The sequence below is a fragment of the Aythya marila genome (genome assembly GCF_965140915.1).
Source record: "Aythya marila genome assembly, chromosome: 1".
Taxonomy (NCBI): Eukaryota; Metazoa; Chordata; class Aves; order Anseriformes; family Anatidae; genus Aythya; species Aythya marila.
Window position 1 is genome coordinate 60,894,945 of NC_139042.1, and position 144,179 is coordinate 61,039,123.

At 42.4% G+C, this 144,179-nt stretch overlaps 1 protein-coding gene across 4 annotated transcripts; it reads right to left on the reverse strand.

The window, feature by feature from the left end:
* Positions 1–8,020: 8,020 nt before the first annotated feature.
* ARHGEF7 (Rho guanine nucleotide exchange factor 7) lies at positions 8,021–116,941 on the reverse strand. Of its 4 annotated transcripts, none has more exons than XM_082774364.1 (22): positions 116,700–116,941; positions 104,774–104,860; positions 78,910–78,994; positions 75,329–75,459; positions 72,628–72,829; positions 67,379–67,467; positions 60,978–61,072; positions 60,582–60,677; positions 52,885–53,007; positions 42,869–43,007; positions 41,914–41,973; positions 40,539–40,685; positions 38,598–38,684; positions 35,139–35,217; positions 33,589–33,728; positions 32,699–32,923; positions 30,401–30,494; positions 26,234–26,323; positions 22,816–22,992; positions 14,443–14,542; positions 13,731–13,785; positions 8,021–11,189 (listed from the first exon to the last, which is right to left on the reverse strand). In XM_082774364.1, the coding sequence occupies exons 1-22, from the start codon at positions 116,862–116,864 to the stop codon at positions 11,067–11,069; spliced, it is 2,589 nt and encodes an 862-aa protein (XP_082630490.1). In that variant the 5' UTR covers positions 116,865–116,941; the 3' UTR covers positions 8,021–11,066. The 4 variants fall into 4 exon arrangements, with proteins under 4 accessions (XP_082630490.1, XP_082630493.1, XP_082630491.1 ...); XM_082774367.1 differs by lacking the exon at positions 116,700–116,941 and adding an exon at positions 104,974–104,996; XM_082774365.1 differs by lacking the exon at positions 22,816–22,992.
* Between the last annotated feature and the right edge of the window lie 27,238 nt (positions 116,942–144,179).

A 144,179-nucleotide genomic window follows, 5' to 3' on the forward strand; every position in this document is an offset into this window, starting at 1 on the left:
AAGGAGAAAAGGGTTGGGAACAGTGACAGACATTGTGCCACGAGCAGGAGAGACAAACACTAAGAGACAAGAGGGTTTGTGTCCATGATAAACTGATGATAAACTGTCCATGTTAAACTGATGGAGCTGGGTTTTGGTGAGCAAGTTCAATTTTGCTCTCATCTGCTTTGCTCAAGGTACAGAGGGCATCTGTAACTCTTTATTTTAGTTTAGTTAGTTTAAACTCTTTATTTTAGTTTCTCTTTATTCACATTTCTCAGCTTATATATATATATATAATTTTCAAATATCCATACTTCACCAGCTAGCTGAACCTAACTAGGTTCAGTTATTGTGGAGAGGGGCAGTGACACAAAAAGGGGACAAACAGAGGAACAAACACCCAGCAGTACAATTCCAAAATTGATGAGCAGCTGTTTTTAAAGTAGAATTTGGCAATTAAACAAGCAAAGCGTTATCAGCTTTACAAAGGGATTTTTAGCTGAACTGCAAACATCCACATGACCTTACAGCTGCTCACAGCCTCCAGCAGGTTTCATCCATGGCAGACAGCAGACGTGGACACGCAGGCACCACATCCTAAGTAGCGTCTGCTGTTAGGAGTCATTTCTGCTTGCTGATATCCCAGATCAGCAGTACCCTGCTCATCACTGCTGTGGTAAGCACTGCACAAATCCTGTATCAGCACTCCTGGGGGAAAAGCCATGCTTCAGAATGAAATGCCAATGAAAATGGCATTTTCAATAACGTATGACATGGCAATAAAAATGGCATCTCTTACGCACATACAGTTGCCTTCTGCCCCATAAAACAACTGTGTCTGATGCAGCCCAGATCTGTCATATTACTTGCAGTTGTTTCAAGAGTGATGAGCAATTATCTGTTTCATTCCCAGTCTGCATACGCTGTTCCTACTTCACTTTCCTGAGGTACCAGGAACCACCAAATCACTTGGCCAGCTCATCTGCTTTCCATACTCCCTCCCAACCTGAACAGCTTTTGAACCTCCTGCAAATTTCCACCACGTTTGACAAAGGTTCTTGAATTCCAGTTAAGCCAATGCTATTCAGGTCTGAAGAGCTCCTTGACTAAGGATCCTCCTTAAGTCAAGCCAAATACAAATGCCGCCTCACTATGACCAACCATGGACCTCTTCTGAATACTTCAGCAGTTGAGGCAACAGGCAGGACAGCCTCACACCAGCATGTTTTTGCCCAGAAAGCCAGTAAATAGCTCACAGAATAGTTTAATATATCAGGATGTGCACAGTCACCACCTGTAAAATGGGTGTATGTGCAGGGTAAACTTCTTCACTGCTTTCTAACCCTACCTGGAAAGCTTCCCCGTGGACAGCTTGAAGATGTCCTCATTTGAATGCTAAAAGAGTGTGTAGCCTCCGTGTCATTGCCTGATTTAGAAGACTACCCCACATACCTGACTGTGAGAAAGCAAGCTGTAAGGAAACGCACTAAAATTAAATGCTTCTTCATGGTGGGCACCCTGCTGGCTTTCTGTCAGCAAAACTGAGAACACAAGTTTCTGGAAAGCCACCTGGAATCAACAGGGAAAAAGCAGAGGAGGGACCTAAGGCACACATGCAAGAGAGAAAACCAAAGCGTTCAGCAGAGGCTTTTCCAGCTGCCCAGGACCTGCTTCCCCACCATTTTGCCTCAGTGCTGGGTCAGGTCACATAGTGTTTTGGATGGAGTTGTAGTCTCTGCCAGACATGGGAGGCATAACTCAGAGGAGAAACAGCGGAGAACAGCAGAACGAGGAGCTCAGTGCTCCATGGACAAAACCCCACTACAAAATGTCCAGGCTCAGTAGGGACTGTGCCAATGTGTTGTGCAGTATCTTCAGCCCTGTTTGCCCCTTTGCCTCAAACCTCTTCCAGTAGCCCAGGCTTTGAGCATCCCCAAGCTCCTCCTCGTCTGCCACTCCCCAGGCAAGTTTTCACACTCATGCTCTTCACAGCAAACACGGCACACAGGACGTGCTGCTGTGCCGAAGGATCATGCCAGTACTTTGCCTGTCAGGATAAAGAGGAAAGTGCATTATTACTGTATTTGTCTCACCACAGAGCTCAGTCCTGTGTCATAGCTCCCAGTTTCCTTCCCCCTATCTCCCCACAGTGCGCTTATGTTACACAGATGTTTCTGAGCATCCTCAGCCTTGCAGAAGGCTTAACTGTTCACCGTACGTATCCCATGGTGGATGCTGATAAAATGTGACACTCTTAATGAGCAGGAAGCCGTTTGGGATAGCTGGAGAACGGCGTGCTTTTCCTTTCGATCGAACGCTTCCCCAGCAGTCACTTCTTGCATTGAAGTGTTATTTCAATTTGCTTCCTAATAAAAGCCAGTTAATCTGAATTGCTTTAAAGGTGCTTCTGAAAGAATTCCAATAGACCACAAACTGACAGAAGCGAAAATAACCGGAATACAAATTTTTGTGCTGAGGCTCTCTGTTGTGTTCAGAATAACAGGCAGACAGCAAGAAGATAAACCATTTCAGGGGACCATTGCAGACTGAATTTCCACTATATTTTCTACAACAATATTGTATGCTTCTGACGTCCTTACAGGACAGCTTTCCTGTTTCACAACCTGCAGCAAGCAAATTATGCAGTCTTGATTTGTGAGGCTATCCACAGCAGATACTCGAGTATGCTGTACTCATAAAATTGATCATTATAAATGTGTTTTACAGCCCCAAAACAAGGCCTGGCAATATTTCTATATAAAAATCGAAGTTCTCCATTCAACCAGAAATCAAATCTGTTAAATGAGAACAAGCTGAGATTCTTGCATCCATTTCTTTGTTGCTCTCCCCAAGTAACAACACGTATATCTGCTTCTTGTATAGTCGGCTGTCTTTTTCTTCTTTTCCACAAGCAGGAAAAATTGCTTTCAGTACCTAGATGCGCTGTCTGCGCACACACAGCCAGCTACTTAAAACTGAAGAGTGTTCATCACTTGCAACATCTGTGGGCAAAGCTCACCTCCAACCCTCCCTACTGTTCAGCAGGCAAGGTGAGAGGTGTCCCAGCTGCCTCTGTGCAGCAGTGTCTCAGAAGCAAGACTTGCACAAAGTTTGACAGAGTAAAGGAGAGTAAGATGCAATGGCCCATGCCAGAGAACTCTGGTGCAGCTGGAAGCTCTGCTGTCAGCCTCCAGCTGCAAGGGGTGGTTGCACCACCGCTGTTTCATAACACACTGGGATACAATCCCTCACCCTGCTGGACAGTTCCAGTGCAGAAGCTGCCAAGGCTTTTAATCTTCTGGCCTTACAGACAAGTCAGATAAACCGAGGGGATCGGACCTCAAAGAGTAAGAAAAACAAAACAAAACAAAACAAGTTCCCTGGCTATTGCAAGCACACAAAGATATTTCAGCCGTAGAATAGGGGTTCCTGAATAAATTACCAAATTGCCTAGTTCAAACAAACCCAAGAAAACAGCACCAGAAGAAAGGATCAGAAAAAAAAAAAAAAAAAAAAAAAAAAAGGCTAAATAGTGAGGATTAACAACAAATACTCAAACCTCACTTGCTTTCTGTAACCAGGAAAAATATGTTCAAGGGGTCACTTTTGGCACATCCATGCCCAGCAAAGGGACAGGGCTCTTTACAACTAGGAAACATAAAATGAATCCTTTAAGGAGCTTGATCTATCAGTAATGGCAGTAAATACCTGGTTTTACTTCCAGCAAATAGTTTAAGATCACCGAGGCTAAGGGCTGTACCAAAGGGATAGAGGTAACAGACCACCAGGCCGACCAACTGGTCCATTTAGGAGGGAAGTGCCTGGCTCAGAATCAGTTCTGCTGTCAGTAACGTAATAGACAAGAAGCACACGTACGCTAACAACAAAATCCAGCCATCGTTGAAGTCAAGAAACTGCATGCAGCAGGACTGAGATAGCACAGGGCCCTGGAAATCTTTATTCATAGCTCATAAAAGAGGGTGACATCTCTCCATTGATAGACAGGAGATCAGCACCATGACTACACTGGCCACACAGCCAGCAGGACCCCTGGAAAGAAACGGGGCAGAGAAGGCACTGGGCAGGACCTGAAAACCCTCGGCAGCAAGCCCAGCAGATCCCATCTCACTGGGGTCTGCAGCAGAGGGGTCACAGCACTCAGCGTGTGAATCTGGAGAGGAAGCACAGGAGCACGTCCTACCACGCATCCCAGGCGTCAGGATGCCTTCAGCAGTTGGAGATACCCTGACTGCACGGGCAGGCTTCTTATAAGCAACAACTGATCGTGCAGGAGAAAGGTTTTGTTTTGTCAGACAACAAACCTAGAGCCATCTCAGTGAGCTCTGGGGACCGCATTGGACTAAAGCAATGTAATTCCCAATTAGTTAAAGGGATATGAAGTTTCAGTTCCCTCTTTCAGTTTAAAGCCATTACTCCTCATCCCACTGCACTCCCTGACAAGGAGTCCCTCCCTCCCCAGCTTTCCTGTAGCTCCCTTTAGGCACTGGAAGGCTGCTGTAAGGTCTCCCCAGAGCCTTCTCTTCTCCAGGCTGAACAACCCCAACTCCTTCAGCTTGTCGTCACAGGAGAGGTGCTTCCTAGCACAGGCAATATAGTTCAGTGTCTTCAAGTCCCAGCAGAAATACCACTTGACAAAGTAGGTGGCAGTAGCAGACACAGTGGATGGAGCAGGCATTGCAACAGAGTTCTGTGGGAAGGGATGAGACCCGTGCTAGACCCGTGCTGTAGCAATGGATGTTTCTCAGTTCCTCTGCCTGCCTTAGAATAAGGGCTGAGATTAAACGAGCCAGTGGTTGCAGCCAAATCCCTTGCTTAGTTTTTCCACGCAGTGAAACCTTATCTCATGTCAATTCCACGCTGCATTGTGTTGAGAGGACCCTTGTGATACTGAATGTACAGATGCTGATAAATCACGTGTGCCACAGAGAAGTGATCAAAAAAAACATACAATCCCATAGTCACGGCCAGGCCAAATGCTACACCTTCAGGCCCTGTGACTGATTATTTTCATCCAACAGGATAAAACATTAATAGACTATATTTCCTGGGGCTTGGAAACAGCTCCAAAATATTAAAAGAGCTAACTCCTGACAGCTCCAAAAGCATACAGAAGGACGGTATTAACAAATTCAGAGAAACTGTGAGTAGATTCTGACAAAGCAAAAGCTAACACAGTCCCCTGCTGGGAAAACACTGCTAAAACATGCTATTTCTCTATTGCTCATCTCCTGTCTATAATGAAAACAGAGCTGTCATGGTCTGTTTGACAGGCAAGGGGTATATAACAAAAACTAAGCAATATATAGGCTTAAAAAAAAAAAAAAAAAAATTAGGGAATCTCTGCAGGCCTATGTATAACATCATAACCTGGGTGCCACGGATGGCACATCCAGTTCCTGGGATTGAAGAGTAGCCAGTAGGTGAAGGATTTCTCACTGCACCGCTTTTAAAATGTCAGCCTAAATCCATCCTTGTGGTCGGACTCATTCCTTACACACATAGGGATGTGTACAGGGATGAACTGGAAAGCCAGCAGATCCACCCACCTGTGTACATGGCCAGGCAGATGGGGGACACGTCCAATTCACAGCCACACGGGGCTGTTACCGGGGTAAAACACCCCTGTAAGCTCTGCCATGCATGGAGACAGCCCATGGGTGTTCAGGAGAGAAAGGGGAAGAAACCAGAACAAACATCAAGGAACTAATGTGACCATCTGGGCCATCTTTGGGCTGCCAAGATTTTCACTGTTTGAATAGGAACAAAATTTTAATTGTTCACAGTAACTCATGCAATGGCAGCTCTCTTTTTCTTCTAACACAGTGATTAGATTTGGGCTCGGGGGCAGGCACTTGAATTAATGAAAAGCTCAGAAGGCTGACTTGGTTCCAATGCACAGCTCCCCTTCCAAGATGATACTTGGTTCGTGCCAAGCAAAGAGAAAGCTTAAGCAGAGAGCACACGAGGTGAAACACAGCAAGCCTGCATCCCTTCTCCAGACTGTGAAGCACACTTTACAGAGCGAATTCATCTCAAACTTCATCTCAGCACTTCTCCAAAGTGCAGACTCTGCAATCCTCTGATCCCTCAGCATCAGCAGCCTGTACTTCCAGATACACACACATTTCACCCACATCTCTCCTGATGATTTTAGCCTGCTTTCTCCCATAATTAACAGTGGTGTCATGATTCCTCCTTTCCCATCCCTTGCCCTGTCAGAGCAAGCAGAGAAGTCCAAAGCAAACAGGTAACACCAGGCTTTGCATCTAAATTTCTAAGCCTAGTAGGTGTAGCAGATCTGACAGAATATAAATTAAAGACTCCTTGGACAAGCAGCAGCAGCTCAGGGATGCCTAACCTTAAGTGGTGACTGCAGTCATTTGTGGTGAAAAGCATCTCAAGATCTTCTTACTTTCCTCAAAAATCCATCAGTGTATGAGCAGAAACAGCTCTTCGTGCTGTGCTGGCAGCAGGGTACCTTTAATCTGCCGCATCTTTAATCTGCTGCTTCTACTAGCACAGCCTGCAATGCTGCAGTCTTTAGGTCCATGTTCAGTGCTGCCTGAAGGAAGAACAGCCAGCACGGCCAATGCATTTCCTATGAAATACACGAATCTCACCTGTCAGAACACAACTTATGTTGTGATTTTGAGGGCAATCCTGTAGGTGATTGAAAAAAACAACGGGCAGGTAAAGGGGTGAGCAAGGAACTGGAGGCCAATACACTGACAGGAGAAGCCTCCTGAAGGAGGCTGCGGCCCATGGGGGGCCTGGGCAGCAGCAGGCCCCTGACAGGCCCTGCAGCCCCTGGGAGGACCCCCACTGGAGCAGGGAAAGCACGAGGAGGGAGGAGGGAGAGGAACTGCTAGGGGCTGACCACAAGCCCCACTCCCCACCCACCCTGTGCCTCTTGGAGAGGGGAGGGGTAAGGCAAAGGAGTCAGGCACGGAGTGAAGTTGACCCTGGGAAGAAGGGTCAGGTTGGGGAAAGGTGTTTAGTTTTTGTCTTTGCTCCCTCACCACACACCTCTAGTTTCAGTGGGCAATAAATTGTTTTGCCCACAATGGTAACTGTGGGTGACATTCTCGTCTTTATCTCAATCCACAAGCTTTTCCATCTTACTCTTTCCCACTCCTTCTATTAACGAAGAGTGGATGGGTGGAGGTCTGACAACCAACCAAGGTCAACCCACCACAGTAAGACATCCAAGAAGAAAAAACACAATATAAAAAATAAAGGGAGGTTTCAAATTGATGTGGTAAAAAGTCTTAACAATGAAGGACATAGAGAAGAGTTGAAAAGTACGAATTTCTTCTGACTAAAGCTATACAGTGCTACACGTCAAGTCCTCTGTTCTTTAATTATACCTACTTGATAAACTGAGCTGGAATAGAGGTTTCATTTCAATCTAAGCTCAGTTATCAACCCCCTCAAATGTCTTGTCAAAAGACTGATACCATCTTTTCAAGCAAACGGCTCCCTACACCTTCCACTACCCATCCCATCATCCTGCATAAAGCATTGAAGGCGATGCTCCTGCCATCACACCAGCCCCACCTATTTCACATGGCACCAACCCAATAGTGTCCCTGTGATGTACACTTACCAGCAATTTCTCATCCATTCTGATCAATCATACACCTAGACAAGTATTTTATTTATGCAGTAATTTGATTTTCTACCATTTCTTATTTCTCTCCCTTTCACTAGCTGCTGTCTTTATCTCCCGTGTCTTACATTGCCCTAGGTCAGGTTGCCAAAGAAAGTGAAAATTCCTAAGTGCAAGAAAGTTAAAATCCTATTTTGCACCCCTTTAAAAAAACCCTCGGTTTGTTTCATAGGCATCGATTTGTTATTACAAAAGACCACAAAAAAGGCCCTGTCAAGATACTATTTACTATTCCAGCTATTAAAAAGCAGAGGTTATTTATATGAAAAGAAAACAAAAAGAAATCAACAAGTATTCCTTCTTCATCTCATAACCCACATATTAGATGAAAGGTAACACTTCATTAGGTAGGGGAAAAAATCATGGTTTAATTACAATAATGTAGCATAAACACTTTAGTAGTCGATATCAGGATATTGTGATGTCTAAGCTAAACTTGACTTCTCCACAGATACTGTAAACAGACACCCTAAATTCCCTAAATGATCAGCATTAAGAAAAATTTATACAAAGGCAGTCAGTTGTTTAATATTTAAGATGACATGACATGGTGAGACAAACACGCACACATCAATAAGTACAGAGAAATGTTATGCTACATTTTGAACAGTTCAGAACTGAAAGTGCTTCACATCTACAGGATAAGAAATGGCTTCATCTCCTCATCCCTAAATGATGAGAGCAAAGAAATAACCCTTTAATAGGTTAAATAAACAGTGCCCCATTTATCCATGCTTATATAAAGTTTCCAACAATTCAGAAGGTCCATGGTGAAATTTACACTCTATGTACAGTATAACAAATTGTAAAAGAAAAAAGTTCAGATATTCCTTGGTTCCCAAAGGCCTGAATCTTGCTCTCTGCACTAGAGCTAAGGACATGAGCTACATATGTTTGATTTTTTTTCCTTTTTTTTTTTTTTTTGTAAAAAAAATCATCCAAATCCACCTCAAGTAAAATCAGTCCCTAAGTCCCGGTCATATTTAACAACTGCTTGATCCCAGTGTTTAAGGCATGTTCATCAGATGTTGGTATAGGGGTACTGTCAGAAATTATTATAATCACAGGTGCTAAGTGTCAGCAGATTTACACAGCAATGCTACTCTTTACAATATAATGTAAAACAAAGCCATGTTATGATGGAAGTTGTTCCTGAGTTAAATTTTGCTAAATACTGCTAAGATTCATGTTTTTCTTTTATACTTCTTCCTCTGGAATGTCCTTTTATGTATGCTCAATTGACAGTTAAAATGCACTCTAAGAATAGCCTTAGTGTCAGGTGAAGTAGAAATGTTAGAGAAACTTTCATTATATTGGCATTCTCAATTCTAAATTTAGCCAATGTGCCATGAACTTGCACGGCTTAGTGTCACTTAGCTTTTAGCAAGAGCATTTTTCAAATATGAAGATTTCCAGATGTCAGTCAACATTTTTGTGCAACCGCAAACAAAAGGAAAAGATGTTGGTATCAAGAATTGTCATAAACTTAAAAGTTCTGTGAGTGCATGTAGCTGGATACTGTAGACTTTCTTAAGTTTTCTTACCCAGTCTGCTCCTTTAGAATTAAGGGAAGACATTTTTAAATCGTAAGAATACAAATTAAAACACCTACAAATACATTCAGCTTGTAAAAATCAGACAATTCATTGTCTATTCAGATTAAGTACCTATTCTCACAGAATTGCTTCTCAAGTCTGTAATGTAATCATTTATGTTCTTTCCTATTAAAAAAGCTATCCACATTTCTCAGCAAAGAACAGCTTTAAAAATATTCTTCATTAGATTCAAATGTGCACAACAATTCTTACCACCCTAATCATTCTTGCACCAACTAAAAGTGTATAGAAACATTTGCTTAGTTCCAAACATTATATTTAAAAAGAGTCAAAGGACACTAGAAAACCAAGAAGGGCAAAAGGCGTGACCTGGGTCTGTTGCTATACCTACACTTCTGACTGTCAAGTGAAGAAAAACCCCTCAGAAAATTGCACCACCTATAGCTTGATCCAAAGTTTGATGAAATCAAGGGACTCTTATAAATGAGCTTGAATGGGCTTAGTGTTTTAAGTGCTCCAACCGAAGCTCAGCATTTGCAGTAACATCGCATCTCCTATTTTAAATACAGGAAAGGATTGCAGCAATTGAACCTTTCAGACTAGGGAATAAAAGTTTTCATTCACGTTCATGATAACGTGCTTTCCAAATTTGCCAGCGATGCAAATTATGAATTACAGCATGACGAAAAAATTCCTATTTCCAGATTTGTTTCCATTTAAATCCTAGTAGTACAGAAACCAGCAGTATGCTGAGAAGACAGGATGGGAAAGGAATGACTCTGCTTCCACAGTCTGGGAATTCCAAACAAAGTCTTACATAGTGGTATAAAAACAAAGCTCTGAATGAATTTGGCCTAGCCCATGCATCTTATGCAAAAAAAAAAAAAAGAAGTTAGCTAGAATTTAATTGTTGTGACCATAAAAAATAAATAGCAACAATTTATTCACAAAATTCTGGATTAGATTGATTTTTTTTTTTTGTTTTAACAAACTGCATGATCCATTAAATTATCAGCCAGCTGTATGTTTAAGCACAACAATAGAAAATGTAGTACATAAACACCTAAAAATCACAGTCATAAAAAGCAGGCAAGTACATCAGTCTTCTTGTGGCCAAAGCACAACAGATTAGTCTGCCAAATAAGTGTACATGAATGTAAGTCGTGGGCATTAGTACTGTTAAAAATTGTTTCTACTGTCCAACAATTTTCTGTAGTTTAATACTGTTTTTAAACAATTGTAAACTGTTTTAAGATGTATGTGCAGACATAAATAACAGTAAAGGATTTAAATACACTGGTCAAGAGGAAAAACAACTTTCAAAATTTGCATGTGTGATGAGCGGGTAATTTGGAGCAAATCCGTAATTATCCACAAAGAACTCTGACCCTTCCTAGGTAAGACAGTACTGCCATCATTACTAACACTTGTGAGCATTGTAAGAACAAGAGAAAAAAATAACGTATCAGCCCTGATATACCAACCACATATGCATCCAAAATTACAGATATTTACAAGAAAAATATATATTTAATTAAAAAGCCACTGAAAAACATGGACTTTTAGTCAGGTGCTGCACCTTCTGCAAAATGAGGTAATTTAGATGCAAACAAATTAAGTTTAGTAGAGTTCAGGATCCAGAGTCTCCACACTTAAAGTACAGATTGCTTCAGTAAATGGCTTGGCTGTTTCTATATGTTCAGAGCAAGAAATCACTAGATCCAGTTAAATCCTGTTTTGTAGTGCTCTTGATGCAACACTGACTAATGTCAGAAGGCTTCCCAGCTCAGTTTTACAACTGGTCTTTCAATAGAAAGAAAAAAAAAAGAAAAAAATGGTTATAAATTGGTTTCATCCCAAGACGGATCGTTCATGTTCTTTAGTACTTTTCTAACAAGCTTCTCCAAGTCCTTGCGAGCTCTTTGTTCTTCTTCTAATGACTTCTTCATCTTTTTGTTATCCTGTTTAACAGAGACAAAACTATTAGTTTGGGTTTTTGATCATTTTGTTTTAAAAAGAGATCTTTTCTGACCAGGCAAATACTTTCAATTACAAATTCTGAAGGCTCTTCTCAGTATGCTGGTTATTAGCAGCTCAAAACGATAGCCTTCTATTAAAATTTTACAAGTTACACAGTTAATTCACACAATAAAACAAACAAAAAAAAACACCAAATGGAGACTGAGCTATTTTGTATTTATACTTAGGGGTCCTTCTGAATGCTACTGCTAGTAACAGATGGCCAATAATATTGAATTCTTCTGCTCAAAGCTGCTCAATGAACAGTAGAGTATCTGTTGTTAATGGAGAAGGGAAACGGAGCAGAAAGAGTAGAGGAAGTATCCCTTTAAGAGCCTCCTGGGATTATAACTCCTTTCACAATCTTAGAAAAGCATCTGAAAACTTCATGCAAATTAACTTGCTTCGTCAGGAAAGCAAACAGTTTGAAAGGAGCATCCCGAAAACCATTGTGAAGTGTTTTGTAACTAAGCTTTACGCCAGACAACCTAAGAGGAGTCTGAATTGCAAGAAGCACCAGCGCTGTGTACTGAGTCAGATCTCAGTGTTTGACACCATCAAATAATATTGAAATACCACAAACAACAGGACTGTAAGGATGCCACTGACCAAACCACAGAAATGCTTATATTCCTTAATCCAGTAGAGGCCAAGGTGATGCTGGCAACAGTGGAGAAGCAACCAGCAGATGAGACCAGGCTCCCAAGACAAAGAGTCTAGGGGTGTTTAACTCAAAACAGGTCTGCAATCAGGTCCCACTGGACTCCTGTCAGCTGCCAACTTACCGAAATGTCTAGAAACAGAATGGGACTCCTCAACTCCATTCTCTCCTCAAGAGAAACTCAGAAATTTCCATCTTTTCTTGTAGGTACAGACAATTTCCTTTTCACTTATTTATTGCCAATTCAGGACTGTACTGTTAAAGTGCTGAACAACAGTGATGAATAACTGGTCATAGCTGCTACAGGACTTTGTGGCCAACTCTTACCAAAAGCCAGTCTGGGATTTACACCAGCTAGTGCCCCATGTGCTCCCAGACAGCTTTCATACATGTTTATGGTTATCTAGGACCCTGCCAGCTCAGAGACTATTTTTGCCACTTCTCCAGTCTGAAACAAAAAAGCAGCAGGCCAATAAATGCTTCTGAGATTCCTGATATACAAGAAAATGAAGTCAGGCTGTAAAAGGTCTTGGCTTTGGAAGATGCCAGATTATGAAGAGTGTATTTGGAGAGGCTCAAGGAAAGTGGGCTGTTGTCTGAACTTCACGAGAATGTGACATTTTGTTTAGAGACACAAAGAGATCTGCAGGGCCTCAGTGAGGCAGCACTTCTACCCTTTGTACAGAAGCAGCCATGCCACAGAAGAATTAGTGGGTTATTTCTGCCTGTATTAAGTGAATTGTGTTTCTAAAAAGACTGCCAAAATCACATCAAACCTAGGATATATACGTTTCAACATATGCTGAAAACAGCAAAAAAAAATAACTATTTAATACATCAACTGTCCTATTTCAAGGGACAGGCATGACATCCTCAAAAATACTGCGCACAGTTATAGATGGGCAAAGAATTCAGATTCATGTTTACAGCCCCAAAACCGAAGTAATTTGAATACTAATGCATTTATTTTAACACAGGTGATTTTATGAGTCAGGTGACTTTGAGCAATAGGTCCGTTACGATTAGTTGGCAAATTCTCACACTGGACAATGAGGATAATACAACTATTTCACCTACACATCAAACAGTGAGTAGGTACTGCAGCACAAATATGGTTTAAATAGGCTCTGTCCTGTTAAGAAATGAAATTAAAACAACTCATTTGGATATTTAAAACACGCTTAAAACATCAGCTGGAACTACTATACCAGCAAGTCAGCGTGACTTACTCCAATTTCCAATGAGAAAAACAAGCACCCTAAGTTAGAGTTATCCTTCATTAAAAAGAACACACAGTAGGCAGTGAAAAGAACTCCATCTCCAGAAAGGAGACGCTTTATGAACTGGTTTGCAGGAGGCGTTCAGGTTACTGGAAGACTGTAAATAAAGGCCTAAGTAAATCCAGACATTTATACTACTACAATCATCCAATCCAAGAATGCTATTTCAGAGTCTCCATACACTTACTTTGCTGGTGATGCACCAGAATTGAATTTAATTAATACTTTAAGTGTTTCACAACTTGTAACATCCCAAACCAAAACAGAGCTTAGTAAGTCCCCTCAGAGACAGGACTCTTCATACTCCTCTCACAGGTTGATGCTCCAACCTTTTGATAACAACCACAAAAGAAGGCATTTTTGTCAAACTGCCACGTTTTACTTTTAAAAGTGAATCTCAGACTTTCTAATCTAGTCCAAAATGCAAGTTAACTCCTGTCAAACTCAATCAGTTTACAAGCTGTATTTGGTTTTGGTTTTGTTTTTTTATAACATGTCACCTTTCCATTTTCCATGTTGCTCTAAAGTAGCAAATTACCAACCTGTCTTAGCTCCTGAACTTCATCCTTTAATGCATATACTGTGTCAACAAGGCTTCTAAAATGAAAAAAAAGATGATCTGTTACAACAGTTTTCAGGAAAACATCTAAATCTACTATTAAACAACTGTTCAATGAAAAGCATTAAAAAACAGTTAAGAGGTAATTTCAAATTTGCATTACAAATTATCTCTTATCTTGATTTACATTCATTAATCCTTCCTGGCAGCATGGAAGCAGCAAGGACGTGCTACCAGTTTCTGTGACAGGATACAGCTCTCAAACACGTAAGGACCTAAACTGGTTCCTATATCATGATTCTGTTACAGCAAGCAATTTTTCATTTCTGACATACATCTTAACAAAAGAAAATAGAATTACACTACACACAAACTAAAAAGACAACACCAATTTAATAGCGAAACCCTACAACAATTTAGTGCTATAGGGCTACTTCCAAGTGAAAACTATTTGCAGGTGAAGCATACCACTTCTTGGCACAGAAGAAAGAAACTGAGTACCATACACAGAAGCCAGGCAACAAGCATTTAAATGAAGGCCAACTGCACTTAAAAAGGACTGGCAGCACACTCCAGACAACTCCATCCCTTACTACTAATGTACCATACACACACTATTGCAAAAAGAGATGGAAGGAGGAATAAAAGTGCAAAGTTTACTGTCTTAATCCATCATTCATTAAATGTTCTCTTACTTCTCTTCTATAACAGTCTGACCATTACTTTTAGTTTCTTCTACAATAATTTTTTCTTCTTCTGGAAGCAGGACTTGAGGAGCTGATTCTTTGCGGGAACCTGTTGTAAAAATAAATTACAAAATAAGAAACTTGCGGACAGAGTCAGGGATATTTTAAAGGTTATTTCATTCATTGCATGATACACCTGCATGACCAAGGTACATCTCTTTCAATTTCTCCCCTTCCCTCTATATACACAGATTACTGACTTGTTTTTTTTTTTTTTGTTTGTTTGGTTTTTTTTGTTTTTTTTTTTTTACATTTGAATCCACAGCCTTATAACAAAAATAAGTATTGTCTGAGACTTCTATCCTGGTGACGATAACTTCTGTGTTATTGACGAAGACGCTACACAGTTCAATGAACAGTGCACAGGTGAACTATCAGTAAAATCTATACAAATCTACCGTAGCTGAGTCAGAGAAAGATAGATGCATTCAAGTAGTAGCAATTTAAGCCTCAAGGACAGATTCTGATCTCACACAATACAAATCCAAGACGTAATGCCACCCTAAACCAATTATTCTATCAGTAAGGAGCAGAATAGCGATATAAAACAATACAGCAATGGAAGAAAACAGTTAACAACCCTTTCCCCAGAACACCATGAACAACACAACTGTGTTGTGCACACTTTAAGGTAGTCTTCTAGTCCTATAACGAAATACATAGGTCATGTTTAAAATGTTAATAAAGCACTTAATGGTTTAACAACAAAGACTCAAAACATTCTAACATCTTCAGAACATTTTCTACAATTACAATCTTTAACATCAAGATAATTCACACAAATTCTAGTAGTGTAGCTCTAAAGAGAAAATCTGCTGTTCAGAGGTGTGCGTCCATTCATACATACGTAAAGCATGCATTCTAGAAATATTACTCAGGCTAAAACAAATTACAAGCATTTTTAAGAGGGCTGTAAATTGCTACCCAAGCATTTGTTCAGAATTCAAACAGCAGATAAGGCATTAAAATTCCTGTATATTTTAACCAAGATATGAGTATTAACAACCAAGGCATGTCTGCCTATTAATATGTTATAATGAGTTTTCACTAGCAAGGAATGCCTTTATTCTAGCACAGTTTGAACAAGTTGATAGGTACTACAGGATTACATGTGTCAGGAGATAGCCCCTGCCGAACAGTTATTTGTGATAATAGTACTTCTCTTTTACTATTCATAACAAATATATAAGACATTTTTTATATATACATTATATATATAAATCTAAACACATAGAAAGTTAAGGAAATTGAGTTCATTGAAAAATCCTAACTTCCTTAACAGCTGCAGTCTTGAGTTCTGAACAACAAGCTTGTAGGGAACACAGTTTTGCAGTACTTGTTAAGCTCATTTAATTGGTTTTAGCAATGGCAAACATCCTTTAACAGATAAGTTTCCTTTAGGTAACAACAGCAAGGATCAAACATATCAGTACATGACAGTCACATTTTGTGGAATAGAGGTAACTGCGTATTTGAGAACAGAATCTCGTCCTTGAAAGCCTTGAGTTCTTCATCTTGCCAAGTGAAAAAATCCTTCCCAAAAAAAACCCCACACACCGTTTTGCTGGGAAGAAGCAACCTACAAAGCAAGCTCAGCAAATAGGGCTCATGGACGTTTCCTTGTTTGCACTATCAATCTTTAGTTGTAAAAAAAATGTTACCTTCTGTTTATTTCAATTAGTTGGTGACTGGTTTTATTTGCCCGAGATGTAACACAACATTGAGCTACATGGTATTTTAGGAAGTTAGTTGGTACCAGCTGCTACTATATCACTAAATTTCAGGTCTCTGTACCAATTTTGACCACTTTAGCCTAGTGTGTGCTGAGGGAGACAGCAGTGCCACGTGTTTCTCACCCATGACGCCCTTCAACCAAAGCAATCAGAGCAACGTGTTACATTTATCTCTTTAGAGATGCATCCAACTGTCTGCCTGGTCAGAGTAACATGGGTCCTTGCCAAATGCAGAAATAGCATGGAGAAGACAGCTTTAAAAAAAAGTCTGTCCTAACTGTACAGTTATATACACACACCCATGTGAAACAGATGTCTCCACTAGCATATCCTGATGCGTGTGCAGCGTAGCACAGTAAACACTTAATACTACCGAGACACAGCATATACAGCTTCATAAAAACAACACGTTCACCAACATTATACACACAAGGAGACCACCACAGAGTACACATACACACTTACATGGTGTAAACTGAAGCGAACATCGACCTTTCTGTGCCACAGCTATCAACCACTGTGGAATTCAGGACATCGCAGGTCCTACCCTCACCTTCACTGCTCTGGCACAAATGGGAAGTCTCTTTTTTAAACCTCACAAGCAGTTGCTAACTATTAAAGATTTACATATCCTGCAACAAAGGAGGGTCCTGACATCAAATGAGTACACGCACAGTAATTTGATTACCTCTTTCTGTTTGTTTTGTTTAAAGATGCATTTTCTGGTAGATACACATCTAGAACTAACTTCAAGCAGTGTCACCTCATGACCAGCATTCAGCAATATTGCCTAAACTACACCCTTCGCCTCCCCCAGTTTCTCTGTGACTATACTCCGTGTGATCATCTCTGAGGTTTACAAGCTACAGCTTTAGGACGTGAAGAGGGGGCTGCATCACAGCGCTGTGGAGCCTGTGCGAAGAGCTAAACTAAACTGACAGTTCAAGAAGTTGTTGCAAGTCACTTAGTCAAAGGCCCCTCCTCAAGACGTATTCCACATTTTCACAAAAATAATGCAGAAGACTCGAGAGTTGCTTCAGGTTGCCGTACCTGCCCTTTGTCAATCTCAAATTTGCAACTTCTGTGCTGAATGGTATTAACTGTTTGACTTATAGTGAAACTGGGCAGTATCACTTCAAGTCAAAGAGGCAAAAAGAGAACGTTCAAGCTGACCTCCAAGAACTCTGCCCCTGAAACACCTCAAGACAAAACAACCAAAAAGTACTAGTTTAAAAATAATGAGGAAGGGGAAAGAATTTTTTTTTAAAAAAAAAAAAAAAAAAAAAAAAAAAAGAACAACCATCCCAAGCATTACAGCACAGGCTTGGTTTGGTTTTATTTCTTGAGGGAAGCTGTTGGGGGAGGGAAATAAGAAAGGATGTGGAACATAAAAATTGAGGAAGTTGCTGTAACTTTCCAAGGGGGAAATTCATAAATCCGGTGTCCTAGAAGACTTACATGCCCCCATTAGGAGTCTGTTGCATAGCAAAGACAAAGCCAAAACTCGAAACCACCATGGACATGGTTCAAAGTTTCTGTCAATTAGATACCATCAAATCAAGCAAAGGTATCTATTCCGTATTAACATCACAGACCTAGAGTGGAGAACAAAGAGCCTCAATGCTTTTTACAAATCCTAAACTGGAGGCTAAGTTTGTTGAACCTATACAAAAAAGCAAGTAACAGTAGAGCCCACCTGGGCTAGAGACCTGAGCAACACCCACTGGGTAACGTGGTACAAGGGGCCTACAGAGCAGGCCTGTCAGGAGCAGGCTGCTGCTTTTAGTTTTCAGTGTCTGATCCCCTTCTGTCCAGGAACCAATTAAGCCAACAATAAAATGGAGGTGGGCATCCACTTCACCTACTGCAAGCTGCTAACTTCAGGGCCTCATTTCAAACCTTGCTGTCCTCACAGTCAGACAAGAAATGGGCTCCTTCCTCCAGGTGGCCATTTTGAGGAAAAGGCTCAACCGAGGTACTTTCCATGACATTCTCTGAAAGTCTAACTTCTTCCTGCAACCATGAGGTTCCTAATTTAAGCTACTGAAATTAGACCCATAGTGATCTTTACTTAACTCAAGTAAAGTTAAACTTAACTTAACTTACTTAAGTTAAGTTAAACTTAACAAAAAAGTGTATGGCATAAATTCAGGCCATCAGCAATGTTTCTTCTGCACAAGAAGTAAGAACTAGAGTTTTCTTCACTATAAAGGCACAATAAACATAAAAAAGGAGAAAGAGTATTTGTAACTATGCAGCCCCTTTTCTACCAACTTTAATAGCTTCTTCACAAGCTAGGAAACTCTTCCAAATTACTTCCTGGAGTTTCAAAGGCAGAAGTCTGACTTGCCTCTTGAAGACAAGTATGTGCAACACAAATTGTTTTGTTTTGTTTTCTTTTAGATAACTTAGCCACTGTTGTACACAAAAGACACGTCATTTTCCTGTGGAAGCAAGTGATGAAAAAAAACAAACATTACTTGTTATTTAAAACACTCAGTTCTTCATTGTATTAGTTAGATTCAAGATGCTAAAGTGGATGAGCAGACCTTCCAAGTTAACCTTCTCTTTCTCAGTGACTCTTTGATGAAGTCCTAGTGTGAAGAATTGTAAACATGGTGCTCCCAAACTCTGGGTATGTTGAGATTGAAGTATTGAGGAAAAAAAAAAAAAAAAAAAAAAAAAAGAAATCCTTCATGCTATAGATCTGTCAAAGTCAAAAGGGAGCCCTTTAATAACTTGTGAAGATAACAAGAAAATAGAAACCAAACATCAGGCCAAACTTAAGCACACTGTATAAAATATACTTTTTTTTTTTTTTTTTTTTGCAAACTCTTAGGAGTAGCAAAAAAAAAAAAAAAGGTTTGGCACGAAGCTTATTTATTTCTTTTTCACTAGTAGCAGTACACAAATAGGGAAGAACCCCACACGACTCAGATGACAGATCTAGGCAGTTTACAGCAAAACATTTTGATGATTAAAATGAAAATAGACTGAAACAAACATACAATTCTATGTGCAAACCTGAGTCACTTAATAACGGGATGAAGAGTTTGAAAGACAGATACATCATCTGAAGTGGCAGATCATCCCTCAAGATTTACTACATTTCACTAAGCAATAAAAAAAAGAAACCAGAGGGCTATAGGACAAAAATTAGAGTTGCTGAAGTCATAGCAAAAAGATATTATATTTAACAGAACTAGATTGTATTTTTGTTCCATTACAGATATCTTAGTATGTGCATTAGGTTATTATTTTAAATCACTCAAATATAAATATCTTAAGAAGGAACACAAGAAGACTTGCTTTAAAGAGAAAAATGTTGCAATATTAAATCATGAAAGTGTGTAAAGGTTTTAGAAATAAATATCAAATTTATAAACTCTGTGGTAACAGGACCTGCAGTAGTATGTTCTAAATTGTTCAAAAAATTCAAATTTTACTGAAAATACACCAATTCCAAAAAAAAAGTCAATTGGGGGGAGGAGGGGAGGAGGCAACAAAAACAAACATTTTAACTCTTCAGAAATTTTGCCACTTCACTCGTTTTTGCCATTTCTTTTAAAGATAAAGAGGATACATTATTTTAAAAATAAAGAGGATACTTTACAAGGAATTTCCTGCAGTTGTCAATTACATTAAAATAAAGATTATACACTTATGTCAAAAAAAAGCTTTTTCACTTCAGCATTTGATTCCTTTAAGGAGAGGGGAGGGAGAGAAAGGAGGCATGGGGAGAAATAGGGAGCAATATGTTAAGTTACAAGTTATGCTGTCCTTTCCCCCTGTGTAATAATTAAATATTAAAGTCACAGTCTAGCAAATGCAAAATTTATTTCAACTGTACATAACAGATGTCCTTTTTTATATAAAACAAAACACTTGATATATGCAACCACAAACAATATGCATACTGTACAGTACAATGCAACATTCAGATATACATCCATTTTGTATTTCCAAAAGGCAGTCACCTACTGAAGATGGCTTCTCCCATTCACAAATGAAGTGCACCATATATCATGTTTTCCTATGTTGTACGTCACTATATACACATTACTGTGTTTTGGCAGGATTATGCAAAACACCCAATTCATGTTGGTTGGCTTCAATTTATGGCAAATACTAATTTATGGGAACACTGTGTAAGCTGTGTGAGGAGGGGCTGACAATGGCTTGAACCTACCTTCTAACTCAGATTCTCCATCCTTCCAGTATATCAGTAACTGTACACATATATTTTACAGAATTGCATAAACAGAAGGTACTATTATTACCAGGACTCAAGTTCCACAAAAATAGAAACACTGAACCTTTGGACTGAATACCACCATTTCCACATTGCATTTTTTTAAGCATGGCATAGTAACACGCCTGATCGGTTCACTATAGCGAGTGGCCTGTAACACTGAGGACACTGAATGGTTTAAATGCGTAATAATGTTAATATGAAAGAGCATAATTATGATCCAAGTTAATGACTCAAATGCTACAATAATTAATGGTGGTAAACTGTCAAAGCTTTGGTGCATAGAAAGTCAATAAAATCTTCAGATCTTGACAACAAAACATTCTGTGTGATAAGGAAATTCAAGTGCAGCAACTGTATTTCAAACTCATATTTACACTGTAACATGAAACAGACATAAAAGAATTATCATTTATCCAATGCAGAAAACATTATTTAACTAGAACACCACAGCTCAACAGGAAAAAAAAAAAAATCCATACTTTCCATTTATGTAAAACAAAAACTCAAAGGAAAAGGGGAAGTGAAGTGGCTTACAGATGCACTGTGGAATGGTATGGAGCACACATACATTTCTCTAAGCAATATTCCTCCACTTCGGAAAAAGTTTGAAATATATACTAACTTAATGACCGGGAACTTGTATGATTTCCAGTAAGATATACCCCTGAAAATTCTCTTCAGTAAGCGTTGCTGCTTTTGTTAGTCAATTTTTTTTAATACAAACAACAACAATAAAGGATAAAGCAAGTGACCAAACAATGCAAGATGAAATGCAAATCAAGCTGTTTTGAAATAGCTTCTCCATGCTGATCACCTTCTGGACTCATTCATATCTAACAATTACTAACTTTCTGATCACGTAACCCGCAGGAAGATATTAATTACCTGGAAACTTTCAAACAGGGTGATCAAGTTCCCAGGCAGCAGTTAATTGCATTATGATTACTCTGAATTTATTCCTAGGCTAATACCTGAACACTGGATAACACTTGGAAAAGGATAAAAGAATTGTATCCAGGGATCCTGGTGAAAATGAGATTTCTGTCCTTTGATCATATGCCTTTCCCTAATGCTAGTGAAGGTTTGGAAAACATTTTGTTTCAATCCCAACTGCATTATCCACAAGACAGAACACACACTTCACCCCAGTCATGCCCCAGATGCAGGTTCAAGACCACCAGCTGTGTATAAGGTGCCACAGTTCTCTGAAATGCCAACACAATTGTAAGTGAAGAGCTGTTGCTGAAAACAAACCTGCTCGTGAGAGAAGTTACAAGACGATAAAATCTGTAACAGACATGCTCCAAACAGTAAAAAAAAAAAAAAAAAAAAAAAAAAAGCAAGCATTCTATTTTTAAGAACTTCATACAAGCCAATTTGATTGCAGTTGTACCTAGAGTTTCAGATGTTGAACACTTGAGCTTTCATCTGGGGAACCATTTTCACCTCGTCTTTTCAAGAAGAATGGTCACTTGACAGCTGTGCATTTTAACAGGCAAGTAAACATCTAAACCCTGTTTGCTGCCACACTACTGCATACAGTAAAGTGACAATATGACCATAGGTAATATGACATTATCAAAACACTGCATGTAATGAGTATGGACTGCCGGGCTTTCATGGGAAGTGCCAGACTGGGGGCGAGGGAGAGCAGTGCGATCCTTTGTATAGACGTCTAAGCAATGAGGAAAAGACAGCAGTATAAAAACAGAAAAAAATATGGATTAGCAAACGCTTCTCCAAACAAACGGGCCAGATATGTGAATATCTGAATGATTTTTTTTACAGCTCTTGTACTGTTTATTTTTAAACCGTATTTTTCTTCCTCTACCAGCTTTGTGTTTTGTTAATACGTAGAAAATTCAACAACTAGCACTGAAGTATTTCCATATTGCTGGCACTCAGCTCACAAACCAGTATGGTTTCAGTACAAAATACAAAAACGTGCTGTATCCAAAAGGGAAAAAAAAAAAAAAAAAGAAAAAGAAGAAAGGATCTGTTGCTACACTGACCAAGTCAAAAGAAAAGACCATTCAGAGCTACAAATTAGTATCTGTCACTTAAAAAACCCTCAAGAAATATCATCCTTGATAGGACATACACTTTTTAGAATGACTTATTCGTTTGTGCATTGAATTGGCAATAGAGCCTTCCACCAGGTATAACTGAAGTTTCAGAAGCTCCCTCAGAAGTTGTTAAAATATCACATTAAAGAGACAAGGAACAGCAAGAAAACATCTAAGAAAAGCAGGCTGTGATACAACAAGCATTTGTTAAGAAAAAGCTCAGAAGTGCATTAGTTCTGGTGAGAGATATATGAGCAACAGCTCTTACGAGATGTAGACCCCATTCTGTAACTATGGGCTGTCCATATACTGTCATAGTCAGAGTCTTCTGAGAGGTCTGAAGGCTCCAAACGAGAAAGACTACTGCGACGACCCAAGGAGTCTAGACTTGATTGGTCATCATCAGCCAAGACGTGATTATGCATCAGGTCAGTGCCTTGCCATGCTAAGGATGTATAGGTGAAATGAAATGGTGGATGTGGATAGGCAGAGGTGGGATGAGGAGGAGAACGTAAGGAATAGCCACAACCAAACACATGAAATAAAAGCAAAAGGTGATGGGAAGAGAAGGAAAAGAGAAAATATTGTTAAAAAGGCACCAAAGCTTTTTTCTTTTTCTTTTTTTTTTAATTTGTTTGGGGTTTAGGTATAAATTAAGCTCATCGTAATAGTTTTTGAACTGTTACAATACAATTTTTGGCAAGTCTTTTTTTTAAGCTTCTAAGCAGCCTCAGTTGAAAATTTTGAGAAACCAAGATCTCATTTAAGGGTAGATTTTTTGGAAGGTGGAGTTTGCCTCCAGACCACGACTGTCCCCATACTTGAAAAGAACCAATCTGATTCGGAACAGAGCAACAAACCCAGTAAACCAGCAGGGTCCAGTGCTGACTAGCAAAACAATAGCCGCTTCCCCATTACAAATACATACCTCCGTCCTTTCCCTCCCTTGCAATGACACAGCCATTTGTACAGCTGCTTGGTGAACCAGGTCAGGGAACAGATTCAGATGAAAACTAACCCTGCAAGTTTGTTTTTCAAGCAGTTAACTGATTTCCCCACCAGCTCACAGTACAGCCACAGAAGTGCTTGTGTCAACACTACAAAGAGGAAAATGCAGGGGAAAAAGCGAAGGTTCTCATGCAAAGCAGGGCTGCTGACTTTCTAAATCAGCAGCACCATCCTGTACCCACTCAAAGGGGCTGACAAACTAAAGCCTTTCTGTGCCTGTAACCATGATACTTGTTTAACCACGTGGAAGCTGGACTGATAGAAAATCAGGGCCAAGAGGCTAACAGCAACATAGACTGATCCATCCTGTCCCCTCACATACCTCTTCTTACAGATCTATCTCAAATGGTCTTCCCAGTTAAATACTTTAAGATGTCTATGGTAGCAGACAAAGGTAATTAACAACACTTTGTCCCCTGCCTTTGCTTTTTTTGTGTGTTGTGTGTTTTTTTTAAGCCTGGCAATGTCTAAGGACTAAAAGCCATGCAAGTGGCCACATTATGAGCCACAAGCTGCATGACACTGCAAAATATTTAAGCCCATATTTAGAGCAGAAATGCAAAGTAAGCAGCAGAATATAGCAAAATTGTTCTTTTATTTCCATGTCTGACCAAATTAATTCCTACATCTTCCCCACCCCAGCAACTGAAAAAAGTTGCCCTGCTACCTCTCATGCCATTGCCTTCCAGTTTGCAGTGGTGCCATAGCTACGCTGAACAGACATTGCCAAAAGTAGCACCCCAGGGGCTTTGGATTAAGGTGCAGCTAGAAGAAATGCCACATCAGTGCTGTGAGGGCTGGGCAGAATGTTAACAGAGAAGTAAAAGTGAAGTAAAAGTAAAGAAGTGGCATATTTCATTGACAACAGGCAATTCTTTCTTTCTGTTCTCCTACACTGACTGCTGCTTCCACAGAAGCAATGCAGCATCATTTTTCCCCTCTTTACCAATTCTAATCTACAAAGGGATCTTCTGAAATCTGTTGTCCTAGATGACAGCACTTTTCTTTTTAAACAAAAGAGCCATGTGCTTAATCAAAAAATCATTGTTCTTGCTGCAATTAGGAGCAAATAAAAGCTGCTGACTACTGATGTATGCAATGATACCTACTGCACTATGTATATTTCTTAAATATACATAGAAAAGAAAAAAATAGGCAAAAAAGCAAAAAAAATCATATCCATTATGTGTCTGCACACACACAATACTGTGCAGGTGCAAATGTTTCCTCAACCATTTCTTGTCACATTATCCTTGGATATAACCAACAGATCACAGTCAATACATTTAACAGCAATCATCTCATTTAGTTTTGTTTGGAACAGCAGTATAGCTTCAGAATTTTGAACACATTCGTTTTCTTTTATCCAATTAAGCACACTACTGTAATGACTGTAGCACTAGAAAATAGGTCAATATTAATCAAAAATGATGTAATAGCAGCTAATTTACAAAACTGGCAGTTATCACCTTGGAGACCTACAGTTTGTCAAGAACAAGAAGTTGAAATTGAGGTTGTTGCTGTTACTTAAAAATTTTAAAAGTCTAACACGAGGTCGTATTCCAATTTTAAAGTACAGATGAATACACAATAGCTGTAATTTTTCAAGGTGATAACAGTAAGTGAATGTTATTAGGAAAATCCATAAACTATGTTTGCAAGTATATTTTGAGACTTCTCAATTTTCAGTATAAAGTGCTTTTGCTTGGAAGCAAAACAGGCACAGAGATATGGTAGCAGTACCAGCGTTTACTACTGCAAATTTAATCAATTTAGTGGACAAGGAGTCTATGATGCCCACTCTTCTAATTCCTGACAACAGCAAAACTGGCCAAGTTTTCCATTAAAGCCATGTTCCATTATACTGTGTTCCAAGGATGTCTGAATTAAATCCTTAATCAACAGTGCAAAAACTGTGCAATTTGGAACAAACCCAACAGTATTTCCTCCTTCCTTGTATAAGTGGGACACATGCTGGTGGACTCCCCTGCTTTGTGCAATGTTTTACTTACAACACAGAGGAACTCCACATGGCAACCTTGATTGGGATTAAATGAAGTAGAACCCCAGAGGCACGTTACAGATTTTCAGTAAGCTAGGTATTGATCTGAGAAACTGCAAATGGCTTTAAGCAACACACAGATCTGAGAACAGTTTCTCCTGAAATTATGAGATGGGATTAAAATTTGCAATTAATACTAAAAATAACTGGTGGCAATAAAATCTTCACAGGTCTATGTTACTTTTTTGTACCATATGTCTTTGTTGAACAGAACAAGAGAAAACTATATTCCTCTAAAAATTATCACTTATTCTCCATTCCTCCTACTTACCAGCTTCCTGAAATTTATCAAAAAACATACTGAGCAACTGTCGACAGATGCCTCAAAACCTCTCATTTATTGATGAAGGTTTTATGCAATTTTAAACCACGACAACTAGCCAATTTTTCTTTGTTTTAAATAAACACTTTTCAGAACTATGATCTCTAACCATGGACCTTGGCTCCCAATACTTAAACACACTCAGCACTGATATTAAGCCATAACCAGATTATTACTTCTTCCAGGTCCAGCTTGTAATTTGCGAAGTTCTGAGACCATTGACACTACACTTCTCTTCTTTGCAAACTATCTGATTTGTGGCTTAATTAGTCATTTCAGTATTTTCTAACTTACTTGAATTTAGTGTTTGACGTGTTTTGGCACTTGTGCAATATGCTTCAATGACTTTAAGAATTTGAGCATCTTCTTCTAAAGCAGCTGTACCTAGAATCAATGGGAAAAATAAAATTTTAAACATGGATATATGTTTGTTAATACAAACAGGCCTTTGTAAATCATGTTTGTTTAAAGCTAAATACTATATATTCCAGTTGGGACCAAAGTTTGGCCTAATTAACCTCCCAAATTTCTCTTAATCATTTCAAAAATCAAGCTTCAATGACCAAAACTAACAAGAACTTTAAAAAATGAAAATACTATTACAATATATTTAAAACAACAAAAGACAAAATACAAGTCAGAGAAATTACTCATACATTGAAGACATTTTCTGAGTATGTGAATTTGCACAGGACATCTCAAGGATTACAAACAAAACAGATGTTAAACTGAAAAATAGCGTACTGCAGTTATTCTTTCATAATATTATCAAAGAAATGAAGGAACCAAATATAATTCAAAGAAGAGAAATCTTGACAGCTTTTGCAAATGAATCAGATTTACCCTGAAAGGTAAACAGCATTCTACTGAGAATTAAACAAAAAAACACATTGGCACAATTTCAGCCCAGTGTGCAGTAACGTGTCACCACCATTCAACCGTACCTAAGAAAAGTGGAGTACATTCAACTTCCCAGACAGTAAGAAGTTAAGAGCATTATAAAAGAAAAATAAATCTAGCCAAACTTAACATTGCAAAATATATATATTTTTTTTCAATATACAGCAAACACACTTCTGAACAAATGTCAAAGAAGCACCATTAGTTTAGATAGAACCAGGATTTTTATGGGCAAGTCAAGATGAATTTTTGTTTTAAAACCACTTTTCCCGTCCTCCTCCTTCCCCCCAAAAAAACCTCCTAGTCTTGCAAGTTCTCTGCTGCATGAATCTGAACTGCCTTCAACATCAAGATAAAGCACTGTGAGCCAGTGCATCCAGATTTATTTTTTGTGATTTATTACCACCACCACAAAGCTAACTGTCAAAAGATTTGGCAGGATTGACTGACAAGCTAACTGTTGAAGAAATCATCTTGACTAGGCATAGCTACCCCGCAATTTAAGAGACGCAGATATTCCCAAGTGCAGGTTATTTCTCTTTCAAGGCAGGAAAAATAATTTAATTTTGTTGTGGTTAGAATGCAGCCCTATATTATTACCATAGCAAAACGAGCATTTTCACTTCTGTAATCAGCACTGTAAGGGCACTCAGCTGAAACACCTTTATTTAGTTTCATTTGCCTGTTATAAAGCTAATTTCACATAGCAGTTTTCAACACAGCCCACAAATCCTTGGGAATCTGGAGAAGCTCAAGCTTCTCCAAGCCCAAGAAGCCCAGCAGGCCAACTGCATCCTGGGCAGCAGGTGGAGGGAGGGGATTGTGCCCCTCTGCTCTGCCCTTGTGAGGCCCCACCTGGAGTGCTGCGTCCAGCTCTGGGGCCCCCAGCACAAGGATGTGGGGCTGTTGGAGCAAGTCCAGAGGAGGGCCACAAAGATGAACAGAGGCTGGAGCACCTCTGCTATGGAGAAAGGCTGAGAGAGCTGGGACTGTTCAGCCTGGAGAAGAGAAGGCTCTGGGGAGACCTCATTTCAAATACTTAAAAGATTTATTAAAAAAAACAAACAAACAAACAAAAAGGATGGATAAGGACACTTTACTCGTAACGACAGGACAAGGGAGAATGGCCTTAAACTAAAAGAGAGTAGATTTAGACTAGACATTAGGAAGAAATTCTTCACTCTAAGGGCAGCGAGGCCCTGGCACAGTTTGCTCAGAGAAGCTGTGGATGCCCCATCCTTGGAGGTGTTCAAGGCCAGGCTGGAGGTGACCCTGGGCAGCTTGGTCTGGTGGGTGGCATCCCTGCCCATGGCAGGTGGTTGGAGTTAGATGATCTTTGAGGTCCCTCCCAACCCAAGCCATTCTATGATTCAATATTGTCTTCCAAGAGTACAGCTGGTAGTATTAGCAAAGTGAAATGAACTCCTAGGGCTACATCATAAGGGTTTCTAGCGAGGTAAAACTAAACTGGAAAATTAAGACTATTACTTTCAAAGTTGAGACTTTTTTTTGTCCTGTTTCTCACATTCAAATAATGAAACATAATTTACAATCTAATTTCTAATACTGGGGTGTTTATTAACGCCCTAGTGGTATTTCAGTTCTCTGCTCCTTAAAAATTGCACCACCACAGAAGTATAAACTGCATATTTAGAAGAGTCAAGGAAGTCAAAAACAATTTTGTTAGGTAAAAAGAGTCACTACCGTTTTTTCCCCAAAGTGAAAAAAGTGTCATCTTAAAGATAAAACTTCTATTGTGCAAGCAACTGATGGAAACAGTCTTCTCCAAATGTTAACTTGAATGGACTAGAAAAAGATGTCTTCTTTCATATTATAGAGAACCATAACTGCACTTCGCTACAACAGTTCATAAGAGACTGCTTAAATTTAAATGAGGATGCTTCTTATGTGGTCAGTTCACAATAAATCTTTTGAAGACATGATAGAGAATCAAGTTTTTAAATCATGTCAGCCAGATGACAGTCACAAGTATTTAAGAAGCCTCTTGTAGACCATAAAACTTTATCACCAAGAGAAACAAGATGCCCTGAAACTCATCATGTAAATAAGGGCCACGACTCCTTTATAAATACACCACCCAAAACAGTGTCCATGTCATGCTTGTTACTATTTCAGCTCTCACTGGTGTTTTTAAGTCTCAGTAACTTTTGTTTCTATATTCCAGATATCCTTCTAAACTATTCTGAATAGAAGCTACTACACATACTTGCTACTTAATGACCACACACGATGCACACAGAATACAATGAGATATACCTAAGAATACCATGCAGTGTGTATTAAGGACGTGGCTAGAATGGAATCAATAGAACACAGGACAACCTATTTTCTATCATTTTCAAGTTAAGTCTGACTGTCTTCCTCATGCCAGTAACAGGAGGAACAAGAAGTAAGGAAATCCTGAAAAGCCATCTCTATAGAAGGTTCTCTGCTACTATGCAGGTACTGGTCTTTCATCCTTTGTCATGAGAGAACCCTGTTCAGGCATCATAAAAAATAAAGCTTATCCTGAATTAAAGCCTCCACCTGTACATCCACAAAGAAAGATCATTCTGTCCACTGCCTTAACTCTTGGCTGTTGGAAAGTCACAGTACACTCAGAAGCACTTCTACCTTAAGAGAACCAGCCCTGAGGACAAGCTTTTTCTTTCAAACCCTGCGGATGTTGGTGAGAGACAATGCTTATAGTAACATATTTCATGTATTTATCACTCAGGGCACACAGCCTCTAACTGAAGAAGCTTATGAGCAAAAGACAGACAGAAGCAGAAGTTGCAGTAAAGGAATCTGGTCTTCAAATGTGAACACAGAAAACAATCTATTTTAAGCACCTTATCTTTTACTGGCACAACTAATTGAATCGTTCATTCACACAAATCTACAAGGCACTTCAACAGCCCACCTCACCTGACCTAGTTTGGTTGTTCACTTCAGGATATGAATTACATTGGAAAGGCAGCTCTCCGCCAACTACAAAGGAGCCTGAAATGACTAGCTCAAGTAGCAACATATCTGAACAGAGGATATGAGTGCCACCAGAAGCGAAGGTACCAAAAATAGTTACCTGTTCGCAGAAGGAATAATATTATCGAAGCATCAGAAGTTAAACAAGTTTCTAAACATACCGACATCAAAGTTGCAGGCTACAATTGCTAATTAGAAAAAGGAAGGTAGTACAAGTGCTGCTGACAGACCAGAGACTGGAAATTTTGATCAGAATAAATCTCTATGCATCATCCTGCAACTTCCACCTTCCCCTCACACACACTTTTTAAATCTATAGACACACATGGGAAAGCAGGATGTCTCTCACTTAGCCTTGGACAATTTTCTTCATTCTGTAGTCAATACTAAGTAAGCAATTAATCCCGTTGTGATATAAATACTGAAAATGAGTAAAATAAACAATCCTCTTTCCTTTCCCCTGACAGGAGAGAGGAAACTAGATGACTTGCTTAGACTGAACATTTAATTTCCACAAAATTTAAATGGATGTTAATTTCAGCCTTTGTAGTATGCAGACATTTGTTCAAGTCTTACTTTTTCTCAGTGCAAACTCTTCATCTGATGGCTTCCGTTCTGGCTTGCGTTTGGGAAGCAGCTTTTTCATGGTTTTAGGGCTTTTACTGAGATCCTGTGAGGGGAGAGCAAAAATACAGAAAAAAAGTAGAGCTTCTCTACAGTATTTCAAATCTTAGCTTTTAAGATGCATACAGGAGTTCATAACTAAAAATCTGCTAACAGCACCAACATGTAGTTTACTAATCTTTTTTGGCACTTCAGATTTGCCTGAACTGGCTGATTTCTTCTCTACCCATCCTCCAACTATACACAAAGTCGGATATTTTTAATCTATTCTGTCAACAGAAATACAGAGAAGCTGCTGCAAAACCATGCAGGCTGTTTGGGAGCTAGAGCAAAGGAAACAGGCAGGCATGTACCAATACTTTTTTCTCCCCCTTAACGTTTGAAGAGGCAACCCATTCGACTTCTCTACTTAAAAGCAGGTTTAAAAAAAAGGACCTAAAAAGGAAGCTTGGAAGGTAGTATACCTATACTCTTTAAAGCCAGAATTTTTAAATGTTTAGAGCTTTCTCAGAACGGACCTACAGCAAAAAAATACAGCAACAAATACAGCATTTCTGCTCATAATGCAGTCATGCTAATTTACAGGAGCAATGCTATTTTTACAGGAACAAAAGGAATATACTGGTCTACCCCTTACCTTAAGGGTACAAGACATCCTCTATAAAAGTACAGAACAAGAAAGTAAAAAAGTGAATGAGCAGGACAGACCAGAGATGATGAAGATAGACTGAATACTATCAATATCCTAAACACTGTAAAGGTGAAACTTTACCATGTCTGAGAATTTAGTGCCACACACAAAAGGCATGAAAGGAATTTAACTTACAAAGAGATGAGCATGTAGTACAGCTACACAAGAGAACACCTTATAATAATTAAGCCTAAATATTAACCTTCCAACTGAAGGCTACCTATCATTTCTTCCCCCATTGCTTATGGGATTTAGAAAGAAAAAGCAAGTTACATGCCCACCACAATCAAAACCAACCAGACCACACTGAGGCACAGCGTTTAGACTACAGTTTCTAAAACTGCAATTCACATGCTCACCAAATAACATTACTCTGTTAACATCACATGCTTACATGAGAATTCGTAGGCATAACTTCAGGCAAACAGATCTAGAGGGTGTCCTTGTTCATGGCAGGGGGGTTAGAACTAGATGATCTTTAAGGTCCCTTCCAACCCAAGCCATTCCGTGATTCTCTGTTACCCTTTTTGGGTCCTGTTGCTTTTCATTAAATTAGTGCAATGAGAATCCATGACAAAAAGATGCCAAAACAGAAGATATTACCGTGCCACACAGCATCCTCCTTATACAAACATGGACTTTAAATATCAATCTACTATTTTCTTAGTATTTATAAAGCCATGCAGAATGTAGTGCCAAGACCAAATCGACCTACCACCACCACTGTACTTCTCTCACAACAGATTTCTGTTTCATACCACATGTTAATTAAACATTACAACAGCATCTCAAAATCTAAATTTCTTTTGTTTGGTGGTAGGTTTGTTATTTGGAGTGTGTTTGTTGTTGCTTGGTTGTCTTTTTTTGCTAAACGGTGACATTAACTGTAAGATTCATTTAAGTAGAAAAAGATTATGTATATTTTGACAGTTTCTTTTTAATGTTTTCTTTTTAATATGTATTTTGACTACTTTTCTAAACACATTAGTTACCTAGTACCGGTGGTAAATACTGCAGAATCAAGAGTCAATTACACCACCAGAGCTGTTTAAAGTGATTTGATACAGCATTTTGAAGCACCACAGAATCCCTTATCCTAGATGCTTCTCAGCATGCTTAGTAAACAACTTACTTTGCAGTAAGCCTGGATGATCAATATAACAAAAGTGCCCTTTTTAAATTTTATTTATTTTATTTTATTTTATTTTTTTAAGAATTTCTAATTGTGGGGGGGTTATGGTTGTGGGTTTTTTTTGTTTGTTTGTTTTTAAATCTTGTTTAGTAACTAGACAGAGGATGAAAGTAAGTGAAAACACAGCAGGGGGGAAAGACATCATCTCCTAACACGCCTTTGTATTTTCTGAGCTGCAAGACTAAAAGCCTGTTTGAAACAAATAGCTTTCACTAGTCCATTACCATTCAGCACTAGCTGTTACCTACATCTTCATATTAAAATACGCACAAAATTTTAAAGTACTGGTGTATAAAAAAAAAAAAAAGTTAAGCTTCTCATCACAGGCCTTTTACAGAGTTAATACTTCTTGGCTGCTGCATCTCACCTCTTTATAGCAAAGTGCTGCTGAAGGCCTTAATGGAGGTGCAGGCCGTAAGCAGCTCAGGCTCCAAGGCTTGGGAGTTTTCGGAGGTTCCAGAGGTCCCCAGTTTATCGTGGTATGTGGAGTCCCATGATGCGACGGATGAGGGAGAGTGTGGTATGCAGGAGTCAGTGGTATCTGCTTGCTATCTGAATGCTTGCTGGAAGGCGTTACAGGATGGGAAGGAAGCTGTCAAAGACAGTAACAGGTATGGGAAGGGAGAGGAAGAATATTAACATCATAAAGGCAAAGTACCATGAAGGACCAGTGAAATAATCTCACCTTTCTAGTGCTTCTGTTTATTACAGCTGTGCTTTCAAAATTTTAGCACTGAATTATTGCTTAGAAAAGCAGTGCTTAAAGAAGTTTTTATTGTCTACTGTAGATAGAGCATGCACTAAAGAAAGAACAGCTACAAGCAGCTCTGCTCCCACTTCTTTCACCACTAAGATAAATTTAGATCCATTCATATAAGACAACTCAAATTCAGAATCTGAAAAAAACTACTTCAGGAAATTATTTTTCCACAGACCCACGCACATTGCCAGTTAAAACCTACCGTCCTAAGGACACTTAAAAGATGACGTGATTACTTGGTCATTATAAAAAGTAACTATAACAGATATTCTTTTATCCTATTAAACTATTACACCAAGAGCTAAGCATTTATTCTGTTCATGCAATTAAAAACATAAGACTTTGACCCCTTAAACTACAGTTATAACCCTTATGACTAGAACCAACCATTAGTAACGAGAACCAAATGTTAAAGAAAACACTTTACAAGGTCGTATATTTGCCAGATATCCTAATTTTATCTACACTGCTTATTCATTTCACAAGTCATTTCTTACTGTGTGAGATGGCACAGAATGAGGTTTAATGGTGGGATTCCCAACAGTTGTGACTTTGGTTTGCTTCTGCAGATGATCCACCCACTCGTGCAAGTCTTGTTGGTTGTTACATGACACTAGTATCCTTTCAATCATATTTCCTAGGTGACAGAAAAAGAAAAAAAAAAAAAAAAAGACATGGGAAACAAAAGAAGAATACTTAGTCCATCTGACCTGATAATAAATATACACATTTCTTAAAACATTATAACCCCAAAGTACCAAGAAAAAAATTACCCAAGGTTTTCAGAACCACAGCATCTTACTTTTCCATGTCATAGTATTTCCTCTGTGCATTTGTTCCTCCACAAAGCAAAGGAATTCTACCTTTCTTCCCCACTTAGGATAACACAAACACAACGTTTATGATAAGAAATAGAGGTAGGTGACAGGTTCACCCTGAGATCCAGAGGTACAATCTAGTAGCCTTATGCTTCTCCGTATTCCCAAGGAAAGCCAACATAGAACCTACAATGTCATTCTTTAGTCTGCAAGCTATAGTATTGGACAAGTGGTAAAATACCGTTCAGAAAAGGTAGAAAGTCAGTCTGAATCTAGTATTAAAACTGAGGTAAGTCACTTGGGAAAGCAGCAGGGTGATTAACCCAGGATTACTTTAATTTCTACAGTTAGCTCCATTTTAACCCACCAAATTCCTTATCTGAGGATCAGCTTTGGAGCTATTATCTCAGAAGAACAAGCAACATCAACAGCTTTTTCCCCTTTACCTGCCACCTGAGAGCCTCAAAATTACTTTATTGAAATGCAACCTGCTTGGGGGCAGAATGGATCCAAGAAAAAAATGAAGGTATAAACCTCCATCGTGTAGATCCTTCTCCCAGTGTGTCTTCCTAGGATTCTGACATCAGGAACTGTTCTTCAAAATTAAGTTACATGCTGAAACAAACTACTTTCCAGAGAGAAAATACCCAAAGAAAGCAGAGCTGCAAGCACGATTAGCAGAGCTACTACCAGTCTCTCAGTAAAGAGACTGATTGTTTACTTCTAAAGGAAAGCTCTTGATTAAAGCTCTTCTGGACTGTCTGAAATTTCCTTTCTTCCAGAAAGTAGCACAGTCTGAATTGCTTCACCAATAAAGGACCTTTTCCAAGGCTAGTGCCTTAATTAAAAGGCAGAAATCTAGAGGTGAACCCCATACAAAGGCAGTTTGTTAACTGCTTAACGCTAGCAGTAAAAAGCAATTTTCACGTGAGGCTCTGTGTAGATGCCTTACCAAATCTGTAAAATCACAAGATGGCTGAGGAGACGGGAAGGGACCTCTAGAGGTCACCTTGTCCAACATCCCTACTCAAGCAGGCTACCCACAGCTGGTTGCCCAAGACCACATCAAGACAGCTCTTAAGTCTCTTAAGTATCTCCAAGTATAGAAGCTCCACAACCTCTGGGAAACCTGTGATAAATGCTCAGTCACCCTCAGAATGAAAAACATTTAGACAAAACATCTGATATTGAAACATTAAATAGCAAATAGAAGTATTTCCAGACAATACCTGATATTTCAAATGCATTTTTATGGTTTTCACTGTCTTCTAGCTTTGTGATAGTCATTCCGGTCATTGGCAGTTTTCCCTGAGAAAAAAAAAAAAACACACAAATTAAATTCAAAACACACAAAACCATTACCAAGTAAAGAATATGTAATTTCGAACTCTGAATGAACTCGTGCACATAAAATATATTGCTAAACACGCATACACAACACACTGATGGGTTTAAAATATTTTAAAATCCAAGCAGACACCTTGCAATGCAAGTTTTAATGCCCAACTTCTACAAACAAGATCTGTGATTTTAATGAGACTATTTGATATCTGGGCAGCCTACAAATCCATATGAACATAAGAGTGGTTACTCATCATAGCCTCAAGTTCTGGGAACTGAGATGTTCAGGGTCATCCATGTTACATGACTGGAGGCAATGATGACTGATCTTAAATCACATTTGTTTGCAAACTGATTGATTAGCTCTCAAAACAAGGTTTGTGGTATGTTTAGAAAGGAAGATTTCATTAAGCAAATCCTTCAATTATACTGAAGACTTATATCTGACATCCCTGCCACTACTAAATTTACTCTCAAATATTTGGGGAAAAAGAACAAAAGCAGTAAAAACACCTTCAAAGTTTCTGAGGTTTCAGAAAAACATTAGTTTTGCAGAAGAAAACCTAATCTCATTTTAAGCCCAAGCAGTCTGGAAAAAAAAAGTCAGTTTAGGATAACTTTTTGTCCATTTCGAACCACAGAAGAACAGATAAGATGTAATATTGCCAGGATGAAAGGCTTTACCAAAAATGCAACTTTAATAAAAGTTCTTTTAAGACAGATCCTGTATTCTTCTGCACAGAAACACTATTCAGCACATGCTGGCAGAAGTGCAAATCCTATGTACTCAGGAATTTTGGCTCCAATGGAGGGGATTTTATTTTATTTTATTTAAATGACTACCGGATGGACAAAGGCGTCTTGTAAGCTGAACTGAAACTACTTAGTATTCTGTATGCACAGAGTATGCTGAAGCCCAAGATGCCAAAAATAAAGTTTCCTTGCAACAGTTTCTCTGATGAAGGGAACATGGTAGCATTGTGTCTTACAATGCAGCCTAAAATTCTGTTTTTCTGATTCGTAAATAACAGAGCATACAGCCACGCTGTATGTGAGGTGCAGGAAATGTTGACATAGGTGCAAAGGGAACACAGGGACACACCAGGCAAAAGATTGGTGATGGAGAACAAAGATCACCTGAGCCACATGGAGACAAAAAGTACAAAGTCAGCAAAACACAGAAAATTGCAACAAACTCAGGAACCACTCACATTCCCCTTCTTTCAAGAAACAATTGTGAAAATTGTGAAGTTCCCATGTAAAATATAGTTTGTACCCTTCACAACTACAAATCTGGCTAAATGTACTCCCCACTAGTCCATTACAGTATGTGGTAAATAGCAGCACTATGAACTAGAATGCCTGAAGCCTGCTGATAACTTGAATATTCAGACATACATGAGGATGTACTGCAACATGAAGCAGCTGCAGCTTATACCTAAACAGCAAGGATCAGGAAATGCTCCTTTCTCCCTGTTTGTAGACATGCACCAGTCAGGAAAAGAGACATGTAAAGATGCTGCTTTCAAGGACATCTTTTCTCTTGGAATGACCGAGGGAGCTGCATCACCATCTGCCCACATCCCACTTCAGAGGCAAGAACCTCAAAACAAAGATCCAGACAGCACGTGCTATGTATTCCCAACACAGCTCGAAGCCACAGTCTCAGACATAAAAAGTAATGAAATAATTCTGCCTTGCTGTGAAAACGTAGACATTAGGATTTGAGAAGTTCATAGCGTCAGGAAAATCACATTAGAACTTACAAAGAAATCAATAATTTTGTATTGAACAGGGGGTTGGGCAGTAAACACTAAGAAAGCGCTGTGAACATGCTGAACAGAACCTGAAGACAAGTGCACAGAAAACTGCTTATTTATTGAACAGTGACATCCACCTGAGGGACAAGATGGGTGAGAGAAGGAAGAAAGTATATGCAGTTTAAAAGCAGGAGAGCAGAATTAAGCCTGACAGATTCATTGCTTAATTTTGTGCTGTTTGTTAACGCACTAAACTTCCACTCAGTTGCCTTTGTACTAGAAGCACCTTCCGTCATCAGGAATTATGGCTGTGACACTTGGGATCTGGCACTCACCTGCCTTTCCTAGTATCTTTTTCCATCCACATCAGGATAAAGTACCAGCTAAAAGTTATTAAGAGCAGCACAAAGATAACAGAAGCTTGATTATGTATTTGACCTACACGTCTTAGATAAATCCAGCTACTATCATGAATCCGAACATGAATTTGAGTCACACTGTTTGTGACTGGATGTAGCCAACTGTGTAAGAACCCTGAATTATAAACCTTTAGCATTCCTTTGTGGCAGATGAATCACTACTTGAGAGAAAGGAACAGAATGCTTGAATGATTTACAAAAGTACTTAAAGCAGGTGGGATCTTGGGCCCCTTTCAGAATTTTTGTTTCATTTTCCCTTGCTTTTGGTTGTTTTGCTGTGATGTCGGAATCACCCAGCCAGACTTGAACATTTACAAAAGTTTCAAAAACTCGTGGAGTAAGCACTGGCTCTAACTTCACCTTCTAGGAGGTCTTTGGAGCTACAGTCAGATTGCAAGAGCAAGTACTCAGCTAGAAAACACACTACAGTGCTTAAAGGCCATCTACCAGGAACAAGTAGTGGATTTGTGAAGTGAAATATCTGGTGGTGCTGAAGGCCCGAAGGTCACAGCATATGTGTTTCAGGTGTACATTGTTAGTACACTGGGCTAGCTCTAGGTTGGTGCCATGGACTAAGTGGCAATGAGTACTTGAAGCAGATCAAGTGTACTTTTGGAGCATGCCTTCCAGTTCAGCTCCATCCAGAGGAAATCCAGTTGGTAGGCCCTGAGATCACTCCAACACTGTGACTCAAGAGTCAGTAAAGAGGAAAAACTAGAAGACTCATGTCAGAAGTGCTCTGCTGATTCACAGACGCACCTAAAGAACTAGATGGTAACTCAGCCTAACTTGCACCACTGAGAGCCTAAAGAGTCCTGTGTAATTTTGGTAATATTGAAGCAGCAGTCAGAAGATCGCTAATGAGCCTGCACAACAGAATCCTTTTCATATGTAGCTCTAAAAAGCTATTAATTTTTCCTCTCAGTAGCTAATACCGAGAAGGACAGAGGTGAAAAAATGTCTTGCTGACGGTCACAGAAGTCGCCAGCTGCAAAAAAGTCAAATCCAAGCTTCTAGGCTTCATAAAACAGAAAACCAGTTCTTACTGCAGAAATTACCTTTTCCCTTTGTAAACACAGAATTTTAATAATCCTTCCACGTTTTCTATGAAACATTTGGGAAAACACACTCCCAGCATTTATACACATATGTACATATATTACTTTACCTGATAGATAAACCCACTCATTCTTGGGCTGGCAGACAACATAAGCAAGATGTTAGGGAAGAGAAGAAGATACCTTTCATTCTTTTCCTTTAAAAAAAAAAAAAAGAAAATGAAAAAGTAAATACAACATCACAAGCTCCCTCCCCACTTTTTATATTAGATATTATTAAAAACTATCAACAATGTTACAACTCTATAGTTATTCCATAAGCATTCATCTCTAGCAAAATTAAGCCTTCATAAATGTAAAAGGAGTTTGGATTATTGAGTTTTCTATTTCAAAATTTCCAGTAATACATGCCTATAACTCCTTTCTGGAGAGTAGAGCCTTATTTTTTAAAAAGAAATTTTAAGGCCAGTATTTCACCCAGACGGTGTTTCGGTGACTTTAGCAAAGCCAAAATCACATACTGGATATATTTGTTAATATAGCATGGATGGATGCTGTTACTGTAATGTCAAGACTTAGTGTCTCTTAAATTGGAGACATCACATTTTTCTGTAATGTCAGATTATGTTCCAAATTAGCAAAAGATTATGAAAGAAAAGTAATAATGCTCATATTCAATAAAAATATTGTTTTGTTCTGTTTTTAGTATTCTGGTTTCACTTATGAGGTTGACTTTATTTTTTTGTTTTGAGAAGTACTTCTGTGGTAAGAGGAGAAAATTTACTCAATCAGCTGGTATAGATGAACACGTAAAGAAAGGAGCATTTACATATTAAGCTTTTATTTTAATGACAAAACAAATATATCCATTCTCAAAGTCACTATCTCAATTCCGAACATCTTTGCAATACAATACAGGTCCTTATCAAGTTTGAATGTTTCTATTAGTTTTTCAGGAGGTCTTTACAAATGTCTACATCATTTAGAAAAGACACTAAAATGACTGTTTTAGCAAAATTAAACTGTTAGATACCTAGTCAAAAAGTAATCTCATAATATATGTGGAAGCTACTAGAAGTCTATTATATTTGACTTTTTAATCAGAATGAAAGATCGTGGTGGCTTTTAATTTATTTTTAAGACAAGAGGCAACTGCAGAAGATGCACTATGAATTCTACTAAATCTTCCTTGAAGTTTAAATAAACACCTAACAATTAAAAAAAATTAACAGGTGATGAATTTTAAAGTACTCAGTTGCAAAAACATTTTTCTCTTTCCTCATATGCATTGAAATCTTTGTTCTACAGAAGGAAATCGAATGAGGTTGCAATTCAAAAACCCCCAACAACTTCAAAGTTGATTATACAGGAGAACAGCCTACAGTAAAAACACACCAGTAATCTGTATACATTTCTCTTTTGTTAACACTTGCTTTAAAAATCTTTTAGAATGTTATCTCTAGTAGGATTTTTTTTCTTTAAAAATCACCCATACTTTGCAACGTCACCTTTGTCTTTTTTCACGTCTCCTCTTAGTCCATTTCTCCAAAACCATTGATTTTTCAAACCTGTATTTCAAAAATGTACTGCCTCTGCAAAGTTCCCAAAACACTAAGGGCAAAATTGACCTCAAGGCACCTTATAGTATGACTCTTATTTAAATGTTATAATCGTTTGTGAAATGATCCTGTAATATAACTACATATGGAAAAACTTGTTTAATTATGCACTTCAAAAACAGACCTAAAAACATGGTAAGATCATTTTTCAAGTGTTATATTAGCCACGTTTCAGTAAGTTTTACAGATGAGACCATCCATCTTCAAGTGTTTTTTTTTTTCCCTATTTTATAATAAAAGCCTTAAAGAAGTGGGAAGAGATTCTATTCTAGATTAGTATCTCAAAACATTATTTCTGCTACAAAATTTATATTATGTTGTGCTACATGATTTTGTGTGTGTGTGTATATATACATATATATATATGTATATGTATAATTATGATTACAATAGGGAAAGACAGACTGACAGTAAAGATGAGAACTGCCTTACCTCACTTCCAGCACACTGAATCATGACCTGGGACATGTAAATTACATTGCCAAGTGTTTTAATATCTTCTCCCTCCCAACAGCGGATTGCTTCTGTTAATATTTGTAGTTCAAGTTCTTTCCGTTTCCGTACTTCTTGACATTGTGCCTAGCAAACATAGGCAAAAATATCATCTCTATCAACTCCATCAATATGGTTAAGGGTAGAAATAGCACTACAGTTGTATTTACTGTTTTCAGTGTAGTAAACAGAAGACAATAGCCAATTTGAAGCATTTTCATTTAGATGACCATTACCAGTATTTCTTAAAAAACTAGTTTTGCTATCTTCCCTATTACTTTTCTTTTCAATACACTGACTTCAATTACAAATTTATAGTTTGAGAAAACTATAGTTGAGAAATCCCATTCCTCAAATTTCCCTTTTCTTTACATTTCATGTTTTTGTTCTTTTAAGACAAACAGCTTGGCTAGAGCAGAAAACAGTAACACAGCCATCCTAAGTACAAATTACTACATGGAAAGCATATTCTTATTCAGTAAAAGCTGCCATGACATTTGTGCAAACACTGTCTAACCACGTGCTCCTATTTTTATTACATTTCTTGCCAACCTGCCCTACTAGCTGTAATCATCTCACTTCAGTTTTTCAGGATTATTGTCTCTCATTTGTGAAGTACTCAACTGAACGGGGAAACCCCAAACCTCGTCTGAACACAGGTAACAATAAATTCCTGCTTTAAAATGTAAAAAACACCAGGTTACCAGCAGCATGCACTTCCAGCAGGAAACACAAAATGTTAAGTTTATTGTCACTTTGAATACATTAAACACATGCCCGCTGCAGTTGCACTTTTTTTTTTTTAAGTTAAGAAAAAAAGACAGCCCATTTGTTCAAATCAGGCTTATCCCCTTGATTATTACTGAAAGTTCCTATCTTTAGGAGTTTATCTTGTGCTTCCCTTTTCATCCTTCCTCCCTCAACTCTACCACTATTCCACTAAAACAAATGCACTTCAGAATTTATTTATTTTTTTTTAAATATAGTCAAGCATTGTGGCCCTTCTTTAGGTCACTAGTCATGTGTGTGCTCACAGAAAGGAAAATAAAGCACAAGTGAGAGGGCAGACTGAGAATTGCAGAATGCTTGCAAGGCTCTTCTGTCAATAGTCTATTTGCTGTAACTCCCCCACAGCTTGCAATCCTCAGCTCTGCCCGTTAACTGCATTGATTTCCAGGGCTCAAAAGAAGTTTCACAAAAATTTCTTATACCAAAGTATACAAAAAAGTTTCACATTTTAAAAGCAATGGATAGAGATGAAATTAGAGAAGACTATACTGTAAAATACACATTATCTATTTTTCATCACTCTTACAGAAAGATTTTTGAAGGCAGTCATGGATTTTTGAATATCTGGACGATCCGGATGATAATCCTAAAAGCAAGGGAAAAAGAACAGAATAAAAGATTTAGTTCTAGTAAAAATAATAACAAAGTATTTAGAGGCTTAACTAAATACAAATAATCCTATAAAATAAAAGCTTTTAGATCTCTCTTTTCACAGCCGTCTTACTCTTATATCAAAAACTGGTTGTCTGTCTTGTAAAAAAGAAAAAGTAAAATGCCATTTACAACTTTGCTATTTATGCCTAAAATAGAGACAAGAAAATTTTACAGGAACTATTGGTCAAAAAATTGCTTTCCAACTTGAAATCCTAATAGGAAAGCATTCATTTTAGAGGGTTTTATTTGGCATGTTACCTTTCTTTGTCACAAAAAACACATTCCTTCCATATTAGTATGTCTCGTCACTGACTGACAAACCATGTGACACAACGAAGACCCATATGCCTTCTATTTCTCTCCCTCCTTCACACCCCACAAATGTAACCTATAAAATGCAAATGCAGAAACAGTAACTCCTCAAACACCTTCCCCCATGGGAAAGATCATTTTGGGACAGTGTGCAGTAGAAGTCAAGGTGAAGTGTCCAACAGGTTGAGGTCCTAAGATGGGAAGCAGCACTCCTACAAGATAAAGTAGCCTCAAGTTGTGTGCAGGAGATGAACTCAACTTCGAGTCAACCAAAGTCCGTGCAAGACTATTCTAGGAGTGAAGGTTAGCTTCTCTGGCTAGCTTTACCGTAAACATTTAGCTTTTGCAGGAAGTTTTTTACTGCACCGTCTTAAACTATTGCAGCCTGTATTTCAGGAGGCTGCAGGAAGAGGAAACAAAGGTAATTTTGGGTCCCGTCATGTTTGACATGTACCTTTAAAATAATTGTTGTCAAATCATCATTAAGCTGGAACATAAATGCTGATAAGATATACCTCCATGTGCCTTTCAAGTTCTTTGAGTAACGTGGGGTATTTATCCAGACGCATAAAAGGTTTGCTGAGGCCTGTGGTCAGTACAAGGATCCCAGGGCTGTTGGCACCTTTCATCTCCATGAATTCTCCTAGCTCCTCACTGTGCACACAAGATATTTAAGCAAATTAACATCAAATTATCGAGACAATTAGAATTGTGTTAGATTCTTCACTTCAGGCTTCCACCTGCAATGAATTCTGCCAGTAAAACAAAAAGGCCAAATAAATTTATCAAATAAATCAAAATTAAGCACAACATAAGTGCTGACCTCAGTTTGCTCCAGTATTTTGTTTAATCTAGAAAGACATTTGTTGGGATTTGCTGGGATAATGGGTCCACCATTAATCCAGGGAACAGAAATGGAATTGCATCCACACTCTAGGCAACTGATGATCAGAGACAGCTCCTAAATGCTACCCCATTCAAGCAAAAGTTACAGAATCAAGCCTTTGCACAATGTTTTATTACTTACCTCTTTATTCTAGTAAAAAGACATCTGACCTTAGAGGTGGCTTAAAAAGGTAATTCCCAGGAGTAAACTAGAGAACAGCTCTGCATTCAGTCAGGTGGGCACTGCTGTTTTTAAGGTGGCAAGCACTAATGCGAAGGCACAGAGTGTTTCAAAACCTTCTTCCTCCCACACTTAGGCACTTAACAACCTCGTATCACGCATCCCAGGCGTTACTGACTGACTAACCAGCAGCCACACAAATGGCAGACCACAGCAGAAGTAACTGGTGTGCAGTTCATCCTCACAAGAGCCAGGGTTTCACGGAAGGTATAATTATACAACACGCTTGTTTTGACAACAAAGTTGGTTTAAGAAACCCACACGCTCCAAGTATCATGAACTGCTACATCCCTTACCCACAGCTTCTCATACTTGGATCATGTCCAGGAACTCATTTGCAGCACAGCCCTTCAGCTTGTCCCATGAACTCCATTAAAAGGCAGCAGAACACCATAGGAATTTGTGCTGACTTTGCTATCAAGGAAACTTACAATATCTACATTCTCAGTTTTCTGAAATCTTTGGTTTTTAAGGGAGCTAAGGTCTAGGATGAGATTTAAGAGTTTAAATGGCCAGGAATAAAGTCAGCCTCCTCTTTAGGGAAAGGAAGCCCAGCAGCACCTGGGCTTATTTCCAGGCTTTAAAACACACATGTTGCAGACATGATCCTGAAGACAAAGTCTAAATAAAGAAAATTCAGAAAGCCACTTAGTAAAATCTTTTTTGCATTCAACCTATGCCATCCTAGACATCTGCAGATGAGGTTATTCATGGTTTGAGCAATTGTTATTTTCTCATGCAACACACAAATTCCATGTTAAGTTACGCCAAAAATCTTTACTTTCAGCTGATTAACAGCAGTATGTCCCCAAAAGCCACGACTTACAATATTTTTCATTTCCCTGGTTGTTGACACAGTCTCATTTTTCAAAGGCAGCTTCTGCCAGACACTAGATTTGGTATTTTCAGAAACAGTAAAACATCAAAAACCAAGAAAGGAGGAATATTTACTTGTATATTATGGCCCCATTAACAAAAATCTAAACCTAGGTAACATTTTGGAAAGAGTAAGTACCTCCCAACTTTGGAAATAGTGTCATATTTTACATGCAGAAGTGAAAGCAAATTTGATCTGTAAAAAGAACAATGCTATTAACTTCAACAAATGTGTTCTGGTGTGTATCAGTGAGGTGTGCTACATAAAATCACAAATTAAGGCAAAAGAGACCCTGCCTGTCCACCCACTCTATCCCTTCTGATTTCAGGGTAACTTACACTTTATTACTGCCATTTGCCCAGACAGATGAAGAAAGCAAGCCAAGGACACGAATTGAGTCTTTCCCACCTCATGCAAGCACTTCACCCATCGGCCCACCCAGACGTTTCTCCTCCTGGTTTCCCCAGGCTCACAGAACAGAAGACACTTCTCCATGCAGGTAACTCCAATTTTTTACTTATCTTCACATTAGCTAGGTAGTTTAATTAGATCCAATACTGCTTCTGTACTGCCAGGGAGGGCATAACCTTAACACCACCTCTTCCAGAGCATTTCACACTAGGCCCAGGCCCTTCTCAGAGCACATGCGTGCTTCTGCTGTTCTGGACCAGCAGTGTGAAGGAAGCAGATAGGAAGGAGTTTCCCCAACACCTGCTTTGCATCATGAAGACGCAGAGGGAAGGGTTTGACACACTGGTGAACATCACAGCTCCAGGAGGCAGACCTCCCTTCCCCACCCCTTTCAGGCAGCCTCTATCAGCAGCTCCAGGCCTCCCAAAACCAGCCCGTGACACGGTCAGCTTTTAGCCAGAATTGAAACTCATTGAAAAACCTCCTACAGTAAATTGTGTGGAAAATCATTATAAAGCAACACAGATAAGCCTGAGTACTTTCCTGGCTTTGGGTTTGATTTAAGAAGAAGAGCTGCCCACTGAATATCTAGAACCACAAGACTTATTTGCCTTAAGCTTTCTTATGAACAGTCTGCATAAAAATCGCATCAATTTCACAAAATGATGACTGATTCTGGTGGCACCTTCATGAACTAAGGCTTTCTGCTCACACTTAGGTTGGTTTACAGTGTTACCAGCTAGTTGTTCATCCAGGATTTTGACTAATTTGGGCCTCTCACTACAAGAAGGGCATCGAGGCCCTGGAGCATGTCCAGAGAGGGGCTATGAAGCTGGTGAGGGGCCTGGAGCACAAGGCCTGTGAGGGGCGGCTGAGGGAACTGGGGGTGTTTGGTCTGGAGAAGAGGAGACTGAGGGAAGACCTTATTGCTCTCTGCAGCTACCTGAAAGGAAAATGTAGGGAGCTGGGGTTGGCCTCTTCTCACAGGAAACTAGTGACAGGACCGGAGGGAATGGCCTCAGGTTGTGCCAGGGGAGGGGTGCAGCTCAGGGGATCTGCTCAGGGGATGTGGCTGTTTCCAGCAGGGTTTAGCAAAGCTCAGATGTGAAGGCCCTTTTTTCAGTGCCAGACACTAAAGGTAGTGCTACAAGAACTAACAGGAAGGAAACATTCCTTCTTTGCATTGTTTACTTCAGCCAGACACGCAGCCCCTACAGCCAAACTGTAGGAACTATTTCCTTCCTCGTTATCTCTCACCCTTTCCCATTTCAGGCAGCACAACCCATGCACGTCCACACAACTTTTCTTCTCCGAAATGCCAGCCATGAATACCGCAGGCCGTTTCAATTCAACATTGTTCTCAGCAATGCTGATTTTCAGCTTTCGGTTGCAAAGACACAAAAACCCCCGTCCCTAACTACTTTGGCCATCCCCATGCTGCTGTGTGCACACAACTGCATTACAGAAGTGGCATTTGCTGAGCTATCCCCTAACACAATGCATTTGTCTTCTCCTTTTAATTATTTTATTATTTAATGCCTCCACAACAGGAGGAACACTGTGGTTACCAAATCCACTTCACCCACATTCAACGCTGCTGATTTTTCATCACCTCTGTTCCTTTTCTTCCCAAGCCCGGCATTGTGAAACAGATGCGTCAGAAAACAGGGGAGAGCTTGCTGCAGAGAATCCACTACTTTGCAACCTGACAAAATAAAGAAACTTTTTTTTTTTTTTTTTTTAAAACTGAAAACGCTCCATCCTTACGCAAGGTCACAGCAGTTGCCAGCCAGGGCTGCTCTCCACCATAGGACACTTTGTTGATTATCTCCTGGGTTTCACTTAATCACAGTGTGAGAACCCACAGAGCAAGTTTAAACCACGGCTCTCTTGAAGTGTACACAACGTCCTGAGAAACACGCTTAACAATGGCATCATCAGGAAGCCCTTTACACAGCGCGGTGTTAATCGGTGCAATTAAAACTGAATTACGTAGTTTTCCTCCCAACGTTCCCAGGAGGACAATGTTTTCTTTCATACGCTCCTATACGTCGCCCTGACAAGTTTCGACACGCTGGCTTGTTCAAACTCCAGGACGAACACAGGCACACACACTCTGAACACAATAGGAGCAAAAATATTGTTCAAGCAGCGTCGTGGTGCGGCCCCTGCTACCAGACTGCCCAAGCTAAACCAACCTGCCAACTCCACAGCCTTGAAAACAGAAGTATTTGGCAAAAAGGACATTACTTTGAGCTAAAGTAAATGTCCTTCATTTATTCATGAAGGACAAATACAAACGTAATGGAAAGGTTTAATTCAATACAACACGGGTGGGTTAGAACACTGTTTGAATATGACAACAGTTCACAACTGTTTCTTAATTAATAGCAGCTTAAAAAAAATCCCTGTTGTTAGCTTAAGAGCACAGCTGCTTTGACAAAGACAATGGCTCTTTCATGTCACAATTTCAACCAGTGCTTACACGTCAGAATGTATGCTAAAATAAAAGCTCTGACCCAAAGCTAAACTGTATGTTGTTTTTATTTTAAAATAGAAAAATATATATTGATTTGCTTAAACAGAAAAAAATTTTGAACAGTTAAAACCAACTCAGTCACAACTGGCTATGTAAATACCTTTTTAAAAAGAAGCAGACGAGATTTCAATTCACTACTTGTGTCATTTTACAGACTAAAAAGCAGAGAAGCATACGAAAGCACTGTGCTTCATTTACCCACAAAATCCCTAGCTGAAGAGTTCTCCCTCTTCTTCAAACTAACGTTAGTTCACAGCAAAAGTTATTTTAGAAGTCACTACAAAAAATGTCTTTAAGCCATATTAACATATTCAAATCTTTCTTAGAGCAGCTGTCTCTAAAAGCTGCAAGTCAGGCTGGGGAGAGGGAAGAAAACAAGTTCAGATGTGCCTACAGTAACAGAAAGCAAAAAAAAAAAAGTCATTTAAACTCGAGGAAAACATTTTCAGGAACTAAAATGTATATTTGAAAGCACAACTTACACTTCTGAAGTAGGTCTCTGTTTGTAATAGATGGAGCAGGAGCTATCACTGCTGAGGGGTCTGAGGACTGCACACAGGCACCGCATTTTGAGAGCGTTGTGGCACAGCTTGGCTCAGCAACCCCTCGACTGCAGCTTTGAGTTTCCTAGTGCTAACCTTCCCAGGCGAGCTGCTCACTCGGGGACTGCTGCTCCGCGTATGACATCAGCCTGCACACTTGCAGGCTCAGGGATGCACAGAAGTGGGGGAGGCACAAAGGGTTTTCTGACTCAAGCTGATCTGTATTCCACGCTCCAGTTACTCAGAGTAATTGTAATGTTTCAGCTCCAGAAACTTTATCCAGACTGCTAGGTCAGTGATGCAAATGCAGAACATGCTGAGGATATGTTATCTAAGAAAGCTGAAGGATCTAGCAAAAGTAATATTTGAACAATTGAAGTTTTGCAAATAGCTTCCAGCTATTCTTCCAGCTGAAAACTGGCTCAACACTTGTTTTGCAACACAAAAGCAACCAACATTACTGATTTTTGGCTTCTTTTGGAATAAATTAGTTTCTTCTTTTAGAAACATTTTTCTTACATTTTGTTTAAACAATGCCATGTTTATCTTAAACAAAAGTCAAAAAGCTTAAAGGTCTCTCTCCCCCCAATAATTACATATTTAATACTGATTACAATTGGGTCTATATTCTGTATTTTTTTAAAGCTCAACATCCCACTGACTTTTAGACCACCTCCCCCTCATTGGTATCCACCTGTCAGGTAGTTCTATACTTAAATTATCTTTTCCCTTGTCATTTTGGATATAGTCTACATACATTCTCAGTCCTAGCTGCTGCCTCTTCTTTTTCTTTGCTGGACTTTACTCTTGCACTGAACTTTACAACTTCTGATGTCTGTTCTGATGCCAGGAGTAATACCATCTCAAGTTCCTGAGACTCCTTACTCCTCTGCAATTATCCGTTTCTGTCCTTTGTATCCAACTGTTTGGTTTTTGTTTCTTAAATTGGTTTGAGGAAAATTCCTTCTTTCATGCCTGAGGTTGTTCATCCTGTTTCTTCTCTTACTGGAAGGCAAGTATACTTCTATGATCAGAATCTCAAATGGCAAACAATGCTGCTTCAACTAAATGCTATGCCCTTGAGACAGTACTGCACAATTCTCTCCAAAAATAATACAGGATTATTGCATTCGATCATCTACCCTTGGACTTGAACTGGGATCTTCAAGCAGAACTATGGGACTGAAAGCTCATACAACACTGCCAAAGAGGTGTGACTGTTAGAGAATGAAGTAAAGAAAATAGGGATCACATACAGTGGCACTACAGCCACAACTGGAGAAGGGACTGTGGAGAATGAGCCAGGAGACAGTGATGGAAACAAACAAAACACTGATCTCTGCAAGAGTCACCACCCAGCTGCACCTGGTGAGCTCCATCTCTTAAGCTCTAGCAAGTGGCTTAAGACGATTATAAGACAAGGTGACAGACCTAAGTATGTTAAATAGTCGTCATTTTTCCTTGAGTGTCTCTCAAACTGGAAGAATTTTAGGTCTGGAAAAAATAAAAATAAAAAACATGCAACAGCTCTGACCCAATTCCTCAAACAAAAAGAGCCTACAAAATTTCAAACTGTACAAAACTGGAGAAATGATGCTGATTAGCAGCTCTAGAGTGACATGACTGGAATCAGGTAAGACCACCTGCTCACAATGCTCCAAACTTAAAAGAAGTAAGACAGCAGAAGATTTTTGCTGTTGTTCTTATTGTCAGACCCAAATACAACCTCAAAAAACATTTAGCTCTGGAACCTGAACTCCTGTACGGGCTGTACAAGCTTTTATTCCCATTTCTGCACACTCATGGAAGTCTCTTAAAAGTTGAACTACTAAAGTGAATATCTATGAACAGTTAAGGAAATTAAAGATGTTTGTGACTTTGAACATTTGAAAATGAAAAAGCTCATTCATGCAGTAATACTAAGATCAACACCTTTCACCCTGTGTATTTTTATTTATGCACACATGAATATATACGTACACGCCATACATGTATACATATGCACATGCTGTATTTTGTAGCAACTGAGTAAAACTACCCATGTTGCTTTTACACATGACAGAACAAACAGGAAACATCAGGCTGGCATTCACACTGAGTGAGTGGCATGGGGGAAAAGTCACATTCCCACTGAATGCCCCTCCTAAATCTCCAGCCAATCTCAAGTACCACTACTGAAAAAATTGATTTTACAAAACTCCTATTCAAAAAAGGCTTTTCAATACAAGTTCAAAATAATTCTGAATAGTTTAGGATCATCAGTTTTTAAGTATATGTACAGACTCTTTACCGGGTAGCAAGGACCTCTTAACAGGTACTCAAAGAGCATGCCTGATTTTTCAGAAAATGACATAAAACCTTTATGTCTGAAATATTCCATCAAGCCAGATGATGGCTTACAGTAATTTTGATGTTACAGTGATCCAACTGGCTAAAGTAATAGCACGGTTAATGCTTCAAAACAATAGCCAATTCCCTTTGAAAAGCAAGCAAACTTAATAAACTGCAGAGATTACTAATTTTATGATATAAGAACCTGACTTAAAAATTACCTGCTAGTTCTTTTTAAAGAACACATTTCAAAAGCACAGCTAAGGCACGTTGTCAGTTTACAAAGTGCACAGAATTCATGGCAAGAAATAATCTGATGTAGACAGTAAGAATTTATGCTCTAATCCAAACCACTCGAGACTGTTCCATTTTCCTCACTCTAAGAGGCTACTGAGAAGTGCAGCTGTTAGAAACTCGATGCTCAAATCTATACCCGTTGGTATTAAAGCACATAACTATATCACAAACAGCCAACACATCACCACAATTTCTTGGGAGTCTAAACCAATCTTTGAGAACTCCGAAGAAATCTCATTTCAAGACTGATCTAGTGTTAACTGCAACGTGGTCGTTTTGTTACTACTGCAGTCATGACAATCCTCAAAGCTCACAGTAATTTTCACATTAAAGTTTATGAGAGATGCTTTTACATAATAAAACCATTTCAACTAATGAAACAAGGAGACTGTTCTGAGTGTTTTCCTTTTCCCCATGTCCTTAATCAGTGTATACAAGCAAAAGTGACTTTTTCTCTACATTTAAAATACCGTAATTAAAAGGTTTCTTGTATTATGAGACGAAAAGGCTTAGCATTGCTCAAAGCCACTTTCCCATTTCTTCAAGGCAGCTGCCTGAAGCAGAATTCTCAGTTGAGCCACTTGCTACCTACAGCAACGGCATTCAGCAAAACTGAAGGGCTTAGAATAATAAAATAGGGGTAATTTAAAAAAAAAAAAAAAACAGGATTCACTTCTGTTGACTCATGCCTTACAAGACAATAGCATTAAACAGAAAGCTGTTTATCAGAACTTATCTCCCCTTGAGCTATCTCTTATGAACAATGCAATTGCTTTGAACCTACTCCTACATCTGAATTACTTAATTGCTCTATGATGCTTATATTGACTCCAGCAGGGCTTGACAGCAGGCTGGCTTTACAGACCAGAAGCTGATTTTTGCTAAGGACAAACAATGCCCAAAGCAACACAGAAGAGATGAAATACTTCTCTTCCCTATTTGCAAAACAATTCACTTTCCTCTCTCATACTCTTAATCGCCATTTCCCAGACATACCTGTTCCCTCTGCTTTCCAAGAGTTCTGAAAATCCACATAATTCTTTACAAATATCTCAAAATCTTAAACGTAGGTGTTTACTTTGCTATCATTTACCATCTCCCATCTACAAATTAAATCCCAGACCTCTGTACAGAAAGACTACAAAGGCACAAACAACAACTAAATCTAAACCCAAGAGCATTACAAACACGTAGGCTTAAATCACCTAAGTATTTTAGCATTTACAGATAATGTTACTGAAGGCAGGCAATTTGAAAGAAAACACAGAGGAATTTGATTTTATTTTTTTTCTGCTCTTGTTTAACTTTGTTATTGTGTCTGACTAAAAATACCTTCTTCCAGCCTAAATTGCAATGTGAATTTGTGGCTCTATTTTCCAAAGGGAACAAGAGATTTACTAACATAAGCAATAGTTCATAGAATGACTCGGGTTGGAAGGGACCTTAAACACCATCTAGTTCCAATCCCTGAACTGTAGTTCATAGTCTTTAGTAGCTGGAAGCTTTTTGATTTATCCCATTATGAGTAAGAGTCCTAAATACACCACAACCTGTTGCTGTTAAAATAAAATGCAAGTTGGAAGAACTTAACATTACAGAAAACAAGTCAATTATGCTTAACTCTCCCAAAACGAAAAGGAGCGTATTCAAAGAACCTTGTCTTTGGTCCATAACATCAAGAACATCAAGAAAAAGTCTGGAAAAAGCAAAAAAAACAGATATCCTGCTAGAATTTGTCCTGTGTCTAACCTTAAAGAGAAGATCGTGGTTCCACCCTGCACCATAGGCAGACAAACAGCACCAAGGTAACAGCTGCTGCAGCATGTGCTCATCAGGAGAATTTATAGGCATATTTTATGCTAGCAGACTTCAAAATCAAATTCTGGCCTTGACGCTCTTTCCTCAGTGTGAGCTTCTATGTAAATTTGAGCTCAGTCCCAAAGCTGTGCAACCCCTGCAAGGTTAACTCAGAATCCTACATCTTATATGCAGGAAATAGCAATTTGTGAACTTGAAAAGCTCACACTCCTCTCTATCACTCAAAATTGACCTAGGGGTATGCCATTACAAAATGCAGTACATACTAACAAATGCACAGGCTTTTACAGGGCTAAGTTATAATCAGCCAACTGTATAAAAAGCTTTCTAGTAATCACGTCTATTATCACATACTTTAGTAGACTTTTTTATCCTGACATTCTTAAAATGAAGATGACAATAACTACAGTTTGTTTCGCATATCCAAAGTCCAGCATGTGCTCCATAAATGATAAAATTATCTCAGTTGATAAGAAGCTGTCAAAAGTGACAGGCTGGTCATGACTGCATCAAACAGCTTCGTGCTATGGTTTTTGTTTCAAATAAATAAAAATGAAGAAAAAAATCTACAGACTACAAGGTAAACATACCTGTGTTCTGTGAGAACATTTACTGCTGATGGATGATTGGCACAGTATGCAAGGTATAAGCTTTTCATTTGTGGCATCAGATTTAGAAAACATCCTCCAACCCTCTGCTGAGCTTCAGGCAACCTAAGAATAGATGAAGAATAGATAAAGATGAAGTTACAGCAATACAAACCAAAGAAATAAATTAGAGCCTGGCAAGGCAGTGGATGTTCTTAATGAGTATCTTTTTTAAAAAATATGAACATGTAATATAAAAATAATATACATAACATTAATTATATAAACAAACAGCTGGATTCCTATGGTCACTGACCAGCAAACAGCATTCTCTTCCTTTACAGCTTCAGCCCTATATCTGTCAGGCCTGCTTATATGATCACAGCGTAGGAATATATACAATGTCATGCCTAAGACGTTCATTTGGTCAGTCTTTTTCAAGAACTAACACAATTCAGGAGCTTGATTTTTAGTGAATGTACCTATTGGTTCCTACCCACGTACTTACCCTATGCCAAGTCTCAAAATCAGCATTCAACACTTTGGCAAAACAGGATAGAGTAAGCAATAGGATTCTCTCCCTCTTTCCTCCACCAATACAGACAACATGCTTAAAATTTTAATGGAAGTACCATATTAAGTTCTGATAGCACAGCCAGTTATAGTGCAGTTACAGGTAGCTTTTACACAATCATTCATCTTGCCTTTCAAGGACCATAAAGCACATTTATATTCATTTGCAACCAGGGTAAAAATGCTGCTTCACTACCACTGATACAGAAATATTCTCTATAACTTGCATTTTATCATCTTCCATGCCAGAATGAACCACATCTGCTAAACAGCGAAGGAAATTTTCACTTTAGCCCTATCAAAAACAATTCTGTGCATAAGAGGTGTTTGGTTTTTTTTTTTTTGGTCAAGTAAGTAATAGTGGCATCAGTTACTATGTCCAAAAACAAAAAGATGGCTCAGCAAGTGAAGCAGTATTTAGAAGAAAAGGTTACTTTTACACAGTCTCGGGAACACAATCAGTTTTGACCAGGTTTATCCAAAGGCTAAATATGCATTTTATCCACATTAAGTGATGGAAGCAGAAAGAAAAATAATGAGTACACAGCATGATTTTGAAAAGATTTTAGTAGAATTGTGTAGTTGCAGTAAGAAAATTTCAGGATTATAAATATCTGACAATGGCTGTGTGACACCAGCTGAGAATCTGTACAAGCAGCAGAAAGCCTGAACTTTGATTTTGCATCTGTATAAACAGCAAAAATAAGAATAAGATTGTGAGAGTTGCTTGTAATGTGTTTAGTATCTCCTTCAGGTGCATACTTTGTATGTAGAAGAAAGCCTCTCAAATACTTTTTAGAAATCTGAAGTGTTCTTCAAGTTGAACACAAACCGATGGGAAGAAGTAGCCGTGCTTCCTTACTACTACCATGTCATTTTTAGAGCTACTCATAGAAAATTATCTAATATGGGTATTTTTTACATGTGAAAGAATAAATTGGATTAACAAGATCACCTAAGGGTGCTGGAACAGGTGAAACCCTATTTTCCATAAAGCAACCCTCACTTTAAACACTAAGCCCCTTCAAGAGCAGCTTATACAGCCAATGGCTGATCACATAACCCACACTGAACTTACCCAGAAGACAGGGCAAAGTTTTTAGCAGTCCTAGACCGTGTTTGTCCATGATACCTCACCTAAAGCCCGTGTACAACATATGCAAGGAGGAAAAATGTTTTACTTCCTTCAGATATTTCCGTTTCTTGTACAAATATTGTGTTTCCTTACATAAATATGGCAAGTCTTTGTCTCATCTTGCAAACAGGCTAAAGCAAACAGCAGTTTTTGCTGCTGTTACGTGTTTAACTGCTCTTGACTCCAGTATTTCACGCTGCTCTGAAGCTACATGTAGGTACATACCCAAGAGACACCCTGCTGGCACAGGCAGGTGCTTTCATACTGACATTGGTTCCAACGATTCTCTCAGATAAAATATTGGTTTTATGTTAAGAAAAAGAATTTCTCATCATCCTGAACACGTTCATAACATTTCTAAGTATCAGGGTGCAGTACATTCCCTTTTAAGAAGTGAGGGATGCTCCTGTGAACTCTAGCACAAAAGAACTGCTCAGGCTCTCAGGACAGCTGCTCCTCTGCTGATCCTGCTGAAATACATTTGTTTCGTCCCACTCCTCCACTTCATTCAGAGTAGTTAAAATTCACAAGTTCACCCCCGCGAAACAGGCCCCAAACTGCAAACCATTAAGTCCTACTAGGCTGTTCACTCCCTCTGCATGGTGTGGGGAGAAGACCTAACCTCTGGGAAATTGAAACTGACTGCAGAGATGTTCAAGCTGAGAGGCAAGGGAAACATGTTTCCTTATCTGAGAACACTATCACTGCAGGTATCCCAAAACCAACAGCCCAGCTGGCATGCCATGCCCCATGCACTGACCATGCTGTCAGGGCTCCTTACGTTAAGAGCTAGGGCCTGTACTTTATCCTCTGTAATTATATCCCTTGAAAAAAAGATTCAATTCTGACACAATGCCACTTCTGGAGGCATTTCAGGAGCAACGGGGCATTCCCCAGCACAGAGGGAAGGCCATTCGTAGGGCCACCCTAGCAGGATTCCCCATCTAGCAGCTAGCCTCCTTTAAGAAATGTCAGCATGAGCTAACACCACATTTTTCAAGCAACAGAGACAGCACAAGCCTCAGACTGAAGACATACCGGGGGCATCCAGCTCAGTACTAAATAGTCAGAGGCCCCAAGAAACAATCGCTGCAAACGCTTAAGTTGTCTCTTCATAGCAGGGCGCCTGGGGAAAAGGAGTGAGTTATGGCTGCTCGCATCAAGGAGACATCTGTCTCCCCTCAGCCTGCCCTTCTTTCAGGAGAATGAAAGATGGACATTATGCTCTCTCAGATGTTACGCACGCATTGTAACTTTATGCCCCAGATTCTTTGCTGAATTAAGATAATTAACAGACTTTATGAAGGGGGGGCGACTCATCCCCTTTGACTTTTAACTACGCGCATTAGTTGAGAGTATTCTACTAATTTCACAGGGGTAATTAATAACTCATGTGCATCTCCTTTGACTGCCTGAAAAACAACTTAATGCCTGTCACCACATCATATAAACCTTCTGGTAATTAATGCCTTCAAATTCCATGAAGAGCACAGTTTGATGATGGATTCTGAAGTCGGCATCCCAGTAATATCCTCATATTTGATACCTTAATTAAAAAGGAATCACAAGTAATATATACAGACACGTATTATGTATATTTTTATAGAGATATTATAGAGATATATGTAAAGAGTGGTGATAACTTCAGCTGTAAGAAGGCCGAAGACATGTTTTAATTTCATTTACAGAACTACAGAATGGTAACAAAGTCTCTGCTGTTGTACACACAGTACAGGCACCATCAACATACAATGGCACCTACGTTCTCAAACAAATCCGCAGTTTGGTGGACTTGTATCTGATAGCTACCAGCTTTGTTTCCTCAGACTTAGAGTGGGTTCCCATCACAAAATCATCTGAGAACAGTGAGGGAAAAATGACCTAGTGGCTCAGTCACGTTTACTTTAAGAACCTGCTCGACGCCAGTGAGCATAACGGGACTAAAAGCTACAGCAGCAGCCAGCAAAGCAATAGTGACGTTACAGAATAACTAATTACATCCTGTGCACTCTGAAGAAGTTTACCTGAGTCTTCATGTTACTGACCTTTACGACGTTCTGGTAAAGGGTGTGGAAACTCTGATGAAGCTGGCAAGTTCTGACACAGGCTAACAAAGTCAGCAAACGTAGATAATGGTGTAATCAGTACTGCATGCTGTACGTGTGCTTCCTTTTTGCCAGGTTGAATTCAGCTCTGTCTAAATCTCACTTGGCTGCAGTTACCAGAAAACCATTGTACAATGACATCTACGTCCCTAGTCCCTATACGTTCACCTACAGAGCCGACCAAAAACTGGAAAAACTTTTAATTATCTGGGCAGCATTTTCTGTTCTCCATTTCCACAAAAACAAAACAGAAAAAAAAGTACAGAATTATACAGGGAATGTTTTGAACTTAAAGCTGGTAGCTGAGAACTTCAAGAACAACTGAAGGTCTGCAAAAATGGTTACAGGACCTCTGTGGCTGATGACTTTGAAGGATGCAGTTTGCGAAAGCAACACTAGGTTATATCATCTCCCAAGGCTTCACAGTTAACAGAGCTGCTGAAATAAGGAAGAAGCTTCACAGCTTTCTGAGCTATTATTTTCACAAGCTGGGGCACTATTCAATTTATTCGCAGTCCACCAGACAGCCTGTCTTCCCTTGTTGAGAATTACAGCCACAGACTGACAGCTTCTACTCCCAGGTGAACAGAATAATTTTTTTTTTTTTAGAGCGGAAGACATCTGTTCAATCTCCTGCTACAAAGATATCCATAGAGGAATACTTCAGAACTAAAGATCACTTAGATAAACAGAGAGAGATGGCTGAGCTTGTCTGTTCAGACCCTCCTGTGCTGTGTGAGCCACAGCAGAACTGGGAGCTGGCACTGGATCACAGATCTGGAAGGAGCTCTAGAGCACCAGACCACTTCGTCTTCAAGAGACTGGAGTGCTCTTGCTCTGTTTTATGATCAGAAACCCTCCTTTTTGTAACTGAAGACTCCAGCAGCATCTCTCTGCCTTGCCTCTTACTGCTCTTTTCCATCCACCAACACTAAGTGCACTCGAAGCTGATCAGTGAAGAAATGCTCTTTTGAAGCAGATTGAGAAGATTGTTACTCAGTGCTACTTAGACTTGTTTCACCTTTTTTGTTTGCTGAATGACAAAAAGAAATGACGAAGGCAGATGTAACCCCAAAGCATCTGTCTGGCAGTCCCCAGCATGCAGACAAGAAACGTTCCCAGGACTATGACAGATGGAGCAGTCAGCAGGAGCACCGTGGTTGTACTGCAGTGGAGGCCAACCTGGACGAGCTCAAAGAGGACAAACCTGCAGCAGGGCACCAGAGGAGCTCTCGGGTTTGGGAAAGCAGCCAGGGCAGGAGGAGGGGAGTATGGCACACAAAAACCAAACAGCATCCTAACAACTCCCTCCCTCAGAAAAAAAATCACTACAGCATTCTGTGCTTTGAAAGCAACCAGTGTTTAACAAAACGAGGGTTAAATAAGGCAACACAGTGCAGATGAGAAGAGAAAAACCATCAGAAAGCTTCACTTTCAAGGATTAAGAGGTAACTGAAATGACAAACTGACTCGAGTGGGGGGTGGAACTGAACCACTATTCAACTCCCAGGCACAGGAGCAGGAGTTTGTCAAGCCGTGGAGGCTGGCAGCACTACAGCTGGCAGGACATCTGCGCCTGGTCATCGTGACATGCCACCTTAAAAAAAACACATCACACCGGATGCTGCAACTTGAAGTGCCTGAACAATGGGATGGCAAGCTCTCTGCCAAAAATAAAATAAAATGATAAATCTATTCTCAGCCTGGGAGCTGCTCTGAGTTTATAGAGCAGGCTCACCAGCCAAAAAAACATGGCAAAATGACAAAACAACAAGAGAGCAGGGCAGGCGTTCTTCCGCATGATGGGAATTGTCGTGGATTAGATTCAAAACAGGAGGAAGCTGGATGCTCAAGTCGATATGCTACAATGAAAATTAAACTGCAAACATAACTTGGCACGGCCAGCACATTCACAGAAAGGAAATAACACAAAACATTTGTAGTAACCCTTCAGTGGTCCTGAGGTGTCACTTCCTTTGCCCACCTACTATGAGCCATTATGTTTCCTAATTTGTTAGGCAGTAATATCTCACTTCCCACCAAGAAAAAACAAAGGCCATTAGGAAAGGTGTTGTGCAAACGTAGTTTAAATCACAGAAAGAAACAGATAAAAGAATGCAACAATAGAAAGTGAAGTGACAAGAGGAAAGATGACAACGTTTAGGTACAAGGACACGCTGTCACTCTTGGGGATTCAGACACCGCTTAGCTAGCCAAGTCTTAAGTTTAAGAAAGGAAGAAAGGCCAATTCAAGATTGTCTCTATTCCACTGATAAAAGAAAGTTATCAATGCTACACCATCCTTTCCATCCTCTCTAGTCTATGCTGTCTGGAGACTGAAGAGAGGGAGAGAAGCCAGATGGCAGGGGGACATGAGATCCAAAGTCAGCAACAAGCCCAGACATAAATCAGTGTCTGGAGGAGACACGGCTTACACTTTGTCATCACAAAAGCTTCCTCTTAACATGGAGCAGCTCAGAGGAACAGAGGAGGGAGAAGTCAAAACAAAACACACAGAGCTCATCTCGAAGATCACTGCTGCCAAAATAGGTGTTTTCTCCTCCATCCAACACATCCTCTCCTGCTCACAGCCAAGTACTCCCAGTAGTTAGTTCCCCTGCACAGGCTGAAGCTCGCCTCAGCCCTCAGTAGCAATTCAAATGATTAATTTGGCAGTAAACAAGCAAATTTGGATTAGCAGCCACATTAGGTCACCACATGGTCAGCACATGGCCCTGTATTCAGCTCTGGGGCCCTCAGCACAAGAAGGACATGGGTGTATTAGAGCGACTCCAGAGGAGGGCCATGAGGATGATCAGAGGGCTGGAGCACCTCTCCTATGAAGAGAGGCTGAGGGAGTTGGGGTTGTTCAGCCTGGAGAAAAGAAGGCTTTAGGGAGACCTTACAGCGGCCTTCCAGTGCCTAAGGGGGGCTACAGGAAGCTGGGGAGGGACTCCTTGTCAGGGAGTGGAGTGACAGGACAAGGGGGAATGGCTTTAAACTGAAAGAGGATAGGTTTAGATTAGATCTCTGGAAGACATTCTTTTACTAGGAGGGTGGTGAGGCACAGGCACAGGCTGCCCAGAGAAGCTGTGGCTGCCCCATCCCTGGAGGTGTTCAAGGCCAGGCTGGATGGGGCTTTGGGCAACCTGATCTATGGGAGGTGTCCCTGCCCATGGCAGCAGGAGTGGAACAGGATGATTCTTAAGGTCCGTTCTAACCCAAATCATTCTGTGTTTCTATGTGAAGGATACAACCAAGGTTAAGAATGGGAACTAAACTTTCAGTGGAGTTTCAACAATAGAAAACTGTTAGAACAATCAAATGTGATGCTGACCTTCTTTCTTGCACCCCCAGAGTGCAGAGGAACAAGCTAAAAAAAAATATCCAACTACCACTCACCTAACCTATAGAAAGAAAACAGGTTCTCTCAATCTTCTTTCCCTTCTTGCTCTCTCTCTGCTTCATGCTTCTTATATGGTCACTTCCCCCAGCCTCCACTGCTCCATCACAGTGTAAGTTCCCTTCCTTCTCTTAATCTCTTATTCATCTAGAAATTCCAGCCTCCAAAGTAAAAACCACTGCTTTTTTTTTTTTTTTTTTTTTTTTTTAAAGCACCTTCCCACTGGTAAGCAACTCATGGCTATTTATAAATTGTTTCCAAGCTATTCCAAAAACTGCTACCTCTGCAATTGCATCCTAGGGCCAATAGCTATCTGTGCGAGCAAGCAGTGATTACCCAAACACCTATCCATCTTTTGCTGTAGCAGCTATAGTTACAATTAGAGCAACAAAGTTTCATCTCAAACATTAACATACACAACAGGAGAGGTAATATAATATTTGCTTGTTAGGATTTTTCAGCATCTGGTACGCGTTGTACTTACTTGGTGCATTCTTCTAAGGACTGTACAAGCATTTGTTGGAAAGAACTTATTTCTTCCAGGTTTCCCATTAAGTATGAAGTGTTTGCTGAGTTTAACCTGGAGCCAAGGTAAATAAAAGGTGTTTAGCTTTGCAGTTATTGACTAATTGTGCTTTAATAAAACCTACAACTTAAAAAAAAAAAAAAAAACACTTCTTTGATCAAGATCAGCCTGTCCTGATCAGCAATCAAGCAGAGTAAAAGAAACTTGAAGCAGCAATCCCTGCCTCAAGGATCTCAGGGTCCACACAAGAAAACATGCATTATTCACTAAAACTGAAGCTTCAACCACATAAACCCTCCCCAGTCCCCACGTGATCTCCAGCTTTACTTTAGAAGCCAAAACAAACTCACATACTTTTCACTAGCTTGCAGTGGTCGCAGGTAGTTTGAAAGCATTGTCTGTAGCTCCTTAGCGTATTCGTTTTCTGTTTCTAATATATTTTGTAGCACCTGCAATAAATGACAATTGCTAATCGTTTTTTTTTTTTTTTTTTTAAGAAATCCTTTAAAAGGCTCAACCTGTTAACAGTTTTAAAATGTACTAGAAATTACTTAGTAATTTTAAAATTTCAGAATTTAAAAGAAGGGTCCTGTATTAAAAATGTTGATATCAAGAGAAAAGCATTAAAGACTCTGTATTTATGAAACTCTCGGGAAAAATTACACACACACAAGCCATCCTTCAGTCGCATAACAAAAAAATGGTAACAGAAATACATTATGCTAAAGTAAATTTTAATCATAAAAGTAGAGAGCTATACAGAGTGTTCTTCCAGAGCAAGGAGTAGTTATTCCTGCCGTGTACTGCAAAACACTCAAAGAGCAGAGAATGGTAAAACACATTAGAAGTTATAAAAGAAACAATGAGCGTTGTTTTCTCAGTCTCAGTTACAACTCAGAACAACTTATCTTGCTTGCTAAGTGTTCACTGACTCAGATAGTGGAAAGGTCAGCTTATAAACACCAAATAACCATCACCTTCACTTAGCAAAATCCTTAGCCTCGTTGCATTCCTTTTAAACAGGGATGCCTAAGCTTCAGCTCTGAGTGCAGTAGCGTACACTACCACGAGGAAATTACAAGTGTATAAGACACAGCACACACTTGCTTTTGGGCTGAATATAAATCCAACAACTGGAATACTCCCAACTACATACAAGGAAGCATTTTACTGGGCCATCTCCAAGCAGTCTGCTTTAAGATATCCTCCGATGTATTCGCATCAAATTCTACCATGCTTCTAGCAATAGATTAGTTTTTGTCTTCAAGAAGATAACGATCTAGCAGGGGAATCGTCAGAATTAAATGCAGCTCACAGGACAGAGTAAGCTTCGAAAACTTTCTGTAATTTATTGCTCATAAGCCACACCAGAAACCTTTTCATTTTGGTGCATGCCGTATTTGTCAAGCCTACAGTAATATCTCATTTCAGCATTTATAGTAACGACTGTAATTGAGTGCATTATTCACTGTTCTAGTCAATACTCTTTCTTAGGAAATAAAAAAAAGCCATTCATTCCTAAATGCAAACCTGATGAAATAACTTTAAATAGTTCAGTATGTCAATTAAGAATTCACTGTTCCTTTCATTGGTGTCATTGATTCTGCTTATTCCTTCAATGCTTCTATTCATTTGGAGAAAGAGAGATACCACTTTTGAGTTCATTCTTTTGTTGGAAATCTGAACCGAAGATTAAAATGTCTCCATTCTCTGCTAAACACGATGGCAGAAGAATGTCACAGAGAAAGCTATAGCTGTTAAATAGAAAACTGCAGCATGAAGTACAATATGGGTGCACAATTTATTAAAAAAAGCTAAAAACCTTTACCATTTAGACCAGAGGGAACCAAAAAAACTAAATCCATATTTGCACTGATCATAAAACAAACTAAAATCCCACTTTCTAACACAAATATAATACAAAAAAGTTGGTTGTTAAAATGGAAACCTGTAAGTACTTAGGATCCATACAATTCAAAACTAAATGCAAGATGAATCTTTTCCAGCATTGCTTTTCCTACAAAAATCTGCCAGCCAGAAGTCATTATATAGCCATTGGTTAGGAAAAGGAGACAAAACCAAGGATGAAAGTGAAATATATTGACAAAGCACTGAACACTATCAGAAAACATCCAAAGACGGGGGAGAAAAAAATTGCTAGCAATCTTGAAGGGCAGATCCATTTTTGCAGAGAGTATTTTCCACCCTTTGCTATAAACAGCTGTCTGAGGAGGCTGAAATGAAAGTTGTTTCATGTTTTAAAACTCAATTATTTTCTCATCTTATTTGGATTTTTATTTGAAGGCTTTATTTGGAATACGTAAAAGGTAGGAGGAAAAAGACTTAAAGGATGGGGAAAAAAGAACAAGAAAGCTTCAAAAGCAAGAGCAGCAACCTGGTAAGTTACTGGAATAAAGAAAATAAATGTAACTAAATAAAACTATGCTACAAAGCCTATGCAAAGCACTAGATACTGCTTTACATTATTCTAGGAGTTCACAGCACTGCACAATACTTTAGACATGCACATAGCTTTAAATGCCTCTTAAAAGAAGTTAAACCTATTTCCCTTTTTCACAAGCACAGTTTCCACTCCTTACGACATTCTTTGAAAATTGTTTTTAAGAATAATCTTGCTTACACAGTTCTAAAACAAGAGTTTGTGACCTCTCGCATCCTTCCAGCTTGACTTACCTACCTCAGGACGAAGCTATGAGGATAAAACGCCTGGGCTACGCTTTGAAGCGATAAGTGCTCAGTGTTGCAAGTCAGTATTTTGGCACCAGAGCACCCTGACATTCCTCATATCCACATCTCGCCCGCGAGCTCTGATAATCACCTTTCTTCCCTTTCCTGCCTTCTGCGTGTTCTGGCTGCTGCAGGACCCCATGAGACCTCCAAGACCTTGTTTCCACAACTCCACCACAACATTTGCCCAGACAAGGCTGGGTACCAAAAGAGCAGCATTGAAGCGGCAGCTTTTACAATCCCTAACACTGATGAATGGCAGGCACAGAAAACTGAGCTCGGAGAGCACAAGCTCTCTCAATCACAGGGCATGGAAAATTCAAGCGTGGTTAACAGCTCCGTCACACAAAACCCCAGTCATCTCCCTAGGGCAAAAGCTACCACCCAAAAATGGGTGTAAGTGATCTAACACAAAGCTGATCACCTTCCACAGAGGGAGAAGAGGCAGATTTCACAGCTATGCTTGGGCACGATCCCGTAGTCCATGCCCATTTTATGGGAGCAGTAAGGCACTCAGCTGAAACATCACGTTGTTCAGCACTACCTTGATCAACACACAATTTTCCTGGGTCACAAAAATCAGAGACTGTACTTCTTAAAAACAGACCCTGAAGAAGGGCCACGTAAATCAGCACAAAAGCATTCCGTACCTCAAGGCTCCTCAAAAATTTTCATGAACTTTGATAAATAAAAATGTTTGATCCAACTAGGAAAGCGTGACAGGCACGCTCTGTTTTCAATCACTTATCAAATACTTCAATGAAAAATGAAGTCATCCAAATGCTCCCATTAGGGAGAAAGTTGCCCGTTTTGTTACCTGCTTTTAGAACAGCTGCTTAACCTCCAGGCAGTTGCCTTGTAAGCAGAGGCAACAATTTTATTTGGGACACCAAGTTTTAAACTCCCAAGGGATTAACATGTGCCCTGTACTCTCTGCAACACCTAGTGCAAGGAGCACCTATTAAAGCACACTGAAATAAACATCTAGCTGGTCTGTATTCCCAACTTCAGATGGAGCCATGTGAATCCACAAATACAGAACATGTTTACAAGAGGGTAAAGAACAAAAAGCGGTAAAGCAGTCTCATCTTCATTAAATGCATGGTGCCACTAGCCTATGCACTCATCTTCCCAGAAGGGGAGATTAGCAGAGCCTCCCATACCCTTTCCTGAGCTACCTCTGAACTGCCTTTTGATTCTTTTTCCTCAGGCTGACCAATGCACCCACAGCTGCTACCTGCACCACAAATCTCTCCCTAGGAAAGACAGCAATAAATAATCATGAGGTTTACACACAGAGGAATAACACTGTCACAACTTACAGGTAGCAAGGTGTCCCAGGGTACTGGTCTCAAAACATGCAAGTCAAGAGACTTTAACACAGCTTTTAACTTAACTCAAGCTACAAACTTTCAGCTACAGTTGCTACAGGTTTATTAGGAACTGCCCTGGTCCTGCCTTAGTCTGGGCTCAATTTTGGTATCAGCACAGACTGATAGAACAACAAGCACAGGGAAGTCCCACGCCTGTGAGAAGGACCAGCTACAAGAAGCTGAAGTTGCAGCTGACATAGCAAAACAGAACAAAACCTCAACTCACCGTTCAAACTGTTTGAACATTAATCTACATATAAATATCACTACGTATTTAATAATTACTTAAAATCATTATCTTGTTATATTGCAAATGCAAGCACTTTTTTTTTTTTTTTTTTTTTTTTTTTAAGGAAACATAGATGCCAGCTATCCTAATTTAGGGTTTAGGAACAGCAATAGGGTCTTACCTCTCTGAAACAAAACACATGCTATAGCAAAGCCTCTCATTCTTTAAACAAAAATAACAACATGATGAGCTTAAAAATTGGGGGCATTTGCTACACTGTGGGGGAAAAAAGGTGAAAACAAGATAATTATCCAGTTCGCTGCAAACAGACTTAAGAACACTACTCTAGGGCCATCTATACTACAATGAACGGGTCATTCTTCTACCTCATGACATAATTTATCCTCTACAGTTCATAAACAGCTAGCACTCAGACTGGGAATCTTACTACATCAGTTGAACACACCAAGGTAGTTGTACCTGAGCAAGGTGAAAAATAACCTGATTTTAAGAATATGATGGTCACCAATATCATATATTTATTTTTTTTTAATAATTTAAAACAAAAAAATACAGACAACTTTAAAAGGCAGCTATGGCTAGCTGTTTCCAGAACTGGAGAGTAACTCAAGCCTCCACAATAATAAAAATAAGGTTATTCAGTGAACACAAATATAAAAAGCAAACAAAGATATTACTTCAAAATTGCATGGTCTTTTGTAACTTCACCTCCTTAGCTATGGTTTTAGGCAAATTCAAACATTTATTTCCTTTTATTTTCACTGAAGTACACTGGTACTCCAAAAATTGTTCTAAATAACTAAATAAAATTGCAACCACCAGTTTACCGGTGTCCAAAATTAATTGAATCTTGAGTTATAACTAAGCCACTGTTACTTTACCATCACATTATGTATATTTATTATTACTTTATGTAATATTAGGACCTATCAAGAGAAATCACATTATATTTTAGGAAGATCTTTACCACTGATTTTTTTTTTTTTTTTTTAACCTAAAGAGCTGCCAATTTCCTTTGATTAAAATTTCCACATAGTTTTATAATAAATGGAAGTAAAAGCATCATTCTACCTATTAGAAGCAACTAAATCCTTCTTTCATTGCATTCACTTCAGTTTACTCATAAGGAATATGTAGGCTTCAACATCTTTGCTACTACACACTACAGCAACTTTGAAAAAAGCTGACTATAAAAAAAGACTACAAAGAGATACAGTGCAAAAAATAAAAATGAAAAGCTATCGGATATTTTGTTGCTTGATATAACACAGTAAGAGCATTACTTCCTGCAATTTGAAGGAATGGGTCTGCACAGGTATTATTCATTGTGACTAGCAGGTGGGGAATACAATAGCCAAAGAATCACAGCCCTCCATTGATTCATTAATTCATTGATGATGAATTAGGGCTGTTGGCAGAGGCACCATGTGAGTGGGGAGGAGCAGGAGCTTGCTTCAGTGTTTTCAGTTATGGCCCAACATGCAGAACTGCTCTGTTCTTCCAGGTGGTTCATGTTATTTATGCCACAACCACAAGAGATGAAAGCATAAAATGATGCTTTATGAGCCTGCTAAAAGCTGACAAATAAAGCAAACTTGAAAAAAAAAGAAAACCTGGCAGTGGAACCAAAGAAAAAGGAAAGAAAAGCTTGTGCTTTCTTTTTACACCAGCAGGGAGCAGTGGTTAACAAAAAGCATCTTACTGTTTTTCCTTCGAAAAGTATTCTGTTAGTAAACAAAGGTTTCTCAAAATGGTTACAACAGGAATAAAGATAATTTGGGTATGTTTCTTACATGCATCTACTAAAGATATATGGGTACTAGACTAAAGAATCCTCGTGTATTTTTAGAGGCTGATCCTGATTCTGTACAGCTTTTGCCATGAAATCAATTGATCAGCATAAGGACACGGTTCCCAAAGTTAATTATTGAGTTGATTTCATAAGCGTAAATACAAAGAAGGCAAATTCATTGCAGATGTTCAATGTCGTCTTCAACAAAAAGTACAAAATATTCTTTATCCTTTAAATTCAAACTTTCGTTAATTCTTGGTGATCAGGGAAGAGTGCCTGCATATTTGGGTGGGGGTGAGAGGAGAAAAGGGAAGTTAACAGCTAGCCAAGCAAGTAAAATGAGCACAATATATTACAGTAATGCATATCACTCACTTCAGACTACAATTTTGCATCACACTTAAAAAAAATCCATGTGTGTGATATTCCATTTAACAGCGATCCTATTTATAGAGAAGTCACAAAAACCCCTATCTAGTTTTGGCACTGAGGGTCTGTAAGACTGCCCATTTCTCTGTAGCAATACGAGCATTTAGTGAAATGAGGTTCTACTGTATATAAAAGCACACAAGGAAGAAAAAGGCTCACTCACCACATTGTAATAGCTTTTGTTGATTGCAGACGTATCGAAGCCTTTAGGTGGACTCTTCAGCGTACCTGATTTGGGGGAGACTGGCTTTTCTGAAATAAAAGGTATTTTTTGTGTGAATTCGGTGCAGTTTCATAGCTCAACACTAGAGGTCAAACAAACTGCTTTCAAATATTTATTGTAAGATACAATGAAAATAATGCTTCACTGACAAATGCATATATTTGTGCTTGGAATTAGTGATGAAGAATCAAAACTGTTTGTATATTCACGATGAATGACATGGTAGCCTCAATGAGATATATGAGGCTACCATGAGCTACAATGAGCTACTTTTTACCTTACTGCATCTCTTTTTGATCTCTGACACTTGACCTAGTGCACAACCAAGTGAAGATGCTTGTGAGACTGTATTCATCAGGACACTACGGTGTTTTGGGTTGTTTTAAATAAGCAGGATTGTCTAATATGCAAACACTTGATAAGCCTTTTAGTTGTATGTAATCCAAAAAAAAAAAAAAAAGAATCAAAACACACCTACCGAAAGTTTTACCTTTATTTTAAAAGCAAGCTGGTTTTTCAAATGCATTTTAATAAACATCCATGAATAATTTAAGTTGAGTTTACCTGATACCTCAGGCCTTTAAGAATAAATTATGCAAATCTCAGAGAGCTGCCTTTACAGCAGAAGCCCAGCCAGCCACGTTAAGGGACAGCTGTGGGAAATTCCCATTTCAGTGGAGCCGACCAGGGAAACAGCATCACAAGCAGAACAGCCCACGGGGTACCAGCTCTTGCTGTACTGTGTGCTGGGTACAGTAACTGAGTGCTTCTTCAGGCTGCCCAGCTGCAGTCCCAGACATGCACCTTTGCATCTCCGCAGGCAGGAGGGCTGGATGGGCTGGCAGGACCAGAGGGTTTAGCCAGCAGTCCTCAAAGGGAATGCTTAGGCCCCAGGAGCGCTCATGGGGCATCTTTACGGGGATTTTCTCTGTATTGTACTGCCACGCTCCTCAAAGAAGCTATTCTAAAAATGTAGTATGGTCATAAAGCTACTAAACAGGCACAAAAACACTTCTTACCACGTTCAGAGACAAGATCCTTTTAGTTAAGATCCCAGCAGCCAGAGTCAGCCATAAGCTGCCACACAGCTACTCATTTATGTATGATAGATAATGCTACACATTTATGGGGCAGTCACAGCTTGTTTCCTTGTACAGAAGGATGGAAATGATGCTGTTTGTATAAACTTGGTGATTTACTTTCACTCTCTCTGGGAGCACTCAGCTGATCCTATGATTTATAGCGACTTTCAGGTCCACCACAAACCTCGAGTGACATTAATCACATGCCCAAAAACATGAAAGGAGAGACCAAACAGCCTGATATGCTTGGGGAAGAAGGTAAACACCCATCACTGAACTCCATCAGAATACAGATGTCCAACCCTTGTTAATCTGGCAGGAGCTGGCTGCTCATAGAATAGGGGCTCTTCTTCCAGCTACTGTCATCTTAAAGGGTGTAAGAACACATCTATTTCCCCAACATTGTGCTTCTGTCCTAAGCTGTTGAAGACAGGAGATTTCTGCTGAAATACACAGTTATTTCTGTTACCAGCTGTTCAGCTGAAATCAGTTATCCAGAAGAAACACAAGAACAAATTCAGGTTTAAAAAGAGGAAAGAAAAAAGCATCACACATTAGAGCCATTTTGCCTGAACAGCCATCATCAACACTCAGCTTTTAAAACGCAAAGGCCATTTCTGTTGTAGAAACACAGAATCAGACACAGCAAATCAGTCCATCTGTCTGTCACGTCTGGTATCCTGCCTCCGAGCCCTGCCTGGCTTCACAAGGAGCAGTAAGACAGTCTTGTTGCAAGGAGCTTATTACACAGCGCATCACAGAGGAGAAAACCCTGATCTTGCATATAAGGAATCACTTCCTCAGCAAAAAAAAAACAAGATAAGTGTCACTTATCACCCTTCATGAGAGAACAGAGTACTTGCACAAGCATACAGCATAATTCAGTCAACGTTTCAAGCAGGTGTCTCCCCAATCAAAATGCTGGGAACACGTAAAGGTCTCCAATCAGGGAATCCACAGGTTTCAGAAGCATTAGCAAGGCCCTGGCACCTTGCCTGCTCCAACACAAGCGCCGTTCCTCAAAGCACTGCGAGCTGCAGCTTCCCAAGTGTGACCTAAGCCAGACACTCGGCTTTCCCATACAACAGCCTCTTCCTTCTGCCTGCTTTTCTCCTCATCCCAGTGTAAACCTGTCCCATTAGTGCTGAAAACACGGCAAGAACATGTACAGCACACAAGCAGATCCAAACCAAACAAGCACCTGCTCAAGTACTGGTCTCATCTATTCTTGCCTGTAGAACAGCACTTGACAAGAGAACAAAATATCCCTCCAAGCGTGCATGGGTGGGGAGAAGAAAAGCAGCACTTCCCTTTCTTTTTTTTCTTAATTATTTTTAAAGCTGAAAGGGTGTTTGTCCTTCCCTTGAGCACCACAGGATGGGACCAGCAGATACACTTTACTCTTCCACTATACCCTGCCTTTTCCCATGACCTGATTTATTGGTTTATTTTAAAGCCATCCAAGTAGAAGAACTATTAACACTGATGTGCACTGGGCCTGCTACCAACAGAACTGCCAGGAGAGCCTGACAGAAGAGAAGCTAGACAGCAATCAAACATGAATTTCATTGAAGGGTTAGAAAACAATGTTTGCAAATCCAAATGTCTTTTTTTTCAAAGCTGTATCATCATCTGCATAATAGTGCCATTTAAAGGGGTTACAATGTTAATACCCAGAAAGTCACCGTGTAATGTTTTGTTATTGTTTTTTAAACTGATTAGCTAATAGCAGTCGCTATATAAGTGTTTCCCAGCTTGGCCAAATGCTAGTCTTTTCCTAAGGTAACTCTCAAAGTCTCCAAACCTCTCTACTGTGCAAGCCAGAAGCAGCATTACAAGGTAAGACCCCACCTAAACCTTAAGATTCCCCCCCTGCTCTATGTAAGAAATAAAAACTCATTAAGGCCACACTGTCAAATACCTAAATCTTCTACCCTGTCATGTGGAACAGTGGAACATAACAGCAGCATGAAGATTTGGGAAAAAAGTATTTCAAAATACTTCTTGACTAGCAATCAAAAAACACTTAGAAAAGCAAGGTGTTACAGGGCTTGAGAAGGGAACTGTAAGCATGCTCACGGAAGATGCAGAGAGAAATGGACCATCTTCCTTTGATCCTTACAGTGTAGGCATATACCTGAAAAGAAACTACGACTACAGTTTCGCTCTTTTATTTGGAGATTTGATCATAAGCAGAGAATTTCAAGCAAATCCTCTTTTATCCATTCCAGAGAAGAGAAAGAGTCAACAGCAAAATAAGTTTGAGATGGGAAAGGATTTTTATTTCCCCTGAATTTACAGTCATTTTTCAGCCTAAGAAAACTAAACGCCATACTTTGCTTAAAAAGCTCATTATCTTTTCTACAACCACTCGTAACGAGCATCATACACGTGGCACCGTTCTTTCTGTGCTGGCACTACTTGAACCAAGTGCATGTTCCCTTCCCCAGGAGAAAGTGAGCACATGGGAGTGCTCCAGGAAGGCGAGCAGTCTCACAGAAGCCAGAGGGAGCAAGCCCTTGTAGCACTGGGAACGTGCCTACAGAGCACAGGGAGAGGAAGAGCTTAGCAGCAAACTCTTCTGATGGTGAGAAGTCGAAGTTAAACCTGGGAGCACCTCCTCTCAGCCCCAGGGAATCAGGCATCAGGCAGGGTTGCGAGAACTGGCAAGAATCCAAGTGCACTTGGTACTAACCTTGGCCTCACAGCTTTCCTGCTTAGGAAAGTTACTTTACCCAGTGAAGTATACTTGAAAGACTAAAATAACCTCAGCTTCAGTTGCTGGCAGCTTTTGGTTCTCTTATATTCACTGCTAAAAGCTGCTTCCATTCTGGAGCAGGTTCAGGAGTCAGGTGACATCAGAACTGATGAAATCCAAACAAAATCTCCCCAACAATGCTTTAAATGAGTAACAATGGGAAGAGATATTCAGCCCGTTTGCTGCAAAAGGCTGCTGCAAAACTGCAGACAAGAAAAAGCATGCTTTGGGAATTGTTTTTCAGGATAAGCCCCATCTGAGAGACCTCTGAAGAACATTAAAGCTAAGTCTTTATATCCTGACTACACCTAAGAGGATCTAGTTGACAATGACAGAGACACACAGATCTAAGAGCCCAGCACTCTGCAAACAGAGACTGTAGGCAGCATAACAAGGAGGAAGTAAGATAATGCAAGTGGGGAAGAAAGAACAAGTTTAAAAATTGAATTTTAACCTCACAGCTTGAGTTAGCAACCAAGCATCTGTCTGGCTGCCTAAAAAAAGTTATGCCAATGTTTTTAGCGTGGCCATGAAGAGGTGTTTTGATTGGAGCTATGACAAGGTACAGAGTGGTAAAGCTTCTCAGAGCTCATGGGCAGTTACAAGAGCAAAAGGGCTGTCCCCAGTCTCTGAAAGCAAGCAGAGACAGGGAAGAGACAAACAGAAGATTGCACCACCCACATCAACATCCTGGTAGGTTAAAAAGCATGGTTAGTTATATGGTTGTGAAGATGACATTTACAGACGGCACCTTCACTACGTGATTTTCAGGGTAATCTTTGGTGTAAGAGTGCAGCCTGAACAAAAAGAAGGGGAAGGCACGGGAGCAATAAAGGGAAAAGTTATCACGAATACAAGATCTTACAAAACTGTCTCCAATCTAACAGAGCAGATTTTGCTATAATTCAAGATATTTCCTGCAGGAGTCATTTGCTTCAAAGTACTAGAACTGTGTAGGTTTGGGGTTTTCTGTGGGGGAGGTAGCTGGGGTGGCAGGAAATCCCACACTATTTAAGCCCAAAGTACCAACTCAAAGCACATCAGTGTCAGAGCCAACGTCTCGCATTCTAGAAATTCAGACTGAAGAAGTCACAGCAGCCCAACTGCAACCGACAGACGGCAAAAGGACGTGGGAGTTCTCTGCAAGCTTCGTGTTTCCTCAAAACCCCTACAGCACTCTTTATAGTGAGCTGGGGGAGGAGTACAAGTTCCTAAGCCCTAATGATTTCCGTGAATGAAGGTCAGTAAATGCAGTCAAGCTTAAATAAGAAACATTAGTTCTTAATCAGTCCCAACTACCCACCTCCATGCAAAACAGTTGTATAAATACACCCTCCTTCAGAACTCACCATTGGATTTTATTTCTCGTACGTAATTGCTTGGAAACCACCCTGTTTTGCCATTCAGAGTTCCTTCCCACCAGCCTCCTTCTTCCACTCTTGTAACGTGAATAATATCGCCTTTTGAAATAGAAAGTTCATCTTCATTCGTCTGTTGAAAATTAAATTTCGCTCTCACCACCAACTGATGGTTGCTGTTATCTGTCATGTCCTAGAAAGGATAAAAATGGATAACTTTAGATATTTAAACAATTATTTCATGAACAAAACAAACATGCATAGAATTAAAATAGTGTGTGTGTGCATGTGCCAGCCCTCTCCCTGCACACATTTTTATTCTAAGGATTTGCAAGAATGATTTGCCATTTCTGGTGCCTCTGACATTTATATCCATGGATTTCTACCAGTCCCAGGTGTGTATCATCTTATTACAGCTCCTTCAAATCAGAAGCAGGTAAACAGAGCTAAAAAAAAAAAAGACTAAATCTTACTCTCAACAAACAAACAAAAACCCACAATTTCTATTTTCTGTATAAACTGAAACTGCCCTTGGCAACTAAAAAGGCATAACAGCTTTACATCAGAGAGTTTTCTAACCCATTCTGGACTGGGAATAGTGGTACTGAGTTAGGTTTAACTCAAAACCTCTAATTCTGGACAGCGGAGAGCTTGCAGCTTCCCCCCTGCCAATAATGGATCGTGTTGGAAGGTTCCACACTGGGACATGCACGTCAGTGCTCTGCCCATGCATGAAAACGGTGCTCTTCCCCAAAACCTAAGAATCAGTTCAATAATTGAGTACTTTTAAGTACTTTGTGCCATACTCACAAATCATTTGCCACAATGTTAGCACAGGTGCAAGTCTGAAGCACGTCAGACTTGCAGCTGCCCATACACATGCTCATTCCCTGTCAAAAATGTGAAGGCAGTTGATGGCTCTGTAATAACTAAATGCTAACAGCTACTCTAACAAGTCTTTCAAAGGAATGGTGTTCAAACTTGGCATTTTGTTCTTGGATTTCTGTATTTCTCTATTTCATTTAATGAGAATTAGGACTAACTGCTATGTTAAAACAGCTAAAAAAAGCTAAATATATAAAACAGCTTTAAATAATCCAAACACAAACCACTGCATTGTAACCAAGAGAACAAGATTACTAATCATGCCTGTCTTTACTACAAGTAAGGCCTACTTATAACCAAAATAAAAAGTAATTTAAGTGAGAAAACAACTGTAAGCGATCCTAGTCAGCCATCCAGGTAAGAGATTTTCACTTCCATGCTGGCTGTATACTTGAGGTGATTAAAATATCTGCTGTGTAATGTCATTAGAATCATACTACATGTCAGCTCAGTTGATATTCACAGCAATTACGTTATTGTATCACATCTCAATTTAACAATCAGACTGTTAGTGGCTGAGAAACTGTAGGAAAATGAGGGCAAATGAAACATTGAAAATACACAGAAAGCCCCAGGATACCGCAAGTCACGAAACATCTGACAATGGCATAGATCCGGTTAAGTGTCTCCGCCTCAGTCTGTGCTTGCACATCACGTGTTCTCATTTATTACAATTGCTCAACAAGAAAACTCATTTTGCCTTAGTAAACAGTAAAAAGCCACAAAATAGACAACAACATTGCATAGTGACAACAGCTACAGCCCATGCCCTTTCTCAGGCTCTCCAGCAGAACCAACTGAGTAACAACTGGTAGGAACTGTTCCCAACTGATCATCTACAGCAACAAAACCAAACCAAGTATTTTCTTGGTGTTGGTCACTAGCTCTCTTCTCCTTGCTCTAGCATTTTTCCACCCCTTTGTAACCATCTACAAAGCTGCTCAAGTCACTAGGTTGATACAAACACTTAAATTTCATTATTTCAGTGATCCAATTAACAGCTGGTCTCAAATGGTTTCACCAGCAAAACGGAGTGGGTGGCGAACAGCAGAGTGGGAGCTGGAATTAGTGGCCTAGGGCAAGAACTTGCATGGGCCCTGCTACCAGAGAAAACACGTCAAACCACACCTAAGAAAATTTAAGCAGAGCACTGTGGTAAGGTTCCGCATAGCAATCATCACACAGTTCAAAAATGCCTCCCCTAAACATGAAAAAAGCAGTTTACAGTAGGGGTCTGAACCCTTCCTATAAACCTTTTAGTTGCTAAAAGCACCTTTCACCAGTTATTTTCAGTGCAGTAGTCCACCCTGATTTCAGCTGCACTGTGAAACAACTGCCCGTGCCACCCAGTTACCCGAAAGCTATTTGGAGGATTCCCCTTGAAACCTAGCAGCAAAGAAGAATAACTACCAGTACTACCAACACGAGAAGTACTACTCTTGCTGAGGTTTCATCCCTAAACTCATTAAGTCAGTATAGCTGAAGATGAACATGAGATTTTGCCTTTATAAGAGTAAGTCCTTACACTTCAGAAGTAATTTCTGGAAAAACACTCCATATGCAGACAACATGGAATGGTAAATGAGGGAGGTAAAAAAAAAACAATAACAAAATACCTAAAAGTTCTCAGAAAAGTTGCATGTATTTTGGAACATAAAAAGCTGTAAAAATAGAACTTCGCAGTCTTGAACTACAGAGGTGAAAGAGAGCAAACACAGTCAACAGTTGTTTGCTACGCTATTGTTTACTTATCAATTTAGTCAAAAAGAAAAAAAACACCTCAGCATGTTTCAGTTCCAGAACTTACCAGACTCCGATATTGTCCCTGAAAGAGCTTCGAAGTTCTACTGTGTAAAGACTGCGACCCCAGAGAATCAAAAGACTTTATCCGATGAGATGAGGGACGTGCACATACAGAGTCGCTGCCCAGCCCGATGTCTGGAGAAGGAAGAAAAAGCAAATGTCAGAATTTGACAGATTTGCATACAGCTTTCTGCCCACTCCTGAAACACTCACGTACTTAAAGCAGATTCGAAGTATCCGTGGTTGCTCAATAATTCAAGATTTTAAGAAAATGAAGCAATAGTATGAACTGAAACCCAGAGCCACTGTCTGTTTCTTCCACGTACAGACAGGAAAACAGTCTGAGCTATTTAGGAAGAGGAGGGTTAGGATTGTGTTTCTCCATTCCTACCCGCTACCAGTCTATTTAAAGGTAATTAACCAACATCGTTTTAGCTAGTGGCCAAGACATTTGAATGCAGAAAGCTTGCTTGAAGTAAAGCCAGCCACATCTGTTTCTTAATTCTTCCCCCCAGCCACGGCCATCTCCCTCTCAATTAAGACATTCTTTCCACCGCCTTCCTACGGCCCTCTCTCCCGTCCTTTTTGCCAGCTCAGCTACTTCTTCTCTAAGGGCAAGGGGGGTGAAAGGGGCAGAAAGGAAGCAAGCTGCTCGCCTGGAACAAGGAATACCTCACCCCCTGCAACTTCTCCCCATTTCCACTTGCCCCTCTCACAAAAAGCTTGAGGAGTTCACCCAAAGGGCTGACAGCGAGGGGGCAGCAGGGCCCAGGCCACCACCCCAGCAGGGAGCGGGGCAGTGCAGGCCCAGCAAGGCCTGTGTGTGACAAGTTGATCCTTTTCCTCATGTTTTCCATACCCAAGGATGTTATTTAGTGGGCTTCTAAGCTTCAAAGAGCCCTGAAAGCAACACAGCAATGTCACTCTGCCTAGTGACATTCAGGTTTGGGACGAGCCAAGTCTCCCACCTGCTCTCCTGGCTTTTATGCCCCTTAATCTTTCCTAGCAGCTCGCTGTGTCTCCCATCACTTGACCTGGATCAGAGGTACACAGAGACAAACACATTCTCCTACTGTCGCTTTCGTAGTAAGGCAAACAATGGTTACACAATCCTAGTTATTTTGGGTCAAAGAATCGACACACACAGGTTCAGCTCCATAAAGAGACTGGTGAACAAAGTACATCTGCTGCTCCGTGGCACATCTGAAGGGACAACTTGATTAACCCGCAAGAGAAAGCCTTCCAGCTTCAGCACAGCATCCAACAGCAGCCGAGGTGCAGGAGAAGGGCAAGAGTGACACGGGCAATGAGGACAGAAGGGAAATGTTGGCAAAGGATGCTCAGCCACTGCAGGGTTGCAGCAAACACCTTCCTCACGTGCATCCTTAAGTGAGTCATTATTATGCTCCAAAAAGCATTATCCTTCAGGAAATACATGGAGATGAACTCCCTAGTCAAATGGTGTGATATTAGAACTATTCATCCTCACTTGCATATTTCATATGGGTAGTATCATTGCACACTGAAGTCATAAAAAAACTCACACTTTGAACTTGCTTTCTTAAAAGCATTTGAAGGGCACTGCATTAATATAAATACTGCTGATTTGATTATAGTCCATACAAAAAAAAAACAGGCATCTTTTTTCTTTTTTCAAAAGCTTTATTTCATTCTTTTTTTTTTTTTTTTTTTTAAATAAAATGCTTAGAGAGAAATGAGACTAGATCATGGCCTTAATTTGTAAATCATCCCGTTATGGTTAATTCCAGTGCTCCCCAAAGCTTTCAAGTTGCAATAGGAAGAGAACCGTGAAGAACCGACAGAACTTCAGGATTAAAAGTAACCTGAAACATCGCCATGCCCATTTTGTTATGGTTCCTGTCTGCGGTCAAGTAGGAGAAGAGACACACCATCAAATCCAACATTAAACCTAGGGGCAGTTCACCCAGGAAAAGAGCATGAGGTTTATTCACTGTGGTGTGTTCCAGCTTCTGGGCAACCATAAAATGCTCTACGTAAAAATCGCTTAAGCATGGCCTGATTTCCAGTGTTTTCTGTTTTACAACAGCACAACTAATATGCCACCACAAGAGCACCTTTTGAGGCTTGAATTATAAGCTGCCTCTGTACAACTTGAAAAGAAGAAAAAATATTACAAAAAAACAACACAAATTGCAAGTATTTTTACCAATAAGTAGTAATAATAATTTACAAGTATTACTTAGACACTTTGATAGACTTTAAGGGCTTCCAGACTCCACGTATTCACTAAGGTTTCCATTAAAATACCAAATAAACATGTTAAATGATTTTCTCAGTGGCATTATTGTCAAGGGAAAAAACAGAAATCATCTCTGCTGCCAAAAACTGAAGAATCTTGACTGGCAACAGGATTTGCATGTTAGGGAAATACAAAATTCTGTAGTTTTCACAGAACTTTCACACTTCCATCCAATGATTTCCAGTGTTTGTAACACCTTTTCTTCCTCTCCACAGTCTTCAATTTCCCCACACCAATTCTTTTCCCCTCATCTGTCTAGAAAAAGCAACTGGTACCTCAGTCCTATCCTCTCCAAAGTCAAAGAACCTGAGGGAGGGAACATATTTAACATCCTTTCATCACGCTTCAGGCTCATTACTCACGCTCCTCCCTTCACAAAAAGATTCATCTCAGAAGAATCTGCATAAGCCTGATGTTTCTGCAGACTCAGATCTGAAAGTCATCTTCCAATACTACACTAGGGAGGTAGGGTCTAAAATGCCTTCGACACAGTCCCCAATTAAAATTGTTTGGAAGTACAGTTGGTCAGGAAGATTTATGCAGCTCTGCTTGCTTCTAGGAATGAGGCAACAACACAGTTTGCTTGCATGTGGTTTTGATTCTTGGTTTGATTCTTGGTTTCCATACCAACAGCAACACCTCCCTCCCCCCATGAAAGGGATCAGTTGGGGTCCTCCCTAAGGCCAGCTACAATTGTGACTTCTGGATGTGGATATTAGTCTACTGATGTCTGGACCAAACAGCTGCACTCGTCCCTCTCTCCTAAAGACTGCAATGGGTCAGCGTGCTGTAGCAGCTTTAAAGATGTAAAGAAACGATCTACATTTCCACTTGAAGTTGAGATGACAGGCAGCATCTTCAACTGGCCTAAGTAACTTCAAAGAAATCCGTGGTACTGCTCCATGCCCACTCACTACAACTAAGAATTCAACTGGGGAAGTCGCTCCTAAGGGGTATTTTCTGATGCTAGAAATAAATAAATAAATCCATTTTCTAATGGACCAAAGGAGGACTATAAAAGAAAAAACATAGTTATAACACTAACAAACAATAGGTTCTTTTTTTTAAGAATTATTGCCAGCTAGAAGGTTCAGTCTTTGGCCCACAGCAAAACTTTCTTCTGAAGAAGAAACTGGAGAACCCAGACAGGCTGCTGCTAAAATCTTAATAGAGTGCAACGAAGAAACTCTTCTAAAATGCTGCAGAGCTTCTTTTTATCTGAAGTATAGGAACAGGCATAAATGTACACTGATGCAAGTTGAAGACAAGTTAGGAGAGCAAAGTAAAGAGTGAACTGTACTTACCTGCAGTTACCTTGTTTAACGCAACTAGAGAGCTGAGAACTTTGCTGAAGTTCTGTCCCTGATACAGATCATTTGCATCAAAAGTCTGAAAAGAAAAGAGCATACATTAAGTCCTAGAAACAAGCCTTTAAACTGAGCGCATCTATCATCATCACGATGATTAAGGTGATCAGTCTTCCAGTGGCTGTCATGGATCAGTTATAATGTGGGGGGGTTTCCCCCCTTTTTTCAGTTTTACAACTTGTTTTTTAAATAGAAAGAAAAAACACAGAAACAACTGCATTTGATTAAAAAAAAAGAAAAAAAAAGAAAGTGTCATTTAAACTACAGGAAAGCTGAATAAAATGCCATCATCACAAGAGAGCACCTATCCTCAGACATTTTGGCCAACCAAGTCACCTGGTAGCATTCAAAGCACTGCATTACTCTCAGCACGTTCTTCTTTTTCTGTAAGTAGCTCACAGCCATCCTACCTGATTGTCCATACAATGCTTTTATAAATATCATAACGTACTTGCCACCTCTTTATTCTACAAGGCAGAGGAATACTGCATTTCTTAAGACTTAATGAATCTTACATTGCTGGATAGGTTAGATGAAGAATGATGTTTGGGAAGGGGAGGAGTAAAAGGTGAAGGTATTTCACTTGATTTAATTTTTAACTGTGGGAAGCAGATCCAAACCTCAAACTATCTCTTAGAAAACACACCAGCAGCTTTCAAGCACTGGGTGATGACATTGAACATCTGGATTTTTGAGGGGAAGGGAAAAAAAGAGAAGAGACCCATAATATTTGCCTGAGGCAATGGAAACACTCATCCACCATCTCAAGAAAATCGCTCTCGCAGCAGATTCTGCACAGGTTGAAAGGAGTCGCACTATTCCCTTGTGCAAGATTAAAAGAGGACAGCAAAAAAGGCTGCTATTACAGTTGTTCCAGCTGATTTAAGAAACAGAAAGATTCAGTTTCCTGCAGCGTCACAGCTTTTATCTAAAAAAAAGAGTCAACAAGAAGTTGGGTTATTTTCCTGGCAAGACCCAGCCCGCAGGCACTACCACGGGATGCCTGCAGTGCGGAAGGCAGCCGGCAGGGGCAGGACAGGAAAAGGCTCCATCCCCAGAGAGAGGGGCACAGGAAGGCTGCAACGAGAAAGGGAGCTTGGTTAAAACAAGAGTAGGGAAAATTTTCATGGAATTTATCTAAAGTAGCCACCTAAGGGACTGACAGACCAGTTGAGACCTGTTGTGTGATCTACTAACAACAGCAGATTTAGGGAACATTTAAGTGACAGAATTATTCAATAAAGGGGGAAAAAAAGGTTTCCCAAAGAATTCACTCTATTCGTGCACCAAGCCACTATTGCTCGCACAAAGTCAGTCCTAATTATTTCATCAAGTTTCACCGGGCTACAGATAATTTCAGGAGTATTCATATTTATTTGAAGCTGTAAGGATAAAGTAGAGGGACCAGGGAATTGCCCTGATGTGGGCTCTGTAACAGACTCTCACAATCACAGAAAGGTTGGAAGAAACCTTAAAGATCACCCAGTTCCACCCCCCTGCCATGGGCAGGGACACCTCCCACCAGCCCAGGCTGCCCAAAGCCCCATCCAGCCTGGCCTTGAACACCTCCAGGGATGGGGCAGCCACAGCTTCTCTGGGCAGCCTGTGCCAGTGCCTCACCACCCATAGGTGTCAATTCTTTTCCAGAAAGACTGGCAATTATTTTAAAACGCACACAAGCAAGATAAGTAAATAGCCTAAGTGACAGCAGAACTTACACACCTAACTTAAATGGGAAATCAGACTGTTGCGAAGTGGTTAAACTGATCTAATTGGAACAAAGAAAGCTCCTATGGAAGAAAGCAGCAACAGGAGTTTATAGTTTTCCTTACTAGCTATATGCTTACTGTGGCAGTTCTTAAACTAGCAAACTGAAAAAATGAACAGAATCACAAAATAGCAGCTCTGATCCTAAAAAAAAAAAAAAAGAAAAAAAAAGGACATATGAGAGCCGAGCGCTTGTGCAGACTCCAGAATTGGTCAGAAAGGCACCAAAAAGCAGGGAGAGAACTATCAAAAAGAAGTATTTAAGATAATATTATAAGCTCTAGCTTAAAACTCAGTGCTACCAACATTGATAATAGTTATCTTAGATAGATTTAAGCTCACCTTCATTCTGAACTCGGACTCAGCAGAGCGCTCTCCCGGGCAGGCTAACCGGAGCACAACAGGACGCGGGCGCGCCTGGCTTCCTGCTGAGCTGGGCTAGGAGGGACCCGAGAAGGAGGTGAGCGGGCTCTCCGACACGCTGCGGGCCATAAAAAGGCCTGGATCCAGGGCATGCGCCCAGCCCGCTGCCTCCTCGCAGGAAACAGCAGCACAATGAGAGGATACGAGAACCGTCTGCTTCCCCGCGGGGCCGGGCAGGGCCAGCGTGACAGGAAGCCACCCGCAGCACCGTCCCGGCCAGGATGCCATTAATAGCTTTTAATAAAAGGAAGGGGGCCAGGACACCCTCCAGAGGGGCTTTGTAGTGCTGTGACAAATGCTTAAGGATAAACTGATGGAGAGATAAAGGAGGATGGAAAAACCGCAGGTGCTCTGAACTTGTGAGGCTGCTGCGCATCAAAACTGAGTTCAAATCCTTGATTATAAATATCTTGTGTCCAAAAAAAGACAAGACGCCCACAACAAACATCCTCCTTCTATTTTCGGGCAGATTTGCTGGTTTCACTTAGCATCCAAAACCTCTCCAACTGAGTAAAATCATCTCAAGATGTTTTCAGAAGAGCTTAAGGGGAATTGCTGGAGAAAAAGATTTCATTCCAGGTTTTCGGCAGAAGTCAGACCGGTATGTGGTTTGCGATCTTCATTCTGGCACCTACAAGCAGGTCTGCTAGGAGAGCTGACCCTTTAAAATATCACATTTGGACCTGAGAGTGTCATTTGGGAAGAGAGCGTCGTTTGGGAACTCCTCTGCTCAGCATTGCTGGACAACACCAGCACGCCAATATCCCAGGCACGGACTGCACTCTACAAGCAGACCAGACCACAACCCTCAGAAGCTGCCTTCCCCCTCCATACCCCCAGTTCTCAGTGTACGAGCCTGGCTCCCTGTAACTACACCTGTGTCTTCTGCCCTGAGGACTTCAGCAGGAGGCAAACTGTGTTGGTAAGGATGTCCTGACCTCTTCTGGGTGATGCATGAAACATTAAACGTGGTCACGTATCAGTGGCAGCAAATACCTACAGGAAGATGCACGTTGGAAGGCAATTCCTCACTTGTAATTGCTTCAAGAGCTATTAATTAGACAGTTTTAAAATTCATTACGTATGAGCTATATTGATTTTTCCATTTCTGACGTTTCTTCACCACCACACTGAAACACCTCGGAGATGCATTTCATCCCCGTCATGTTCCGCAGCTACCAGACCCATCCTCTCATTTCAGAGCACAGCTGACTCCTGCCTGTGCCCATTTAAACTCCAGCACATTAAAAACAGTCATGGCAATACACTCGGGTCAGCCTACGGCACTTGAACTGCTCACCCTCTGGGGGTGGAAATCTGTTCAGAAGGTGGTTATGAGCTGCTGCTGATGAATTAAAACCAGTAAATCCCCGTCCTTCACATCCCTGCAACAAGCAGTGCCTTCTGAAGTGACAAAAACATTAACAGAGGAACATGTGAAAGAACAGGTAAAGAGGAAAATAAGGTCAAGAATGCATCTGGTGAGAGCAAACCCAGGCATGCCAAAAGCCTGCAGCAAGCACTGATTTTTCTTTAAACTCTCCACTTCCAAGTCCTCAGGCATCCTTTATCGTATTGTGCTTCTTCCCTTTTAGCCCACAAAGTCAGAAGCTGGTCACGGTGGAAATATTCTCAAAATACCATGTCTCCAATGAGAAGCTGGGGACAGGAAAAACTGGGGGGTGGTTGAGACAAGCTGCCGGGCAGGCACTTTTTCATCACCTAGGTCCACCAGCAGATTGAAGATGAGTGGAACCCTTAAACCATCACAGCACCAGCAGTCATTGTAAGAAAAGTTCACAAAATGGTTAACAGAAAAATGAGAAGATGTTTTTAAATAAGCATTTTATTGCTAGAGTGGTACCCTGAATATCCACACGTACCATATTCCAAGCAGATATTAGCATCTTAAGCACCTGACAGAAATAGATGGCAGCTTCCTTTAAAGCCCTGCACTGGGAATCTCAGCAGCTGAGGAGCTGCCCCGTGAAGAGCCCAGATATCTGCGTGGCACAGATTGGGCTGCCCTGCTCGCCTCACCAGCCGGCCCCAAAACAAGCTGCAGCCCCGGGGCTGAGCGCACAAAACCAGCCGGAGGCTTTCCAGCTCAGCCTGGTGGCCTAGGGCCCCTTGTGGGAAAGATTACAAGCACGTTGGCTCGCTCAGCCGGCGGAAACGAGAGGAAATGAGCAGGGTCTCGCGGCGTCACCTGCCGAGTCTGGCAGCGGCCGGCATGACCGCAGGGAATGCGTCATCCCACCTGGCCCTGGCGGGCAGGCTGCGGAGCTTTTGGCCACGGGAGAGCCAAGAAACGAGAGGCAGGAAAAAAACAACAGCTCTGTTACAAAATGGTGACCTCCTTCGCAAATATTAGGAACCTCCTGGTCCTCCACCTCACTCGCCCTGTGTATTTCTGCCCCTACAGCAGCTGGCAAGGGGCAGCCAGGAGTGCCGTTCCCCTTGCACCTTCCTGTGATCACGCCTAACACGGCCAGGCTGGGGAAGAGATGCCATCGGTAAGCCCACAGGCAAAGCACGGACTGATGTCTTTGTTCCTTCCAGCATCAGGTCAGCTGTGAGTGTGCTGGGTCTCATTCAGCTCTTCTGCAGCAGCCGGCTCCGAGTAGGGAATTATCATCTGAAAGCTGCGGCAGCAAGAGGAAAGATAAGAAAAGCGGGGAGCTATGACAACAGGGAGGAAGGAAAGGGGATGGGGGAGGAGAGGTGATTACAAGTGTTCTGGAAATTGGTACGAAGCACGCTGTTTCCCAAATCATAATGCACAGCACAAGGGAAAGCTCAAACAAATAATACATTGCTTTTAATTTTTAGAACAAGACAAATAACTGGGAAAACAGATCTGCAGTGCAGGATGTGTGTGACCTGGGAACAGTTTGCAAGGGAAATTAAAACTCTTTGGTGTATATATGCAAAGAATATATAAAGATTCAGAGATCTGGAATTAAATTCATTGCTCATAAAACTCTTCCTCAAAAACAAAAACTTAATTATATTAAGAACACCTAAAAAGCTCCGATTTCAATAATGAATAGTGCTTTAAAGACCTAACACATTATGTACTAAAGCAGGCACAACCCAAATTCAAAGCATATATGGAAGTTTGCAGTGTGCGCATGTGTGCACGTACCTGAATCCCAATACACATCTACAACACAAATTTGAAGAGGACAAAGGTTAAAAAAACATCAGTAGAGTGCCCAAAGATGTACTAAAGCCTTTCATCTCCAAGATTTCTCCCCCCAAAGCCAGCTGCATCAAAGCACTAATGCAGAGCATTCACTTCAAACAACATTTTTGCCATTGCTTCCAAGTCACCACCTAAGCTTTCCTAAAGTTAAACACATACGACTTACTTGTCATGAACCCCAGAAAAATGACGTGGAAAAACATCCACACAAAGATACCAGGCTCCTTTCTGGAAAGGGGTTGTACAATTGGAGGGGCTTTCTGAAGTTGTTTTTAGGATGTGACACAGCAAGTTAGCATCCTCAGATGAATTCTGGAAGGGCTTTCTTTAGCAAGAAAGTTACAGAGCTTTGTATTTTAAGCTACAGGCTTTTAATAGCAGCAAAACAATATGCAATTACAGAGAGAAAAGTGTTTGCAACACCTGCATTTGTATTTTTATTCAAGAAAAAAAAAAAAGTTTGTTCCAAATTTCTACTTGTACAACAAGAACTACACCTATCACATTTTCATCCTAACTTGCTTTAAAATTGCTTTGTAGGTTTTCAATCTGACAGATAATACCAGACATGATAAACTCACTTGCCACTGGAAGAAAAAAAAAAAAAAGACATTTAGTGACATATTAGTAAGTGATTGAGCACTAAGGGCTTAAAATTCACATTCTTGGAACTCCGGGCAAAAATAAAAGCCGATGAAATGAAGTTACCAAACATAAAGTTTGATCAGGACACTGAAGCTGAGATTTCTCGGTGATTTCCAACACAACAGCTCACACTGACTTGTTCAGCTAGAACAAAGCAATCGCATAAGCACCTCCTAGTGTTCATGCAGAGAGGGATCTCAACTGGGAAAAAAGAAACATTTCCTGAGGAAGATCCAGCCCTGTAAAACTCACCTTTCTTTCTGACACATATATATAAGCAAGAACTGTGTAAACTACTTTCCTAAATCAGGGTACGTAGGCCAAAACTCATGGGGAACTCTGCTATCCAGCTTCATCCCTGCTTGCACAAGAGGAAGACTGCCTAATGACCAAGTCATCGTTCAGTCCCTCTGCCTGCGGCATGCTGGTGAGCACTCTGTGATAAAAATGACTGTCTGGCTAGGAAGTGAACAGGTCATCACAGGCCGCCAACACATCTGACGTGGTTGAAGAGTTATACAGCCTGGGGAGAACCACGCAAGAAAGGTTAAAGGCTGTGCTACTGAACTGTAAGAAGCTTTTCTTTCCAAAAAGAAGCAGCAAATATTCTACCTTATCCTTGTCCCAGTGGTCCAATTTCTAAAAACAAAAGAACTAAAGATATTTGAACGAATGTGGAGTAAAAACTAGAATTAAAGCCAAGTGAAGAACTTGAGCCTGGTGACGACCCCCTTAGATGAAAGCTGCCTGTACAGAACAACGATACTTTCTGATGCCCAAGAGCAGGTTCTCAGTTAGCCCACATATACATTAATTTCCTCACTTCACTGATGGCTTCTACCTGAGCTCTACAATGCTCCGGAGGCCAAAGCCACTGCACTCCCAGAACCGCTCCTCAAGGCACCAGTGAGAAGTTTCTCAGAAGCGTCAAAGTATTTTTCTTCTTGAAAAGCACTGTCATCTGGCCCTATAATGGAAAAACAAACATTTCTGAAGCCTCTATTAGCAGATATTACAGCAAGTTGTAACATATCAGCTACCTTTTACTAAAGAAAAAAGCTCCTGCTCTCATAAGGCTTCTTATAGACAGCACAGATGAGAAGTGCACGCAGCCCTGAAGGCTGTGAGCAGACTAGAAGCCAAAACTACAAATGGGATTGGATACAGAGCCACAACTCAAAAAAAGGCCAGCCCAAATTTTACAAACCAAAGCAAACAAACCACAGAGAACTACCAGGAGACTCTCAGTATAAATAGGCTGCAGAAGAGGAAGGCAGCTTCGAGTCCCTGCTTTTTCTGAGAACAATGCCAACATCTACCCGAGGGTTGCTCTTTCGATTCTGAGAGTGAATAGCTGCTTGTGCTTCATGAAACCACTTTTTCCTGTATGAATAGCTTATAAAGGTCAATGTAGCAGGACAAAACTGGCCAAGTCAGTTGAGTTTTTAGGCCTTTGTATGAGACAAACAGTTTGAATTAGTTCGTAAATAAACTTGCAATTGCACGCAAGAAATGAAGCGGCACATTTTGGACTTCTAAATTCATGGGATGCCTACACCAATACCAACTGGTCACGTCTGTAACCCTGTGATCCTTGTTAGATGTCGATGGATGCAAGTTGCTGGAGTGGCTGGTTGCCAGAGCGGCTGCACTTCTTTGATGTCACATTATGCAGATCGTGGTTTGGGGAAGCTCATCCTTCCTCCCAAGGCTTCTGCTGTTTCAGATCCTTGTTGGGCACCTATCTTTCCACCAGCCCCATCCAACACCCCCATGAAGGAGCAGCAGAGCACACAAACATTCCTGAGTCAGGGTTTAGAGGAAGCCCAGCATGACCTGCAGCAGATAGAGGCAGCTCTGCACCTTCCTGTCCATGACTTACAGAGAAATGCCATACTCACAAGAAAAGTCACCGTAATGGAAGCTGCAAACTCTGTCCCAACTTGAAGTATAGGCAAGTAGATGAATCCAGTGCTAGTGAGTAATCCACACATCACGGCTGCATGCATTTTCACGCATCTACAATTTATTAGACTTTTTTTTAAAAAAAAAAAAAAAAGCTAGAAAGAAACACGTTAGGAAAAAAGCTTTGAAGGAAGAATGCAAGAAATGGCTCTTCACACTGAAACACTAGACCAACACCTCATGCTAACTGAACGTATCAAAGTAACGAAGATGAAGACTGACCTCAAACAGATCACATGTAATGACTGCAGAAACCAAAATGACTTAACAGCAACAAGTGAAAGTTGCTTAAGATTACAGAAGCAGACTGCCCGTTTGGCCTGAAGAACAGAGAAAACTCACCCCGCTAAGTAGGTTCTGAAAGCAGATCTTGAACATAAATATTTAAGTCAATCTCTGCGCTAGGTTTTACAAACTGCTGTGTGCCAATGACTGAACTCAGAAGTGATACATCAATTTTTTTTTTAAGGCTCAAAATCAACCAAGTACTGAAAGAGTTGGTATATTTAGGAAACTTGTAACTAGACTTGAGACATTAGGAAGCGAGATGGCCTATCCTGGAATATTTGGATTTTAGATTTACCTTCTAAAATAAGGAAGCAAGGAAAGGGCTATGTAGTAAAGCAAAAACCTGAACTTACACCATGAAGAATTTGACAAGGGGTGAAAAAAAGGAAAAGCATTTTCTCTGGGTCCCAAACAGGCAGCGTTACCTGTTTCACCTGTAATCCAGCTCTCCATTTGCAGAACAGGGCTACCAGTAGCTAGATACCAGTTTAAGGCACTGCCATCAAACCCCAGCACCACGGGTGCACGGTGAGATTGCCGAGACTTCAAACATCAGCGCTCAGACACAGACACACCCAGAGCGTGGCAGGGAGCAGGGGCTGGGGCTGGTTCCAGTTCCAAGGGGCTCATCTCGCTGCAAGAGCTCTTGCACGCCATGAGGTTATCGCCCAGCCTCTTAAAATAGCCCGCAGGCTGCTTCACTACAGCACCACGTGCTCTGCCCACAGCTCCAAGGCCATCACATGCTCACGTGTCATCTGGAGCAAATGCATTCAGTGTCAGATGATGCGCAGCTTCAGGATCAATGGAGGAGAGGCTAGAGATGAGGCACAAGACAAAAAGAGCCCCACTGACCTCAAACAAGCACTGCGTGTGGCCTGCTGCTTAGCAGCATGCAGAAGTGGCTCGCCTCGTGGTGCACACACCACCTCTATTAAAACGAAAAGTATAACTAAGAAACAGGAAAATGCTCGTGCAGTTGTGTGCTAGCAGCTGGAGGTAGCAGGCTGAAGGGGAATTGGTGTTTTGAGGTTTCTGGCACGGGGCAGGATTTGACTCACCGTGATCAGAGCACGCACACAAAGAAGTGGCAAGGTGACTTAGAAATTCAAGAAGAACAACAAACAAGGGAGCGCTATCCCCTTCTGCTCAGAGGGGATTTATCAGAAATCTCAATTGCTTCCTGAATATACCGCGGGAAGTGCCAAAATAAAGAACAAAGGCTTACTGAATTTCTATGCAGCCCGTTGAAGCTTTCATTTATGATCGCCAAAAGGAAAACGGCAACCCCAAAGCATCGAGCAGAAGCAGAGCAGCCCCCAGAAATGAGAATTCAAGTTTCTGTTGGCTCCGAGTGAAGCCCTTTGTAACACTGCCATGGTAAAATCCGCTGAGAGCCGTGCGTGCACTCTGAGCTGCAGCTCCTCTGAAGATGTTTTTTCCTTTTCCATTCTCTGCTTACACCTCTGATTTCAGCAAGCACAAATGCTGCTAGCAAGAAGCCCAGGGAGCGCCCCCTCTCTTCCAGGCACCCACAGTAACGTGATCCAGGAGCAACCAGCACTTACGAAATTACAAAAGTCACCACTGCAGGGCTGGTCTGGCTGTCTCGGCAGCAGCAGGAGAGCTCAGCATCCTCGGGCAAGGAGCAGGGAAAAAAGCAGAAGCCGATTTGCTGCAGCAAAATGCAGCTTGAGGCCATCCAGCAGCAGCTGGGTCATCCCTGGGAGGGGTGGAGCAGACACCCCGGGGCCAGAAATGCAGCACAGGCCCAGGTGAATCATTCCTGTGCAGCCGTCTCATCAGGGCAAGGCCTGAGGCAGGGAATTGCTCTTCTTCCCGTCTCCCAGCCCAGTGCTTCCACACTGTCTCATGCTCATTTAGCGCGGGATTGATTCATTAAACTCTCACAGCAGCCCTACTCAAACAGCTGACCTGGAAGAACGCTCACTGGGGAAATGGGAAGATTGCTCTAAGTTTCAGGAGCTAAAGCAGCCCAACGCAGGGCCAGATTAGCACCCAAGCTAACATGTGGGAGGGAAACATTTCGTCTGGCAGGGGAAGACGATTCACTCGAGGCACTGGGAAATGTCACAGTTCAGCTACTTTCCAACAGGGAAGACTTGGCTACAACCTCCCCCAACCCAATCTTCCAGCATCGTGCTGATGTTCAGTAACGTTCCTCTAAAAAACTTCACACAGCCTATGGAGTTCAGAAGTTTGTAAAAACTTTTCCAAACATTAATAAATGATCGCCTCTTGCAGATCACAAACAACAAAAAACAAATCCACAGTGATTCTGCTTATTCACAGTAATGCCTGGGGGCACGAGCTGAAGGGAATTGAGAAAACCTGCCCAAGAAATTAGCTGCTGCAAGGATCGTCTGGCTCTGACTCACTGCCTGATGGGCTGGGGACCCCAGCTGGCAAGGAGAGCTAAAGGCATTACAGTGAGCAGACAGCCTCAGCACTATCTCAGTTCCTCCTTTCCACCTGAATTTTCTTATCACCACAGCCCAGCAATCTTCTAGTCTCATGCCATCGTCTTACCTATTACAGACGCCGTAACTTCAACATCCTCCCCAAAACACCACCTCTCCCACTCAAACCCTCACAGAACAGCCCTAAATCCAGCCTGCTGCTTGTATCATGTCCTACCCACCTCACCAACACCACCTGGACCCCGACCTGAAGGAGTTGCTGGCTTTCCTCAGCAGGCACTGAACAAAGCAGTCCCCTGGTCAACAGTACCCATGTGGGGGCATCTCGCTGCCACCACCTCCTGCAGCCAGGTGGCTGGATGGAAACCATGGGGCCAGGAAACCATTTGCCTGCAGGCTCTGAACCTTGGGACATCCCAATGAAGACTCGGACACAGCACCATGGGCTTCTACCAGCTGCAATTCAGTGACCGGTGTGGTTGCTTCAGCGTGAGTCCTTCTGTCTCTCTCACAGCAACACGCAGGGGCTGAAGCTGCTTCTCCTGGTGGAAAGGATTTCCACTACAGAAAAGCAAATATTACATAGTAGTACTTGACCAAGATGTTCTCCCAACAGTTCGTCTCAGGGACTATCGGCATTTAAAAGCTTTAAATGGATTTTGCAGCCTTCTCTAGCCACTTCTGTGATCCGTGCATCTTCAGCTTCTATAAAAACCCACAGAAATCATCAGCACGGTTCAGTTAGAGTGTGAAGAATCGCTTCCTTCCATTTGCTGCAACCTTGCCAATTGCTTGTTTTTTCCCCCCAAGTAACCCTTAGCTCCTGTGCAAGAAGTAGAAATTCCTTACTTTTTCTTGTAACGCTTGGTGTTAAATCTTCAAATGGCAGACTCCTTGCTTTCCTTTAAATACAACATTTCTCCTGGAAACTGTTATAAATACAACTCACCACACATGCCAGAACAGGTTTTTGTTGTTGAGGATACCCAACCATTGAAGTTAATCAATAGTTGAATTCATAGACAAATATTGCTAACAATCTGGTCCTAACAAGAGCAAGAACACCACCTCAGGGGGGTACCCAAATTTCACTGGCATAAATAGATGAGCCCCAAATTAGCTGTCCCACCAACAGATGAGAGTCAGCGAACAACTCCAGGTGCAGGATCAGCCAAATCAGGAAGTCTAAAGGAAACAATGCTGGAAATAGTTAGCAAAGCCTGAGGCTGCAAATGAATTGCTTTTGTTATTTGCATACTGCCTCCACATCTCAAATACTGCTCTGGTCCATCACAATATGGTGGAACAAGAAAGGGTACAGAGATGCAGCATGGTACACATACTGCAGTGTCACACAAAGTCGTGTATATTGTGGAGATCATCCATAAAGTAAGAACAGATCCGCTCCCAACAGCTGCAGCAGCTGAACAAACAACAGAAAGGTTGGGTTTTTGTTTCTCTTTGTTGTTTTTAAATAAAATGCATAGTTAAAAACATTGAACTCATTGCCATTGGATGCTGTGGAGGTCAACAAAGCTCAGAATAGCTTCAGAAAGACACACAAAAGCCACAGGAGGTCCATGGAGCTGTCAAAAATACAGGGTACAAGTAACATCCATGGCTCCTCCAGAAGCTCCTCAGCTACAGACTGTAAGTAGCTGGATAGATTTAACAGAGTCACGCTGTATTTTTGCCATTTCTCATACCTTTTCTCCAAAGCACCTCTTACAGACCACTATCTCACAGAGTTACAATCTACACAGACCTTTTATCTGAGTTTGTACACTCAATCTTGAAGTACTGCATCAAGGTTTGGTGCCCCCAGCACAAGAAAAATGTGGACCTGCTGGAGCAGGTGAAGAGGAGGGCCACTAAGGTGATCAGGGGCTGGAGCACCTCTCCTACAAAGACAGGCTGAGGGAGCTGGGGCTGTTCAGCCTGGAGAAGAGAAAGCTCTGGGGAGACCTCAATGTGGCCTTTCAATACTTAAAGGGGTCTTATAAAAAAGATGTAGAAGGACTCTTCACTAGATACTAGGTAGATAATGATACGACAGTGGGGAATGGTCTTAAACTAGGAGAGGGTAGATTTTGATTAGATATAAGGAAGAAATTCTCCACTCAGAGGGTGGTGACGCCCTGGCACAGGCTGCCCAGAGAAGCTGTGGCTGCCCCATCCCTGGAGGTGCTCAAGCCCAGGCTGGATGGGGCTGTGGGCAGCCTGGGCTGGTGGGAGGTGTCCCTGCCCATGGAGGCAGGTAACATCTAGACTGGCTACAAAAGAGGCAAAAGTTTTTCTGTGTCTAATCACACCCAAAAGCACAGCCTATGACTCAAAGATAAAACAAACCAAGAACTGCAATTTATCACCCATTTAAAGCCTACTGCAGCCAGTGCCTTACACTGACCAAATAAAAGCAAAGGCTTCTCCCTTGTGCCCAAGTGGGCAAATCGCAGAAGCAGGCTGAATCCACAGAGCTGCCCCCTGGGAGCTCTTCGTGTGCTGCTGGATTGCTCCGGGAGCAGCAGGAGGCAACTGCAGCAATTTTTAATCCAGACTAGGATTGCAGCAATGCAATGGCAAAGAAAGCACTGGCAGCAAGACTTCAAATCCTTAGCAAATGCAGGAACTAAGGGGCTATGAATAAGCTATTCAGTAGCACAGCTTCCACGTGCAGAGCCAGGTTTGTTCCGTGTGCCTGGCACAGTGATGCCAACGCTCACCTTCTGTGGAGGATCTCACTCACCTCTGCCTAAACCCAAATCTCACCCGAACAGTCACTGGGTATCCTCCTCTTTCCCAATCTAAAGCAAACGTTTGCAAACTGACAGCTTTCCAAAGTCCCACTGCTTCCTCTGATAGGAATGACAAGCGGCATCAGATGCTGCAAGTAGGAAGAACTGAAGTTACAGGATAATTTATTGGAGCACAATACGCACTGCTAGGCTGAAGTCTTTCCAAAGGGATGTTCCAGAAGCAGAGAGCAAAGATGCAGCTCCAACAAACTGGAACTGCTTCAGAGACTTCAGCAACACTATCTCAAAAAGCTGTTGGCTCAAGTGTTATCTTCATGGAAGACAACACCAAGAAGTTGCCTTGCATGCAGAAGAACACAGTTAAGTTCTTTCAGAGGACAGAAATCCTTTTAGAAATGTTGCAAGAAACAGAAAGCCAAGCTAACAACAACAAAAAAATCTAGGACCGTATTGGAGTTTTCCAACACATCCCAACTCGGAGTGAACAATCCCAAGTGAATACCCTGTTTAGTACCCTGAGTACCCTCTTGGAAGCAACACAGTGGGGTTTGGAAGGAAACATCCACCATTTAGACACATCTGACCCATCAAATAATGATTAAGACACACTTCAGCTCACTGACTCCAAAGGCAGGCCGCATCTGCTTGCATGGATCCCCTTGGAGAGGCTGTTTTAAAAAAAGCCAGGAAGGCAAGGGAGAAGGGTTTCATGCTGTGAGGGGAATGTCACTTCGTTAACTTGCAGGAATGGCACCTGAGGCAGCTTCTTCAGGACTACAGAGCCTCCATATTCTACTGAGGCAGAAGAAGTGTAGAAAGATGAAAAAGGACCTTAATACTAAGATCAGGATCATTTCAAACTAACCTCAGCGTACCTCACCTCAAGCACCACCAGTTTCCTGAAGGCAGGCACTGCCATGAAGGTGCCATGATTTCTCTCGGGTAGTTTTATCCGGAGAAACTGCGAGAACACCCCCGTAAGGAGACCTGCATTAACCGCTACCAAGAACAAACCCGAACTTCAAAGCCATCACAGACGGCAATGAGGTGAACATCAATCCTGCTTCAGGACTCTCAGTGGTGAAGCAAAACCACCAAGGCCCCATTTCAGGTGCAGAGCACAGCAGTACAACATCACTCCAACAGCTCCAGTCCCTCCAAAAGACACCCAGAGATGCCAGGCAGGCTTTACAGCAGATCAGCAGGCCATCCACAACCAAAGTATTTCTGTTACTTCACTGCAGTATGTATTTCACTTACTTTAACAAAAGTTTATGGCTGATTTGGGTCAATTTTGTCCTGCTGAAGCACTGCATTAACGACTGACGATGATACCACAGCTCCTCTGAAGGCCAACTTACGACCCCTGCACAGATGCTCCATCTTCAGGTGATGTGCACTACACAGGGGTGTGAAATCTTGTCATTAGTACACATGTGGCATCAAGGCTGGCAGCCCCATCGATGCTTTACAGTAATAATTTTTTTACTTTCTCTTGAGCTTTCTCAAAGCTCAAACGTTTGTGAGCTATTTCATGAAGTGCACTTGCCTTGTGCTTTACCTGATTAGCAGTGCTCTGTGCAGACCTTCCCCATTCTGCCCTCACCAGAAATGAGAACAAGAAAACGATGCTCGTCAGAATTCACCCTGGGGGAATGCAAACTCTGAAACACTTCAGCTCCCCTTGCTCTGTATCTACCCTATCTGTCAAAGTTTCTCTCAAAAATGTACCAGAAACAGTCCCCAAAAGGAAAAAAACCCGCAATTTTAATCAGCCTAAGACTTTTTATTTTTCTTCTTCTCTTTAAACCAACCTATCTGCATGCCAAGGGAAAACTAAGCTTGTCAGAGATTCCCAGAGGACTCCACCTGCAGAGGACAGAGCAGAGCATTTCCCAAAGTCCCTAAATGTTCAGATGCTAACACCAAAAGAGGGAGCCCCTACGAGAAGGTGACAGTCCAACTCCATCACCAGGACACACCAGCTGGATGCAGAACTGAGGAGCCAGGGAATGGAAGAATGACAAAGCCATGACTGTGCCTCGTCTCATTTTAGGAAACTGATTTTCAGATGTCTGCTGTCTCCCTCTCTGTCCCCAGAGGGACGAACATCCCACGCACCACAGGTCACCCTCTGGAAGGGTTTCTTTTGTTGCCTGTAAAAGGCAGGCTCTGTCTGGGTTCAGGAATAGAGTCAGACTTGTTTTTTTCCACCTAGAAGCGATCTGCATATCCACTGTGCAACTGAACATTTCCCTCGAGGTCTCTGTCCCCATTCAGAACCGAGGACAAGGCAGGTCAAAGGATGGATCAGGAAGCCTTAAAATGCCCTGACTGGCAAATTCATTTCGCAGCCCATCCCTGCCATTCAGGATGCCCTCCTAAAATACTTAATGTCTTTGAGGATCCAGCACTACGGGGGAGCGTTGCAGGACATCCACGCTATGATTTTGCCTGCAAACTACGACTCCAGCTGTATCCAGCACCAGGCTGAGGCCACCTCCTGCAGCCAACACAGGGAAGAGCACCCGACAGCTCGCCAGCCAAAACCAGGACAGGTTCCTACAGCAAACCAAGCAGTGGCACGTTATCACAGCACACATGCACAGTGGGGCCAATAAAGTTGTTACGCCAAAACCAAAAAGCTCTCCTCAGCCTTTTCAAAGCCTTAGTAGCATTCACAGCTACAATAATTTGAGGGCAGTCTGGCACAAGTTACTTTATGGTCCTGAAATGTTTTTAAAAACCAGTCTGTGTCACTGTAAGTTACAGTGCTCTTTCTCACTCCTGTCTCAGATGGTGCTTTCCCAAGATCTGAGGGTTTTGGACTGCTCTAAGGGAACACCTACATTTTCTTCTTCGCTTGCTGACAGCAGCTATAAATAAAATTACAATCACTCACTTAATTGAGAGTGACATACTGACATCTGAAAGCAGGGTACTTCTCCCAGCAAGCAGCATTACCAAGAATTAAAAGATAAGCCATCTTCACAAGCAAGCACAGGCAGGAAAGAAGTCAGCAAGCTGACAGGCCTCTTCCAAACTGCAGAGCCCTCTAAGCCAAGTAATTAACTCAGGCCATAAATAACACCCAGATGTGGTCAATTTAACTATCAGCAGTTTACAATATCAAAGCCAGCTAATTACAACAACTTTGTATCGTAACAATGAAGGATTGCTCGCTCCGTTCCTCTGCCAAGTCTCACGAAGGCTTCGGCTGTGTTTGTACACCCGAGCTACCTTCCGCGAGACGTCCGTGTGACACGGGAACCAGCCTGAGGAAAAAGGGGGGGTATTACCCCATCCCTGCACACTCAAAACGCTTTAACACACACAAGGAACCTGAAGAAGTGACAGCAAACAAACTGCACGGCGATTTCTGCTTTTACACCGCACACGGTCATCAGTTCAGGGAGCATTTCCACTCCGTGCAGCTACTAAGCACACAGAACCTGCAAGAAAAATATATGTTTCAATGCATTTTGCATGGAGACCCAGTTAGTTTAACAGGGGTAGGAGCATTTGTGGCTGCTGGTTTAAATAAAGCTGCTCCTAGGCACTGCCTGCCAACAGGCTTTAAGCATTAGGGGCTGTCTTTTTTCCCTAAACCTCATTCTTATTCATCACTTGAGCAAACAAGCAAGAGTGTCGGGGGGTAGGGGGCTGATCAATTCCCCCTCAAATCAACCTCAACGAGAGGCTGCACTACCTGTAGGTGGAGGTGGCCTCCCTGCTGCTCACCCACTGCCCCTACAAACACTGGTGCTGGCACCCAGCGAGGAGAAAATAGCCTCATGGCTAAATAGTCCTGATGGGAGAAAATAGCCTCAGTCACCAGAGACCGGCAGGGAAGCAGCAAACCCTTAACAGCCACCGTGGCAGCTTGTGTAGAAATACAGCAAGGGGTGCTCCTGCTCAGAACTCATTAGAAACGCACACAAAACAGGCTAAACACAACTAAAGGCAGTAAGAATAATGCTCAGGCAGTAGCTGCTTGCAGCCAGTTACAGGGAAAGCCAGACACCGAGCTGGTGGAAGCCCACCTGGCCCTGCCTCCCTTACAGGATTACCAAAACTGATTGCTTTCATTTGAAGGTTAGAGCAGGATTTCAGACCCCATCCAGACAACTGCTGAAGCACACAGCCTTAACAACACGGCCCTAATTCCTCCTCTATTTTTTTTCTTTTTTCCCCTCCAATCGAACCATGCTCGCTACCCCAGCAGCGTGGGCTTGGGGGAAGCAGGACTGTGCGCTGCGGGCAGTGTGGTTGTTTCCTCTTTCAGGGGGTGGGAGGGAACGGGCTGGATTCCTGTGCTGGAGCAGGGAACAAACCCATTTGTTTCCTAACTGGGACCCAAAAGCGACTCTAGTTAATTGTTTCTGGATGCTACGCACAAAGGAAGCCAAAAAATTAAGGGATTTTTCTCGGGTGGTGGTTCCCCCCTCGACTTCAGCGACAGCTTACAGGGAAAGAAGGCTCTGCTAGATGTTTCACCTGCTGGATATAAGCCTTCATCTTTAGCCCAGCCCTTCAGGAAACACAGCTCACTCTGAAAACACAACTGGCCCAATTTCCCAGATGCAAAGCCTATCACTGGGGTGAAGAGGCCTTAGGAAACCATTTAGAGCACCCCAAAGAAGGATTTTCCCCCTTCTTTTTTAATCCACCAGCACTCAGAGTCTGTATTAATGCTTGGCCCACAAGATGGCACTGACAGAAAGAAGTCTCGCTCTCTTCTCCCCTCTCCCAGAGCAGGCTGCAGCACCGGCCCTGGGTGGATTCAGAGAAGAGACTGCCACCTGCTGAAACACCCCATCGCCCTCCCACAAACCTGGCCTTCCCTCTGGACCTGCCGTCGACACACCACTTGCTCCATCTGACAGGTGAGGCGATGGACTGGGGCAGCATGCCTGAAAACACGGTATTTTCAGTAACAGCAGTCTGAGGTTACCACCACTCCAGTTTTCTCTACCACCGAGAATTTTTCAGTATTTCCCGGAAGATGCAAAGACCTGGAAAAAGCTGGCAACATAAAAAAAAGGCACGTTTCCCACACTGGGCAGGCTCACTGTTCCAGCTCTCAGTAGCACTGACATCTGATGAAACACCTCCATCCAGGTAGCTGCAGCGGAACAGAGAGTTCAAGCTGGGACACGCAGGAGTTAGAGAGTTATCCTGGTGTTCAGCTGAACTCAGTAACGTCAGATTAATTCCCCCCAAGGAAACGCAAAAATCACCATATTCTAAACAGGTCTTCTCCTTTAAATTAGAGGAAGTGAGTGAGGTGCTTTTCTCCTCTCAGCAAGACAATAATGCAAAAATCAGGCTTGCAAAGCCTCGTCTCCAGAGCAGACTGCACAGCACCTTTCCCACACATACCAAGAGATCTGCATGCAAGCAGAAGTCAGGAGTAGTTGCTAAGCTGAAAGCATTTAAGAAATCACAGCAAATCACAGACCATCTAAATTAGATATTGCATCATATCCACACAGCAGCAACCTAGAACACCTCCTAAGTCAGAAATAAAAATCAAAAGAGGATTCTGCTGAAATCAGTAAACAAAAGCTAAAGCCACGGCCTGTTTCTGTGGACTCTCTTCTGGATAGCTCTAACCTCAGGTCGTCTTCAAAGCCCCTGTTCTGCCAGAGCTGTTCTTCAGCCTAGGGGAGGCTGAGGGGAGGCCTCATGGCGGCCTGCAGCTCCCTCACGAGGGGAGCGGAGGGGCAGGCGCTGAGCTCTGCTCTCTGGGGACAGCGACAGGACCTGAGGGAACGGCATGGAGCTGGGACAGGGGAGGGTCAGGCTGGGGGTTAGGGAAAGGGTCTGCACCCAGAGGGGGGTCGGGCACCGGGACAGGCTGCCAAGGACAGTGGTCATGGCACCGAGCCTGCCGGAGTTCAAGAAGCCTTTGGACAACGCTCTCAGACACGTGGTCTGATTTTTGGGTGGTCCTGTGTGGAGCCAGAGTTGGACTCGATGATCCTTGTAGGTCCCTTGCAACTCAGGAGATTCTGTGTGTCACACACAGGCCTGGGAAATTCAGCTGACACCTAACAACAAGGTAACTGCATTCAGCACACCCAGCTGTGGTTGTACAACCTCAGCTTTACCTCCATTTCTGCTTACAGGACACCCATCAGTTACATTTCTTACAAGTCCTCAAAAATACGTGAAGAAGGTGGCAAGGCCTCTGGAGCACAACTTCACAAGTCACCTGTAAAAGCCACGACAGCAACCAGCACGACCACAGCCATTCCCTGGAAAGGGGCAGGGAAAGAATAAGAGGCAGCGAGGCTCTGACACGTGCACAGAGCTGCCCCCCCGGAGCACGCTTCACAGCCTGGCACTCACCTCGCAGCAGCTGCACAGGGCCAGGCAGAGAAGTTCAGAAAGCAAGCAGAGCCCTTCCCCGCCGAGCTTCCCAGCAGAGAGCTGGAGGGCAGGGGAGGGCGAAGGAAAGCAGACAGCCCGAACCCCTCTGACAAGGCAGGAGAAGAGCACGAGGCAGCAAGCGTTCTCTTTTCTTTCTCCACAGGGTCTCTGAAGCTCTGCCCAAAGCCTCCTCCCCTCCAGCTCTCTGGTTTCCCTGGATTTCCTAGCTCCCACACTTCCCCTCACATGATCAGCTCCTCTTCTACCAAAAAAGCACGGCCACCCTTTAGTGAAAGCCGTGGGCTATATTTGAGCGTACGACTGCAGCGCTGAGATCTGCTGTGCGCTCTGCATTACAGCGCAACACGCTTTTTTTCCTTTTAATTGCAGGACGAGGTTTTATTCAGACCTCAGGACTAAAACCAGCCCCACAAACGAAGCGGTTGCACTGAGGACTCTCCCAAAGCACAGGGCAATTCACCCAGGCAGTGGCACAGCGTGCCCTCAGCAGATATATCCCAGGCGAGAGGCAGAGCAGAGAGGAGCAGCACATCTCTGCAGCTCTCCCTGTGTGCACTGAAGCGTCCTGGAGCGGGTCTGCCCTGCCACACACCCCTCACGTGTGGCCCATGCAGTGAGGGTGGACAGATCGACGTCTGCAGCAGGCTCACATTCGTGCTCCAGGGGTTATGTCAGCATGCAGTGCACAATAATTTGCAGATATACAAACATTTAAGGTCTAGCTCAAAACTTCTGAACAGATTTTTACTCAAGGAACATTCAATACAGACCCTAAGTAGCCAAAAAAAATGCTAGTACATTCCCCAACCATTTTTGGTGACAGTACTCCGTAGGGAGGCACACACCTGTCATGCACTTTTGTAATTTTTGTGAGAGCTTGGGTTTTTTTTCCCCCACTTTTCAAAATGTCGATGTTTAAATCGGTATCAGCTGCTTCTGAACATGTACTTCAAAGAAAATCATTCCTCCTATTTAATAAAAACCACTGAAATCAGTGGTTTGCCAGCCATAGTACAACATAACACTGAGTGCTGCAACAGCTCAGGCAGAACCCCAAAAAAAATTCCCCTGGGAAGAGCAGGAAGGTTAAAGGGAGCAGGGTGAGAACCTGAAATGCTGTCGGGCACACTCACGTGTGAGGCTGTGTCTTACACACTAAAGCTGTGCCAGCTTCTGGCACTACCAATCCTCCCTGCCCCACACCGTGTGGCTCTGCCTCTGCGTCACCTCACCACACAGAGCGCCATGCGAACAGCACACAGATTTGGTTTGACCTTAAAAAAAAAAAAAAAAAAGTATTCTTAATAAAAAAAATAATAACTTTTCCACCATGTTATTGTAGGACACCTCTAACAAAGTAATATTCAAAGCCTTCTCCTCAATGGGAACACAAAGAATTGGTGAACCTGTGAATCGCCGCTCCAGGCGTCCTCTGTGCACAAGAATCCTTCGGATCACACAGGAGCCACTCTGTAAAAATGTGTGTAAACAGCCACGTAACAGCACCCTCCTGTCTTCAAAAGGATCCAAGATGTGCTAACAGAACGCCAGTAACACAAGTCAGGCTGTACTTGACTTATTTATGATGAGCAAAACAGACTAAGAAAATCAAGAAGGAACTGCATGAAACAGTCATGTGCAGAACTGTAATACCAGTACAGGAGGAAGAGGACAGAAATCGGGAAGGGGGGGGGAAGGCAGTAGGCACATCTTGAACAAAAGAAGTGTAAATTCTTTGTATAATCCCTCTCTTACCAAAAATCTAGCCAAGATCTCAGTCTCCAAATAAAAGCTTTCCAGTGTTTAACTGGAAGTAAATAGCAGTAACTTTAAAACATCAAAATGCTGGAAAATATTTACGACAAAGCAGCAGAAAGGCGTTCAGCTAAGACATCTGGTAGCACACCTCCCGTGCTAGAAAGACCTTCTTTCTACTGGAATAAAACCAAGGAGCAGAGCTAAAGAAAATATTTCTCTGACAAGGCAAGATGAGAGTCTGAACAAGTGCCAGAAGGGTAGGTGTGTGATTGAATTTCTATAATATCATTGTAATACTGGCCTGAAGCTCTTCTGCACGAGAACCCTCGCCGCTCCTGATTCACTGGCAGACGTCAGCTAAGCCCATTCATGTTAGCAGCTTTGTTCAACCTAAATCTTTGTTCAATCTGCACCTTGTACAAATGGATCTCCAAACGCCAACGTGCACAGTACCTTCCCACAGCCACACAGGACTGCAGCTGTAACAGGCTACGGAAATACAGAAGGCTCGGGGAGAAAAGTAACATCGCCTAACAGATGAGCTGCCATGGCTGGGTGGGAAGAGAAAGACAGGCAAACCTGCTCCCAAACGATCACCTGGTCTAGCAGAACATTGGCAGCCCTCACAAACTTTTCCCCAGGGCCACAGCTGCGTTTCGGGCACATTTGTATATCTTGATAGAATTCATAACCCTTGAGACTTCATTTCCCACATTTGCATATGGTGTTCTGAACCTTAAGGGAAAATCCTTCGAGATTTACAAGAGACCAGGCTTGCTTTGTTTCTCCTTTAATAGATTTACTAGAGAAATAAAATCCCGATTTTGGCCTTGCTGTCTCTGTAGTAAGGTGACCAACCTGAATGACAGAGGCACAGGTATGGAGAAGACTCAACTCCTTGGCTCACCTATCTTTCTCCATGAGCCAGTTGCCATCTTTCCCATCAGCATAACAAATACAAAATATTTTGGAGCTCACGCCACACTTGCAGTTAAGCGGGCAATAATCATTTTCCTTTGATGAAAGCCAGCAGAAACATGTTGCAAGATGGGACTCCGGAAATTTGAGGAAGTAGGACTTGGTGGTGTTCACAGGATACATCAGCTATTCGCTCCTTTAAACAAGGGACAGCAACATGTAGCTTTGTTCTTCTATTAACCTACGCTTAACTGTTCCCCAAACAAACCTCTCTGCTGCTGAACTAGACAAAGATTTCTCTAATGGCCTGTTTTTGGCCCCACAAGCTGTTAAGCAGCTCTGATCAAAGAAAGAGGAAAGTACATCTATCCAGGAAGCTGAGGCTCCTTTGAAAAAGGAACAAACCCAGAGTAATGACACAGGTACAAGACAATCATTACAGAGAGACATATTAGGGCTCCAACAGGAACAAATGCTCTGTGACCGTCACCTTGTCATTTCTGTCTCCTGCCAGACTTCTGTGGAAGATGCTGCGTGTCTGCAGCGAGTCCCACACCAATTACATGGATCTACTGATATTCCTCCAGAGCAGAGTCCACCACGCACAACCATCATGCTGCAAGCCTTTTCCCCGAACCCATTTAGCCAAGCAGGCCTTTCTTCCTTTAAAGGCAACATAGCTAAGTGTTTTTTTCACCCAAAGATAAAACTGTGTGGGAAAACGACCCTTAAAACAGGGCTGGGAAGAGCAGCATATAGCTACTGTACCTCCCGGAGGAAGCCGCGCAGTAAGTTGTGAACTTGCAACGCGGGCAGCTGCTCCACAGTCTGTTCCCTCGACGTAGACATTTGTCGTATGCAACCGAGCTTCGAAGCTTTAAACTGCTCCACACTCCAATTATTCTAAGCAAACATTAACAGTTTCCAGAAGGGGAAAAAAAAAAAAAAAAAGCAATATGGAGTTCCATATTCAGGCCCTAGCTGAGATCTCAGGAACATTTTTTCACGAACAGGTCTCAGTTTTTAATCCATGCATGAGAAATCTTTATTTAAAAAAAAAAAAAAAAGTATTAAAAGACAATACTTGCAGAACAATCTTCTGAATATTTATTGAAACTATTTCTGCTTTACCAACACAGATTTCAACTTACAAATTATTACTGCAAGCTCCAGATTAAGCATTCATTTTGCTCTGAACGCTTAAACATCAAGTACTGCAGGGGCAAAAAAGGAGCCATTGGTTCCCTTTGAGGAACAGGGGTCCTCATTAGCATCTGAGCTATCCTTTCTGGATATGCGATTTAACTGCTCAGACTTACTGAGCAGAGGAAGAAGATGGTAACTTTCAGACACCTGAACATTCCCAGGCCAAGAACATTTCTCACCTCTGTTCCTTATCTTTATGGTAGGAAGGCAGCTGCCATCACATCCTCCATAAATCGACATCACAGAGAAAAACATTAAAAAAAAAAAAAAAACCAACTACTGCAGCGCTGCTCTCCATCAACCACGGCCCTTCATCAAGTTCCATAAACGTGCCATAACAGAGGCTCCAAAGCCAGAGCCACACAGACTAAGAAGCAAGGAGCTCTGGCACAGCTTTGTCAAACTACAGTTCTACTACACCCTTGACTACTTCAGATCTAGGAACTGGAAGTGCTTGTGCAAGGCTGACCCTTGGCTAAGCAACCCAGTGCTGTCTTTGTACCACACTCCAAAAATCCTACAGAAAATCACCCAACCTGGCCACATATAACTCAACACCAGTCTCAAGTAGAGCCATGCAAAGCTCCACAAGGAACACGTAGGAAAATCACATTCACAAGGTCGAATTTCCCAGCACCATTCCAGAGCTCCCTCTGACACCTGCACTGTTCATATGTCTCTTCTGTTTCAATGATCACAATCACTGGTTTATCAATCATTTATACTCACCATTAACTCTTCAGTGGTGAATCTGCCCTCTGAGATAATATGCCCCTGAAAAAAAAATCCCTCTTGCTGTTTCCAGAGATGCTCTTCACTCAATGCAAAAACCAAAGGCAACCTTCAAAGCGAGCAACCAGCCTCTTCTAAAGCCTGACCACCAGCGAGGCAGCGTTACAGACACTGCACAGAGAAGCTATGGCACCTCCCCAGTTCCCACAGCGAGCGAGGCAGAGATCCACGAGGGCTGACTCACACCTTGTTAAAGGAGGCAGGAAAAAGAGCCCAGGCTCAGCGGTCCTGCCAGATACCCACTTGTTGAGTCCAGGCTGCCATTCCTCTCATCTTTGGCCACAGCTAGGGGGCTGGACAAATTAATGAGAAAACAACAGGGAACAGCCAACCTGGGAGCACAACCAGAGTTCGTAAGGCTCGCACAGAAGGCTCCATACGCCCAGGCATTTGTGCCCCTTCCTGCCAGCCTCTCACCTCTCCTGGTAGCTTGGGAACGATTCCTGCTCCGACACGCTGAGCTGGAAGGCAGAAGAAAGGAGTTTCCGGCAATCTGGCTGAGAAGCCCCTGAGGCCACGTCAACAATTTGGTTATGCCCAAACAATATTCAGGTTCCGAGAGGAAGACCAAAATTATCTTTTTTTTTTTAAATCTTTTTTTTTTCACCTTCTCAGCACAAGAGCTGACAAAAGCTCACCGCAGCTACAAAAGACCGAGCTGCAACACTGCCTGCTCCCAGCCTGGTACCACTGAAATGACTCCAAGCTTGGTGAGAGACCTGCCTGAGGGGATGAGCGAAGAGAGATGGATATCCGTGGTGGTTTTCTCCCACCTTTGGCTCTCACGTTTGCAATACTGCATTTATTTCTGAAGGGAGACTCCATGTGTCTCCCTCACCGCCTCACACACATCCACTACTTGAACCTTAGATCGGCTCCCACACGTGAAAGCTCAAAATATGACTTAGCAGAGGTGTTAAAAAATAAAAATTTAAATTTAAAAAAAAACAGCAGCTGTGAGGCAAACCAGAAGGCTTAAGACAACGCAAAGCTGGCTCCTGGGGAGCCAACCCTGGGGGGGTTTTATTTGCCTCACATTTTATTTGCCCTCTCGATTTTAGAAGATTTTTTATTTTTTTAGGGGGCATCAAGCCTTATTTCACAGGGAACGGGATAAAATTAAAATAAAAAAGGCATGTTTCAGATCTTCCCCCGTGCCAACAGCCGTTCCCCCCCCCCCCCGGGGCGCCTCCATCTTGTGGCGGGGCGGCCCCGTCCCCCCGTCCCCCCGCACTCACCTCCAGGCGGAGGGCGGCAGCGCAGCCCCGCAGGAACTCGCGGATGTTGCTCAGGCACTCGGCCTCCGTGCGCGGCTCCGGGAACACCTGCAAGGCAAGAGGCGGCCGTGCTCAGCGCGGGGTCCTCCCCTCCATCCCTTTTACTATCCTTTTTTTTTTCTTTTTTTTTTTTTTTTAATCCCCCCCGGCTCGCCCCTCACCTCCCCTCCCCTCCGCGGGCGGCGGCGGCGGCGGCTGGGCAGGGCTCGACCCGGGAAGTAAACAGGGAGCGCAGGAAATGGCGGGCGGGGCAGGAGCCCGCCCCCACACGGGGCGGGATGAAGGGAAGGGAAAGGGGGAGGCTGTGGGCACGCTAGCTGCTTGTTAAAATTAGGGATTAAAAACCCAGCCCGCGGCCGGTTGGCTTCACCCGGCGTGGCTCCGGAGGTTCTGTGAGGAAACGCCGCGTCCCAGCCCACTGAAGGCGCCTGAGGAAGGGGAGAGCCCTGAGGGGACTCAGCCAGGAGGTGTCCCCTGCAAGGTGCCCACAGGAGCCAGATACACGCTGCACACACTCATCGCCACTCAAATGCTGTGTGTGTAAGCATCGTCTCACCCCCACAAAAAATAAATAAATCACCATTGAGTTCTTACGAAGCACTTTACCACAGAAAGCACTGCTCAAACCATGAGGTAACCAGACTCGGAGCCCTGGACGCGAAGCTCTGCTTGAGCAGCAAAGCCAAGAGCAAAAGTGCACTGGAAGACATTGGAGGCAAAGGTGGCTCTGCCAGCCATCGCATCCTTTGCCTACACAGCACAGAATCAGAATCACAGAATCACAGAATTTCTACGTTGGAAGAGACCTCAAGATCATCGAGTCCAACCTCTGACCTAACGCTAGCAGTCCCCACTAAACCATATCCCTAAGCTCTACATCTAAACATCTTTTAAAGACTTCCAGGGATGGTGACTCCACCACTTCCCTGGGCAGCCTGTTCCAGTGTCTAACAACCCTTTCAGTAAAGAAGTTCTTCCTAACATCCAGCCTAAAACTCCCCTGGCGCAACTTTAGCCCATTCCCCCTCGTCCTGTCACCAGGCATGTGGGAGAACAGGCCAACCCCCACCTCGCTACAGCCTCCTTTAAGGTATCTGTAAAGAGCAATAAGGTCGCTGGAAAGGAAGTTTTGTTACACGCACACCCGTGTCAAGGCAACACAAACTCACACATAATCCGTCGTCTCCAGATGATGGGCATCCAGAGTGCCTGAAACTTAGCACAAGGCTGCCTCCAAATACTGCATCAAGCCAGAACCAAGGTAGGGCCTTCCTGCAGAGCTAGTAGAGCATCACAGATATTTCTGACCCTGTGGTACCACAAGCATTGACAACACAACAGCATGACAGGCTGAACCTGGAACAAAGGTATGTAAAACACAAGTCGCTCTCACTTTCTAAACACAAAATTCAGATTAATTTCAAATGAATGCCTCTATTTCATCATACAAGGAATTGCTATCAATATCAACTGAATTACAGAATCACAGAATTGTCTGTGTTGGAAGAGACCGCAAGATCATTGAGTCCAACCTCTGACCTAACACTAACAAGTCCTCCACTAAACCATATCACTAAGTTCAACATCTAAACGTCTTTTAAAGACCTCCAGGGATGGTGACTCCACCACTTCCCTGGGCAGCCCATTCCAATGCCTCACAACCCTCTCAGTAAAGAAGTTCTTCCTAATATCCAACCTAAAACACCCTTGATGCAACTTTAGCCCGTTCCCCCTCATCCTGTCACCAGGCACAGGAAGAAGTCTCCTTTTCTCAAGCAAGCACACACACACACCAAGCTCCTCCAATTGTTTGGTACTATGATATACTGCTGTGGGTTAGGAATAACCATAACCCTTTCATTATAAAAAACGTAAAGGGAGTGCCAAAGAAGTCTGACGTGAGTACAACAGCCTAAATGGGAATCACAGTAAGTTTGGAAAAGATACAAACAGAAACAGAACCCCCTTGGAAATATGATGAGCTTCATCCCCCTTGCATTGTTTTTGCCAGTTTTGTGTTTATTGTCTGCTACATGTTTTGATTGCTCCAATTAATTTACTTCTTAATTTTCTTAGGCAATCTCACGCTTAGCTAATGATCCCAACACCCGCTGTTAGAAATGTTTCTGGAGAATTCTGTCAGTAACTCCTGGCTTATGCTTCTGGCATGCTCCTGCCTCATATTGCTGTCTAACATGGGACACACAATAATTACAGAGTTGCAATCTGTAACTTTTTTCTTATACTGATTGCAAAATATCTGGTTTTGATCTCCCTTTACAGGTCATACTGCCTCATCCCTTTTTTAGCACCCACTATTTCTTGGTTGCTTCTACTTCATCAAAGCCTCTTCATCCTTAAGCTTAAAATTACTCATGATCTCCAAGCAAGAATAACCTCTAACAAGAAATCACTTGAAATCTAGATTTCTCTTAAAAGAAACAAGCTTCTTGCTTCATAATGTAGTCAGGTGTCTCAACTTAACACTCCTTATTCCCAAAGTGCTGAATAAGTTAAGCACCAAATTCAGTAATGGCGAGAAACCCAGATATGTGAATGACTATCTCAGAAGAGACTGCACATACCCACATACCTCATAGAAGATTTCACAGTACCAGGGAATAGGTCAAAAAAAAAAAAAAAAAAAAAAGGATTAGGAAGGACACCTGATTTAGAGGGCAAAAACTTCTGATTAAAGAAACAATAAGAAAAAAAAAAAAAAAAAGGCCAAACATGCCAGATATGTCTGTGAAATCTCAGTCCAACCAGAACTCAAATGCATGTTTGCAGCTAAAAATCATCTTCCCTCAAAAAGAATAGAATAAGTTATGGTAAATCTTTTTAAAATAATTTGTTTTCTCTGTCAAAACAAGGGAGGGTAATGGACTTGAGCAGTACGGGGGGGTGACACAAGCAGGCTACATCTTCTCAGCTCCGTGGGTACAGTGGCATTTTTATCCAACGGGAGACAGAAGCATATGGGTAAAGAATCTAAAAATATCACAGCATTTGTATCCTGCTGGAAATGTGAAGTGTTAATGATCCCATAAAAAGAAGCAAATCCATTAGGTTATTTAACTGGGAAACCTCAATGTGACTCCAGCAATCTTCTACCAAGAAGCACGATGACCCGAGCGGCACACTCAGAACCTCTGAGCGAATCTCCAAGTTCAATTCTGTGGGCCAAGTCAGTGTTAAAATTACACCTGTGGTAGCAGACACTTGATCCCGTTACAGGCAGCGACACAGGTAGCATTTATAGCCCACAGACTACTCACAACGCAGCATAAATGCAAGCAGAGCACAGGCAGGCAAGGATTAGTCTGCCCGAAAGAAAGCAAACACGTTCAGAAAGCCAGGATAAATAAACCAAAACCAAAGAGGGTCATACTCCAACATTACTTAGCTTAACAGAAAGCCGATTGCATGTACGTAAAGGCAATGAAAAGAAGAGGTTGCATGCTTTCCTCGCCGGTGTTTGCTTCCTCCTCTTGCTGTCACAGCCCAGCGCTGTCAGTTCATTAGCAGGGGCTGTCATCTTGTTACAAGCCTATACCACCCGCAGTACAAAGAAGCCTCAGTGTCCAACTGGAACCTCTACGTGCTAGAGTAACACAAATAAAAAAGAATAACTGTAATTAGAAAAGACAGGACTTCCAGAGGGACCTGACAGATTCTTAATTAGGGACCGGGGCTCCACAGAGGAATCCAGCGCGATGAGCGGAGGTAATGCACAGAGCGGCAGCAACAGCCTCCACCACTTCGTGGTTCAGGGACAGGTTCTGATTAAGCCTTCATCCCTCAGGGAATAGTTCCAGAAATGATGGGTAGTTCAACAAGGACACGCATGCGAGGCACCACAGCTGTCAAGAAGTGGACTACATTGTTCTCCATCTTCTCTGGAGGGTAAAAAATGTGTGATACAAATAGATGGTACCCAGCTAAAATTACCTCTGTTTTGATTCAGTTTAACTCTGTAATTTTAATCAACAACAACAAATGCATAAAGAAGGGCAAAGCAGACACAGGAAATATTGAGAAAAGGAATGACAGGGGCTGTCTCAGGAAAAATGAAAAAGGCTACCTGTTGGACAATGAAAGTATGCCAAGAAAATAAGCAAGGAATGTATAACAATAAATGGGTTTAAAACACAAAAAGATATCCCTTCGATTGGAAAGAGTAAAATCTATAAATTAATAGCTGCTGATGTCTTCTACTTCCGTGTATGGAAAACTGGCTGTGCACTCGCATTCATCTGATGAGCAAAATGGGCCAACGTAAGAGAGGTCTTTCAAACAAACTGGAGTGAAGGCAGTAGGAAGAGACTGATTTTTGAAACTGCTGTGTAGGAAGCTTGCTGTCATTCAGTCATTTATCTAGCACGGCATACAATATGTACAACACAGTTTGGTACGAAGGGAGACTGTCCCAGTGAGAAGAAAGCAGAACCAGCAGCGAACAGAAGGGGTATCTGCCAACTAGCAGGTGTGTCCAGCAGACACTTGAAAATGTTCTGTGCCAGGAGCGTGGCTTCCTGAGTCCAGAGTTCAAAGACTCAGCCTCCAAGCAGGCACGCTAGGGGAAAAATTCCTGTAAAGAGGCAGTCCTGCACTTCAAAGAGCACTGCAGAAGAATGAAATCATAAGGGGACGTGTTATGGACGAGGGCGCTGTCCTCTGTCACTACGTGCCGATCATTTTTCCTGTTCATTCTGCCCGTGGTCTTTTTTGCACCTTATCCGCCCAAGACACTGACCATAAGGGCCCATCCCTTGGGGCAGAGACACCAACAGCTTTCGGGTTCCTGCTCTGTCCCTCCTTCCCACAGCACCCATCCGCATCAGTTGGATCCAGCAGGAACAGTAAAGAAAGGAGCACAGAGCCACGGTCACAGCAGAAGGTGCAGCTGCACTTTATGGGTCGCATCACTCACGCCTGTGGCTGAGGAGCATCCTGCACTCGAGCCAAGACTGCAGGTCTTGCTGGTGAGGTGGCACTAGCAGGACCCTGCAGTTAAACCAAAAACACAGAGCGGGATTCTTAGAAAGACACATTCTGGGCTGTAGGCACCTTGATGGAGCACCAGACCTCACAATGAGTTTGTTTCTGCTGTACAGTGGCTCTTTAGTACTGATTTTTCCGAATTTATAAAACTTGCTGCCCAGAAAGTTTTAATAATCAGCAGCACAGCAGCTGCTGTGTGCTACACACCTGCGCTCTGGCACGAGGAAACCCATGCTCTGAAAACCCAGCAGCAGACACAGTGTACAAAGTGAGAGCTGGATCCAATAGAAGACTCTCACAAGCCACATACTCCAGCAACCAGACTTTTAAATTCGCAGTGCTCACTCAGAAAACTTATCCAAAGACCCAAGAAGGGAAGGTAGGTGCCTTAAAATACAACCTAAATAGCTTGTATGCTGAGAAGGACACCCAGACTGAAGTAAACCAAGAATCAAGCCACCTTTCAACCCAGCAATTCCAGTCCCACGTTTAGCCCCACTTTTTTGCCTTGCAACCTTATCCCACTGATCAGGAGCCTACCACCCTTCCTTGACCATCCTGTGGGCCATACCAGCTCACCAGCCACAGCTCCCTGCTTTTTCCACCCAGTTAGGGCAGCTGGAGCAGGAGCACTTTGGTTGTCTGAAGACTTCTCTATCTCCAAGTTCTTCTTCTGCACGTGTTCAAAAATGCCCCTTTGTTGGAAACAGCCCTCAAAACACCAAGTTCAGCTAATGCTGGCAAGTCTGGGAAGGAAATTTACAGCCCTCTTAAAATGCCAACCACTTCTGTGGCAGCCTTGATAAACTGGTTCTCTGAGTCTTACACAACACCGAGAGCCACTTTTCTCTTTAAACTGCCTTGTGGAAATGATACCGTGAGACCGATACAGCTGTTTGAGATCATCCCTTCAGATCTGCACCTGTATTAAACAACGCTCAGGAAAACAGTATGTTCTCTGCAGTGGAAGTACTGGATTTTTGTTACCTTCCTTGGACCCTGGTCAAATTCCCATCAAAGTCTACAAACAGACTTCCATGGGACAGGTATTTGATCACTCCCTAAGATACAAACACAGTAAGTTAAGGGTGTCGTGGTGTTCCAGATGCTACAGCTTTGTTTTCAGAAGTTTCCATTATATTTTTAGATTTCACACACACAAAAAAAAAAGGCAAACAAACAAACAAATAAAAAAAAACTGTAAGACAGCACAGAGAATGCCAAGCCTGTAAAACTTAGCAAATACAAGACTGAGAGTTGCATTTGCAACTGCAATTACAATCCACCTGCAGGCCCACCTTGCGAACTAGATCAGGCTGAGTCTGCTGACACGCATGCATGTGAGAATGCATAAATGCATAAAGCATCACACATCGGCACGCATGAGGTCTGGTTACAACTGCACAAGTAATATTTCCACCGTTTCCAAATACTCCTAGTCCTACATCCCCCCCGCCACCATTTTTTTTCCTTATTTTCTTGTCTATTTAAAGAAAAAGGTGGCAGCAGCTAGCAGGCAGCTGTCGCAGCCCCCTGTGACTTTACCAGCCCGGGGCTGCTGGGCTCCAGGAGCAACCCAGGACGATGCGGAGCATTCCCTGGAGCTGGAGTGGGCGAAGCACCGTGACGTGCTGCTCCAGCTGCCAGCAGCGTTGGGGCAGCAGCCGACGAAACCCAGCTGAAGGGGTAATTTGGGAGCTCTGTCAGCAGCGGAGGCCGGTAAGCAGGGGTGCTGCACCCCCTCCCACGGCCCCCTGCAGTGCCCCCGGTGCGGCAGGCAGCGCCGCTGTTCGGATGCAGCCGTGCGCTCGGGCTGCAGGAGTCCAATCGCTCAGGGTTTGTTTACACTGGAAGAGCTCTGCTGCTAGCGGTGCTGGCATCGCTCCTCCGTGTGGATGTAACATATGCCAGAGAGGGAATTCCTCTGCCAGTCTAACCGTACCGCTTCCCCCAGTGACATCGACGCAGCCAACTAAAGCACCGCTCTGTCAGCACAGCTGCATCGGCTGGGGGCGTAGGACTTGACGGCTTTTTTCCCCCCTCTGCGTGTGTGAAAATACTCCACGGGCCTACAAAAACCCTACAGCGGAGACCCTACCCCAGGCAAGCTGCCAGCATTTTCCTATGGTGCTTGCTGCAGAGCTGGAAAATGGAGACCCGAATGCTCCTGGACCCGAACAGCGTTTAGTGGGCCAAGAGGGGACTCTACCCACAAGGTCTGCAGGGAGGAACAGAGCTAGGGGAATTTTAAATACATGTATACTTATATCTATAAAATGTGTAAACTTCACTGTAAGGCCAGACATGCAGTTTTTTCCAAGGTTTTTCCAAGTTACAGTCGTAGACATCGTCACCTCAACGATGCTCTGCACTCTGCCCCCTAGCACGCTGTATTAACCACAGGGAGAGCACTGACAGCACCCCAAAGCTCCTCCTCTTCCCCACAGAGATGTGGTGCTCGGAGGACGGTCTGGGTACCCAAGGGCTACAGTATCACCTCTTCTGTTGTCCGTATTACATGCAGACCTAGAAAGAACACATCTAGGGGCTGTAAAAAGGATGTTAAAGAGGGTGAGATCGGCAAAACTACACTCTCTGTGTATTTTTCTCACAAAAATGATTTCCTCACAAATACTTTCACAAATTTCCCCCTCTTCTCTGGGTCTGGCATTCCCTTATTTAACTCAGCCTAGATCCTTCGGCTGTAAGAAGGTCTGATATTTGAAGGAGAAAGGGACACCAAATGCAGACACAGGTCCTCTGCTTCCTCAGCATACCGCGTTTCTCTAGACAACATCACAGCCACCACAGTTACACAGCCAGTGAATAAATGCAAAAAGCAGCAGCGCTCTCCATCAGCGACCCTCCTGTACTCCTGCACTCACAAGGCAGCAGGAGCAACGTGGTGACTGACAGCGTGGTCAATGACAACTCCGTAATAAGACCAAACGATCCCACGAGGAAGCTCACAGTAGCACTTAAGAGAATGAGCCCTATTTAGGAAAAAGGCGTTTTAATGCTCTCACCTGGGCTAACCTTCCCCAAGAGCCGGGCTCGCCCTCACGGCTCCTCCGCCCCGCAGCAGCACCACCCGCCCGCACAGCGGCCACACGGCGGCCTGCCCGCAGGCGCAGCTGCCCGGCGGGGATTATTCTTGCCAGAAGCACAAATAATCTCCTCGGGAGGCTCTGCCTGAGGACTGTTGCCCGGGGGAGAGAGCATATGCACGTTGAAATGCAGATTTAGCTTCTCGTCTCCCTGGTCCGGTCCTAGGTTGACCTGCTGCGGCAGCACCGTCCCTGTGGTTTCAGTGAGGGCAGGCTTTTGGCCCGCGCCCTCCGCTGAGGCACCTGGCTGCAAAAGCACTGCTGGTTATTAATGGTCCTCCTAAGCACTTTCCCTTGCTTTGCAATGCCTGAAACACCACGGTCAGGTCCATCCTCCTCGCCAGGACAGAAATACTCGGCCCCGAGATGTCCATGTGAAACCAGAGCCCAGAGAGGCCTGCCTTCACCTGCTGCTTACACCTGTCCTAAGGCTGACAAGATGGCCACCGCAGCCTGGGCCCTCCTTCTGGGGCCTCACGTAGAGCGATCCTTTCGCCTTGGGAGCCATTCCTTCCTAAATTAAAACCCAGAATGCCTCTTTCCACCAAAGACCTCAACCTCAAACCTCCCACCAATCCTGTCACGGTGCCAACAGATAACCAAACACCGACACCAGGCTCCCCACATGCCACAGATATCAGCCCCTGGAAGCAGTGCTCGATGCCGGGCTGACCCCAAGAGCCAGACTCCTTTCCCTGAGGCATCTTCCCTGTTTTCTTCTTCAGGCGAATGGAGCTGTCCTCAAAGAAACGCTTATCAGTCGAACAACCGGCCGAAAAAAATGAAAGTACAAACGAAACTTAATGGAGCACGAAGTCTAATATGACAAGGAAAATTCCCGCCCCAGTTCTAATCTCTATTTACAATGTCAAAAGTGGGTCAAACGGGTCTGCAGTGGAGGGATTGGTTTGGAGAACGATCTCTGCAATGAAAAGCGTCCACGCAGCGAGCAGTATCACGCTGCAATACCTCCATGGCGATCCTCTCCCTGGCCCTCCGAGCCACTCAATTTTACAGCGCGGGGGCGAGAAGCTGTAACTCGAAACCCTGGCTTCATTCAAACATGATCTTAGTGCGACTCCTCAAGGACTTACAAGAGCTGAGATACCGCTGGATTTGGGCACTGGGTGCTGGGTTCGGTAACTGCTCTCCCTTTTCTCTCTTTCCCTTATCCTGTTCCCCAGGCACAGGTTGCTGGGCAGTACCATCACACCGCCCAACCCAGCCCTCCTGCTTTACCTCAGCACATCCTCCCTTGAAACGCAAAGGAATCGCAGGGATGGCCAACAGCAGCCCCAAAGTGAGAGACACAATTCACAATAACATCACTTTCCAACGTGTTTTCATTCACAGATCCTGGAATCAGCTCAATTTAATATCTGTCTTCTGCTGTTCTCCAAGACAGATGACTGTCATGTAAGCAAACGTAGCCAAAGCTTCCTGACAAGAAGTTATTCTGTGCAAAGACAGCGCACAACTACAAAGCAGTCCGAAGGAAGAGCACGCTATCCAGCCTTCAAACCCACCAATTTGTTTTTATCGACTGAAGAAAAATCTGTTCTTTGACCTTCAAGTGCTTTATTCCTTTTATGGTCAAACAACCTTTTATTTATTAAAATTCTTCTACTAATTACTCGCAGGGTACCCAGAGGCTTTAAAAGCACAAAATGCCAAAAAATGTACTATTACATTCCTACACATATCGAATCCTCTTTCTAAACAATTTTGGAAAGAAAGAAATGAACTTAAAGCATTTTCTAGAAAACATCTTCAAGAAACTGATAAACATTCCTGCTTATTTTTAATTTGTATATTTTTTTAATTTTTTTTTGGTTTTCGTTGCTACTTTGTATTTACAGGAAAGGGAGCTCTGTCAGTCTTCAAAGTGCCTACTGATGTCAGGTATTTATAGAAAGTTCCGATCTTAAATGAGTTTGAGAGCTGAATCAGCCTACATCTGTGGGCCAAACTGTGTATTGTTTAAACCTCAAAAAAAGCCCAATTTGAAGTGTCAGCTTTCACGACAAATAGCTAATAAAAGGGCTCATATTTAAAATGCTCTCAGGATAAAAATAATGCATAAATAACAGCAGTAGCAAAAAAAGGCATGGAAATAAATAGCTGAATTCAGGGAAGGATGCAAATTTTATGTCTTATTAGCAATGCAGAAGAAAAAGAAAAAAAAGAAAAAGTATTATGGAAATATCTCAGTTATACCTCCTTCAGACTTACACTACTTTCTCACTGCCAGCCTGTGTGGTATACACTCTGAAGCTACAGAGAAAATATTCACACAGTTGGATTGGAAAATGAGTTCATGAGTCCTTCAGCTGCATCTGTGAGTTAAAAAGTACAGTGGGAAAGACCCACAAAAATAAGTTGGGACCCCCTCACAAAAAAAGATAAGCAAAGAAATAGCCCTTTAAAAAAGAAGAAAAAGGGGCAGAAAAAGTGATTTCCCCCCAGACTAAACTAAAGCCAGAGGAGAAAGGGACCTCAGACCAGCATGGGACTTCGGGCAGCTATGCGCCCCATGCCCTGTCTGGCGGAGAAGCAGCAGCCTTCCTCCCATGGCAGCTCTTCCTCCTCGCCTCTCCCAGCAGTCCCAGCCTGCCCACCACCACCTGCTGCCAAACCCCGTGTCTCCACACCACCAGGTCCACACCGACGTGCACAGGACAGATCCCAGCACCCCACAGACAGCTCCTGGTGCATCCCGCTGGGCACGGGGCAGGCTGCAGGCAGCTGTGCCCCTCTGCAAAGCCTCCCCTGGACTTGGGGTCGGGAAGGGACCCCAACACCTGAGGTGTTGGCTGCTCTGAAGTGAAAACAAGAGAGAGCCTCTCGTTCACATCAGCAGAGCCACTCCTGGCAATACCGTACAGAGAAAAGCACGTGAAGTTGGGAAACACTCTTCCAGCACTTCTTTCTGTCATGCTCATGTTTATTTTCGAGCCTGCCGTAGAGCCTGTTCCTCATGACAAGCTCAGGGCACCGTCCCACCAGGCTGGCCGACACCTCCAGAAGGGGAAGGACCTTCCCCAAAGCCTCTCCCTACCTCACAGCTCAGCACCCAAAGCCTTGGAGCAGGCGCGCAGCGTTTTCACCTCCAACATGCAGGTGGCAACTGGAGGGGAAAGGTGGTGGCGGCCATCCCGGGCAGCTCTGCCCGTCACCCGTGGTGGCTCCCATGTTGCTCATGGAGGAGGTCTCATCCCTCTAATCATCTTGGTGGCGTTCCTGGCTGGTTTCCGTGTCCCCACTTTGCTCACGGGGACGGGAATGACCCCACTGAGCCCAGGGGATGCCAGTCCTGGACCTCAGTGCCATGGCGCAACGCAAAGCGGCGACAACTCCCCGTGCGTGGCACACCGAGCCCGGCGCCCTACCAAACTCCGAGTGGTGGCTCCCAAACTTGGTGGCTCAGCGGGCGACGCGAGGAAGCCCCAAAAACCAAAAAAGTTGAAACCCCCCTCCCTCCACCAACATGGGGAGTGCCCTTCGCTCATCCCCAGGGGGAAACTTTCCCCAGTAGGGCACCGCAGCCCACCGAAAATAATAATAAAAAAAGCAACAAGATCACCTCAAACCAGGGGGTCGTTATTACGACTGGGAACGGCGGGGGTGTGTGGGGAGGGCGGGGAGGGGTTGGGGGGCTCCCCGAGCAGCCGGGTGCCCCCACGGGGGAGCTCGGCACCCCGGGGGCGGCGTCGGAGGCCGCACAAAGGCGGTGCAGCCCCCCCCGCCCGGCCCCGCCATGCCGGGCAGCCGCTTACTTTGTCGATGGAGCCCGGCAGCAGGCGCTCGAGGAGGCGGCAGAGCACCACGCCGTCCTTCAGGGAGGACTGCAGGAAAGCCTCGGGGTCGGCCACCGTCTTCTTGGGCGACTCCAGCACGCCCAGGGCGATCAGCCACGTAACGGTCTGCTCGGCCGAAGTCATGGCCGCGGAGGCGATGAGGAGGAGGAGGAGGAGGAGGAGGAGGAGGAGGAGGATGATGATGGGGAGAGGGGGGGGGTGATTTTTAGGGGGAGGGGGGGGGCTTCAAGCGGATGCCCCCGCCTCCCCCATGTGAATGCAGATGACGACGCCCCGCCGTCACACCGCCACCCCGTGTCAGACGCCCTCACACACACACACACTCACACCCTCACACACTCACACCCTCTCACACACACCCTCACACACTCACTCTCACACACACACACACACACACACACATGCAGCCGCAGAGCCGCCTCCTCCCCGCCCCCTGACATCACGGGGCTTGCGCGCCCGCGGAGGCTCCGCCAGGGCCGGGCGGAGGCTGCCCCCCGCCGGCCGCCCCGGGCTCGGGGGGAGCCCGGCAGCCCCCCCAGGGAGGTTTTTGGGGGAAAGGGGGAGGCTCTGAGGCTGGCACAGGCTGCCCAGAGAGGCTGTGGGTGCCCCATCCCTGGAGGTGCTCAAGGCCAGGCTGGGTGATGCCTTGAGCAACCTGCTCCGGTGGGCAGCATCCCAGCCCGGGGGGGCTGGAACTGGGTCGGCTTTAAGGTCCCTTCCAGCCCAAATGGCTCCATAATACCCCAGCTGTGAGCAGATCTGCCAAAGGGCAGCGGTGCCTTTGGATCCATGCCGAGATAAGCCAACCCTAACCCATAATGCAGGCAGATTTTCTTAAACTCTGACGCCCGAGGTGCAATATCTCTTCCGACTTTTCTCGGCACCAACCATCTGAGACTTCTGCTTCCCCACTTTGCCTTCTTGATGCATATTTGGAGCAACAGCTGCCTACCGGTTAGCTACAGAGAAGGCAAGCTCACCTATTTCTCGTGATCAGAAAGCAGCACAGATGGCTTAACCACGTCCAAGAGTTCCCCAAGGCTGGGGAACAGCCTCCAAATCTTTCCAAACCTGGGTGGAGGTGCCCAAAATGTTGAGGAGCATGCCAGTCTCTTCCCAGCTTCCTTTCCTTTCAGGCTTCCCCCTGGAAGGTGCTTATCCATCCCATCGCACTGCTTGCCTGTTCTGTGCTTTCCTCCTTCTGGTCTCAGTCCCGTTCGTACCAAAAGCTGCTAGGACTGACCGATGCCCTGCATCCACCTCATCCCGTGAGCACAAGCTGTATCGGGAGGGAAAGTTCGGAAGTAACACAAAGGATGGGGCATGTCGCTATGACCAGTTTTCCCTCCTTTCTCTTCTTTGTTTCGCCACGAAGCTGTTCAGATTATCTTATGTCTTGACTTCAGTCCCACTTTTGCTTCTAAATCATTCATAGGCTGATGATGCCCTGTATTTGGGAACCCCATGTGGTAATAATTAAGCAACCAAAAACCTTTCTGAAGACATCAAAAGGCATGATTTTAACTACCTTTTTCTATGAAACATTTTTAAACATAGGCAAAGATGAAAAAGTCGTTTTGGTATTGACTCATAAAGAATAGATACAGAGCACATACGTAGTAGGTTCAGGAAACTCTCTTTACACAAAGAGATTTTTATATTTTTAATTTTACTTCTAGTTTAATTTAGCTTACTAAGAAGATCTGGACCCCTCTTTGAAAGAGATTAAGACATATGCTAACCAAATTTGGCAGAGATCTTGTAGATCTAGCAGCACTTCATTTTCAGCAAATAAAGATTTAACACTTGACAATTTCTTTGGACTTTCGGAAGCTTTTGTCTTACAATAAGTTATTAAAGAAACCAGGTAGTCACAAGGTAGAAGGTAAATTTCTGCCATGGATTAGCAAGTGTTTGAAAGACAAAACAGCAGGAATAAATTGGCAGTTTTCAATTCGACAAAAAGTTAATGCTGGAGATACCTCCTGTATTCTGCAACGTAGGCTGAGTTGTCCTGAGTATTTATCCCAAGCTTAAAGTGATGAAAAGGCAATTGTACTCCTGCATGTTTTATTCCATCTTTCAGCCTGCAAGCAACAGTTTTCAGAGGAGGGGGAAAAGGAGAGGAAGGAAACAGCAGGTAGAGAAAGCTGCTGCTCCATTTTGGACTCCCATTTTCCATTTTTCATTTCCAGCTATTAATACCTCGCCCGTCAGCTCCTGGAGCAGCAATGAGGTGCTCTGGCCAGATACACAATTCTCTGCTTTCCCTGTGCCAAACCAAGGTCAGCATTTCGATGGGGAGGAGGCTAATTAAATATCAGTCCGGCTTGGATAGAAATCACCTTGACAGACTGTAATTAGCTATGTAGGGGTCTTACTGGATCAATCACTGTCCTGGGATGCCCGTGCAGTAGTAACTGTCTCTGTAGATTTGCCTATGGAGGTTTACATCCCTTAGAGTAAAAGCCTCGCCCCAACAAAGCAACACTTGTATGAAACTCAGAGGTATGTTTCCACGTCTGGTTGAACCTACCTTTCAAAAGTGCCCTGAAGTGCCTCCAGCTGGCAGGGGAGCTAGGGCTCTCGCACATACATCTGCATGCCAGAGATGGAGTTGGAGCCCTTGGAAGGCAGACCCACCAGCCCCACGGTACCAGCACAGGTGAAGATGGAGAAATACAGAGTAGAAGACCACTCTACATGGATGAAGCCATGTGGTTGTAGTGGGTTTACGTGGCAAGGTTTTGGTAGCAGGGAGCCATAGGGGTGGTTTCTGTGAGAAAGATCTAGAAGCTGCCCCATGTTTGGGAAGGGCCCCATTGTTTTCCAGATCCGAGCCAATAAGCGATGTTGTTTTGCGCCTCTGTGAGAGCATATTTAAGACAGGGAAAAAACGCTGCGCCACACAGCAGCCGGGAGAGTCAAGGGAGTGGGAGAACAGCCTTGCACCAAGGTCAGTGTAGAAGGAGGGGGAGAGGTGCTCCAGGCGCCGGAGCAGAAGTCCCCTGCGGCCTGTGGTGAGGACCATGGTGAAGCAGGATGTCCCCCTGCAGCCCATGGAGTACCACGGTGGAGCAGGGTTCCACGCTGCAGCCCGTGGAGGAGACCACGGTGGAGCAGGTGGCCCTGCACCGACGGAGGCTGCCGCCTGTGGAAGACCCCTGCCGGAGCAGATTCCGGGCCGGACCTGTAGCCCGTGGAGAGGAGCCCACGCAGGAGCAGGTGATCTGGCAGGAGCTGCTGCCCGTAGGGGAGCCAGGTTGGAGCAGTTTTCTCCTGAGGGATGGACCCCGTGGTACGGACCCATATCTGGAGCAGTTCTGGAAGAGCTGCTGCCTGTGGGAAGCCCACGCCGGATCAGTTCATCAAGGACTGCATCCCGTGGGTGGGACCCCACAGCACAGGGGACGAGAGTGACCGAGAAGGAGCGGCAGAGAAGAAGTGTTGTAGACTGACCATAACCCCCATTCCCCGTTCCCCTGTGCCGCTCGGGGGGAGGAGGTGGAAAAGGGTGGATGGGGGGGGAAGGTGCTTTTGGTTTTTTTTTTTTTTCCTTTGTTTTCTCACTTCTCTCGCTTGTTAGTTGTAGGCAATAAATCTTACTATCTCCTTATGCCGAGTCTGTTTTGCCCGTTACAATAATTATTGCGTGATTTTCTCGTCCTTATCTCAATCCTTGAGCCCTTTTCACATATTTTCTCCCCATTCCTCTTTGAGGAGGGGGAGTGAGAGAGCGGCTGTGGTGGAGCTCGGCTGCCCACTCGAGCGGAACCACGACAGTGGTCAGGTTTGCTGGGCTCCCATTGCAAATAGGAGGCTGCTGCTTCTGACAAAGCAAGGGTAGGCACTTGGAGAGCTGTCTGCCCATCTCCTCTCGGAGAGATGCCTTTAGTAGCTAAGGCAGGACAGAAACCTGCAGCAGGCATAGGCTCGGTCAGCCTCAGCTTCTCTTCTCCAAAAGCATCAATTTTAGTGAGGGAGACAGCAAGAGATCATGCTTTCCTCTGGACTGAGCTGTGCTAGAAAACTAACTAGAAAATTAAGTTGTTTTCTAGTGACTACAAGGAAGACAGAGAGAGAGGAATGAAATAAATACAAATGGATCAATAAAATAAAATAAACTTGAAGAGAAAAATGTGTAGGAGATACGAGTGGGGAAGAAAATAGACCAACAACAGAGACACGGTTATATCTGGATAACTTTATACCCAATATCTTTAATTATCTTCAAAGCGCCAAAGTGTTTTGATAGGCAGGTGCAAAATTTCTGGTGCCAAGAGCGTGTCAACCAAGCATAAAGGAATGCGTACATAGGGAGTGCAGTTACAGTGCTGGTGCAGAAGCACAGAGAGGAGACTCCTGGAGCCCGTGTTTAGCAATGGGACACGGGCACCCTGATGCTTGGGACCGCGGTGCTCAGCTCCAGGACAGGTGGCCAGGCAGATTGGCGATCTTGGTCTTAACAATCAGGTTTTTTTTGAAGGTCTGCTTCATTTCACAGGGCAATTAAGACAACTCTCTGTGTTATAAGCTTTATCATGACCTTCTGTAGCTTTTATCCTGGCTATCATCTTTAGATGGAAATACCCGCAGAGTCCTCTGGCAAGCCTGTGGTAGCCCCAAATGTAGCTCTGCTTCCGTGCTCCTGAGACCATCGATTCAACAGCTACACTACCTGTGTCTTCTAAGTGCAATTCAGGATAATGGCATTGATCTGTTATATCCCTCATTCTTTCAGAAACCAATAATAAGTATCTCCACTTCAGGCAGAGATGAATATAAAATGACGGTCCTCGCAACTGAGGGCTTAGCCTAAATCACGCACGATAGAAGATGAAGGATAGACCTGAGAAAGGAAGAAATGAAAAAGGACAATAGTCAGCGGTGCAGTCACACAAGAGGAAAGAAATCTATTTTAATTGCCATTTTGGAAGTATTTTATTCACGCTTAATGAGGACCGAGGAAGAAATGAAGGACAGGGATTGAATGTCTAGAAATCAAAATGGCTAGAAATGATTGAAAAGGGCTTGAATTTAAACCAAAAAAGGAGTCAAGATTTTCAGATTTTTGTCTTTTTTAATGTGTGAATACTGAATGGACAGTATTTACCAAAATTTGCCCTACATTTTGTTAGCATGAGATGGAGTAAGTGCTTTTTTAACAACGCAGGCTGGGCGGAAGCAAAGCAGCAGTTCCCCTGGGGAAGGTGTTGGGGGAAGGGAATTTGGCAGTGCCTCCGCACTTTCAGGCCAGTCACAGAGAAAGCCGTGTCCTGCAGGCTGAAATATCAGATGCAGATCCCCAGCTGGTAGCAGTTGTCACGGCTGCCTTGAAGTTGATGAATCTGTGACGTTTTTAAACAGCGAGCCCTAAAACTTTTGCTCTGAACTCTCACGACAGAGCCCTGACATGACCGTCCAGAAACAGAGGACTGTAGGATATACCTGATGGAGAGTTCTGGGCAGAGTAAGGGTTTTGCAGAGTCATCGGTGAAACCTCATTTAGAGTACAGCACAGCAACTTGGACAACCACATTCAAGAAAAATTAAATCACACTGGAACAGAGTCATTGGAAGAGTGACAGTGATCTTCTGAGAGCCTGGCTTGTTTAGCCTGGCAAAACAAAGCCTGAGAAAGGGGATAGGATTGCTGTCTATAAATACACCAGTGAGTAAATATCACAGATAGACCAGAGCTATTTAAGCTTAAGGACAATGCTAGCACAAAAACAAATGGATACAAACAAGACATGAATAAATTTATGCTGGAAATCAGAAAAGGGCTCGATTCTTCTGGCCATAAAATTCTTCAACGCAAATAAGAAGTAGTGGGGCGAGTCGCCCAGCCATTTTTTGAAAGAAGTGCAACGAGTGGAGTGAAGTGATTATACCACTCGACTGCAGTAACAGGGACTGGGCTTTGCCCGGGCTCCCTTCCTCAGCAGAAATTGCCCGGCAAAATTTGTGCTTTGCCTACCAGAATCAAAGTGGGCCAAGCATTCATCATGATGGATGCTGTTTAGTGTGAGGAGTCAAATAAGCAGAACCACAGTCAAAGCCATTCCTTCACTCCCAGTGAATGCTAATGACACTCGTTCAGCGCTGCATGGAAAATTCACTTGGTAAACTAGGTTAATGGAAGAAAATCCTCTTCTCTGAGGGACACGGCCACTGGGTTGGAAGCCACACGCGGTGACCCTTGCATGTACTTTGTAGTGTCCTTTTTTGTAAATATTTTCCAGCCCTATGAAAGTTTGCCACAGACCTCTGCCAGCTTGCCTTAAAAAATGCAGTCCCTACCAGAGCGAAGTAGGGTCCTGCTAGTGGTACCAATAGCCTGTCCCCTCCCTGACTCCGAAGGTCTGGGCAGTAGACAGGCGTTTTTCCAAGTTCCTGGAGTACGGGAGGATGGAAAGGCAGCACACAGGGTGGGAAAGGGGAGGAGAACAGCAGGATGCTGGAGGTTCTTGGTCACTGCATTGGTCAGCAGCAACAAAAAGAGCAACTCTCCAGTCAGCAGACGTGTGATAGCATTTCCACACTTCAATCCCAGTACATTTGATACAACCAGAAAACTGGATTACCCCCTATTTACACGGGAAATCACCGTCTCCACATGGCACAGCAAGTGTCACCGCCTCCCTGCTCCCCTCTTTTTATTTTTTGGGCACAGGGTTGCACTGCTGGTACTGGCAGGGAGGGCTTTTGGAGCCTGCTCCCTTTGGCTCCTGGCCACAGCCCACGTGTGGCACGTAGCAAGGCTCAGCGAGAGTGGCTATCGGCTCGATCAAGCTTTTAAGTGCTCCCTGGACTATTTCTGCAGCAGACCACGTGAGTTTATGGAGTTTTTATTTTTAGTCCTACAGTACAATTTGTTGACTACGTGCGTTTCGCATGCAGTGGGTATCGAAGTGCCAAGGTGAAAGAAGCCGTTTAATGATCTGCCAATATATGTTACAGTCAATAAACGCTGCAGATAACGAATGTCACCGTTTGCCTTACAGTTAGCGTCTGCACCCTTTCAGCCCTCATGATCATGTATTTATATTACGTCCATTTAGGTTGCAGACCTTCGTATCACCGCTGGTTCACTTCAGACTTGCTTCAGCCCCTCTCAGCCAGCAGTAGCACGTTCTCCAAGTGCTCCTTCTGAAAGAAGCCAAGCACAAAATGAACTGTTCTAGCTAAAGTCTTGCTGAAGACCCACCTAGCTTACCAAACCTTTACCTACCCAAACTAAAGGGCTTGCAGTGGTGCTGCTACCAGGACCAGGAGGAGGATGGTGAACCAGGAGCTGTCCCCTGCCCTTCTGCTTCTCCTCACCAGCTCCACACACCTCTGGCTGCTCTCTTTAGTGCAGGTGAATACTGCAGTCACCTGATGGAGATGGATTATGGAGCTGGTTATTCATCTCAGCCCTTCGCCTTTTTCTCTTTGAGCTCCCAGTGTTAAAGAAATTGTGTATTGTTCCTTCGCTTTTCTAGCCCTGTTTGCAGCAATTAGCATTTTTAGTGCTTTTAACTTTAGCCAAATAAACTTGCAAAGTATGTTCTGATTAACTAGTAACCACATGACAAGCAGCTTTGTACACAAGATTGTCCAGAGGCCTTGAATCCTGAAGATCTAGAAATTTATAAAAGCCAAGGTGTATGCACAGAGTCACATCACAGCTGCTCGGAGAGGAGAAATAAGTCACCATCAAGCTGGATTTTCCTCAAGTTTAGGTAATGTCATCTCTTAGCGATTAACTATCTGCTAGGTCTGCCCTCTCTTAATTTCTCCTGGCGTTTTTCAGGTGAAGCTATTGCCCCACGTGAAAATGCCCCTGGTAAGGAACGAGTCAGGCCTCCATTACTCAGTGGTCTCGTATAAAAAAGCCTCATGCTTCCGACAAAGTAATGGGATATTCTTGCTTTTAAGCACGGGAACCGGATAATAAAACACTGTAAGAACCCTGGGCTGAAGATTGCCTGAAATTTTTGTCTCCTTTTCCAGTGCTGATCATAGAATCATAGAATCATAGAATATCCTGAGTTGGAAGGGACCCTTAAGGATCATCAAGTCCAACTCTTGACACCACACAGGTCTACCCAAAAGTTCAGACCATGTGACTAAGTGCACAGTCCAATCTCTTCTTAAATTCAGACAGGCTCGGTGCAGTGACCACTTCCCTGGGGAGCCTGTTCCAGTGTGCAACCACCCTCTCTGTGAAGAACCCCCTCCTGACGTCCAGCCTAAATTTCCCCTGCCTCAGCTTAACCCCGTTCCCGCGGGTCCTGTCACTGGTGTTAATGGAGAAAAGGTCTCCTGCCTCTCGACACCCCCTTACGAGGAAGTTGTAGACTGCGATGAGGTCTCCCCTCAGCCTCCTCTTCTCCAGGCTGAACAGGCCCAGTGACCTCAGCCGTTCCTCGTACGTCTTCCCCTCCAGGCCTTTCACCATCTTCGTAGCCCTCCTCTGGACACTTTCCAACAGTTTCATGTCCTTTTTATACTGTGGTGCCCAGAACTGCACACAGTACTCGAGGTGAGGCCGCACCAGCGCAGAGTAGAGCGGGACAATCACCTCCCTTGACCTACTAGCGATGCTGTGCTTGATGCACCCCAGGACACGATTGGCCCTCCTGGCTGCCAGGGCACACTGCTGGCTCATATTCAACTTGCTGTCTATCACGACCCCCAGATCCCTCTCTTCTAGGCTGCTCTCCAGCGTCTCATCGCCCAGTCTGTACGTGCAGCCAGGGTTTCCCCGTCCCAGGTGCAGGACCCGGCACTTGCTCTTATTGAACTTCATGCGGTTGGTGATCGCCCAGCTCTCCAACCTGTCCAGATCCCTCTGCAAGGCCTTTACGCCCTCATTTGAGTCCACAACTCCTCCAAGTTTGGTGTCATCAGCAAACTTGCTCAAAATACCCTCTATTCCTACATCCAGATCGTTTATAAAAATATTGAAAAGTACCGGCCCTAAAATGGAGCCTTGAGGGACCCCACTGGTGACCGCCCGCCAGCCTGACACAGCCCCATTTACCATAACCCTTTGGGCCCTGCCCGTTAGCCAATTGCTCACCCATCGTATGATGTTTTTATTTAGCTGTATGGTGGACATTTTGTCCAGTAGGATCCTATGGGAAACCGTGTCAAAAGCCTTGCTGAAGTCCAAAAAAATCACATCAGCTGGTTTCCTTTGGTCCACCATACGGGTGATCTTATCATAAAAGGAAATCAGGTTAGTTAGGCAGGACCTACCCTTCACAAACCCATGCTGGCTGGGACCAATGACTGCTTTGTCCCCCAGGTGCGCCTCAATAAGTCCGAGAACCAACTTCTCCATGATTTTACCAGGCACTGACGTGAGACTGACAGGCCTGTAATTGCTAGGGTCTTCTTTCTGACCCTTCTTGAAAATTGGCACAACATTTGCCAGCTTCCAGTCTACCGGGACCTCTCCAAATTCCCAGGATCGTTGAAAAATAATTGAGAGAGGTTCCGCGATGACATCCGCCAGCTCTTTCAGCACCCGGGGATGAATCCCATCCGGACCCATGGACTTGTAGGGATCCAGGTGGAGTAGCAAATCCCACACACGTTCGGGGTCAGTTGGGAGTTTGTCATCTCCACCGTCCCGGCCCTCCAGCTCAGGGCACCCTGGGTCCCGAAGCCCATCATCGGCATTGAAGACAGAGGCAAAGAAGGCGTTAAGCGTCTCTGCTTTGCCTATGTCATTGTCTGTGAGGAGACCTTCCCTATCAAGGAGCGGCCCTATGTATTCTTTAGTTCTCCTTTTTCCATTCACATATCTAAAAAAACCCTTTTTATTTTCTCTCACAGACACAGCCAGCTTCAACTCTAGGTGTGCTTTGGCCACTCGAACTTTCTCCCTACAAACACGAACAGCATCCCTGTATTCTTTCCATGACGATAATAAATAAACCGGATAATAAAACACTGTAAGAACCCTGGGCTGAAGATTGCCTGAAATTTTTGTCTCCTTTTCCAGTGCTGATGTTTCCTAAGCTCCCAACGGAGATTTTCTACATCTATGTAAAACATTTTTTGAAAGACAGCTCCGCAGTCATTGCTTCCACATCACTCATCTAGTTTCCAGCAGGCATATTCCAGCTCCTTATCAGATATAGCTGCAAAAGGGAAACACATAGCGAAGGTAAGATAAAATCTGCTTTTAAATTAAGCAAAAAAAAAGTTTTTCAGTGTTTACCTTGGATTTTCTAGGGCACTTCCAAAGCACTGGAGATCTCCATTTATTTTCAGCGTATTACCTGCCATGACTACATGCAATGGCTGTATTACATTAATCGGGAATTGCTGCAATGGACTGACTCTGTAATTGCTTTCCGATCTGAAGAGCGTTCAGTCTCATCTCTACTCATAATCACTATCTGATCAGTGAAACGGGCCATGATAAAAGCTGGGTAAGAAAGTTTCCCTCTTTACTAATTGGACGAGACTTGGAAACCAGAGGCTTTTCTGGGAGCGCTGCCTATTTTCCTCATAATTATTTGCATATTCAGTTCAACAGCAAAACAAGTCCATAATTGTTCAGTTCAGAAATGAAAAGCTTCTCATCATGTACATCGGTCAGAAAAAACATGAGCAATCACTACATCAATTCTAAATAGCACTAAATCAGTACTACCTGCACTAATTTGGGATTAGGAAGTGTATAAAACAAAAACTTAAGAAGCTTAAGAAGGACATGAAGGGAAGGAAACCTGCTAGAGACGTTGTTTTATGTATGCTTGTTAGTACAAGGAAGAACTTTTCCACTGTTCAACGTGTAAATTACATTTACCATCTAATCACACCGAGACAATCTGAGGTGTTTCCACATTCAGATATGTTTTCCACATATCAGATATAGCTGATGTGTAACTCACAACAGCGCTGCCATCGCCTTAAATTTAATAACAAGGGTGGGGTCAGACCTAAATGTGAGCCTCCCGCTTTGATGCCTGACATAAATAATGCACACAGAGAGTCTCAAATGTTATTTGGCTCTACTGCTGTGGATTGAATGTCATGGCTTAATGCCACTGTGCAGAAATAACACCACCAAAATAACTTGATCTAACTAACCTTGCAAATACATAGTAGGAAATGAGGCAAAGCCTGAAAAAAAATAAATAAATGGGGGAGGGAGTTAAAAATAAATAAATAAAGGCTGAAACTGAGTCTTTGAATCCTTGTGGTTCAAACCCACATTGCTTTCACATCATTTTGTTCCATCCAAACTCATAAGACTGTCTGGACCAGTAATGGTTATTACAACATCATTACACTCCAGCGTAGCTGTTTGTGCCTACTGATCAAATAATTCTCAAAAATAGGCCTATTTAATTAGGTGATAGAGAAGGCAAACACTGAAGTCCATTCTCAAGCAAATTCTCAGAAAGTAACATGAGAGTTTTACATGAGAAAGGACTGACAAAATATTCAACAAACACTCAGTGTCTGGCTCTTTTTGTTCTCCTAAATTTCAGTGCAAAAGAAAGGGAAAGTCATGCTTTAACCATAAAGTATGACATTTCACATTATCTCTTTTTCAAAAGACATTGCAGCACATCAGATTAGTCTGTGGCAACTTCTGTCTGCAACTTCTACTGACAACAATAATCTTTTCCATCAAACGCATAGATGAGTAATATTTAAAAGCTAGCACTCATGTTTTCTTCAGTGTAACTTCCCAAGCTGTGGAGTTGACCATCGAAGTCTGTTTAGGGACAGAGTTTCACCAGGACTGCTCCACCTGAGATTTCAAGCTCAGACAACTCAATCAATACAAAACAGATGAGGCTGAACCACCAGAAAGCAGATCACTCAGAAGTGGGCTCCTATGCACCAATTCCAACTTTTTGTTCTTGACATTAGAGCTGTTCAGAAGTTCAACTTCAAGATTGGCTTATTTTCCAAGCCAGCTAGGAGAAAAATGCACTCAGCCACTGTCGTGCCTGTACGACTGCACTCATTGCTCAAACCAACTTAAAAATAAGTCTTCTGAGAATCTTTCACACACACATGAAATAATTCAAGAGAGAAAGGCAAACATCACTGTTTCCTGTCGTAGAATCATAGAATGGCTCAGGTTGGAAGGGACCTCAAAGCTCATCTAACTCCAACCCCCCTGCCACAGGCAGGGATGCCACCCACTAGACAAGGTTGGCCAAAGCCCCATCCAGCCTGGCCTTGAACAACTCCAGGGATGGGGCATCCACAGCTTCTCTGGGCAGCCTGTGCCAGTGCCTCACTGCCCTTAGAGCAAAGAATTTCCTCCTAATGTCTAGTTTAAATCTACCCTCTTTTAGTTTAAGGCCATTCCCCCTTGTCCTATCTTTACTTACCCGAGTAGAGTCCTTCTCCATCTTTTTTATAAGTCCCCTTTAAGTATTGAAAGGTCACAATGAGGTCTTCCCAGAGCCTTCTCTCCAGGCTGAATATCCCCAGCTCTCTCAGCCTTTCTTCACAGGAAGAAAGGAAAGTCATTAACGACTTTCTGAAACGACAAATGAAAACTCAAAGACACCACCCACTGTTGCTATCTCCTTAAAAGTGGAATTGGACCGTTCACCAGCTCCAGCAGGGGAGCTCACCTCAGAGCCTGCACTTTGCACTCATTGGAAAATTGCACCCTCGCTTTTGCTGCAGAAGGTGGATCATACCCCACCACACACCTATGCACTTTCCTGCCCCATGGAGAATGGATCCAGAGCCTCAACTGGGTATGGAGGGAGTGCAAAACAACCAGAGAAGCACCGACACAAGAAGTCCGTATGTCTTCCAGACTCCTTCCCCCATTCTGTTGAATACAAGCTTCATTTTTCCCAAATAAAAAGACCATGGAGAGAACTGAAGAGGGAACTTTACAGGGATTTTCCTTCGTCATTTTTTCCTCTTGATTTTAATTCATGAAGAAATAATTAATGTCTAGGGAAAATTGTTCTGAATCTCTCAGGATTTTTAATATTGATCTAAATAAAGGTTGTTTTTTATACAGAAGCTGCAAAGAACTATTCATTAAACAGATGCAACACTGCATTTGGACCAGAGCTATTTTTTTGCATGAATAAAAAATAAATGAAAATAATAAAGCAATGAGTTCTGCAATTACTGGAGATCTTTATCTATGCTCTTTCTGCTAGTATCCCAGTTTCTTCAAAAGTTTAAGCCTCAGAAGCCTCCAGCCAGTGAGAATTATGGACCAAGTAGTCCTACACCATGTAAGTTTATTTAACCATTACACAAAACCAGCCCATAGCACGTTTGGCTTCATAGTAGCTACGGATTGACTCCACGATTTTTATTCAGTCCCTATTAAATGCCGTGGGATCTTTGCCTAAACATCTATAACAGCAGATCTTCTATAGCAGTAATTAAACATAATTATACATTGTGTGAAAAAGCTGGATAGTCTTATTTGTGTGGAAGGGGCTTTTAATCCTCAAAAAGACACAGCAGGGCTGTTTGAGGAAGAGCTACTATTCCATACAATAAGATAAAAGTCTGGACCCCAGGCTCTTTTATTTAATACTCTGTTGTTATGTTTTAATTTGCAAAGCACAAGGCAGATTATTTGCTTTATTTTAAAGTATGTTTTAGAGCTGCATGTATTAAACTGTATAGTTCTATCTGAAATATACATATTCATAATTTACAGCAAAATAAACTAAAAAAAAGGGAAAAAAAAATAGTAGTGATGACATGTCAAGCCTGCTGGACTACAAAGCTGGATATAATTTAGCTTCCTCTTCCAAATGGTGGAAATAATAACTTTGAAAAAAACTACACAAAGAAACTTTGAAAGAATTTAACTTTTTATAGTTAATTAATGTTCTTTTTGTTAGGTTTGTAAACACTAGAATCTGTCTCTCATAAGCTAATTTAGCTTCAACAAAGGTATTTCATTGTTTACTGTAAATTACAGCTTTAAGTTACCATTCAAAGCCAAGAAGAATCGTGTTTCAAGTTAAAGGACCGAAAAAGAAAAAAAAAAAAAAAATGACTGTCAAGAACTCTTCACTTTTAGACCATGAACTTTCACACGGCCCTTTAGTCATAACTCTAAGAATAACAATAAATAAATAAATAAATAAATAAATAAATAAATAAATAAATAAATAAATAAATAAAAGCTCTGTGCTGGGACTGCATTTCCTGTAACATATGTTCATGATTGAGGTATTTAACCAGCACATGATGTGCTCAGGCGGAGCGGAAGCTGCCCCTCTGTAGCAGCCAGTTGAGCTCCCAAAATAAAGCGTAGAAGGAGTTTGCCAACCGCAGCACAGCGCAGCCTCCGCTATCCACTCCTGCAGGGAGGTGTTAGTACAGCGACAGGAGGAATGCTGCAAACGATCTGAATATTCAGTTATAATGTTGACACATATTGTAGACGAAAATGAGATCTGCAGAGAGTTATTCCTTTAAACAGGCTTTATACAACGCAAGCCTGCAAACAGATCAATTTCCAGCACGGCCATTAGTTCCCATTTGTTTAAAGGCCTGGGAAGCATATGGTGCTGGTAGCACAAAAGAGTGAGAAGGACTACAGAGAGAGATAAAGCTCTAGGTAAAACTGTGTGCATGGTGAGTAGGCAAAAATACTACTTCTGAAGAAAACTCATTGGAACAGCCTGAAGCAAAAGGGAAAAAAAAAAAGAATAAAACTTTTAGGCCAGTACAGAAACTTTAGCTCGGCCACATTAATGCCCTGTGCACTCAGTGCCAGAGTGCAGCCAGCAGGGCAAGGAAAGGGATGCTTCCCATTTGTGAGGCCACTTCTGGAGCACTGCATCCTGTCCTGGGCTCCCCAGAACAAGAGACTTGGCCATCTAGAGCCAGTCCAGCACGACATGAGGATGGCTGAGGGGCTGGAGCCCATGGGTTAAAAGGAGAGACAGACAGCTGGGTTAGTTCAGCCTGGAAAAGAGCAGGCTGAGGAGGCAGCTGTTTGCTGCCTCTCCTTACCTAATGGGGGGCTGCAGAGGAGACGGGACCTGATGCTCCTCAGAGACACGCGGTGAAGACTCAAGTCACTGCAAGGAACTTCTGAGTGGATGTGGGAAATTAAGTCACAGGGAGAGCAATGAGGGGCTGGGACAGGCTGCCCAGAAGAAGCAGCTTCCAGGGTGTGTGTAGTTATTCAAAACTCAGCTAGAGAAAGCCCAGCACGAGCTGATCTAACTGCAGGTGGCCTTGCTTTGAGCAGGAGGCTGGACTAGAGATATCCAGGGGTCCCTTCTGACCTCAGTTACCCACGGTTCTGCTCAGCAATGAGGTGAGATGCAATTGTGGAGGTGTGCATGGCAGGCAGCACTGAAGTTTCACTGTTGAAAGCTGGGCATGGAAGTGAGTACCATCACACAACAAGAGCTGCCTGCTAGGCAAACTCTCCACCAGCCTGTAGCACCAGTCTTCTAGCTAAGTCAAAGCTAAATCTTTCTGGAAGACAAGATATAGAGATCTAGATATCTGTATCTATTATGTATGTATGTATGTATTTATGTATAGATAGATAGATAGATAGATATAGATATAGGTATAAATATAGAGAAAGATAGAGATAGATAAATAGAGATGTAGATGTAGATGTAGATGTAGATGTAGATGTAGATGTAGATGTAGATGTAGATGTAGATATAGATATTTAGATATAGATTCCTTCACTGGAAGGAATGACACCTTCACAAAAATCATTGAATGTGACATCCAGAAACTGGAGGCAAACAAAACTGTTACCTACCTGTTTTCCAGGTGGAGAGCACTTTTATACTGGGGAGATTAAAACTGAAATTGGTATTTATATAAATACTGAAGTCAGTGTTTAAATAAATTATTTATATTCCAATGACTTGGCAAAAATTCTTGATGTATTGACTTTATAAATCCTGTGTCTTTATCAGTATGGATAGAATAATACAGCTAAATTATAAAAACAAGCTTTGATGATTCACTATCCAGGAGTTATTCCCTGTGAAGCTTCTATCTCCAAGTACTTGAGGCAAAAATAAAATAATGTTAAGAATAACAACAAGCACATGTGCTAATGAAGCTGCTGATAACAGCAAGGGGAAAGTGAGAATGCGAGGAAGGAGCAAGACACAAAGCGTATGACCTATGAGAAAAGATGGAGCAAATCTTCAAGCACATAGAAAGGCTGTTGCAAAACAGATGGAAATAATGTGTTTCCCGTGTCTGTGGTGCATGAAATGAGAAGGAACAGGCTTAAACTGTGGCAAGGCAAATTCAGATGCAACACTGGGAAATGTCTTTACAGCTTTTCTGGGGAGCTGTTGTAATCTTAGCATTGTTTGCAACCTTTAAGAAAGCACGAGACAAGTATCTGTCAGAAGTGATGTATCTCTGCGTGTTCCTGCCTGGGAACAGGAAGATGCACTACGTGAACCTTGATGCCCCTTCAAGCGTGACAATTTCGTACAGAAGCTTTTATATAGCGAACACAGGAATACAAAGATAGCACCGATTCTAAATTACAGCCTAAAATACGATCTGAACTAGAATTATACCTCTACAAGAAAGATCAATAATCAAGAGGTTTTAGATGGTATTTGCTAAAGAAAATTCATATTAATTACCTTGACATTAGAAAAACTGTATATATATATATTTATATATAAATGCTCAAGGCATTTTATTACTCAGTACTGAGCAGGCAGATGAGACAGCAGCCAGTTATCTAACAGAGCCTCCATGAATATGACTTCAGATGTGATCTGAGATATAGAGAATGTCAAACTAAATAATCGCTCGTGCTTCTGGCCTTAAAATGCAGACATAAAACAGAATTTCTCTTTGGTCACCCATGGCCAGAAAGACCGAAACAACTCCAGTGGTTGCTTATGGATTTCCAGGACTAGAGGCTGCATTTATAAAAATGGTTCTGATTTACTCCTCAAGAATTTTCAGGAAAGCAAAATGAAACAGGGGAATCCCAATTTCGCAGCATATTTTTCAGAATAATGAAAATAGCAGCCCAAAATGAACCATCGTGTGTTAGCTAGAGGCTCCTTGATTTCTTTAGCAGCACAACCGTAGGCAACCCACATCTTTTCTCCTTTCTCTTCCTCTCAGCTATTTTAAAAGGTGACCTCATCCGTGTATCTAATAAAATCACAAAAGCTCAAAAGCTTAGTATGCTGAGCTCAGTGATGTTCTTAGCTCTGTCTCTTAATAATTGCTTTCACAGTGCCTCCCCCTACCCGTAAGACGAGCTAGATGAATTGGAGCTAACTTCATTACAGATCCAAGCCAGAGCAGCTTCTGCTTCCTGTCACGTCCCCAGCGGTGAAAGGCTCCCTCCAACTTTCGCTGCAGAGTTCAGACTGCAGCATACATACAGATTTTACTCAGGCACCATGATTTTATCCGTCCACACAGGCTGATATTATGCACCCTCATGTGTAATAGTAGCTAAAAACTATAGAGCCACTGCATGATTTTCTTAATTTTGCCCTACTGTGAACGTCCCTCTTTATTTTAGCAAAGGACAAAGGCAGATGTACAAGCAATTCAAAAGAAGCAGAGCTGAACACTAACCTGGAGAACATAAAGAGTAATAAATCATAAAATGTTTATAGAAAGGTGTTACAAACTATCCTCACATAACTAGCCATTAAACTGTTTTGTTGTGTTTGTTTTTGTTGTTGTTGTTTTTTTTTAATTCTGAAAAAAGAAAAAGGTCAAAAAAATGAGTATTTTTTTCTCAAGACTTAAAACCAGTGGTATTTAAACAAATAAGACTTTTTAAAAAGCAGGTAAGGAACAAGCCCTTCTGGCAACACTTCACACTGGCTTTCCCTTAGCCTCAAGCTATATATAAGGAGGTACTGCTTGCACACACAAAGGCTACAGAGCAAGCAGAAATTACCCCATGTTTTTATTTGCAGTTGCAGAATCAGGAACAATTTTTGGAGGGAAAAAAAAAACAAAAACACACAACAACAGACATTGAGTTGTAGCAAACTCATTGAAAAAAAGCAAAAATGAATGGAGTCTTCTCTAAGAAGGTCCCATCTTATGTATAGCTCTTAATTACTCTTATTTAATTGAAAGATGAAGTGATATATGTAAACTCTCTTAGGTGTATTACATGCTATTTCCCTCTTTGACCAGTTACATGACACATGACTTTATTTCCTTCTATTTTTCTTGATGCTCTCTTCTTCATTCATATTTACTTTATTTATCCCCTGTCTTTTTATCCTTTCTTATTTCTTATTATTATTATTATTATTATTATTTTTCTTTTATTATTGTAGGTAGTTACTGTGAAAACATAAGATTTTCTTCCCAGAGGAATTTAACTGTGTGTGCATAGATATCAGGAGTTAGTACTGCCAAAACCATTTCTGTAACCAGAGTTTGGCCTAGCCCAAGATTTTTCGGCCTGCCCAAGATGCAGGATGCTGGCAAAGGCTGAATTAAACACCGATGAATACCACAGATGGTATTCGAAAAGTGGTGAAAGAGAGGTGAAAAGAAAGTGAGAGATTAGAAAGGCGGGAAGTTTTGGTTGGCAGAAAAATTGGAGGTATTTGATCTAGTCTTGAAAACTAACCAGTAGAACTAGTAAAAATATCTTCTGATGAGAAAGTAAGTAAAATATCCCTTGAAAATAGGTTTTACCGATAAAAAAAAAAAAAAAAAAAAAAAAAGCTTTTTTTTATTATTATTATTATTATTTTTATTCTCTGTATTTATTTTTTTTAAATGAAAATGCTTTGGTTTTCCCAAAAAATTTTTCAATCAAAAGTGAGGTTTTTTGTTTGGTTTTGTTCTGGAGTAGTACATACATTTTAAGGAAAACAAATCTGCCCAGATGCATTGTTAACTATAGAGATATGCAGAACATTTCTTCCTTCAGAAAAGCAACTCAGGTTTTTTGGTCCTACCGTTTTTTGTATCCATGGCCTTCCCTTACCTTAATAATCATTAGAGGACTTACTCTGATGTAGCAGCTCAGGTGTGTTCCTGCTGTGTAAGGGGAATAAATGCTTTCAGTTTTGCTCCTGGTTGGCATTTTCTTTATCTTTGAGGGTTTTTCACCCTTTTATCCCAGATATCCCATGCACTCAGTCACATGGCCTGAATTTTTGAGTACACCTGTGTGGTGCCAGGAGTTGGGACTCAATGATCCTTGTGGGTCCCTTCCAGCTCTGGATACTCTACAATTCTATGGTTTGTCCTGCCCTGTGGTACTCCAGTAGGCAGCGTAATCAACACAGGAATTAAGGCCGGAGGATGGATCTTCTCTTTCCTGAAGCAATGACCAGCCAAAGAAGTGGGAACAGAGACGGCAACTGCAGTTTAAAAAAAGAAAGGTCTTGTGACCACTGGATGTCTGCTCCACACCCAGACGTGGATGCCTTGGTTTGATTCATCTCTGAGGCTCTGGAGTGCCAGCATAAAATAATATATGATCAACACAGTCCAAGCAGGCAACATGTATGCCTAATAAATAGCTGAAAATAACAACAAAAATGTGACAGTGATGATAGCTGCCTATTTGACAGCCCAGAAAAAAAAGCATGAATGATTTTACGAACTGCTGCTCAGATACAGTGACAACACTCAGCTGTCTAGGTCACTCAATTAGACTTCTAGCCATATCTGCACGATGTTTCAAGAGAGTAACTCGAACCCATTGCTAAACATTATCCTGAGGTGTCAGCAGTCCAAGAATTCACTAATCCTTTCGCTACACTTGAAGAGCTTCATGTTTTATTGGAAATATTATACAGATAAAAATTACTTGCAGAGTGGAGATGGATAGACTCATGGTTTAACTCAGACAATTTGAAGCAACATATAAATCAAGACTTTTATCAAGCTTGCACTTTCATTTCTCCATGCAAGTTCCCAAGTCAAGTGACAAGATGTAAAATGCCACAGAACATATAGCCTCAGTATAGGGTAATGACCCTTTTTAAGTGGTAAAACCTAATGACATCCATAGAGCTGTTAAAAATTTTCTTCATTTACATATACACATCTTAGTCCTCCAAATAATTTTATGAAGTGTAGCATTCATTCTTTCCAGGACATGATCCTTTCATAAAATCTATCAAGGATACATTTTGCAAGCTTCCAAAACCCTCCAGAAATAATGCCAGCACCTCTATGAGCTGGCAGAGTTTCATGCATCTCTGACCTAGATTGTAGGACTTAGCAATCAGGAACATACAACACTCAGCTGCAGATCAGCAGAAAGAAATTAATAAAAGATAGCTCTCCTAACGAAAAGCAGATATGTAAATCCATATTATCCATAAATCATGCTTCAAGTCTTCCTCAGAAACTAATCAAGCTTAAAAAAAATCATGAGATTGGCTTAAAAATCATGAAATTTGAAATATGAATAAATTTGGAGTTATTTATCTGCCGTTGAGTTTTTAAGCCTCTAGAGTGTGCTCCAGTCATATTTTCAAGCATTTCTTTACAAAGTGAAATGTGTAGATCTTTATTTACAATGAAAGCTGAGAGTAGTGTATAAAGCTAGTAATTCAGAAGTTGAATTCATCAGAGAAACGTGGAAGCTCTACCAAAAAATTCCTAAAATGACTCGATTAGCAATACAATACTGTACCGTACTAGAAATGTAGTTGTGGAGAAAATAACCGGAAAGCCAGCAAATGCATCAGCGTTTCTGAAAGGTTTAAAGAAAGTTTCTTGTGCTGCCAAAGAACATAAACTCCAAAAATTTAGGGGTTAACGTAGCAGGCCACTTCGTGTACCAACTCATTCACCCTTTCAATAATCATTAATAACAATAAACTGCAGGAAAAAGAGGCTTTTTGTTACATATATTTTTTACAGTTTTGAACACACTACACCTTTACAAATTCCAGATTTATTCCTCAGATGCAAAAAGGACGAGCCTGCAAAAAGTTTCCGATTTGCTTCCCAGTAATTCATTCTCAGCTCCATTTATTGGCCCTCCAGGATCCTTCCCACATTGTTTCTAATCTTTCCAGGCAGCTCCCTCCAATACCTAGGGCTAGAGGCTTTACTATTATTTGGAAGAAATGAGGTTTTTAAAGAAAAGCTGAAGTTTCAAGGAAAATACCAAATGTTGCAGTAGAACCATGCAGGTTAGCAACCTGCATCTGTCTAACCTGAGGAATAACTCGAGACCAAATGACATGAGGCAGCAGTGCCCGCTGGCTTGGCTGTCCCAAGGCCACCCTGTGTCCCCATGGCTCTGTCTACAAATAAGAAAGCTCTGTTTTATGCATCAGATGTGGCATACATATTAGCCACACCAATAATCTCCTCATTTACGCAGCCGTTCTGCAGTAAGTGTGTAGAATTAACCATGGTAACACGCACAAGCATATTCAATTAATAATTGTTCATTGACATGACACATTTACTAAATAAATGGCTGTGATTTGATAAGCTAGAAGCTTCTACGTGAGGAAAACAGGCAGCACCCTGTGCACACTCCTATTGCATATTCAGACTCAAAGATTACCTTTTTATTTTCTGTGCAGAACACAGGTAAACCTGAACCCACATAGTTTAAAAACTGTCATCTTTCCCACTGCCCACAACTTGAAGGTTTACCACTTCAGAGTCTCCTCAAGCTCCCCATGCCACACCGTGGCCCAGCTTGCACAAGAGTGATGAAAAACTTTTGCCCTCACCTTGGCCTATAGCCCAGCAACTAAACCACCCCTGTGACCTACATCTGCATTCAGTGTGCACCTGGGTCTGTGGCTTGTGATGTGTGTGCCATTACCACCAAAATCATCGCAGCGAGATTCCTTATGATGACCTTGCAATAGAAGGAATTGCTATCAAATTGTCCTTTTTTTTTTTTTTTCTGTAAACATAGGAATTTTTCTATTAATTAAGGTAGCATGTTAGCTGTAAATGAGGATGAGAATCCATTGCATGAGCCAACTTATGCAACTGTTGGACTGCGAAATACGATTCCCTGAAGATAAGAGGTCAGCAACACCGTCCTCGCCCAGGTAACACTCCCTTAGATTTGTCTGGAGATTTACTTAGCGCTCGGCATAGTACTCGTGTGTACACACTTTGCTGCACAAAGGCATGCTTGGAGCAGGCGGGACTGCAGGCGGATTTCTCCAGGCAGTATATGGAAACATGGATTTAGGTCCTCGATGAGGCATTTTCGCAGCACTCACACACAGACTTACTCTTCTACCCCACAGGACAGGCTGTGTCCACCTTCCTTACAAGCTCTGTGCGTGCTTTAAATGCTAGAGAGACAAGGAGCCTGGGAACACTGCAGAAGCGGGCACCACAATTCAACACAGTTGTGCATTTATTAATTGAAATAAAATACTATTAATAAGGAAACCTCGTGTTGCTCATGAGACTTTGTGTCAGCTAGGATTTAGTCAAAGTAATTTTTAGCTGGGCTAAAAGAGAATGGAAGACAGGCTGGTAAATACCAAGAAGCTGGTACTGAGTTCACTGGGCACTTCATGAGGTTGGACTCGATGATCTTGAGGTCTCTTCCAACCTAGACAATTCTGTGATTCTGTGATTCATGCTGAAGACATTTTAAAAAATGCTTTTATGAACTAACTAATGAGGAGTGCTCCTGAATGCACACTGCTAGCTCACTTAGAGATTGACTTCATAATCTTCTCCAGCTACAGAACAACATATATGCAGTCAAATCGTACATCCATACAGGATACAATTATAAAAATAAATAAATTAAATAAAACCATAAGGCAAATGATTTTGGCTACATCAGAAAATGCCAAAATTCAGAATACTCAGAAATTACAGTGAAAAGTATGGCTGTGAAATCAGCATGAAGCAGAACGGAGTTGGATCCAGCAAGTGGAATGTGTAGGTGAATGACAATGTGAGGCGTGACTATTCAGCCCTGGGTCATCAAAACAGGCTGGGCAGTGAATGAAAATAACTATTACACAATTTCCACTTGTAAGTGAAACATCCAAACAGTCTCTAGCCAGGCCTCTCCAGGGAAGTGCACACACTACCAAATCATTGTTGTATTTGGTAGCATTTCTGCCAGAGCATACACTAGCTAGAGGTTAAGCTCCCTTTTGCCACGAGAAAGGCAATTATCAAGAGCTGTCTGATTGCACTGATGATGCAGAGTAAAGACTGACTTAGCTGTCTTTGTACTGCTACGCACTCCAACTGTGCCGTCGCTCTCAGGACACAGCAATGAACCAGCCAGTTCCTTCAGTTTCTCATCTCACACAGAAATACTCTGTCCCTCTCTCAGTTCATGAATCTTTGACTCTTTTTTCCTTCAAAGCTGAAGTCAGCTGCTCCATTACACACATGCAAAAACAAATTCTGCAGCTGAGCTGCCTTGATGCATATAAATCTCCATCAATTTCTTAATGTTAGCCAATAAACTTCTTGCAAGTGTTTATCACAGCTTGCTATGGCTTTATCTAGCACACCAGGCAACCGACTTAAACCTACTTGATTTTCAAGTTCAGATGGGTAAGAGTTCAACAGGTAAAAGCAAAGGCAGATCATGAGTAAAGTATAGACTGTATGCTAGTGAGCATTTTCAGCTGTAGGAAAGTTTAGGGCACAAATCTTGATGTAGTTATGTATCCTTATTGCAATATACTTTTCCTTGCCCAGCTACCGTAGCACATGTAGACTTTCTCCTAAAAACTTGCTAAGAACCACTATAACTTCTAAGAACTATTATAACTTCTTTATTTTGTGAGACAGATTTGTCACAATAAAAACTGCTCTGATTCTTAATGTTGTTGGTAAATATGACAAAACCATAAGAAAACAAGTTCAACTTTCTACCAAAACACAGGTGATACTCTACAGCTACATGTTCAGGTCAGCAACTGCACTGCAGATTCCTCTGATTTCCTGAACTTATTTTGTGAAACTCAGATGAACCAGAACTTTAGTTTGGTCTCTTCCTAGATATTCCCAACAGAAAGAAACCCCAAATGGATTACCTCTTATATTATGGTGATTACTTTATGATCTTCTGCTCCTCAACCCTCCCAATAACCATCGGCAGCTCCAAACACCAAAGCAGCCATATGTTGACACAGAATGTTCCTTTTTTAAAACACGTCCCTTCATTTAGATTGACTGCAGGCACAGAAGTTCAGCTTAAAAAGCTAGTTCAACATTTGTGTCCAGACATGCCCTCTTAAACATATTTCATGTCCATAGATGGGTTTTTGGCTCCCCACACTTCTGACCATCTGTTGGGAGGGCATGATGCCCACTTATAAGTTCGCCAGATCTTCTGTCTGTTGCCAAGGGAAGGGGGATATATGGTCCTGCAAGTGACATCTGTTCTACCAGAAGCCCTTTTCTCTCTGAACAATGTTCCTGTTTAATCCCAGCCACACTTGTAAAGAACAGTGTTTAAAGGAAAAACTAATGAAAACCCCTGGAAAGTCTTGGAAGGAAAGGGAAACATAATGATGGTCAGCATAAGGGTACATTTCACAGACCTATGGGGAGTTCTTCCAGTACTATAATGCTGGGGATATGGGAAGAAACTTGTAGGTGCTCTGGCTATACAGGCAATCTTACAGATGGATGAAGTCACCAAGGGATAAAGTGAACCACAAAGGACTCCCTATAACTGAGCCCAAGGTAACAGCTGTGCTCTTAAAGGGTCTATTGGAGGAAAAGACACAACCGAATGATTAATAAGGTAACATACAATGCCATTTCATGTGGATGAACAACAAAAAAAAGAGCAAGCCTTTCTGAACTCATAAAAAATCTTATTGATCCAGTGAGAAACTCGACAGTTTGTGTGTTGGAGGAGGGACACCAAATGATGCAGGCTGACATGGCCTCGGAGTGCTGAGCCGGACTGGCACATCTTTGAGTTGAGTCCCTAATATAAAGCAAAAACTATTCAATCCACTAACGTTCATAAGATTTCTACAAAAGTGTGTGAAGTCTCTGACAGTTATGTCCCAAACAGACTCAAGAAGTATTACCAACAAATGGGAAAGAGAAACAATGACAAATAAGAAGAGAGGCACAGGGCCTTTAGTACTTGCAGAAATAGAGATGAGTATGAGTCGATGAACATTACTCATAGCATGGTCAATGAAAGGAGAGGGCATAACACACAAAGATACAAACTTGGTCTCAAGGCTCCATTGACTGTAGTTGCTGCTTCTTTTGCACATTAAACACACAGCTCACATGTAGAAACCCACACTACAGGCATCTAAATAGGTTTGTGAATCTGGAGCCGGCTCCCACTCTAGGAGTTCTGACTGATGATCAGAGATGACTTATCTTGGATGTGCTTCACCTCAACTTGAAACTGGGTTAAGACTGTGGCACCTACTCCACCCAAAGAGCCTGAAAATGTTCCTGAGTTTCTCCACACAGTATACATAATAACTTTTCTCTCCTCCAACCTCTTGACTCTTTGGAGCCACTGGTAGAAATCCGGTCTCCCTTTCCCCAGAGATTTTTGGTTCTGGTGCAACTCTGTCTCAGTTGGAGAACAGCTGCTGAAGAACTGCAGTTGTCAGGCCAATATTTTAAGGTAAGCCAAAAATTATTTGGGGTTACCTTCATATGCTGAGCTGCAAATTGCCGAAATTCAGCAGCTGCTACATGAGCAGCTGAGCCATGTCTGCACTGGGGCCTGGAAATGGCATGTCAGAGGGTGGAAGGGCAGCTGGGAGCAGGACGTGTCACAGCCATCACAAGGTGAGCATCACCAGTGGTGAGTCAGAGGCCTCTCTGCTCCTGTTCTTACCGTGCTGCTGCTATAAATATGCTGTCCTGAGTGATAGTTTCCCATTCATGTTCCCTGAAGTATGTCAGCTGTATAATAGTAACTGTAAAGCCTAGGTAATGCTATAACACATACATCGTGCAGGAATTACATCACTATCACAAGAAAAAAAAAATAATGAAGCATCATACAAACTCCCAGCAGTTACAGGTTCTTTCCCATAATAAAAGACGCAGGGGAAAATTGAATTACTCTCAGTTAAACTGCCTGGCAATAAAACCATGGAAATCCTGAATAAAACGGAGCTAACACTTCTAGGAAATAGCTAAGTATGTCCCAGATCTAGGCTGCTGGATTAAACTTGAATAATGGAACTTCTTATGCAAGACCTGTGCTGGCAGAGCTCCCTAGTGGTTGGGCAGAATGGTCCAGGCAGGTGGCGAGAGGTGAGGAGCAGAAAGTTAGGCTCAAACAACCAGCAGGATTTTCCTTCCTGACGCTCATTCCCAGGAGACAGCCCATTAATTTGAAACTCTGGCAGTGTGCTCGTTCCCAGCCTGTCGGCTAGCTACATCTGCCTGCAGCAGCTCTGCCACTAAATTCGCTGTAGACCCGATCCCCAATTATCCTTACAGTTCCTCAGTGAACTTCTGAATTCGTATTCCCATACAGTAGAGCTTTTTCCCCAAGCTGAAATGTTTAAATATACTTCATTTTCACACCCAGCCCTATGCATTTTGGAGAACAATTAAACTCCAAATTAAGGTTAAAATACATGTGGTACATACATAAAGTTAACTTCTGAGGTCACAAACCTCAACAGTTTCAATCCAGAATCTTTAAAAGCATTGACAGTGGTGCACATCCACTTCTTTTCTAGCATTGTTAATGAAAATGGAAGGTTGAACAGACATCAAAAATGAGCCATGAAGATTTTAATCTTTGGTCAAGGCTGAGACAGACCAGCAGGGCAGTGACTCTGAACACCGTATTCCTCCTGCTGTCTTTGCCAGGTCTGTCGTTACACAAAGGACTTCATTCTTCATTCTGGCACTATCAAAGCCTTTATACTCTAGTTCTACAAACTGATTTAGATGTTGTGATGGGGAGCACTGCTACATCCATCCCTGGATGTTTTTAAACCCAGAAAGGTGCCTTGACTCTGATACAGTGCAGCTGGGGTCAGGGGGAATTCCAGGTCAGTGTGAGCATTCTGAAATAGCAGATTTTCTCCTTGCCTGCCCCTGAGGGTGGATATGGAGCCACTTGATCCATGGTAGTGGCAGCCAGACAAGAGCAAGCTGAATGCAGAACAGAGGTGAGCCCTCAGAGCAAATCTGATCAGATGGGAATTCAAAACAGCCAGTATGCTCAGTCTGGGCTCCCTGGACTATCCAGTAGGGGTGCTGAGGGAAAGAGCATCATTCACATCTTACACCACATACACCTGCAAAATTGATGGGCTTTAACCTGAGGTTCAGTGAGGTGAATGCCTGTAATTACTTACCTACATTACTCCCTTCAAAATGCAGCAGAAACACCTTTTAGATGAGGAAGAAAGTGACAGTGCTGCTATTTGTTTCGGAGAATAGTTACAGCAGTCACCTGGTGAGACAGCAGAAATCCACAAGCTCAAGGTCACACGTACTAAGAAGTCAGAAACATTGATTTTTAAAGGTGACAAA

Coding starts and splice junctions, on each gene's coding strand:
- ARHGEF7 (XM_082774364.1), bottom strand. CDS start 116,864: ATGACTTCGGCCGAGCAGACCGTTACGTGGCTGATCGCCCTGGGCGTG. Junction 33,729..35,138: donor AAATGCATTTGAAATATCAG/GTATTGTCTGGA, acceptor TCTGTCACCTAG/GAAATATGATTGAAAGGATA. Junction 11,190..13,730: donor AAGTTCAGGAGCTAAGACAG/GTTGGTAATTTG, acceptor TCTGTTAAACAG/GATAACAAAAAGATGAAGAA.